This window comes from Aphelocoma coerulescens (assembly GCF_041296385.1).
Source record: "Aphelocoma coerulescens isolate FSJ_1873_10779 chromosome Z unlocalized genomic scaffold, UR_Acoe_1.0 ChrZ, whole genome shotgun sequence".
In the NCBI taxonomy this organism is placed as follows: Eukaryota; Metazoa; Chordata; class Aves; order Passeriformes; family Corvidae; genus Aphelocoma; species Aphelocoma coerulescens.
Window position 1 is genome coordinate 55,348,696 of NW_027184085.1, and position 144,179 is coordinate 55,492,874.

At 38.1% G+C, this 144,179-nt stretch overlaps 1 protein-coding gene across 5 annotated transcripts; it reads left to right on the forward strand.

Annotated features, from left to right (window-relative positions):
- Nucleotides 1–7,733: 7,733 nt before the first annotated feature.
- KCNN2 (potassium calcium-activated channel subfamily N member 2) lies at nt 7,734–79,179 on the forward strand. Of its 5 annotated transcripts, XM_069001630.1 has the most exons (8): nt 7,734–8,927; nt 9,108–9,203; nt 28,695–29,113; nt 53,235–53,376; nt 65,549–65,659; nt 68,124–68,251; nt 72,759–72,828; nt 74,667–79,179. In XM_069001630.1, exons 1-8 carry the CDS (start codon nt 7,734–7,736, stop codon nt 74,952–74,954), a joined length of 2,448 nt encoding a protein of 815 aa, XP_068857731.1. In that variant the 3' UTR covers nt 74,955–79,179. The 5 variants fall into 5 exon arrangements, with proteins under 5 accessions (XP_068857731.1, XP_068857734.1, XP_068857732.1 ...); XM_069001633.1 differs by lacking the exons at nt 7,734–8,927; nt 9,108–9,203; nt 28,695–29,113 and adding an exon at nt 37,406–37,431; XM_069001631.1 differs by lacking the exons at nt 7,734–8,927; nt 9,108–9,203; nt 28,695–29,113 and adding an exon at nt 37,444–37,464.
- The last annotated feature ends 65,000 nt before the right edge of the window (nt 79,180–144,179 follow it).

The window sequence follows — 144,179 nt, forward strand, 5'->3', positions numbered from 1 at the left end:
GAGTATATGCACACTGCTCTTGGACAGGTGCTTATTAAAGGGCCTCTGTGCACCTCCAAGGGGGGTATTCCTGTTCCTATTCTGATGAGAGTGATTGATTTTTGTCAAGAAGCATGTGTTTTGTGTAATTTCCTGCTGAGTGACCCAATGAATCATCTCAAATTTCATGAGTAGATAATTGTAAGGGGAGGAGATTCGTTGTTTCTTCCCTCAGCTACAATACAGCTTGATTTTTAGTACTGCTCTCTGAGATGGAGTTAATCCAGCCTGGCAGAAAATAAAATCACTTTTTCTTCCCTACAGAGTTTAAGCAAAGAACACCCAGATACATATAGCTTACATTTAAGAGGTGAACACAATGGCACCTACCCCATCTGGAGAGAGTTATGAATAGAACCATTGGGTTTGTGATCGTGTCTCTGTCCTCTGCTCATAGCCAAAGCTCTGCACACTGAGTCTCTAAACCCTGTAATCCACATCCCCTAACAAGTGGGGATCAAGTGCCTAGGAACAAAGGTACAAGGAGGTGCAGGTAGATGTTGTCTCTTCACCCTGCAGAAAACACGGCTTGCTGAATACTGAATACTGGAATTCCCTCCTTGAAAAGAATTTTCATTGCCAAGAAGTGTGTAACACTTTGATGACTTGTTGCTCTCAACACTGTCACTTCCACTGCTATATCCTGAGACGGTACAGGAAGGTCTCTTATCTATGTGCCTTGATCATTCTGCAGGAATGATCACAAAGGGGAAAATAGATTCCTACTATGAGGGGCTTTCCTCTCCAGAGGATAGGCTTCTGTGAGATAGAAAAAACTACTTTTATTCAGACCAGCTTGAACACTGTTAAATTTTTAATATTAGTAAAATTTTATGAGAAAGAACTTTCAGGTCACACTTTGTAACAGTAACAGCAAAGATTTTATAATTAAAACAAGAAGATATTTTCCATTTTTAACTTTGTTTTGATCTTCTGAAAAGATAAAGAATCTAAAATACTGGTCAGGGTGAAGAAACTACACTGTCAATATACTTCACATGTTTGCATCAGACTAGTCTAATGTAGAATATATTCTGAATGTGTGAAGATGTATAGAATAATAGTTTCTAAAAAGTAGTTTTTCTGTTGAGAAATGGTCTGGTTATCCAAACTTTTTAAAGCAGTCTACAGTGTTATACATACTTTTAAATGTCACTTTGCTAATACAAAAGATACTAATCTCATATATTGGGCTGCAGAAATATCTTTTACCTATCTGGAAAAAATTAAGTTTAATTCTATAGAAAGATTTTCTAAATAGGGTAGGGTTTCATGTGAAATGTTGTCGTGGTTTAACCCAAGCCAGCTGACAAGCCCCAGGCAGCTGCTTGCTCATTCCCCCAGCAGAGAATGGGAAGGGTAAACGCCAGAAAACTCATGGGTTGAGATACAGACAGTTTAGTAGGGAAAACAAAAGCAGTGCACTCAAGCAAACCAAAACAAGGAATTATTTCACTGCTTCCCATTTCAGGCAGGTGTTCAGCCATGTCCAGGAGAGCAGGGCCCCATCATGGGTAACACTTGCTTGGGAAGACAAACGCCATCACTCCAAATGTCCCCCCTCCCTCTTTCTTCCCTGCAGTTTTGTATGTATTGAACACAATGTCATATGGTCTGGAACATCCTTTTCGTCAGTTGGTGTCAGCTGTCCCAGCTGTGCCTCCTCCCAGCCTCCCAGGCACCCCCAACTTCCTCACCAGTGTGAAAGTAGAAACAGCAGAAAAGGCCTTGGCTCTGTGTAAGCCCTGCTCAGCAATAACAAAAACACCTCTGTGTTACCAACCCTGTGTTCAGCACAGGTCCAAAATACAGCTGCTGTGAAGAATATTACCTCCATCCCAGTTGAAACCAGCACAAATGTCTTAAGCCCTTTCACTCTAAAATTAGTTTGGTAATTAAAACTGTCTAGTCTTTTCCTCAAGAACACAGCAAAGTTTTGGTTGAGTAATATGGAAATAAGGCGTAGAGAAGTGAGAAGAATTATACTTCAGGGAATGAAAATCTTATAAAACTTCCCATCAAGTTCTGAAATATAATTTCAAGTATTTGTTTAGTTGTACAGCTTATCTGGCCAGAGTCAGCTTGAAGCAGACGTAACTGCTTACTGAGAGTTGAGTAACTCCCTACTATGACAAATGCTTCCCTGTCTTCTACACCTGAACTAGAGATGATCTCAAGTAACCTAAGTGTCCTGTTTCCTGTGCAGCAGGGAAGGGTGAGAAGGAGGGGTAATGTGAAAGGTAGAGGAGGGGAGAAAAGAAGGTGCTGCAGACACAGCTAGCTAGGAAGGAAGGAGATGCTCTTCTCCCAGCAACTGCCCTGCTCCTCTTCCCAAACTAATTTCTCAAAACACCCATCTCATAAATTAGGAACATAAGTACACAAATACAATTAACTGTATATTGAGTAGGAAGTGCAACATAAAATTGAACATTTACTTTCATCTTTTCCCTGCTTCCATTTGTTCTGCTAGTGTGTAAACTTTGCAGACTTGTTAAAGAGATTATTTCTGTGAGCAGGACCACAACATTCATTGACATTTGTGTTTAATATGAGCCCATCCAAAAAACTTTAGGCGTGATGATGACAGCAATAAATGAACAAACTTCTGTGACAAGAGATTTGAATGTGCTGTGGAAATTGCAGTCCTTCGGGGTATCATGACTGCAGAAATAAATAAAAAATCTCCCAGTAAACACAACCAAAGAAGCAACCTTACATTTTATATGTGTTTTGAATTGGGAGGGTTACTGACTGGAAGAACCTACCGTTAGAGATTTGAAAGCACTCTTACACACCTGATAAAAGCAACGCCCATTTTTCACATTTGACAGCCTAATAAGGGAACCTGTTATTAAGTAACCCTGAAGGAATTTCCAAATACAACAAAGACAGTGCAAATCTATAGCAACTCTGTTCTCACAGCAAAATGGAAGCACTGATGATAAAGTACCTATGAAGAACAAACCCTTATTTTCAAAACATGGGCAAACTTAATTATTTACAATCAATTGCTACATGAATCACAAATGACACATTTTACTGAGATAAAAAGCACAGCTAACATCCACCTTTTCAAGGTATAATCTTAGATTAAGTGCTGTCTCACTGCATTTGACTGGTCAAAATGCTTCAAAAACTACATTCTGCACAGTTAAAAACATATTCTCACACTTGATAATCCCATACACACTAAAAGTAACTCTGTGCTCTTGCATAGGCTGAAATAGAAAAAAACTGCACGAAGTTATCATTTCAGTAATTGCACTGAGTTATCTGAGTTCTGTTACAAAACTGCACCAATTTGTGAGAATAATAAAAGGCAGTCTGATTAAACATACTGTGACAGTCACCTACTGAGCACCTGTATCAGCTGGCTGGAACAGTATTAATGTTGATGTAATTAGCTAGCTAAGAAATTCTTTGAAGGTGGCAATATCCCTTAACAATGACAAAGTAGAGGCAAGAAAGGAAGTCATTAGATTTGTGTGACCTTCAAGTACCATAAAAATATCCAGGAAAGATGGGAAAGTTAATTAAGTAAAGAAATACTTCACCAAGTATTTTTTGGACCACATTCAGTATTTCCAAAAATGTTTTTAGTAAAAAAAAAAAAAAAAAAAAAACAAAAAACCCACCCCTTAATGCCCCTTGACTGGACGAAGGGCATGCAGCAACTCCAGATATTTCTTAAGCTACATCCCTATGAATGAAGACATCCCCACTTTTGAAAACTTTCATTACTGTTTTACAGCAGTTGTCAATCCAGTGTCTTTATGTGTCACATCCTACATATTCCAGATTACAAATGAACGTGCATTTTCATGGGTGATGTTGCTGGAGAAGCCGAAGAAAGTGTAGATTAGTCAAATTGTATAAAATCAAAAGTAGAAACAGCAAAGCATGCATCCTCCTAATACATAATTGCATTATCTGTATGGAGTCACAGTATTTTCCTTGCCCAATTACGGTGGAACATTATCAAAACGTCTTTGAAATAAGCATAGGTGGGATTCCAGTTAGAGTATATAATTACATGACACCAGAAGTTGCTGGGGTGAATATTAGAGGAGTCTGGTGGGTAAAAGCCCTGGCAGATGGTATGGAAAAGGCAATTTACACACGTGGTTCATATGGTTAGCTTCCACACCCATCATCTCAGCAGCCATACTGCAGTCATTTGGTGTGGTCTCACAAAGCATTTTTATAACTGTATAGATACCCTTACATGATCTTACATTACCCTATTGCTGCTGGTGTCACCTCTGTTTTTATTAATGTGGCTCTGCTTTCACTGAATGCCATCTTTCAGAGTAATAATGAGCTCTGCAACACTTGCTTTTTTTTTACAAATTGGACAAGGCTTTTTCCTTTACTGCTTTCTAAAAAGCCCTAGATGTTGGGCAGAATATGCTTTGAGAATGGAACTTCCAAGGCTTTTTTTTTTTTCTGTATTTAGTTTCCTTTTTATTATTGTTTTTCTATATTTTTGACCTTTTTATGAGCACAGAATTCTCAGTTATTTTAACAGGAGTTTGGCATTAGCAGGGGCAATAGGATAACAGCCAAAGTAGCTTTCTAATATCTTTTATTGTAGTCTGTAAGTGTTGTATCTCCATTGCATGTTGCTATGTGAGCTTTTCAAATGACCAGCCAATACATGTCACTTCAAATATTTCATCATGGTTTTTCTCCTCTCAAAAATCTAATTTTTCTTGTGTCTGTTGTGTTTCCTGTCCTGATGTTAATACAGTTTTGCTCAATACTGCTCAGCAGTATTTATCTTGTTCTTGCAATTAGAGAGGTTAGAAAAAAACCCGTTTTTCAAATATCTCCATTAATCATAATTATCAAGTGAGATCTGCAGTAACTCAGTAACTGTTTCCCTCTTACTTTAAATTAAGGTGTGCATGCACATGCGTGTAGACACACTCATGTAAAATCAACCTTTTTGGCACAGCAGAAACAGGACCTGTAACAACCAGTAAGAGCAGTTCTGCCCAGTATAAAATGAAAAGGTAGGAAAAAAACCAAAGCTTTATCCCAAACAGATAATGTTTCTTTCGTAGGGGGTTCACTGTTACCATGTTAGCATGATTTAGCAGTTCTGAGCTGCCGCACTAATTAATGTGTGGTACAAAAGAATGTAACAATTCAGTTCGCATAAAGAATAGATTTTATTTCTGAAAACAAACTCATTTTTGAAAATGAACTTCAAAATTATTTAGCAATGGAAGACAGAATAAATAGCATCTTTCTGTTCTTTCTCATTAATCATGCCACAGAGAAGGTTTACCTGTTTAGCTCTGAAAATACAAACTATCCACAATTCTTGGAATTGTGATGAGATATCCCAGACTGCACAATGAAACTAAAGTGAAACCCTAGCTGACCAGTTTTCTAACAAGCTGTGTGATGAGTATGACCTCTTGTGTTAGACATGGGAATATTCATTTTTTTTATTCACACAATGAAACAACCAAGCAACTAGACAAAATATCTAAAAGCTAGTAACAGCACTGTCCTTGCATTTCAACAAATAAACAAGATAGCAGGAGTAGAGGTATAAAATTTGGGACTTGTGACTTCTATACATGAATTAGAAAAATAAATGCAACGATTTCCCCACAGAGAAAAAAGATACCAAATATTTTAGTGTAACAAGACTTTAAAAATATTTTTTTCTTCTTCACAATTCTAATATAAGCTTCCATGATAAAAGCAGATGAAGTTACAGGACAGAGTCTTGGTGACTTCTAAATAAAACATGGAGATTTACGAATTTCTTAAAAGGCTTTTCAAGGTAAACTAGGTCATGAGGAATTTATCTTCTGTTAAAATGAAAGCTTAGTAGGAAGTACCTTTAAGCAAAATTAAGGACACAGCATGAATAGAAAAGGAATGATGAAACCTCACCTATCTAATCTTTATAGTTCATAAAACATGTATTTTGAAAGCATGCTTCAACATGACTTTTATTTACAGAACAGTAGAAGCCTAGGTCCCCAGGGATTTTAATTTTCAAAGATTCTTGAGATTCATGTGTGTTTCAAAACACAGGCAAGATGGGACCAGTGAGACAGAATTACAGCACCATGTTTTTTCAAAGAAAATGGAATATCTGAAGCTGTGTTAAACAGCCTGCTTGTTCTTAAAAATAAAAGCGCCTTCTCTCTTGGTCACTGGTGTTCAGGGAAACTAGTGCAATACTGAGCATCCAGGTACACTTTAGTGTAACTTAAAAACTGAAGTATTGTATCATTCATGCAATGAAGCGTGTATTTTTATTCAAAACTTGGTGTAAGATGAATTTTTATTTATCACAAAGGATTATGATGTTGTGTATCATATATATGCCTACTTATGAGTGCATTTACAAAATAACATGCGATGTAAACATACTCAAATTTTAGTCTGTCTCTAAATAATTTATCTATATTGCAAACTATATTTACTACATTAGTGAGGGTTGTTTCATTGTGTGGGTGACGTGTGCTTGCTTTAAAAGGTACATCTTGATTAGGAATTAACTATTTTATATTTTATAACACAGCATATTTTAAAAATTTTTTAATGACAGTGCCTCACTCATCTTTCTAAACTACAATTCATGTAAGGGTTTCAAAGGAAATTGAATGTCATGGGAGACACAGAAATTACAAGAACGCAGGCTTTTATCTTAGAAAGGCTTGGTGGATTTTGTCCTTAACATTGTTGAGATATTAAAGATGTAAGGAAACCTTCCAGGCTATCAAATAATGACTGGGGAAAAAAAAATAATAAAGGAAGAAACCCCCCTGTTATAGTCTTGCCTAGTTGACAGGAATGACACAGCTGTAACAAGGTAAATCACTTTTCATTTTCATCATTCTTTCCTTAAGGAATCTTTCCTTAAATAAATGCAGAAAGGAGACTTTACCTGGTGCAGACATTGCTCTGCCTAATGGAGCTGCCAGAGTTGATTACTCAGTGGGGGCTTGGGAGGCAAAGAAAAGGGAAAAGGCAAAATGGTAGCAGACAACCGGCTTCAGGACTGTGCCGGCAGTGCACGACAGGGAACCGGAGCCGGAGAGGAACTACTCAGTGACACCGGTCCCGTTTCACGGCACAGCTCCTGCCGACCCGGCGGAGCGCCTCTCCAGCCCCGAACCACCGCCGGCAGCCGCCGGCCTCACACCCCGGCTGCGCCTCTCCCTCCTCCGTCCGAGGGAAGAAGAAGCAGCCGGCAGAAGCCGTGCGTGCCCCCACCCGTCCTTCGTGACAGGCCCGGCATGTGCCGGGGAGGGCTCCCCGCTCCCCGCTCCCCGCCGCGGCCCCTTCCAGCTCCCTGCGGCCCGGGGCGGCGGGAGGGGAGCGAGCCCGACGCTGTGTTTTGCAGGGCGGAGGCGGCGGCGCTGCTGGACAGCTCCGGAGCGGCGCCCATGTTCCGGAGACGGCGCAGATGTGAGTGGGGAGCCGGGGAGAGCCGCCGGGGAGAGCCGCGGCGGAGCCCCTTCGCCGACAGGCGGGGGCGATCCCGGGAGCGAGCGCGCTCCCCGCCCCCGGGAAGCCCCGGGTTTCCGCGGCGCGGGCGGGGCGGGCGGGGGGCGAGGGCAGCCCTCACCTGCGGGGGGCGGGGGGCGGGATCCCCGCGGGCGGCGGCCCCGCGCCCCCCCCGCTGACGGCGCGGCCGGTCCGCCCCGGCAGGTGACGTGATGCCCGTTGTTTTGGTGCGCCCGACCAATCGCACGCGGCGGCTGGATTCTACGGGAGCCGCGATGGGCCCGTCGTGGCGGCAGCAGGACGCTCCCCTGCCGACCGTCACGCATTGCGCAGGGTGCACCACCGCCCGGTCCCCCTGCGGCTTTAACGGCCCCGGCATGGACCCGCCGCGCCACTTCCCGGCGGGCTTCGGCCCCGAGCAGCAGCAGCAGCAGCAGCAGCAACAACAACAACAACAGCAGCAGCAGCAGCAACAACAGCAGCAGCAGCAGCAGCAGCAGCAGCAGCGCCCGCCGGCGCCGCCGCACTGCCAGCAGCACGGCCAGGACAAGCAGAGCCTCCTCCAGCAGCAGCAGAGCCCGTGCCTCCAGTGCAACAACTGCGCCTACTACGGGGCTGCTGCGGCAGCCGCGGGGGATAACCTGCCCCTGCTGCTCCGCGCCTCCTCGCCGCTTTCGGGCGCCTTTCGGACGCACTCCTCGCCGCTGTCTTCCGCCGCCTCCTCCCGGCACGGCAGCCAGCTGAACGTCAGCGAGTTCACCCCGTCCAGCCATGCTGGCGCGTCCAGACAGCCTCACCAATATTCCCAGTACCACCAGTGCCATAGCCTGCAGCAGCAGCAGGCAGCCAGCCCCAGCAGCAGTGTCAGCAGCAGCAGCACTCACCATCATCATCACCATCATCATCACCACCACCATCACCAGCAGCAGCAGCGCCGGGAGAGCAACCCCTTCACTGAAATAGCCATGAGCAGCTGCAGGTACAACGGCGGCGTCATGCGGCCGCTCAGCAACCTGAGCTCGTCCCGCAGGAACCTGCACGACCTGGACTCCGAGTCGCAGCCGCTCCAGGCGCCGCTCGCCAGCCCCGCCGCCGCTGCCGGCTCTGCCCCCGCCGCCGGCAGCCCCACCGCCCCGGAGATCGTGGTCTCCAAGCCCGAACACAACAACTCCAACAACCTGGCGCTCTACAGCTCCTCCGGACCCGGCCCCGCCACGGGCAGCAGCAACAACGGCGGGGGCAAGTCCAGCAAGAAGAAGAACCAGAACATCGGCTACAAGTTGGGACACCGCCGGGCTCTCTTCGAGAAGCGCAAGCGCCTCAGCGACTACGCGCTCATCTTCGGCATGTTCGGCATCGTCGTCATGGTCATCGAGACGGAACTCTCCTGGGGCGCCTACACCAAGGTACCAGCTCGGGCGGCAGCCGGTCCCGCCGCCCGCGGCCCCCGCCCTGTCCCCGTCCCGCGGTGTCCCCACTGTCCGGTGGCGCGGTGCCGCCGGCCGCCTGCTCGGGCCGGGGTGGCGGTGGGGAGGACCAGCCCCCCGCATGGGTCTCTGAGGAATGGTGCTGTCTTTTTCTTGCAGGAGTCTCTGTATTCCCTCGCTCTGAAATGCCTTATTAGCCTCTCCACGATTATCCTGCTCGGGCTCATCATCGTGTACCATGCAAGAGAAATCCAGGTAACGTTTCCTTCAGTGGGTCAGGGAGGATTGCTGGCTTAGGTAGGGGTGCGAGGCGGTTTGTCCAGGGGAGCAGTGGTGGTAAGTACTGGGCGCGTCCTGCTGCTTCAAAAAGCAAACGTGGTCTCTGCAAGCCTGCCGAAGTTGGTGAATGGACCTCAGCCCTGGAGACGGGCACCATACAACGGGCAGAGAGGAGCCAGGAACCTCTGCCTGCTGGGGAATTCTGCCTGCTAGGGACTGTCGCCTGCAGTTATGCTATAGGATTGCTTAGCCCTGAGGTTATAACATGCTTTCTAGGTGATGTGCCTGTCATCTCCTGTAACAGCTGTACAGCAATAGTCTTTTATTTCCCAATGACTAAATTTCATGCTATGCGTTTTCCCTTGACGGCAGGGTTCACTGTGCAAGGTATGTAATCTTCACCGTGCTGTCTCAGATAGGAGTATACTCTAGGAGAGTGCTTAGGAGTGGGGGGAAGATTCATGCTTGACTTTTTTATTTAATGCTGCACAGCATCTAGGAATGTGACCCGAGAAAAGTGTCAGGAAGGATAGAGCTAAAGGTATGAGGAACATAATGGTCAAAACTATAGAATAAATCTCATAGATACTGTCACAGGTTCTGTCCAAGTGACTTAGGTCCTAATTTCAGTTGTAATTTTTTGGAATAAGAAATTAAAATGTATCATTTCAGCTCAGCTGAAGTTTTGAAGGGAAAAATACCTTACTCATAGATATAGTGCTTTTGCTTTTTCAGATTAGAGACTGCTTGAGCTGAAGACTGAAATGTCAGATTTCAAGGGCAATGAAGACTTTTCCACTGGTGCCAGTCAGTTAAATAAATAAATAAATAAATAAATAAGAATTGTATAGTATACTGCTTCTGTGCAAATGAAAGCTGTAGTTTCAACATGAAATGGTACATAGTCTCCTACTTAAGGTAGTGTTAGAGAAGTACTGTGTTGCTGAAGACTTTGTGGCAAATTGAATCCTGTTGTACAGTCTTTGCACATGCAAAACTTCTTTTCCTGGCTCAGAACCCAGTTTCTCTGCATTAATGTCAAAGATATTGGAAGCCGTTTAATGATATTGTATTGAGTAAACAAGTGTTCTGGAGAGAGAGCAAATTTATAAGCTATGGGAGTACTGATGAACAGGTTTCTTTATCAGTATAAAAATAAATAAGTAGCACTCCTGCAGCGTGGGAGACTTCTCTGGTGTATCTTCCCACAAATGTTTTTTCAGGCATGAAAAGCAAAGCTGAAAACAAGCCCTCTCTAAATGTTTAAAATATTCTATGAATTTTCCAGAAACTTTAAATGGAAAATTTTATGAAAGATAAATAATTGTAGGTCTGTGCAGGTCCCTCAGCTTATACTAAATAGTTACTCCAAGATCCGAATGTTTGTTGGGTTTTTTCAGGTAAAGAGTTAGAAATTTTCATTGTCCTGGGAATCAGATGGGTGAGGAAAAAAAAAATTAAGAAATTGTCATTCCATTTTGGTTGTTTTTTTAACCGATTGTTTTAAAGAACTTCCTCATATTTGCAACTACTTTTAAGGAGTCATGCAATCATATGACTTAATCACGGTTAATGGAGTTTTCAGTGCTGCCTGACAGTGCAGAACACAAGTATACCTGCCTGTAAAATAAAACAGCACTACCCCATGTTTTAGAATGAGAGACACCAGAAACTGCAGTAGTCATGACAGTGCCTGGAGGAGATGCAGCTTCAAGGGGTTCTGTCATTCACATCAAAAATGAAAAGTTCTGCGTTTCAAGGAGTTTGTTAGAAGGAAAGGGCGAAGTACCCTCCGTAGCTTTAGATATTGGCTTACTTTTGAATTTCAGCATAGGATGTTTTTCTCCACACACTTGACTTTTAAAAACTAGGATGATGAGAATGCCGGGCAAAGGCTATATCAATTCTACGATCATAAAATTTATGTTGCACTAGACATCTGAAAAAAAAAGTACCTTTAAAATCCTTTGGCTTAGTGGTGTACATAGTGTTCTCCAGGCAAAAGAAAATACTGTGTAACCCTGATAATGTAATGTTTTTAAAATAACCTTTAAAGCTGACTGTTTTCTGAAGGCAGACATGTCTTTAATTCAAGCAAATGTTCTGCTCTGTGCAGAGGAGTGAATAAGGTCTGTAGAACAGAGCCCACAGATGCTTGGTTGTGTCCTGGAAGACTTTTTACACCAGCTGTATGTCAGTCCTCCTGATCCCATTGGAACATTCCTTTCTGAAGTATTTGTTATAGTGTAAATAAGCAGGAAGTCATTGAGAGAGGGGAATTTGTTCCATAGAGCAGAAGGTGGCTGTATTCAGCTTGTGGCTGTGGTGTCTTTCATAGTCTGGTGGGAGAAAACCAGCCAAAGCATAAGCAGATTTTTCTACAAAGCATGAGGCAAAAAAATGCTGGGAAATAAGGAACTGACAGTCTAGTAATTATTACTGATTGTAGGATGAATACGGAGAAACTCCTGGTGACCTAAAATGCTGGCAAGTGGCAGTTATCTTTTTTGTTCTTTTCATTAGTCTTTGACCTTGATTTATTGGTAGGAAGATCAAACAACCGTGCTGCAAGGATGTCCATGGGTCAGTGCCTAGCAGCATAGCAGGTGGCTTTAGTCTTCCTATTGAAATGATACTGCTTGTATGTTTTGTTTTGAAAACAGTCAGTTAAACCAGTCTCTAGAGTTTGCCTGCCCCAGGCTTGCTGCTTTTTTTAAGGCAGTTGGAAGGGAAGTTTATAAAGGTTTGCCATGATTCTTCCCAAGCCGAGAAGTGATACGTAAGAAGCAACGTAAGACGACTGAGTTTTCCTTTCGTCTTTCCCCGGGGTCTGACCGTGGTGGATGTGCGGTGGGGAGCTGGAGCACCTCGGGTGCGGCTGGGGCGGTGTAGCGGCCGCCTGTTCAGCACCGCAGACAGCTCCGCGCGGAGCGCCTGGCCCGGGCGGCGCATCCCGCCGGGCGCATCCCGCCGGGCGCATCCCGCCGGGCGCGGTGTCAGCCTCGCCGTGGAAGCCTGCTACCTGCACAGCTTTGTCTGGGACTTCCCAGGAACTTGCACAGAGCTCTGCATCTGGCAGACCAAAGTCTCCAGATGGGTGGTAACTGCAGTAACTAGACAAGGCTAACTGTAGGGATGCTGAGTAGTCTTGTGAGACACTGGAAATGTTTAAATATTTTCAACAAATAAGTTTTCAGTGATGGCACTGTGTTAGTTTTTCCGTATAACTCTAGGAATGAAAATGTGAGCTCTTATGAATTTTAATAAATGTGAGTTAGTGTTAAGAATACATTGAAAGTCAGTTGAAAACAGTTGGGTTCAACTGTTAATTCATAGATTACATTATCATTTCTAGAAAAGAGGATAAAAATTGTGAGCAAGTTTGCTTCACATCCTTCCCCTTTCTAGAAAAAAATCGTGCTGGACAACAGTAACAGAGTTGGAGTTGAGAATAGTGATAAACCCAAAATGTGTGTTCACTTTTTGTTCCACTTTTGTCATGCCTATAATTCTATTAAAAACATTACACTTGGGAGATAATGAAATATGCATTGCTCTCTCTCCAGGCCTGTATTTTTGTTGATTCAGTTCTTCAGAACAAGTGCTTTGTGTTTGAAAGATCAATGGGAAAAACGTAATTCATCATTATCCCAGACTAGAACAGGTATTTTCTCTGACTGTTACTCCAGTTGAGAGTTTGAAGAGGTGAAGGAGGGAAGAGCTAAAAAGACAGCATTATCCAATTACCATAATAATTTTTGAGATATTAATTATCCACTTCATGCATAAACAGTTTGTTACTTAATACTATTTTACATAATTAAAGCAGAGGAAGCATGTAACATAATTAAAATTGTATTCCTTAGAACTTACTGTTCCATTCCACATTTCTCTAGTGGAATTTGATCCATAAATAAAACAGAATTTAAGAAAGTTTAGGGTGGCAATTTATATTGCAAACCTGCAGTTTTTCTACTTTTATTTAAAAATTGACCTCTCTGCCTATCTCTAGTACTATTGGAGATAGAAATGCTTTCTAACTATGCACATCTGAACTTCTACTAGCACTTGCTTGTATTACTAAGAGCAAAAGGTTTGAAATCAAAATTCTGTGAGACTGCCAGTCGGAGATCTTTAATAGCTATAGCCCAGTATTTCCAGGGAGATGGTGGTCAGTGGAAGAATATATCCACTAGAACACTTGTTTAATGCTGGACTGCTTAGTATATCCCTTCTGTAAGTAAACATACTGCCTGTCCTGAATAATAGTAACCTGAGTATTGCTAACCTGTGCTGTCCCGGACAGCATCTGAGCCTCCCTGAGAGAGATGCTGTCACTCATGCAGAAACATGAAAGGTGTTGGTATTTGTTAAAGCAAATAGAGATCTTTTGTGTGTATATGTGTGTGCATCAGCTGAGGTTTCTAATCACTTTTAGAATGTATTGCTAGGTCATACTTTGATAGAACACCCATGGAAAGGCTTGCAAACTCTGAGGTTAAGATTAAGCCATTGCTTTCACAGAAGAGCCTCCCAGGGCTACAGGGAAAAACCACTGTCAGTCCCTAGATGGTTCTGAAGTGATGGGAAAATAACATACTACTGATAGATTTAGAGTGAAATATTTTCAGTCTTCATTAGCTTTCTATGAAGTTACCACAGCTGAGAGCCCAAATGTCTTGCTGAAGAATCAAGAATCTTCTTTTCCCTGTGCCTGAAAACTTGAAAAAATGGAACAAGCAGTATCAGGTAACAGAAAATAATGGTAGTAAATACATAATACCTGTTTATTGTGCAAATACATCCCATAATGCATGATGGTAATAAACACAGTTTATGGGAGTTTCATTATGTTACTGCCATCAGTGGAAAGTTTTGTGGTAAAAAATTTGCACTTGTGAACAGTTAAGCCTCCTTATGGTTTCTTGTTATAAGAAGTAATGCTTATTCTACAGTCTAACTTACTTATTTTTTATTTATCTGTTATTTATCTGTTTGTGTCCATGTTATCATTTTGCCTTCACTGGAGTGGTACATGTGCATTTCCTTGTCTTAGTGGCAACCTTTTGACTTTGTGTGGAGTCTGGCTTGTCTTTGCTTAGGCGTATTGATGCATCAGGGATTGTTCACACAGCCTGTAAATCTTCTGCTGAAGAAATGAATGAATTAGACTTAAGAGCACAGAGAGCAAGTCCGATGAAAAACTGGTACAAATCAAGAAATAAACTTAGAGTGTTACTTAGCCTGATCTGAAGTCTCTTGAGAATCAGTCTTTTTTTTTTTTTTTCTACTTATTCTAATAGATTTTGAGTCAGGCAACAAAAAAAATCATTGTGTGGCAGTTGACCAAAGATACAGTAATTTCATGTGCAGATTCAAAAATTCCCCTCTACCAATTAAGTTTAATACACATTTCACATCTGTAATGAACAGCAGAAAATCACACAGGAATCCAAGGACGCTGTATTTGACAAATTAACATCATATCTGTCAAGTTAACACTTCAGAGTATTTTCATGAAAATACTTGGTTTCAGTTCTGTTCAGTACATTTTTGATAGTTTACATGTGCAGATCCTGTTGATGTAGGAAACACTGTGGGTGCCCAGTGTCTCTGAAATGCAGCACTGCAATGCATATGGCATGGAAGGCAGGCTCCAAAATCCTTTAATGGTGGTCAGCCTTGGAAGGGGCAATAAACTTAATCATACATTATGCCTCTATTTCCAACAGGCTTCATTAGATCCTAGGAGGAGGTGGTACCTCGTGGTCAGTACACTGAGTGATTGGTCCAGCCATACCTAGGATTATCTATTTATATCTGGTGGTGTTCTGAGCATTTTTTAATGAGGCTGTTAGAAGTTTATCAAGATATAGCAATGCATTATGAGGTGAGAGAAGGTACGTCATTTCCCCTGTTGGAGGAGAGAGAGCATAGAGTGCATTTGTAACCAGAGATCAGATTCTGGATTTGTATAAATCGTGTATCTTAGCTGAAATGAACAGATACATGCATTCTGCATGCCCATCTTAATGTGAAACTCTTGTACATGTCAGATCTTTCAACTGTGGGACTTCAGGTTAGGAAATTCTATCAGGTACTTGACTGTAGCTCTTTTTTGCCTGACTAAGTGAAAGTGTGCCGACACTGACAAGTGTACGTTAGTGCTTTTTTGGTTTTGGTTCTGGTTTGTATGTGATCTACTAAATGTAGTATCTTGGGCTTTGAGTTTGATTTGAGATGTATTTGACATCTGTTTTGAGAGAAGATCAGAACAAGAATGGCTGCTGTTTAGGACTTTGGAGAATTAAAATGTTCTCTTTCAATCTGCTGTTTTCACCCTTGATGATGAAAGTTGTCACCTTGCCTTACTGAAGGATAAAATATTGCTTTGAGCCTGTGAAGCTCCTTTTAAGATTACCACTAAGAGAAGAGGCTGTAATTGGTCTTGTAATTAGCCTTCAGGTAAGCTGGGAATATCGGTCACTGTAAAAGATTTCTTTTATGAGCTGAGAATAAACTATAAAGTATTCAGGAATTTTGTGAGGAAGTTTTCACAGCTCTGTTCTACTGAAATGAGAAAAGTTGCATATCATGATGACACAAATAGAATTTAATTCTTTTCATGCTTTTTTAAAATTTAATAACAAAATACGTTACATTGAAAAATGTGAATGGAAAAACTTCTGTTCAATAGATGTGATATGAGAAATACACAGTGAAATATTTGAGGATCAAATTCTTAACACATAATGAGTGCTCTAAACTGAAGTGCTCTGAAGATTCAATTACTTTAGGTACTCACAAATATAGATGCCTTAGTGTGATTATTCTTCGTAGAGAAATATCATGATGTATTCTAGATTCAGTTGTGTAAATTGACCTTGTACCATTACTTTAATGAAAGACACATTAAGAAATTTCTTCATGTGTCTGTCAAAAGATCAGAAGAGACAGTCATGAGAACATGCTTTACAGCTAAGAAATAATTGTTTTGTAAAGGCAGCAGTCAAACATGGAACGTTTTATACTTTAAGCTAGCATGTCTGAACCCAAGCTTTTGCAAACAAAAGTGTTCAGTTAATATCGTGCATAAATATTGCAGAGTATCACACATTTGTTAGTTACTGATTCATTTACTTCTTCCTTCTTGAACAGTCCCTGCAATTGTCCCCTTCATCTGTGTGAAAACCGTCCTTAATAAGCATAGGTTTTACTGACATTTTTTAAATGGGTGTGAATATTATATATTTCATGAAGGAGTGAGAGGAATGAGTTCTGACAAGCAATGTTTGCATCTTCTAAGGTGATTCCTTATCTCTTTAATTTTGTTGGAGACAGACCGATCTTTTGGAATTAAATTCCTTTTAAGGAAATTTTAAACCTTTTTGTGACAGATGGAAATGCTCCTGTGTGTTCCATATAAAGTAAAGCAAAAGGGTAAGCCTCAAATAACTTTATATTTTAAAGTCCTGCTCTTAGTCTTTTCAGGAGTAATGTGCTCTGGGTTTGGTTTTTTTTCCTCTACAGAAACAAATTAAAACAAAATCTTGTGATGAAGTAGCGGCTTCTAAACTTCCATGCATACTAATCCTATACGGTTATCTTGATGTATAGGGGAGAGCTGGTTCTGTGTTATATGACTGACCAACAGAACTGTTTATGGAATTCTAATGGAATACAATCACAAAGTTACTGAAAGCTGCAGGAGCCATAAGGGTCAAAAAATAGAGAGTTAAGAGGCTGTATAGGTGTAGCTCTTAAGTATAATTCATCTTGCAAAACCCCTGTTTGTAAAAGGGTATATTTGAAACTAAAAATAATTGAGAAGTAAATATATGTGGGCTCATATCCACAGATTTTATTTTCACCTGTGGATAAAGAGCTTCCTGAGCTTTCTTATCCGTATTTTGCAAAAAATAATGTTCCTTGTAGTATTTCAGAGTGTAACTGTGTGTCTTCCATAAACAGTTATGCATCAGTTCTGTGGTTCAATGAGTAGGTGTAAGATAGCCTGAAAAGAAGGAAAAGCTTTTATAACAAGTGTTTGCATTGTATAAAAGTATTTTATTGTAAAAGGCAATTACCTCGACAAGTCCTCACATTTTTTCTGTCACTTAAAGGATGTTTTTACAAAAGGAAACATTGAGACTAAGAGTTCAAGTGCTGTGGACGTAATCTGGGGATGGCTTCGTAGCAAGATGTGAAGCTCAGGCTTGCCTATCTTGTGGTCTTATGCTCAGATCAGTCATTTGTCATGTAAATAAGACACTGTAATTGCCATCCATCTATGCCTATAATTTTCAAGAATTATATGCCTACTTTAGCAGATGTCCCAAAAACTGCACTGTGAAATGAATGCAGTGTGAATGCAGGTCCACAGTATGTTCTAATGAGATACTATTCTTTATGAAGCATTTTATTGCTATTAAAATAGTTTATTCCATCTTTCATAGCTCTGCAAGTTCTGTAGCATTACTACAGATATACCCAGTCGTTCGCACCTGCCCTGTAACTGACCTCTTTCTCTAGAGTAATCCATTAGGAAGCAATGCTTCATCTTCAGTCACTTAACAAAACAAAGATTCATTCTGGTCGGTGATCGGTATTTCTTGTTTTGTGACAGTTGTTACACTTTTAAGAATATGATCTGTTGCAACCAGAGAACAAGGCATGTCTTTAATTAAAAATAAAAATGGCACAGTAACTTTGATTCAGTCTGCACCATAGCATCCATAAAATCCACATACATAAGAAATCTGAATTCCGTCTGGTACCTGCAGGAAGGCTGAATGTCCAGGTGTGGCTTGACATACAAAATAAATTACCTCCTACCTAAACAAATAGCAAAAATTACTAGAAATAATGATCCTGAGCATTCACTGACAACATTTAAGTTTAAAGATGTTTTCATCAAAATTTTTCTCACTGCATTTCTGATACAGTATTAGTTAGCATTTCTACACCAGTTGTGCAATTGAGCAGTGTTTTGACTTCAGAAGAGGATCTGTATTTGTGAGTATCTAAATTAGTGGGATCTTTAGAGCAATTCAGTTTAGAGCATCCTTATTATGTGTTAACGATTTGATCCTCAACACCTTTGTTATCATTAAAATATTTTCTCAGGAAGACTTGAAAGCTCTTGAACGGAAACTGATTTATGAATAAGCAAGGGTTCTCTTAACCCACTTCCCCTTGGCCATTTCTCTGCAGTAGCAATAAAATTCAGTTTTGACCATGCAGTTACTATAGCCAGATTATAGTGGGTTCCTTTTTTGTAAATTCCTTGGTAGTATACTACCCATGAGTTTTTCTTGGGCTCTACATAAGGAGTTGGCTGATATAGCAGTAATTCTCATCAGTCCAAATTCAAGTATAACTGAAAAGGTACCCTATGGCAGCTGCTACAGAACATGATCTTTATCTGAATTGTGTCATGAGTAAAGTGGCTTCACACTAAGACCACGTCATTCTTTTGCCCTTATTTAGGATTAGACTTCATGGTAAAAGTGAATAATTTGCATTCTGTTGCAATTTTTGCAGTATGGTAGTTTAGAATAATTAAAACTCAATGTGTTAGGATAGACAAGTGCTAGACCTGATGTATTGCCAGTTCAGTTTCAGTATAGTTTTAAGACAGTTTAATAGCAAAATGTTTAAAGTAGGTATTGAGATAAGACTACCCTTGGCCAGTCTGATTTTCAGATTTGGTTGTCAGATAGGAAGGTGTTTGGTCCTCTTTATGTGCAGCCGTATATGAACAGACGTTTGTCTACCTCCCAGCAACAGAATGGGGTGCAGTGGAGTCAGATGAGAAACTTAACAGTGTGGCTGTCAGCAGACAGGCCATTCTTCTCTCCCACCATTTGGCACTTGGAAGGAAAAGAGGGGACAGGGTTTTTTTTCTATATGCAGCCTGCAATCAGAGACGTCAGCTCATCCAAAATTATTAATTCTTGCATTTCACCTGTGCCTTTTGTATGTATGTTGTGGCTGGTAACATCCTATGTTAACTGCTGGACATCAGAATTTTTGCTGCTGTGGTATGTCCCATTGAGCATAATGGTTGTGAAAAGAAAGCTTTCTGAAACACTTTTAACAGCGATTTTATGTTTAAATTGTGGACAATAAGGGGGTTGACTGCAGTCAATGCGAACATGTTTCATGTATTTGGTTTCCAGAGATATTAAAAAAACAGCAGTTGCTTTGAGGACAGAGCATCTTCTACCTGAGATCTGCTGTAGAGCAGACAGATTTGATGAAGCTGTAACATTCAAAAAATTATTGGGCAGCAAAAAGAACTTCGTGTACTAAGACGTACGCTAAGATTATTTTTTTTTTCCTGAGGAAGCAGGTGCACTCATAATTAGTATTGATCAAGTAAAATGGTATTTTACCTATTAAGAAATACAGGTACCTGTAAAAAAAATCATGCCTATGTTTATTTAACCTGATGTTGATAACTGCGCTACTTAAAGATATTTTAAGTTGATCTTTGAAGCAGTTTGAAGACTTCATCGGCTATATGGTTTAGCCAGAAGCCCGCTTTAGACCTTCTTGAGTAAAAGGTACTAAGGACATACCTTCTTTATTGATGCCCCCTCAAAATTTTACTTGCCAGGATGAGTTACAGAGACATTTGAATAGAACCAAATGCCTCTAAACACTTGGAATTAGTGCATGACTATGTTTATTAGGATTTTTAAATATACAAGTACTTCTAACTCCATTCTGCTTTTCCTTCTGCACAATGTACTTCACTTATTTTAGGAGTCATGCTTTAGGACAATACTTGGATTTTATATTTCTATATTTGGAGTTGATTTTAACATACACTTGAATGAAATTCTGGGTTAAACAGAAATTCTGGGTTAAGACAGTAAAAAAACTTACAGGGACTTCATGATTCCTTTGGTGCTGATGTGTACTCACCCATTTTCATTTAAATAAAAATTTAATCCATTAAAAAAAACCATTCAAACTTTCTAACATACTTGAAGTATTTATGTAATAAGTAAGTGCTAGAGGAGGAGCTAAGAAGACAGATTCTTGTGTATATGACATGTTGGTACCCATCATTTCCTAAAAACAAGTTCCTAAGTTTAGAGTCACTGTTGTACTCCTTTGGCAGAATGAATAAGATAGCTCATCTTATTTAGCCTCAGATTCAGTGTTTCTTCCTTTAACTTCTGTCTCCACTGAAAATATATTGCCAATTTCTTCAGAAATATATCCTTTTTTTTAATTGGTTCCAGTTTTCCTAGTAGTAATGAAGCTGATCATCCCTGAAGAGAGTGAGGCTTCTCTCACAGTGGCAGATGGCAGTCGTTTTGGGAGATGGTGTTTTCTTCGTGCAGTGATCCATAGAGCAAATTATTTTTAGTACTGAATGAATAAAAACAATTCCTTAATTAATAATTGTAAAATAATTATTTAAAATTAATAACATAAATATATTGAAATGTAGATTTCTTCCCAGCGACTTTTGCATCTGCAGGAAGAATGTAGAATTAGAATTACTTTATTTCTGAGGTACTTGAAATGGAGAAAAACATAGCACAGACTGCTATGCTTCTTGATAAATACATTCTAAAAGTTAGTTCTGCAATATAGCACAGTTATTTTGTAGGAAGATGTGCTGTGTTCTTCATATATGAAGTTTTGGAACTGCTGCTCCAGTGCAAAGCTAAAATCATCCCTTATTTTGATACCAATGTTTCAATCCTTGTACTACCAAGTTCAGTGTAGTAGTTGAAGCAGACCTAAAAGACCAGAAGAAATGTTTGAAGAGATTTTTTTTTTTTGTTGCTAGAGATTATTTTATTAGCATGCTTGTTTGTTCAATGTGGTCATTTTTTTATATTTGTGAAAGTAGACCGAAGCAATCCATTTACTTTGCAGCCTTCCCTTTTAGATGTAATAAAGCTGGCACAGTTGATGTTCTGGTGCACTCTTTTTGCAGGGAGAGTGTGTCAGGGCAGGCCAGCTAAAGCACAGGGCATGCAGGTTGGCAGCTGGTGGAAGCTGAACTCAGGACAAGATGTGTTGTGGCTGGGTTACATGCTGGTAGGTTTCTTCAGGGCTGGCTACATCCAAATAACCTTCCTCAGTCCTTAGAGATGCTCCTGACTCCTCATCATTTTGTGGCCTCCTCTGGACCTTCTCCAGTAGCTGCTTGTCTCTCTTGTACTGAGGAACTGAACTGAACAGAGCACTCCAGATGTGGCCTCCCTCGGGCCGAGCAGAGGGGCAGGATCACATCCCTGACGACCTGCTGGCCACACTCTTCCCAATGCAGCCCAGGATCCCACTGGCCCTCTTGGCCACAGGGGCACTGCCAGCTCACGGTCCACTTGTCATCCAGCAAGACTCCCAGGCCCACCTCCACACAGCTGCTTTCCAGTAGGTCATCCCCCAGCCTGTGCTGGTACTTGGGGTTATTCTTCTTGCACTTGAGTGATGTTCAGAGCTTTGTTAAATCATGCTGCTTCTGTATCTGCCTGGAGGACATTATTGATTCTCAAAGCCAGGCACAAGAGCTTTTGGAAACTTCTGATGCTGGGTGGAAGCCTTCTACATGAGCTTAAGGAGCTTTTTCTTACTGCTTTAAGCAGCCAGGGGGGTAGGATCTGAAGTTTTGGTATAGTGAAATAGCTGTTAAATTAAGAATATTGTTAAAATGAAGAAATACCTTTCATAGACATTGACTAGTAGAAATTTCTGTTTTGGTCAATTCAGTTGAGTCACATAGTGGTTATTCTGCTGCATATCTCAAATTAATATAGTCACCCTGTGTGGTGGACTTTTATTTATGGAGCTCTGATTTGTTCAAAGGTTCATAAAAATTTGTGTAACTCAATATCTCTCTGTTGATTACAGATCTGAGGAAGCTCAGCTGTGATTTTTCAAGCAGGACTCCAAACTGAGTTACACTAGGAAATTTTCTTGTGAAATATTTTTTTTAATAATAAAAGTGAAAACAAAAATGAGTTTATATTAATTTTGCTTGCAGTCTATTAGTAATAGGAAGCTCATTATCTAATTATTTTTTATATATTTATGAGCTTTTGGTACTTCTTAGTTCAATCCATAATTATGCTTTTGTTCAGGGGGTTCTTCTTCTCTGTAGCATTGGGAAAGAAATCCTGATATCTTGGAATGTCTTTTCTATTTTTTTTTCTCCGTAGTGCTTGGATTTTGATTCTTAATATTATTACCTGCACAGAAATTCAGGAGTGCCTCACCTTCTTTGGGTGCCTGGAGCTCATACGTGGATATGGAGAGACCTATATGAAAAGAAATTATGTACATCCCAGCAATTACTAGTGCTATAATGATCTTTTGGCATTGTAGGTTGTTGTGGGGGGAGGAGGGGGTGTTAAGCTGATTCATAGTTTGGGATGAAGAGTACAGCTGAAAATCTGTCCAGTACCATTTAAAAATATTGAGGAATGTTTCTGAATATCTTTAGAGAGAGAAAGCTAAAAAGAATAGTGTCAGCTTGTGGATTAAACCAGAAGGGAAATATGGGTAGGTGGAATTTAACTTTGTGGGCTCATACAGGATTTAACCCTATGTTATTAATTTGATTTTAAATTCCTTTGTTTCTAAAAAACCTCTGTATTTTTTATAATGATCTGAGGGATAGATATTAAAAAAAGACACAGACGAACCTGGCAAGAGCATTGTTTAACACACATCTGTATTTTGAAATGGCTGTGGTTACATGTGACCTGTCAGAGTAACCAAGATGTACTGTTCAGATTATTTTAATGTGAGGTTTTTGGTACTGCACTTCTGAAAATACAATTCACAAAGTCTATAAATGCTCTGAGCCTCTTTTATGCATCCCTTCCTGAGATGATGACATTTAAATGCAGTATTTGAGAGAAGTATTTTGGGCCTGTTTAGCTACCAGGACACATTAACATGAAGTTTGCTTTACATATATGATTTATTTATAGCAAAATATTAATCATTATAAAAAACTAATTTTTCACAGAGATGTCAAATTTAAATGTACTATGCAAATAATAATTTTTGTGCTGGAACTAAGTACCAGACTTTTAAAATCTTCTGTTTAAATTGGGATGTTTATAGTTGGGAGGGTAATAAGTATGCATGTGTACATGTGTAAGTAATAAAGCAGTCTGGCTTCCTTATTTGAATGAACTAAGCATGTCTCATTTGGCAGATAGCTATACCCGCAAGACCTTGTGGATCCATTTCTAGTGACCTACTAGAAAGTATGCTTTTAATTCTGGATGTGGGAAACATTCTGGCAAAGATAGGATAGCCAATCCCTCATGTCATTTTGTGAAAAAAACGTAGTATTTACCTTCTGTGCTTCGTATGTGCAGAAGGAGTCTGATGCCTCATGACTTCATGTGTATTAAACCCACTAACATCTCTGATCTGGGGCGTTGTACTTAGGGTGAGGAGTACAGCAGCTTCCAGGAACTCCTGTAGGCTCTCCAAGGTCAACATGCCTTTGGGTAACTTACAGACTATTTGATTACATGCCTTCCAATGATGTAAGAAAGTCATTTCCATCTCCTAGTTAGAGACACCTGTGCTAAAGGCTTAAGATAGCAATCTCCCATCATGACTTGAAAATGGTTTTAAATCATTTTTACTTAATGAGGTGCTGTGTGACAGTAACTTGGCTTTTTGGAGTAGTGAGGCAAAACCAGTATCTTCTTCATTTACCATAATGTTTTTCTTTTTTTTTTGGTTGTGTAATTGATACTTTGCATACTACACACCATAGAAAAACATAAGGTCAAACATTCTGGTAAGTCATCAATCCCAGAGACTATATTTTGCTACTTTAAATCATAGCCCTATCAGTTCTTTTATAAGATTTAAGTGACTCCAGTATTCAACCGTTTTTAATTTGGATTCTTAAATTAAACAATTGCAACAATTTGCTTGTAAGTTGATTTATTTTCTCCAAGGAATGCTTCTAGCACTACAGCTGATGCCACTTTATCACTGTTTATTGCTTCATTTTTACTCCTGTATTAATGTATCCCCACAGTGTTACATCAGGGTAGTGATACAGTTCACAGATTTGTTCTTTTGCCTGTAAAGGCCTTTTTATAACATGACTAATTTCCTTGTTCTTTGAACTCACCAACATTTAGCAAATTAACTTCTCTCCTTTTGTTTCTCTCCTTCAGGGAGTCTCTGATCCAATTTGTCGCAGCAATCTAGAATGCCTTTCTGTTTTTTCATCTGTTGTTACATGAATGTAACACTGTGTAACACATAAGTGTTATGTAGGTGTACACATACCTATCTATATAAATATCTGTCATATTTATTTTTATGTTTTTAATGTTTGGCATTACAAATATCAAGTTTATTTGAAGTTAAAGATTGATTCTGTGTCTTACATTCACATACAACATGCTAGAAGTATATTACATGATTCCAGGTGAAAATAACTTCACATGAAGTGGAGATGTAGTGAAGTTATATGAGAGTTCTCTATTTGAAGAACCTTGCAGTACACTGATGAAGTACTTGCATTAGATTTTAACATGGAATAATTACAAAAAATTACAAAAAAACGATGAATAGGCATAACATCTGTGACCTTGACTGAAGTTTGTCCTTCTCTGTGAAGTGCAGTACTCAAATCTACACAAAGGTTTGATGACTCTCTTATTACATTCTCTTTTATTGCTAGCATCATTCCCATTCAGTTGAGGAGTAGTATCTTGAAATTAATGCATGCTTATTGTAGCCAGATTGACTAAAATCAGCTAAGAGTGTGCATACATGCCCTTTGAATTGTGCTGTTCAGTTGTCCTTTCTCTTCTCCATTTGTGTTCCTCACTTGATGAAGTGTACATAGCCAAGCACACAGGCATGCACAAATACCTCTGTATCTTCCAAATTAGAAATGAAGCTTGCATTCAGTAGATTGCATAATTGCAAGTATATAAAATGTATGTGAAATCCTGTACTAATTTCTGTGTCATTTTTTATGTCCAAACTTAATTGTTATTCACAGCGTGTGGTTGAGGCCTGTTCACGTTCTGGAGTGTTTGATGTCCATCATGGTTTGAACGTAGATAAGAATTGTAACGAAGTCATCCTCATAAGTGTGATTTTGAAATGTTAATATTGTTATGAAATAGAAATGTTTGTACTGGATCTGTGGTCCTTTGTGACTTCTGATGTTTTCTGCCTTTCATGTTTTTATCTCCTAAATCTCATTATATGACAGCTTAAGATACTATCACTTTAAAATATTAGTTTTCTTAGAAGAAATTGTCACAGTTGAGGTCAGGGGAGGTTGATAAGGATCGTCTGTGTCTATAAGCATAACCCATTCCACTGAGAGAAATTTCTCTCTATGCAGCATTTTAGGATTTCTTCAGCTGACAGGTGACTGTGTTATCAAGTATGTGCTCCATAATGACGTCTCAATGTTTTTAAAAAAGTCTGTCATAAAATAGCATTATCTGCTATGAAAATGGTAAGATCAAATTTTAGTGCCTGTTTTTAACTCAACATTCTTATATTCTCATCTTTTAAATTGAATCAGTTCTGAAGGTATAATTTTTCTTGAATTTCCTTTCTGCATATAGAATTCTTTTTGAAATCTATGAAGAGTATATGTAAAAAGGGAGGAGAAAAGACCATTGCTTTTTTCAGCCGATTTTGAAACTTTGTAGCACTGCCACTTTGACACATATTTGATATGTATCTTAAAATTGAAATATTTAAATCTGTTGTAAATTTAGTTCATTTCTTTGTAAACCCACACAGCATTTGAGAGATCTGATATTATCTGTATTTTTTTCAGTCATGCTGGTTACTATTACTCTGCATTATGGGTGTTCTGTATACCTGGATTTCTTAATAACTGATGTAACACTTCTGTGGTCTGACTGACAGCATTTGCAGGTTAATCATAAGAATCAAATGCACCAGAGCTTTCCAGTACTTTAAAAGTTTGGCCCTTCAAACCAAATAGTGCTTTTGCTAAGTGCAAACCTGCACTGTTTTGGTAAGACAGACAGATAGACATAAATTGGCCTTCTCGTATCAATTCACATATCTAGTATCTGTAGTTTGCAGATTGACCACAGGTAAAAGAAACTGTATGTGCTCATGGTGCATACATTGAATCACTGAGTGTTTCATTAGCTTAATTCAACAGTGTATGACTTTGTCTTCAATAATATTGCAGTGGAGATAAGAACTATGTAAATGTGGTGGTTTGACCTTGGCCAGCTCTCAGACCCCCACCCAGCCATGCTTTTGCTCTCCCTCTTCAGCAGCAGGAGAGAAAATAACATGAAAAGGCTTGTGAGTTGAAATAAAGATGGGGAGATCCCTTACCAGTTACTGGGAAAACAGGCACAATTTGGGGAAAATTAATTTAATTTATTGACATTTAAAAGTAGAATAGGATGGCAAGAAATATTCTGCCCTACCCCCCTGTCCTGAGGCTCAACAACTTCGTTCCCAACTCCTCTATCTTCTCTCTGAGTGGTGCAGGAGCATGGGAATGGCAGTCTGTCCACAACAGTTCCGCCCTGCCGCTCCTTTCTCCTCACACTTTTTCTGTGCTGCTGTGTGGATCCTCTCCATGGTCTGCAGCCCTTCAGGAGGAATCTGCTCCAGCATGGAACTTCCGTGGGCATTAGCTATTCTAAGGAGAATCTGCTGTGGTGTGAGCTTTCTGCAGCTGAGAGTTTTCTTAGGAAATATCCAGCTTGCTCTGGAGTGGTCGCCTCCCAGGCTTCAGGGAATTGCCTCCTTTATCATAGTCCTTCCTCTCCATGGGTTCATCTCTGTTCCAGTGGCTGGAGCACCTCCTTCCTCTTCCTCTTCTCTGACCTTAGAATTTCCAGTGTTATTTTCCACATTTTTTTCTTCCACTCCTCACTGCCTGGGCCATGCTTTGCCCTTTCTTAACTATGCTTTCGCAGAAGCACCACCTGCTTCACTGGTGAACTCAGCTGTGTCCTGCAGTGGGTACTTTGCAGGGCAACCCTGACCACTTCTTGCTGACACTATCCCTGCAGCCACCCCCAGAGCCAAAACTTTGTCCTCTACACCCAGTGTAATAAGATGGAGAGAAAGAACATAAGGGATGAAAATCAGATCCGCAAAGACAGAAATTTATTTTGGTTTGTTGTGTTCCTTACTATGGTTAACTTCTTTGTTTCTTTTAGTATCAGTTCAGCTACAATGAAGTTAATTTGAGGTTATCAATTCTCTAATTTGATAGGGCCATTTTCTGAAAGACAAACTGAAGGTATTTTGAGGAGGATGTAGAGTGGTTTTTTGCTGACTAAAAAACACATATAGGGAAATCAAGCTTGTATCTTTAAACTCTTGAAAGAAGGAAGGGGGAGAAAAGCAGTGCGGATGAGTGGGTTTTTGGTGTGTATAGAGTGGTTAGTATGCTGAAAATACCTTTCTCACATTAAGGAACACATTGTGTACTTTGCCTTCTCACCCATTATTTTTGAATAATCTAATCTTAAAAATTCTGCAAAGGTATTTTTTTTTCCTCTTACCTGTTTACTGAACAGCCTTTTTTAGATTCAAACTGTAGTTGAAGTGATGGGAAGGCCTTCTGTCACTGAAGTTGTATCTTCTTTGTACATATGGATTATGTTCCTCTCTAAAAAAAGTCTATTTGCAAGGTCTTGCGTATCTCCAGTCTCAGTTAGTGACAAGTGCTGCTTGGTTAGCTATTTATTTATTAAATCATCAGGCACATAATTTGCTAAACAGTGTGAAATGTTTCAGTACCTTTCCTCCTGGGTGGCAAGTTGAAGGCCTTGATTGTGCAGCAGCCAACGTGTGCATTTAATTTTCAGCTACTAGTGGACATCACCTGGCTGCCTGGACTACTCTGATATTTGCTGGCTATCACTTCTGTGTTTTTACCATGAGATATCTTCTTGAGTCTTTGTGCAGTTTCTCCTGTAGTTTTGCATTTTACATTGATCAGTGTTGGTGCTTTGAAGAAAGCTTGACAGTTCTACAGAATATCACCTTGGCTGAAGCTTAACAGGAATCTTAGGAAATATTTTTAATTTGTAATTTAGGTATCTATTCTGAAAACACTTAAATACTTTTCAAGTTTATGAACTTAGGGTAAACAATTGATTTTGAACAGACAGGACTTAATGGGTCCAGACTTTTTTTTAATCAAAGATTACAATTAAAAAAAAAACTGAGAGGCATTCTTAGTAAATAATGGATGAAAATTCTGTTTCATGTGCAGTTTCAAAAATAGTGTATTAAAAAATTCTTTTTGTCTTAACGAGTTATGTTTCCTTTCATAGTGATGTAAGGTCATTTTCTAAGATGGCATATTTTTTCTTTTTTTAGTGGTCTTTGGCAGCATAGAAAACTATGGTAATTTGAAATGGAATTGTAACAATTTTGTTAACGATGTACTAAAGTTAACCTTATATTTTATTATTTCAGTTGTTCATGGTGGACAATGGAGCAGATGACTGGAGAATAGCCATGACTTATGAGCGTATTTTCTTTATCTGCTTGGAAATACTGGTGTGTGCTATACATCCCATACCTGGGAATTACACATTCACATGGACAGCCCGGCTCGCCTTTTCTTACGCTCCATCCACAACAACAGCTGATGTGGATATTATTTTATCTATACCAATGTTCTTAAGACTATATCTTATTGCCAGAGTTATGCTTTTGCATAGCAAACTTTTCACTGATGCCTCATCTAGAAGCATTGGAGCATTAAATAAGATAAACTTCAATACCCGTTTTGTTATGAAGACTCTAATGACAATATGTCCAGGAACTGTACTGTTGGTTTTTAGTATCTCATTATGGATAATTGCTGCATGGACTGTCCGAGCTTGTGAAAGGTAAGGTTGGTTTTTTTGTTCAGTTCTTTCTTTTTGTCTTTCTATTTTTCACTCCTGCTTTGTCTCTTAAATTTTGAGTTCAGGGGATCTAAAAATTTATTAGAATGGAGTCCCTAGTCCTTGATAATTTGAGTGTTGGTTGGGTTGTATTCTGTGACAGAGATTGTCGGAATGATTTTCCTTTTAATCTGAAGGACTTCTGCAGAGATCTGTGCCCCACTGTTTACTGTAGCACTACAATTGGATTTCAGTGTGTTGATATAATTAACACAGTGGACAGATACCGCAAAATGCCTTTAAGAATAGTAGTTAATATTCTGCATTGATACCATTTTTCATTTGTTTTCTTTGTCATATAAATGTAGTGAGGATAAGGTAGAAAAAATAGCCAGTGAAAATGCTTGGGGGGATGTGTAATTTGAGTGTTATTGTGCTGGAAAAAAATAGAGTGCAAAATGCTGTTGAAGAGTTGGTAAGATCAGTGAAGGGGAACAGGCAGAATACTTAAAGTAATATAACCTTCCTTCCTTCCTTCCTTCCTTCCTTCCTTCCTTCCTTCCTTCCTTCCTTCCTTCCTTCCTTCCTTCCTTCCTTCCGAATTCCCTCCGAATTCCTTCCGAATTCCTTCTGAATTCCTTCCTTCCGAATTCCTTCCTTCCTTCCGAATTCCTTCCTTCCGAATTCCTTCCTTCCGAATTCCTTCCTTCCTTCCGAATTCCTTCCTTCCAAATTCCTTCCTTCCTTCCGAATTCCTTCCTTCCGAATTCCTTCCGAATTCCTTCCGAATTCCTTCCGAATTCCTTCCGAATTCCTTCCGAATTCCTTCCTTCCTGAAAAGCAGAAGGGCATTTGAGAGTACAACTTTCAATTTCAGCTAGTTTTCCAACCTCCATTTACCACACACTTCAGTGTAGGTGCACAATAAATGGCTATCAGTGCTGACAGCTTGAAACTGAATTTCTCAAACATAGCTTTAACAAAAAAAGAAATGAGCTTCTGATTGGATAGGATTGCTTAGGAATATGAGATAGATTAACGCTAAGAAGACAGAATGATTCTCTAGAAAAGATTTAATGCCTTAGACAGCTCTTAGATCCTGGACTTTTTTTCTCCTTTCTTAAGCTGGAAAACTATCAACATATTTAAGGCATTTCTGCTGCTGTGTGTTGACCATTTTGTTTTTCCTATTCCTTTCCATGTCCATCCATTTTAGAATCAGTTTAGGGGAGTTACTTGTGACAGATAGATGATTCAAGTCAGCAGTTAAATCAAACACTGTTACACTTTTTTTAAGTTACTCCTTGTATTACTTTTCAGCTTGTTACAAGGAAAAATATCTGATCTTATAAAATAACTGTAGAAATCATGTTCTTGTAGTTTTATTGTTAAAATTGCTCTGTATCAATATTGTTTCCTCATATTGCAGCTAGACTAATAGTTTAAGAATATTCTGAAAATGCCATGTTAAGAATGACATATTACATTTGCAGAGTATTCCCCATAGTGTCAGTGGAGGAATACCCTAGATTTTGACTCAATCTGTAGTAGCTGTATTTTCATAAGCATGTTCTTATTTCAGATGTAACTGATTTCTGCAAAGTCTCTCCTCTTTGTCTCATATTCTTCACTTCTGTTCCCGCTGGTTTTCTTTCAATAGAATTGCTGTTCAGGAATTCTTGAGTGTCGACTCAGGCATTTCCCAAACTGTCACTTGTGAATAACTTCAGCATCCATTGCTATCATGTAACTACATATAACTGGTTGATGATGATGAAATAATAATTTTGTTTTTAACTTTTTTATACAAATGCATTTAAAATAATCTTATACAACTCAGTGAAAATTAGTGAGAAATACTTGCTACTGTCTGATACACATGTTTGTAAAACATATTTATTTGTTAGTAAAAAGATTGCAGGACAAAAATGTATAGTAACATAAAAGAAACAAAGACCACCTCACTCATTTGCCAGTTGGGGAGAGTGAAGACAACACTCTCATAAAGCTTTGATTTTTTGAGTTTGCTTATTTATATTTAAAAAGTGACACACTTCTCCATCACTATTATCCTGCAAAGAAGATTTTTTTTTTCACTCAGGAACACTGAAATCAGGGTTGGAAAAAACTGAATTTTCTTCAACTGTCTCTTAAATTAGAAATGGATTTCCCATGTTTTAATTTGCAGTTGCTGTCCTTGAATTGACTGTAATAGTTTGGACAGTAGGCTGTACAGCCACAGACTCGTAAAACTGAAACAAACCACAACACAACTAAAAGCAAATTAAATATAGAAGTGAGTACTAGGTTAATATATCTCTAGCATAATAACCTTCTGTCACTGGAGCCCAGTCCAAGATTCATATTAAAAAAAAAAGTAAATTTTATGGTTCAGAAACACTAAAAGGGATATATTTTGAGTTTTTTATGTGTTTTACCTCCAGTTTTCCCTTGAGGGATTGTGTAAGTATTTTACCAAACAAATTATCCTGACTCTGGATTCCGGTTACTAGCTAGCCCATCAAAACCATTTACATCCATAGCCCGTATAGAAGTACATGGTAAGGAAAAGTTCTCAGAAGAAAACCTCAAAACCCCACACACAAGAATGCTCTCAACATTCTGCCATCTGAAGTTAAACATCCCCTTTTTTGCATCGCTGGAGACAGATACAATAGCCATTTATCATGAGAAAGGACAAATACGGCCACTGAATCATTTCTGTTCTGTGTAGAAGTCATAGTCCTCAGAAGATGTCTCCCAAGGTCTTTATGGCTTTGAATTGCTTAGTAGTTAAAAGTTTAGTTTACACAAATAAAGTACATTTTTTTCCCAACTGCTCTTGGTTTTTTTTCTTAGTTTTAACTCAAGGGAATCTTTTTTTTTTTTTTTTAAGTCGACTATTATATGTATACAAAATGATCCTGAAAATAAATCTTATGGTTAGGAGTTTTTGCTGTCCCACTTGACACTATATATGAAAACATAATGAATGTTGATACATTGGACAGAAATTAGGAATTAGGCAGCAGCCTGGTAGCTTTTTTTTGATAAGGGGTGATTTATATTAGTAAAATTTAATGGTGTTAACTATTTCTTTGCATCACTCTGGCACCATGCTCTAATTTCTGTTACATAGTAGCACTACATAAGGGTTTGGATTAGCAGAATTTCTTTGGTGCATTATATCATTTAACTGATCATCCAAATTGGATCAAGATGATGGTGATAAGATGTAGTAGATTAAAATACTGAGATTTTGAAACTGGGAGGAAAGATTCTCATTCTGTTCTATGTTCTCAGTGAAGAGGGAAGTGACAGTAGCCAGTGTCCTTCATTGTGAAGTTGTGTGTGCTCAGTAAAAGCTGTTGCTGCTGAATGACAGCCTGATATTCAGATTGTTCTTCTATTCAAAGTTAGGTTTTTACTATTGCAGGCAGTCCTGAGAATAGGAAGGGATATTTGGAAGCCCCACATTTCGTAGTGAGGAAGGTTACATGAAAGAGCCTTATTATCCATCTCCCTAAAGATAACCTGTGGAGACAGGTCACAGGTTGAGCCAGGCAAGTTGACTGTCTGAATAAAGACTTCACTGCTTTAATGGTCATCTGACTGATCACTTGATGTACACTGAACTAAGACAGGACGTGTCTTTCTCAGTGCCTTAATGGCTGTATAGTTAGCTCCCAGGATGCTAATTATAGCAAGTGACACTTCGGGTTGGTGAGCAAGGTATTTTCCAGGATTGCAGTTTAAGGTCATGTATGAGGGCAGAACGTGGTACAGATAATGGTGGTGGACAGCCAGCTGGGTTTAAATGGGTAGCTAGGGCTGCAGAGTAATCTAGAGGAGGGAATTTGGAAGGTAAAGGTGGGGAAAGCATGAAGTGTTGCTGTGTGCATAATGGCTGTTGTGAGGGGAAGATTGCGTTGTGTAGGTTTCAACATCTGCCTTCTCATTGCCAGTGGCAGTATATTGCAGTTTGTCATATGTAGGCTTCATAATGAAAATCTAAATTTTTTATTGGGTCTAACTCAAAAGATGTTTGTGTTTATAACTCTGAGGCACATGATCTAGAACACTTATGAATATGTTACTTTCATATTTGAATTATGAGCCCTACAAGCAGGTTAATTTTTGCAGTTTCCCATTCATATATTGTTACTGAAAATAGATTTGTGCATGCTTGTTTGTCAGTTGTTTATATCAGTTAAAATAAAAAAAGTTTGGCTTCTCACAAAAAAGGAAGTTAGTATGTTTAGCATTAAGTCATTGAAGAATCTGACGAGTTTGCTTCACTCTTCTGTAGAATGAATGTCTCTACTGTGAGAAGTGGGCTGCTTTTCTAGGTTGTGTGGAAGGTAGCCACTGTTATTATCTGTTTGGTTTTTTTTTTATACAAAGGGAGAAATAATATTTTCTTCTGAATACAAACATGGGTATAAAGTGCCCGTGTACCAAGCAGCATGAACCACAAATGCCCACATGGTACTGTTGTATGTCCAGAACGGATCGTATCACGTGCCTGGCGTTTTTTGCAGAGGAGAACTGAGAACAGAACTGAATTTTCTTCTTCTGCAGAGAGCACATTTTTGGCACAATTTCTGGTTCTATCTGTTCCTCTCTTTAACTTCTGGCAATGAAGTAAGTTCAGTTGGAGCAGTTTGTTTCAGTAAGCATTTCTTCCTCTTGTCAGTTTCTACTCTGTATTCCCTCCTTGTTTTAACAAAAACAAACTCAAACAAAAAGCACACACACACACACACACACAAAATCCCGTCTGTGTGTGATGGTGAAATCCTTTTCTGCTTTCTGCTCATTTTTGTTTTCTACAAATAAATGCCTGTCTTATTTCTTGGAAGTATGATACCATTACAAAGTTTCCAGTAAGCAGCTCACACATGACAACTGGGAGGCAAATGTTAAGGATTCATTTGATACAAGCAAGTGGATACACTGACACTTTCAGTTGTAATTCATGAAGGAAAAAATGTTTCTTAGCTATCTAATTTCCTCTCGGTATGTATTCCAGTTCTTTGCTTGTCTTGCAGACCTTATCTGACACACGTTGCATGCATATTCACAAGGCCACCTTCCAATGGAAATTGCTTTCAGCATTCTCTGCAGTGCCAGTGTGAAGATTCTTGTTCTTAGTTTAAAAAAAGCAGCCAGAAAACCCCACAAAAACCCCAACAAACAAGCAAACAAAAACCAACAACAGCAAACCATGCCTGGATATTTAATTTTAAGCCTATTTTTAGGCTCAGAAGGTCAGAAGCAATGACATATCATTTTTATTTTTTTCAGTCTCATGACTGTCAACTGATCAAATAGTGTTTGTGTATGGACAGTGCTGGCTGTTTATCATGGTTCTTTACCTTCCCTTGGCTCACGGCTCACTGAAAGTAGAATGTGCTACTGGCAGTCAGGTTTCTCCAGTGGTGGCAAATGTTAAAAGTTAAATATTCAAAACAACAATAAGCAATGATGACCTGTCATCATCCTGACTTGCACCTGTGCTGTGAATGAATGGTTCTCTCCCTCCCAGTCTTAATTCCTGGTTTTGCACACTGAGTGTAGATTAACTGTAAATGTTAGGTTGCTGTTTTATAATAATTTACATCTGAAAGCAATTCATAATTAAAACCACATGTAACTGCTTCCATTTTTGTTGAAAAAGTTACAAATAGACCATCAGATCCATTATTTTATCATACACTGAAGGCAACAAGGGAGTTTATTCACAGAAGTACATTGGGGAGTGTCTTATGTGCATAACCCAGATCCAAAAAAGAGCAATTGATCTAAATAAAATATTCCTTTTCTAGGTGTATCCAGAAGGATTAATAGTTAAATTATATGTTCTTTTGCTGCTTGAGAGCAAAACAGTTACGTACATTTAAGGGAGGAAGCAGATGCACCTATTCTAATGCATGTAGAGTGTGCTGTTCTTTTAAATTCATATTTTCCTTCCCTTTGAAAGTGCTGTTTGTGTATTCTCAGCACAAGAACTTTGAGAATATAAGTAAGTATATACTCTTCAGTTTGTTTAGGTTATTAGAATTATCCTTATAAATATGGGAAGTACTAATAACTGATGAAGTGTCAGCGGATATAGTCATTCCTTCACAAAAATATATCAAGCCAAAGTAGATCAGTATTTCTCTAGTCCAAAAATAGCAGTCCCATCTTTGAGAAAGGGAGTGCAGAAGACAAAAATTTTAAAAACAAGCAAAAAAAAATCTACTTGCTTAATGAGAGAAAAAGAAATCTGTCTTTTAGATTAATCTAACTAGAGCAAGAAAACTTGTTTTTAGGTTAAATTCCCTTTTATTTACAAAGGACTTATATGTATAACAGTTTTAGAATAGAATGAAGTGGAAAAGTTCACATATAGTTCAAGAATGGTGAGCAAAGTGAAAACTATTTCTCTAAACAGAAAGGTCTAAAGAGAATTAATATACTTACAGATGAGTACTTACCTGCTTTCAAGGACAAAAAGATTTTTCTTTTTCATTTATCTTGAATCTATAAAACATAATTAAGAGAACAGTCTTTGTTCTGGTCAGTAAGAATGGTTGTATGTACTCCAAATTCTTTCAGATAAGAAAGCAATTTATGGAATTTTTTTTATCATTATTTCATTACTGGATCCAAATTTACATCATCTGGTCCTCGTATTTTTAAATGCGATAATTTATTTTTTCCTCCCCATTTTGACCAACATTTTGAACTACTCAGAATATTTTGCTTCAAAATGAGTAAAAACTATTTGCCACAGTACACCAAAAGCAATCCCTATAAAATAGGGTCATACTGAAGCAAAAATCAATGTCTTCTCACTTCAAAATAGAATTTGTTGCTCCAATAGATTAACATCTTTGAAAAATGCACTCTGAAGTGTGAATTTAAGCTTTTCTGCTGGTTTTCTTTTGCTTCTTGGGCAAAGTGAGGAGTATAGACCATGGCTGTTACTTCACTGCTAATAAACAGCCAGTATGCTGACTGAACTCTAGCCTTAGATACTGAAGAATGGCTTCTATTGGGAATTTACAATTCAGTCCTAAAAATTCAGATTTATAAGGTCAGTAAGAGGATATAGATAGTGTTGTGAAATTGCACAGTTAAGGGAATTAGTAGTTTTATGGAGGGAGACATGAGAAGGTTCTTTTTAATATTTTATGTGTTCTCTATTTTCCTTTTCTGTGTTTTCCCCCTTTTAATTTGTTGTCTCCATAAAAAGACTTTTCTTGCTGGCGTAGGTTTTTTCTTGAAAAGTTCAAAATCAGCTTTAGTTTTTAGTACAGCTGTTCTTGAGATAGTAAGTGATTTGCCACATCTCTTAGAAGTAGTAAATCTTGGTGTGTGTCATAATTTACACTTGTGTTCCCCAAAACAGTGATACTATACTAGTTCAGAGTTTAAGCTGATCAGTCTGGAACATTTCTGATTGAGAAAATAGAACGTGAGTCTACTTGCAGTTGTTTTTTCTCTAAACCAGATTGATATCTAGTATTTCTTTTTAAGCCTTGTTCTGTGATAAATGAAATCCACTGGCAAAATTCCTGTGGCTTTCCACAAGAGTGGTTCACTGAATTGAAGTATGTTAATTGAGAATTGAAGGCATCAGTGCAATGTGAATTGGACAAGTATCTTGGGGTATTTAGGTTTGCAAGCTTCTGGGTCAGGGGTTGTCTTTGAACTGTGTTTGCACACTGCTTAGCACAGTGCTGTCCAAGAATAACACTGACATATGTGATACTGTGGTACTAATAAATGTAGTAACTTCTAGTGAGGAGAAAAGGGAGCTAAACAGTTCTGAAGGCTAGTGGTGTTCAGATGAAGGTGATGCCTTCATGTGTTGATACAGCAGTTTAAGCCTGTTCAGTTTTGATGGATGCTGGCTGTGCTGACAGCTTGTGCTGAGAACACTGCCCAGGCAGGAATTACACTCTGCTAGCTGACTTGTTTTCCCTGTGTACTCCCTGCCTCAAGTGGAGAAGCCTGAGGCAAGAGCCTCTGTTGTCTCACTTGCAAAGGGGAATATATATGTTCATTTCAGTTTGGTGGTGGGACCTCCAAGCCCCCTATCTGGTAGGGTGAGTGAAGTTGTGCTCCTGCCGGGTGTGTGCAGGCACCACGCTCAGCACTGCGCTGCAGTCTCACCTCAGGCTGGGTTGGAACAGCCTGGCACTGAACATTAAGTCTCTGTACTGTACTTTGTGTACGGTGCTTGTGACACAGGGCTTAAGTGTATCTTCTGTTGCCAAGCTTGACAGCAAAAGAGACCAGTCCCTAATTACTGGGAAGGTGCAGTGAAGGTAAAAAGTACTCCAAATGTTGCAGAGTAGCAGGTACCTGAATAGGACAAGAGCACACAGAAACAGAGGATGTCAGTGCCATGGGGCTACAACCTGGTTTGAAACCTGGTGCAGAATCTGTGGGAGCTGGCGGGCTTGCATTAGCTTAAAATGAGCCTTGGGTATGAACTGAAGTTTCAGTATCAGGAATTGTATACAGGCCTGAAAATAGGTTTTGCAATGCCTTTTTTTTGGGGGGGGGGGGGGGGGGGTGTGAGGGGGGTGCTTTTAAAAGTTTTATTTATTCCGTGAATTAACTAAATATTTACTAATAACTTTGACTTGCAAAAGACTACTGAACAGGTGAAAAAAGCAGTAAAAAACAGTGTATGCTGTCTTTAAAATAACAAAACATTGTAATACGTAAACAAGAATTATCAAATCTGTAACTGCTGAACAGAAGATTTTTATTAATATTCATGTTAATGTATTCTTCTATAACAAACATGGTCAGCTGGATGTGTAAACAAAGTATTCAGTTAATATAAAGTGAATGGGATTTATATTGTGGGTATGACCGACTTCAAGATTTTGTGTTCCAGGCATAGGAGTGCAATGATACATTGTTCACCAGTGCTTATTTTGTTTGATGACATTATAAAGTAGGCCATTGATCATATTAAAAATATCTTGATACTTAGAAACTTGAGCAGATACAAATGTAGTTTCATAGCATTTGTTTTGCCTCCTTTGACTGGCTGCATTAAAAATATCTTGAGCTGTAGGCAGCTTTGGAGTACGAGGCAGAAAGATTTTAAAAACTTGGGATTTGAAAGTTGTGTGTAAGACTGAATAAATGAAGTCTTTTTTTTTCAAAGATCGGAATGTTCTATAAGGCTGGAATACTAAAGCCTGGCTTTTCCACAAGCAGCTCTGCAATCCAAGGGCTTTCATTTATTACACCTGTGCTTAAATTTCCTTGCATGTAGTGCTGTGATCCCTCTTTTGCAGCAGGTTATTCGTGCATCTTCAACAGGGGCAAAGACACTCTACAAGCAAGGTATATGCAGCTTGAGAGTGCAAAGCAATTTTTACTTACTAGTAGGTAATACACCCAAAAGCTAAGCTGGAATTTAGTGGACTACTAGACTAGAGATTTGGACACTAGCCCAGTAAGACACCAAAAGAGACTTTGCTGGCCATGAAAGAGTGAGCTAGGCAGTGAAGCTCTGTTCTCCACAGCTCTGTAGGTGCTGCTGCATTCCCACCTCTTGCCATGATTCTGTGGTATTTTCTCTGGATATGTTTTCTCCAGATATGGATGGATGATCCTCCCAGCCTGCAGTGAGAACAACCAGCTTGACTGGCCCTCTGTTTTTTGGTTTTTTTCCTTTAGGACTTTAGCTTTCTACACTGGGAATGACCTCAAATCCTTGAGCTATGGACCATACCTCTCAAGAAGAGGGGATATAGTTCCTTCTATTTAAAGCAAAAATTATTGATTATTACCCAAGGCATTGCTAACTCATGCATATCCATTTTGGAATATGATGAAACACTTGCATCTTGCTGCTTGAGCACAGTACCTGAAGTTTGATTTTGTTTCATCCTTGTGTCTTTGGTTGGTGTGTATCTTTCGTAGGAAACACCCAACATCAGACTAGGAAAGATTTACAGGGCACAGTTTCAAAGTAATGAGCTTCTGGTCATTGCGCAGTAGAGCAAACAGTTAAACACAAATGTGACTAAAAGTCTTTAACAGTTTGGGACTCAGCTATCAAAAGCTAAATGGTTCAACCTGTAACCTGCTGATCTCATGAGTTGTTAGCTTCTGCCATGAAAATCTAAGTTCAGGAAGGGGTGCTGGTTGAATAACTCTTGCTAAATTATTTAGGAGTTAACAGTTCTGTGGTATGAAACTGTCTTTTTTTAATAAGACTTTAACGAGTGCCTAATTATTATCTGTAAAATCTATTATCTTTTTAATAAACACAGGAGACACTTAGCAGGAGTACTTTGTCTTAGTGTCACAGAAAGAACCATGAGCCAGTCTGTGTCTCAGGTGTCCCATATGGTCTCGATATTTTTTTAATGGAACAAAGCATCAAGAGTCAAAATACATTGTTTCCTCGGCTGCTGTAAAAAAGTTAAAAAGAAGAGTTTTATGTAGAAAGAAGAAACAATATTTTAGTCCCATTGCAACTTAATGCTGATTGAGGGGAGAAGAGGATTTTGTCTGAGCATGTTTTCCTTTTTCGCTGTCACCTCTCTAGTACATATAGGGTGGATGTAAGACATGAGTTCTAAAAGGGAGAAGCTGCTCCCTTGGTCAGCTCTGGCAAAAAGTACGGCCAAGCTTGGAAAGTATTTTGGCTATAATTGGTTGTGTCAGCAGGGTCAGTTGCTTTGTTTTCAATTCAGTAGTTGTCTGCAGTGCACCTGAGGGAGAAACTTGGCCGTGGGTTTGTAGCACATGGCACACCAACTGCTGGGCCTGCAGTGGGGTGGGAGAATGTGGAGTTTACTCTGGTGTAGGTGCTGTTTGAAGTGCAACCATCAAGCTTCAGGCTTGCTTTCAGTAGCTAATTTCATGATGACTTTAATCTTTATTCCATGTCCTTCAGTCACTGCATTCTCTGTTGTTATTGAATAACCTGAATTTACCAGTTTGTAGACACTCGAGTTTAATTGGCTTGACCTGAGAATTGTCCAGAAGATATATATATGACCTTAGTGTCAGTTCAGGAACTGGACTACACATTTTTGGGCAGGCAGTAGTACATGTGGAAAACAACTCTGCAAAGTATTTACATTAAGTAATAGCCTTGTAATAAAAACAATGTATCTTCACTGAATTTGAGAAAGAAGAGACTTGGTGTTCTAATTCCTTGAGTTAAAGGTGACCTCTTATTATTTTATACTAAAAAGAATGCAGTAGATGTAATTGGCAAAGCTGCTCACAATCTGAAATCAGAGATACAACATTCCCTGAAACTGAACAGAGATTTCAGATCAAGTGTTCATGCCCAAATGTCTTTTCTTTTTAACTCTGTTTTTAATCATTCATCGTTTCACAAAATCATGATACACCTTCAGACTAATGAGCTTCTAAAATTGTAACCCTGACTGTTAAAACTTTGATGTTAAATTGCAGTCTTTTGCAGTAGATTCTTTCCAAGGTGTTCAAAGGCAAATTATATGTTACATTTAGTTAATTGAACACCAAAGATGCTTGTCAGCTCTCAGTAATACCTTCTGCATCAATTTTCTTCCTTTCCCAAGCCTACAAGGATTTAACAAAAAATGTGCATGATAATTCTTGGTAATCCTGCTTTTAGAGTGGTATTTGTTCCTTGCAAGCAGATCAGATCAGTTGCCTTGCTTGTTCCTTGTGTGCTGGGAGGCAGAAGACCTGCTGACGCAGTCCGTGTACCTCAGCAGGACACTGGTGTCCTTCAGTGAGTGTATTTCAGTGATGTTGTGGAGTAAGATTTCTCTTGATTTTTAGAAAATGAGATCCAGCACAGATAATAGACCAAGAAGCAGATGCTGTGTCCTGTGATCTAGTGTCTGCAGGAGACACAACAATCTGTACCAGGAACTACACATTCTATCAGTTTATTTTCACTTCTTTCCAAAGGAAATTTAAAATTTAGACTAGAATAATGTTAGCATGGTTTTAGTAGGATCAACCCTAGCACTCTTCTGTTATTGAGGTAGTGGCAGTAGCATTTTTAATAGTATAGAACACTGGAGTGAAGGTTTTATTATACCAACAAAAGTATGCTAAATATATACAAACAATTTGTGAAGCCACAAAAGCAATAAACAGTGCAATTTTGTTTTAGAGGCAAATTGCATTATTTAATTACATAGAAGTATTCTGCTTGTTGAAAATAGCATGAGCTAGAGAATCCAACTTACAATTCTGTTGTGACCTTGACCAAAGTCATTTAAGCTATTTGTGTCTATGTCATGCAGAGAATTATGTTTACTGTTATTGTTTGGTGTGATGTCCTTATTCTGAATAACAAAATTTATTTGAACTTAATGAGCAAAGGATTCTACTATAGTGTGATTGCAGTAATGATGTTTTATCTTGTTTCAAATTATTGCACAGGTAGAGATGCAATCTAGAAATACTCATTCTGAGAAATGAGGTGAGAGATATGAAAATAGAGGAAATGTTGTTAATTCTGCATGCTTGCATTTTTCTTTCTCATTGTTTTGGGAAAGGTATTCAGAATACATGAGCCATTCCCTGCTGAAGTCTTTGTGGCTGTACCACAGCTCCACACATAAGTCTCTAGTCAGGACTTCAGAATCTGGAGGACAAATTGACTGAAGCTGTACATTCTGGAAAAGAAAGACTATAGATCTCTTGCATTTTCCAAGGATCTTTAATCCATGTAGTTGGACTTCTTTCTCCTCTACCCCTTTAGGGGAGGCATGACTGACTTTCTGGAACTCAGAGGATGCAATCTAGAGAAAATCAAGGGGTTTTTCTTTTAAATATGATTGTTTTTCCTTTAGTCACATCATTTTCTGAGTTCTCCAAAAGGTTACACTCAAATGTAGTTGAACTCTTAAAGGAAAATTTTTCTGTGTATACATCTATCTATATATCTATCTGTCTATCTATCTGTCTGTCTATCTATCTATCTTATCTATCTATCTATCTATCATCTATCTATCTATCTATCTACAACATTTGCTTGTTTATAAATTTTTATAATTAAAGTTTTGTAGCTCAGAGATAATGCTTAGGTATAAAGGGCCCATACTCTACTTAAATGAGACGAACATTTACAGTTCAGTGTCTAGTTTTACTCTTTCTTTTCGAAACCAAACATGCTGAAACCAGGCTGCTGTTCCCATTGTGTACATCCTTAGTTAAGCATGACCCCTGATTATGTGCTTGCCTGTCTAAATCTTAACCAAGGAACTGAGTTGAAGCATGAAAGTCACATAGATAACTCACCTATCTGCTCTATGATTCACATAGAATTTGCCAGTAGTCTAAACAATAGGCATTAGATAACTTCAGGTTTATTAAAGGACTTTTCCAACTTGTTCTACATATAGACTGTAAGACACATGCTTCTAGTGTAGATAGTGCAAAAGGTAAGTTCTGTTGCCACGCCATCCAGAGTACTCCCCTCCATTAAAAACAGAGTGAAAATATGTAACAGGGTTTTTTTTCTGAAAATGTCATCTGCTCAAGTTCCTTCAGAGCACAGAATTTCATTATTTCTTCAGTGTTTCATTGAAATCAGTCAAAATGCAGTCAGAAAATCTTGAATGAGGGCCAAGATATCAGACAACAAAATGGTTTTGGTAAAAAAAAAATTATCAGTAGAAAGGATTCTGTCCTGTTCACGGTCTTTAGAGAAAATAGTACAAGTTCCTTTGTTTTTGGTAAATGTTTGTCATTAATATGAGAAGATCCCTACAAAAGTTAGCTGTCCTGAAAGCAAATGGCACACAAACTGAAAACGCCAAATTATCACAAGCGAAAAACTGATTTTACTCTTTTTAATGACAAAAGGGTGGAGAAAAGTACAAGGTTCAGACTTCATATAATCTCACATTCACAGTATTACAGAATTTGGTGACAATATATCAAGGCATTTTGGACAATGTCATTTTGACAATGTCTAAAATGGAGCAAAGAAAACCATAATTGCATCTAGCATATTTAATATATTTTGGTGAAGGTCTCCTAAGCCTTTTCTTTTTGGTTACATTTAGGTGGGCAACACATCTGTCTTCAAATGTGACACTGCAGAGGTCTGTATAAGCAAATGAGGATGATGTTCCTTTATTCCCATCGCCAGAGTAAAGTACTACATGTAGCTGTATTACATTTTTTCTAGCCTGTATGAATTTAAGGTATTCTCTCCACTTGCATTTGCCTTGAGAACCTTGTGGCAGAAGTCCGTCCTGTAGCTGGTCCATGTAAACTCACTCCTCTGTAAGACGTACGGTAACAGAGTCACAAGAATGTCTTCTGTGTAGATAACCTTTCTCAATCCCTGTAAATTAACATCTCTACATTAATCACAAAAATTTACTCCAAAGTATTCTTCTAGCCTTCTGATTGGTTTGATGAAGAGAACAATAATTAAAAAGGGGTAACCCTGGGTTTTTTTCTTAAGTATTGACAGTCTCGTGCTGAAGTTTCATACATAAAAAGTAAGTGGAAAATATTTATGTTACAAGTTCTTTCTTTGTTTCATTCCCCGTATAGCAATATATAGTTACATTTTTAGACTTTATGTTTCATAACATTAAATGTAGTCCCCAGTACTTCACTAAGTAACTGTTAGTGGGATCTGGTACAACTTTCAGCTGACTCTCAAAAGTACACAGACTTCGGGTTTGGAATTGGCTTTAGAAATACTCAGTAAAATCTGTTTCCTTTCAAGCAGTGTAACTTATGGAAGCTAAACTGTAAATACAGTCTTTCCTTTTTATAAAAGAAATGAAAATATAATCAACAATAAGTTCAATTTGGCTGATTTAAGTTAAGCATATAGCTCCAGCAGTGTTCCCAATACAGAATGTTAAACTGGTCCCCAATTCTGAGGAACTCAATAAAACTTGCACAGACTGCAGCTTTCTGCTCTGATCCAAACTCAGTAAATTCTGTCTAGATTTTAAAAAAAAATGTTTACTTGTAAGGTGCTGTCCTATCTAAACCAGTTTTATTCTCCAATTTATCCAGAACATACATTTTGATGAGTCCAGTATTTTGTTTTTCAGTTCTAAAGGAAAGGGAATTGTCATAGGCATTTTACTTTTATTTTATTCTGTTTTGTTTTATTTTATTTTATTTTATTTTAGTCATCTGTTCCCAATGTCCATTACATTAGAGAACTTGCTTATGTTGGTAAAATTGCTGGTATCCTAATGAAATTTGGACAAAAAATGCCAAACCAGCAGGCTTTATGACCGTGAGCATGTACTTCATTCCTTTTTATAGAAGGCAGTACATCAGCTACAGAACTAGTAAATTTTGTGATGATAAATGAAATTAGTTCCGTAAGAGAAAAATACCTGCAGAGTGCTCCGTTTGTCAGAAAGTCTTCTTGAAGAATTCAGCATAATCTTTGCTCTATAATTTCACCTCCTCCTGTCTTCTCCCCGCATAATAGGCTAACTTCTACCTAGTTCTGCCGTTTTATATCAGAAAAATAAAGGTAGGTTTCATTTAAAGTGTATCATGATAAATTCTATTTCTACTTTCTAAAACTTTTATTTCTAAAGTTTTTCTTCAGAAAACTGCTTCTGAATCTTTAGATATCAGTTGATTCAGATAATCTCAATTTAAAAAAAAATATTTCCTCCTTCTGAGAGGGGCTTAGGTATAAAATAGTAACGGGATATCTCCAGAGGAAATGCAAAGTGCAAGATAAGGGAAAATTTTAGAAGGGTTAGAATTAGTTGCCAGTGAATATAATGAATGATTCACAGTAGAGCTCATTAAGAAACTCTTTGAATTTGAATGATTCATGTTTCTATCATAACACAGCTTTAGCCAGTGCTGTTGCAGACCTCAAAAACTTAAAGCAAATTTTAAAAATAAAATTCCTTCTTATTGTATTGACAGATTTTAAAAATTAGACTGTGTAAAAAATAATGGCTGCAGAAAGGAAATATGCATGCATTTCTTATTTTAAAAGATAAAAAACTAAGAGAAACAGGAGTTTTCCTTCAAGCTTACTGATGTCACTCCAGTTTCCTTCTTTTGTTTTCATATATTTAATATCACATTAACAGCATATTTATAGTAGCTTCTTTTACAGAACAACTTCTAATAAAGATAATATACAGAACTACAGAAGGAGCAGCTCTTGGATATTTCAGATTTTATTTCTAATAGTTAGTGTGTTTGCAGTCACTGTCCTTTCTGGATTATTTGTTGAATTTTGCTTTCAAAGCAGAGTTAATGTTTGTTCAAAGTGTGGTTTGTAAAGGATTTTAACAGACATACTCCTTTTTTCAGCTCCTGTCCTAACCCTTTCAGACAACATGTCTCTCCACTGGATTAAAGAGTCATTTTTAATTTAATTTTTAATTCAAGCTTCAAAAACATATTCTGAGATACTTTGACAGCCTATATCCTAACAGGTAGAACAGGGACACGAAGATGCTGGTGTGAATCAGCTTTGTGCTTGAGAAGAGCCTGACCACAAGTTCACTCCCCATGGTCAGTGCTCTCCTCACTAAGCTGCTAAACTAACAAAGGAGTATCAACTGCTCATTTGTCCTGTGCTTTTTGGAAAGCCTGAAGTATTGCTTGTTCACTAAGAATTTTTTCTGTGTTGCTTCGTTGTATGGATACTGATGCGTTTGAGAGGCTGTTTTGCTTCTTCGGGACATGCCTCTTCTGGCAAAATGAAAAATTTTGGTGCTATGCAATTTTTGGATGTCTAATTTAAGAGAATTATTTTTAAACATGTGAGTCATTATAGAGGAGTTTGAGTTCATTGGGTTTTAGCCAGAGCTTTGGGCATACAGGCTAATCAAACTGTGAAGTTGGGAGCTGAGAGCTCAGAAGGTGAAGACCACCAAAATAATCATCAGCTGTATCAAAAACCTTAACTTCATTGAAAGAGTCTGTCAGAGAGCTGTGAAAAATTAAAACATGATATTTCATTTCCAAAAACATGAGGCTAAAAATGGTATGCCAATAAGGTGTTTCATGCTGTGAGCAGTTGTGGTTTGCAGTGGAAAAGGTACTAGTATGTTTTTAGCGAAGACCAAAATGTGACATATGATCATGGAATTGTGGAGCACATTTTAATACATGTGCCAAAGTCCGTGAATAAGCATCCTTATTCGTAACATACTGTTTTGGTGCTGATTACTACTCCTGATCCAGCAACTAATACCAACCATTAGAGCCTGATTTTGCCTCTTAGCGCTTGAGCTATAATGAAGCGTGCTTAGTTTTCTGCAGAGTCTGGGTGTGTGTATATAGGAGCCGGGAAAGGCTAGGGAGTTGAGTTTTTAAAATACAAAGGCATTCCTTTGAAATGTGCAAACTTTTTTTATTGGTGACAGAATATTACCAAATGTAAAGAAACAGAGCTGAGAAAAGCTGAATTCCTGAGCATGCTCTAAAATGTGACGAAGATAGATCTTTCTGAAAAAGATGGTCTGAACGCAATAAAATGTGTTCGTCCAAATACTTAAGATAAAGCAAAATTTTTCACAAAGAACAATTAATGTAAGTTTTTTTTAAATTACAAGAATCAGTCATGGAACCTTTGTAACAGCTGCTACTGTTAGTCCCAGCTTTCACCTCGGAGTGACACAAAGGTGCTTCTACTTGCCATACTTTCTGTTCTGTTGGGCACATTTTATTAAAATGAGCCATGTTTAGGCATGGTGAACCTGATTGTTTTTCAAAACAGTCAGATTATGTGTTTAAAATACACGTCTGTAGGCAAAGCTCAGTCAGGTCTCTAGGAGTTAAGGGTTTGTTTAGGACTTTTTGTACAGCCTTCCAAGAGCTTTAGGAATATTCATTATTCTGCTGAGTCACAACAAGTCACAACTTCAGTTATGCCTCTGCATGAACAAAATAGCTTGAAAGTGCTGAAAAGAACACAGTGGGAGTAAGAATACTTACTGTACTGTGGGATAAGTACCAAAACTGGGGCTTGAGGAGAGGTGGGTGTGTTCCTTAATTGAGGCGAGAAAAATTTCTCCTTAAACTCTCTGAAAACTTTGATAAGACACATTATTGTTTTCATATAGTCTAAGATCTTCTGAAGCAGTAGTTACCACTTTATTCTCAGGATTACTTTTTGGTATGTTGATACGGAACTCTCCTGTCTTTACTTCTGATCTTTTTAGTGGATTGCTGTGTGTCACAAATTTAAAGCTTTCCCAATTTCCTAATGCTTACAGAATTTATTCAACAGATTCTCCTTAACACTCTCACACTATTATTGAAAGCACATTTAAAAAAAAAAAAAAAGCCAGGTACTTTTAAGAAGCTTCAGTGACTTTTTTGCTTGTAGGTCAATGCTTCTCTTGGAAAGCTGGAAAATCTTCCCATCTACTCCAGCTGCAGAGAAGTATACTGATTTAGCACAGCATCAGTCCTCTACAGCACCAGGCCTCCACCAGTGGGGGACAAATAAAAGCTTGGCACCCTTATTATAAATGACAATTAGTCCTTATTTCTGTACTGGCAGGGTATCTGTTGCTCAAGCACTGATGGGTGATATGATAGCAGCTAGGGGTTTTAGTAATTTTCTGTCTTCACTCTTACTCTTAAACTGTAATTTTTATTCAAAAATAGTGATAAAATTTCTTAAAACATACTATCTCACCCTTCTCATTTTGTGTTGATTTCTCTCTCCTCTGTCCTGTTGTTTTCTTTTAGTTTATATTTTGCATCCATTTTAGCTAACATAATAACTTACGCTAATTACATAGAATACTTCACTTTTCTTCGTTTTATTAGCTTTCTGTAAATTGCCTGAAAATGCTCTTAGCAGAAAAATCATTAACATTTTTGGCCATGGTAAAAGCAATCCAATCAGCTGACTCTAACCTATTATTTTTGATAGGGTTCACAACTGCTACTGTTGTGAGGCAGTGTGTTTGAAATGCAGGCATTTGGTGTGGTATTTGTGCTTTCATTAAGCAGTTACTGTGACAAGAACATTTTTGCTGCTCTTCATAAATATTTGGGGAACATCAACAGATGTGTTAGAAAAAAGGTAAGGAGTGGCATACATTTTTCCAAGCTGCCTTTCTGATCCCAAGCCCATTAAGGCAGGCAAAATTTCTTCCATTGACTTCATTATATTTGGAGTCAGCCCCCACTGTTCCATGTGCCATTATGGATTTCTTTTTTCCTTTCTTTTAAACGAGAGGAAGGGAGAAGGAATACAAAGACATGTCTGTTATCATCAGAGAAAAAAGCTGGCAGTACTAACCATCTAACTAAGACTAAAACAGCGTTTAGTAACAGAATGGTCTGATACTGTGGGGGAGCTCTAGTAGCTGGTTAGATCAATCAATGTCCCAACCGTCTTGACAAGTTTCTGATTTAATGGGATGAGCCTCTTTCCAGCTGTTAATAGTCTAAAAGATTTTAAGGTTTGACAGGAAAAAACTCAGCCTGAATTGCCATTGCCAGGAGTTTCTTCATGGTTATGGTAAAAGCAGGCCATTTTCTTCCCTACAGAACAGGTCATCATTTCCAATCATTTTTAGTTCTTTTCTTGACTTGTTCAAGAAGGCAAAACCAAAGATAGCAAAATCATCAGAGGCTGTTCATGGAGGCAAGAGAAACTGAATTGAAGCTGCTAAGTGTGAATTAATGCACCAGTGGTCAAGCTTAATGTTATACTTGATTACTTCTTATTAATCTCTTTTTAAGATGAATGTCTTAGATGTCCAGATGTGAATGATAATAATGTGAATGAATAATAATTATGTGCAGCTAAAAAGCAGATGTTCTACCAATGACATGAAACTTCATCACATACAAACAGGAAAGGGAAGCAGTACTGAAAATCTTCATACCAATAGTGAAAGCAGAAGAAAGGGACTGCTGTTTGATAAAGAATCTGAAATATTTCTTTGACAAACAAAGCCACTGAAGTATTGTCGCCTGAGGAATATATTTATATTTTTCTGAGATGAGTTGTAAAACTCCCACTCAGTTTAGCTAGAGAAGGAATTGAACCGTGCTATTTTTCACAAATATAATCATTCAGCTGTTTTTGGTTTAAATTAAAGTGGTTTCAAGAATTATATATGCTGAATGGTGAGAACTGGATGGTGGTGTTTCACAGGATGATGATTGCCTGGTGAATAGTGTGTTCCAGCTGCAGCACTGCCTGCCTGCTGACATATTCCTTATTAGAAAAGGAGCGTGATAAATAATTCTTACGCCTGTGTGACTTCAGCCAATGATTTTTGTACACTGCAGGAATACATAGCTTTTCTAAATGACCTTTTATCCTGCTGCCTTGTGAGGCTGGGTGTAATCAAGAAAATCAAACTGTATACAGATGCAGTTTTATTACAGTTAAATACTAGTTCTTATCTTCAAATGACTCATTATCTTTCTAGTGCAAGTTTTTACTGACTAAGAATAGTGGGCTTTAAATATTTACATGAATGTATTTTTAGTTACTCTAATTTTAAAAATAAAAATATTTATAAAAATAAAAACCTTTATCAAAATAAAAATTAATGGTGACAAATCTTCTGGTTTGGAATTTGGTTGGTAATGACAAAATTCTGTTTTGTGTGAAACTTGTCACTGAAAGGAAATCTTTGTTTCCTTTTGTTTATTTTCTGAGCTTTAGGTTTCCTAGTGGTTCATGGTAAAGTGTTTTCCTGTCAGATTTCAGAAGTCTCAGATATAGAGCGAATGGATAGTTTAGGAAAACTACAGTTGAATATTGGAATGTGTTAACATCCGAGCTGTCTTTCACAGTCCAGCTGGGATGAGGAGATGTTTGCAGTGGCTTATGATGACTTACACTGAGTGAGACAGCTCTGCTCCAGTGTTGGTGTGGTTGGCTTTTCTCCACCTTATAATGTCCATTGCAATTGGCTCTACTGGTGATAATCCCAATTGTGAAGTGAAAGATACAGTGGTAGGAATGGCTTTTATCAGGGCTTCTGGTGCCACACATTAGAGCTGCACTTACAGAAAAACATGGGAAAGTTTAACTTCTGCTGTATCCATTTTGCTATTCCCCGCATAAATGGAAAAGTCAGTCTTTAATGCTGGAATAACTCTGAAAGCAGGTCAAAAGGCAGTAGATTGATTCCTTCCCCCCCGTGTCCCCCCCCAAGAAAAAACCCCAAAGCAATTTAAGTGGCTCTAGTGTTAATTTTAAGCCATTAACATGACTGTATAAATAAGATGCTGCAATACTACTTTCTTAAGATACTGCTTTTCCTCCTTTGATGCAGATGTAATAATTTTCTACCTGATTGTGAACACAGTAGCAGAAGACTCCCCTGACTTTGCTGGTTCAGGCTTGAATCCCAGTTGATAGTGGTGCCTAGTGATTTAGTATAGTACTTGGAAATCTATGCTGACACAACTGTAATCTTATGAAAATCCACAGAGTATAGACATGTACTAAAACTGCTAACCACAGAGATTCAAAAATATTAAGTGAGGTTGCAAAAATATGAGACAAGATTAAACTACCTTCCTAAAAATCTGGCAAAGAAATGATAGGATTATCATGAGTGGGATACCCTTTTATATTGTCTCAATTTTACTTACAGATTTTTAACTTGAGAAGTCAGCCGTTCAACTTTCCACGTACAGTTCCAAGAGAAAAAGTTTTTAGGTTTTTTTGAAAGATTAAATTAGGTAAATTAAGCATGCTTTACTGTGCTTGAGCAGTTGCAGCAATAGGGAGGACATCAAATAGCCTTTGTTTCTTAGCCACGGTAAATTCATTCATAAGTACTGGTGATGATTTTCAAATTAAGCATGCAACATTTGTTTGCTGTACTATAATCTTAAAATCATAACTAGGTGAAATATTCAGAGTAGGAAATCCAGCAGGCCTTAGCTAACAAGATGGAAACATTTAAACAGGTCCTTGATTTGTGCTGACACGTATTGATGCAGATGGCTTTAATGAAAAGTTCATCTAAGGAACCTTAATTGTCTCCATGTCTCTAATGAAGCTTGAAAAACTTCTGATGAGCTTTTTAAAATTTAACTTTATGTCACCTTCTTTAAAGAATCTTTTTGTAGGATGGCTTGTATATTTTCTGACATAGGTAAAGGAGGATAAGTGGATAAAGACTCCCATTATCTCTTCCCCACATTGTTCAAGGCTTAAGAAAGAAGTTTTGGCATTCCTGATGGGTTAGTTATTTCTGCAACTTAGTGAGTTGTATGAAGTATGGAAATGGCCAGGTTCAAAATCCAAAGAGAGGCATTAAAGAAATGTATTATAAATATTTACGTGAGCATTTATTAGTATTTAGCTGAGTTGCCGACCTTAGAATGTATTGTGGCTTAGTGCCCCTCTGTGAAGCTCATCCAGACCCTATGGATCATATCTCTTGCTTGATACTCTGTAGGGGTTAGCATGATGGGTACACAGGCTTTCTTCTTGCTTCCTGGATGGGATGACTGTGTTTGTCTCTCTGCGTCCGTATATTTCACAGCTGTTACTTGCTACGTTTGTTAAGTGGAGACTAACATCCATAATACTTAGTGCAGTCTAGAAAAAAAACAATGTCAGACTGTGTTTTGCTATGCAAAGCTCTGTGGTCATGAGTCAAATCAAGTCAGCTGTTCGGTTTTTTTTACTCTTTTTGCTGTTGTAGTTATCATATTTTGTGCCCTTAGAACCTGCAAATATGGGCTTTTACTAAATTTTTCTAGGCTTTGTTCTAGGCAGAACAAAAAAACTTCAAAGGCGTACATAAAGTATGTGAGAGACAACACTGACACCAGGAGAGAGGAAAATACAGGTGAAGTGTGGAACAGACTTGATTAGAGTGATTGCTGTGGTTTCTGGCAGTCAAAGAGCTTTTATGTTGTTGTAATCATCAGAGCATAGGTGAGACTTTGAAGATAGCATTTTACAGACATTTATAGTGAATATCTTACAAGTGAGAGAATAGGGAATTTCCTGAGAGTGCCTGCGTGCTTGCTCTGCATTCTTGCTCCGTCACGGAGACTGATGTCCGGAAAGGAAGGAAACAGAAGCAGTTATTTCAGTTGTGGGAAGCAGGTTGTTTACGGATTTGTGAACAAATTCATAAATGGCCCTCTGTGACCCCCACTGAGAAACGGATTTAAGGACTGCCTAAAATAATACCCTTGGGTAATCTTACAGCATATAGTTAGCCTGAGGCTTCACAGAAGCTGCAGGGGTGATTGCAACCTTGAGTCTGCAGTGGCTGCTGCAATTAATCTCTGTGGCAGAGCTGCTCTGTTCCAGGGAGCAAAATTCCACCTACTTTAGGCTATTAGGCATTTCTTTTCCCACCACAGAGTAAATGGTGACAACAGGTTTTTAGACCTAAAATATATCTTCACATTCTATTAGGTATATATGTCATGTGAGGACAATATTGTTAATCTGAACTTGGGGGGTTTTGAAGGGAAAAAATTAACATATTCCTCTAAAATACTGAAACTAAGTCAACAAATGGCACATCATGAAATTTCACATAATAGCTGACTTGACACTAAAGGGAGTTTTTACTAGATTTACAGTAAATATCTTTTCATGGTGAGAAATGCAATGGCATTCTTTTTTATTCACCTTGAGCTTGAAGAAGGAGAGGGAAGACCATAGGTTGTCTAAGTCAGCATTTACATGTTAGCTCAGGACTGGATTTCTGGTCATAGACTTGTGTTTAGGACAAGGAGATAAAGATGTACTCTGCTGTCTGGTTCTGCACACAACCTTTCCTGACTCTCATATTTGCCTCAGACCACAGCAGACACCAGTAGACTGGTGTTGTATGCTACTGCAGAGTATTACCAGGACTTGCAGCCCTGGTGAAGAGATTCTACTAAAAACAAAGAGATTTCTGCTATTTTACTGATAATAACAAAATACTGAATTATAAACCATCACAAGTATCTCTACTGCTGGGGCTATTTTTTACCTACTGATTCTTTGCTGCTGATGTAATTGTATTTGAGTTATGTTTAATTCCTTACAGCTGCTTTTAAAATGAGATTGTATGCAAAAATGGTTGTATGACCAGTTAATGCAATTTTTTTCTGAGAGCACAATAGTTTAACAAATGTTTTCATGATAAAGAAATTGTTTTCTTCTTATTTTCAGATACCATGACCAACAGGATGTTACTAGCAACTTCCTTGGAGCAATGTGGTTGATTTCAATAACTTTTCTATCCATTGGATATGGGGATATGGTACCAAATACATACTGTGGAAAAGGAGTCTGTTTACTTACTGGAATCATGGTGAGTGAATTTATTAATTGGATATGAGATTACATTTGATGTTATTCATTTGCAACTAATCTCAAAACTTTTGGTAGTCATAAAGAAATATTTATCTGCTGGCTTGCAGAGTGTATGCTTAATCAGACCATCCCCATAGTCCTTCATTCATGGTAATGAAATGGAGTTTTTGGTTTTTTTAGGCAAAAATTTAGTAGCAGTGTAAGCAAATACAGAGAAACAAATTCCACCCTGACATAATTCATAGCTTCAGAAATCTCAGTAAAGTCTTTCATTAAATGTTAAGGTATCACACCATCTTAATCATCTTTGAGCATGTGTAATTGGACCAGTACTAATAATGGATCTTCAGTTCTTACTTTTCTTTCTTAAAATTAAGTTATTCACAAAGAGACAATGATGGTGGCTAAACTCTTGAAAGTATTTTGTTTGAGCAGAGTTTTCTACTCTATTTCTTACAAGTCTAATAACGTATTATTTATAGCATTCCATTACTTTAATTGGAGTTATGTTGTGCAATTTGCGCAGTAAGAGCTTTTGCTACCATTGATACAATGCAGCAATTGTTAGGTCATGCATACTCAGTATATAATTATTAAGTGTATTTCATGTCTTAATTTTTTTGTACTGCACCATTTGGTCAAAGTTGGGTAGGGAGTAAGGCAATGAATTGTAATGCTGGGGAAATTTACACAGATCTACAGTAAATTAGATGTAGACAAGTTCTGGATTCTGCCGCTCTTATTTCTATCAACTTCTGTGTAAATGTCCCTGTGAATGAGAAAGGCTGAATGATTGTCATATATGTACTGTATGTAATAACAAGATACATACTTGCTTCTGAATTTTTGCCATTGATTATAAGTAATGCTGTTCCAATATGCACCTGTGTTAAAACAGCTATATTGGGATTATGGCTGAAAGCAAATGGTATCAAATCATTGCCCTTTTTGAGTAGATATGTTGGTAGAATCTTCATTTATAATCAGTATGTATTTTATGTCCAGAGAGTAAAATGGACTTTTTTTTTTGTAATGTTTAAGGATTTTTTTTACAAATGCTTAAAAAAAAAAAATTAAAAACACCTGATAGATTTCAGGTCTTTGACCTTTATTGATAAAGACTTCCAATAAATTTTGCAAAAGGTGGCAAATGCATATCTCCTTAAATATAGAGTTTGGAGTGGAGTTGGAAGGTACAGGCTAAAAGCAGAGGAATGGCTCAGAAGACTTTTTTAAAAGCTGTTGGCTGAGCGCAAATCTGCCGTCTTCTGGGGTATTTGCCTTTGCTCCTCTTTCTGTCCTGGATATTGATGCCAGAGAGAATGAAGTGTGGTCATAAATTCACTAGGGAAAGAGATGGAGATCAGCGTTTACTGCCACCTTGCAGTGCAGGGATTGTAGAATGAGGACAGAATCCTGATATAGAGTCGCTTCCATTGCTTCCTTGAAAAACTCAAGCATGGATTTATACACATAATTTTCACACATTGGCAGCTCTTTTTCACAACTGGTAGACTTGTAAAATGTGTGGATGATACCTTCACGTCTCTAATTGGGTTTTTTTAGTGATTATAAATTCTGCAGCTGCTTTGAAAGAGCAAAGACTCCAATCAGGATGTCGTGGTAATGAATTTGGGATAAACATCTCCAGAGACAAAAAGCATTTTTAACAAAAAAAATGAGCCAATTAGCTGCTGTGTTATGATAGGTGAAACAATAGTGAAAGCCTCACCACTAATCACATTTATGTCATCTTTGAGAAGAAAAATGGAGCAATGGGGAAAAGTCAGATGCTGAAATTACTCTGGGTTTTGGGGGGTTTGCTTATTGTTTTGTTTTGTTTTTGTAAAGGATCTGTGCAATATGAAGTATGACATAGTGAATATAATAATGAACTCTCTTCTAGCCTAACCTGCAATACAAAAAAGCTTACAGGTCTTGAATATCATTCTTTAAAACCAATTACTCTTCTGAAACTTGTACAGTAACTAATTAATGTTCATTGTGGAAAATATAGATCCTAAAAGAACAGACCTAGTGATTTTTATTTCAATAGGAGCAATTGATGGTATAATTAAAAGATACACGAGGGTAACTGTTGAATAGATGTCGTAAAATAAAAGTGTATATTTGATTTTAAGAGGTAAAGTGTAATTCCCTAGCATCTGAAGCAGCAAATATGTTGCTGGATTATGTGATCAGTACCAAATACCACTGAGTATTTGCTCAGGATGGAAGGGGGAATAAATAGAAGCACTTGTGAATACAAGAGTAGTTATACAGACCACTGAAGAGTTAAGATTGGCTTTGTGGAACTGGTGGCCCATGGAAGCCTCCTTTGGTGTCTTGATCCCTATGAAGGAAGGGCCCAGGTGCCCTGTCTGTCCTCCGACTTCTGCCTTAGGAATTGCTTTCTGTGCAATGGAAATGGGAGTGCTCAGGCTGAACTCTGCCTTGTAGTCCAGCCTGAGAAGTGGACTTTGTGCAGTGTGCTGGTGGCACCAAGCTGTGTTGGCTATTGAAGTTGTAACTACTGCTGTCTTGAGTCGCTGGTATCAAGTGACATCTTTTAAATTCTACAAATGCACACTGCTGGAAAATAGGAAAATGTTTACACATATTCAAATTATACCAGAAAGAAAAATGCCTTGAGAATTCTTGAGAGTAAGATAGCAAAGAAGTCTCATTATTGTATTAGAGAAATTGGGGGAAAAAAACCCTCAAAAAATCCTGTGAACAAAGAAGGCAAGCGGTGAAAAAATATGAACCATTTACAGTTTGATCTTGCAAAGCACTTAAATATGTGAAACTTTTCTGAAAATACTGACACAGAGTGATACAAAGATGGGTCAATGCAGAGATGTTTTAGAGACTAGCAAGTGAAACTGAACTGGATGCCTCAACTCAATTACCAATCAGTGTTCTTCCAATGAGACTTCACTAGGCAGCAGAAGTAGACTATGTGCCAGGTGGACTATAAATCAATGGCAAATGTATCCTCTGCCCTCTGTATACATTAGGCAGGTCTACAAGAGTGTGATGGATGGATAAAAATACGGCTGGTGTCACTGTTCTCAGAACAGGATAGAGAGGAATAGATGAAATGCAGTTGTCCTGTCACAGGATGCAGTTGGTTGGGTATAGCTTGATGAAGTTTGCTTTAAATGAAATAGATGTTATTTCAAAGTGTTTGTTAATGTGGAAATTACAGTTTAGTTGCTTCTGTTGTTGAAATGAACTTCAAAGAGATTGTTAGGCCTATGAAAGAAAAAAATAAATAAGGAAAGTTTCTTAAATTTGTACAATAGATGTGGACAAGATTAGCATTTTTTCTTGCAAAAATTTTAAGTGGCATCTTTTAGCTACAGTATTTGAAGACCACTCAATGTAGATGAATTCTTATTAGAGTCGTTTACAATGCAGTCATTGCTTACAATCTGGCTTTGGGGATGATAGTTTTTATTAGTTCCAAATTGTGAATCAAAAATTAATAAGATCTCATTTTAAATCTTCTCATGCTGAAGGTTTTAATGTCCTTTGAAAGTCTGCATTTAGTTCTAAACAATCACAGTTTCTTTCCTATGAATCATTAAAAAAGTGATGAGGATGAGGTGTTTCTGCTGTGAGAATAGAGGACTCTTCATCTAAGGCTAAATTTTGATGTTTGTGCAAATGGTAATTATAGACAGCCTTGGTCTTACCAACAAATACAGAGAACTATCTAAAAGAGGAGCATGGCACTTGGAGTAGCAATTTCTAGTGCTACTGTCTTATAACTGTCTTATTTTTTCTTGGTAGCAAAATCTGAACTGTATTATCTTTGAAATTTAATTGTTGCTAAACTGTAAGAAAAAGAGGGGGAAAACAAGTAGATTCTAACTGCAGAGTTAACATTGTCTGCATATCTTCTGGGATGAGTCCTGAAAAAGAGAAAAATAACATAAACATCAGATTTGAGCAATCAAATATGGAAATTATTTTATATAACTTCATGGATAATGTACAAAAAAGTTCGTAAATTATTGTGCATAATAATGTCTAAAACATCGTGTGATTTTCTGAAAACTTTTGTTCACATTGTTTAATTGTGTAGTGCGTTGCAGAAACATAATGGTTTACGAATCACAGAAGTGTATTTTGAATTACACTCTAAAAGCTGAAAAGGTATGATCAGTTCTAGTTAGAGCACTAACTGCTGTGCTATCTGTGGATAAGAGGATATTTCAAAAATCCAGAACACTGCTCAGTTTTTACTTCTCTGAGAGTGCAGAAAATACGAAAAGCTTTTCATATTAATTGATAGCATCTTGGGTCCATGTCTCAGATATATGCTAGAGTTTAATTCAGTTGGTTCTGATAATTCAGTAATTAATACAAGTGACATCAGGATTTAGAAGAGATTGTTTGTTCCTTCTAGGGTAGTGCAACCTAAGCAGATAATGTATTGAGCAGAAATTTTATAGAGAAGACAGTTAATGATGCCTGAATTCTTAGGGATAAAGCTATTAAAAGTTGGGCTGCTGAGAAACTTTTCATCTCCTCTGTTGTTGTTCCAGCACAAAAAACTGCAAGAATAGAAACTTTTGTAGGAAAAAAACATAGTTTGGGATTATTTTATTACTATGGCTTGTTGGAAATTTTTAACTGAAGCAAAGAAACATAAATTATCAAAATCGAGAAGCTTCAAAACATGATCCCTGAAGTAGTGGTTGAGAGGGCGGTAATCTGAAAAGGTAGAGAATGGCAGAGGCTCTACTCCATTTGAGTAAACAACATCTCTTGAAGGGTTTCACCATCTTTCAAAACTGGAAAAATTAAGGGAAAAAAAGATTCTTCAGAAGGTCTTTAGTTTGTACCAGTAGACCAGGGAAGTTCTCGAAGTTTTAGAGGGCACAGGAACTGTTTCTCACTTAGATCTAGTTATGGATGCCTTTCAACAAATTCAAAGGCAGTTAGTTCCTGGCTGGAATGAGCAGCAGTTGTCTCATGCTGTCTTTGTTTATGTAGATATGACTGGAGATGATGAGTGTTGCAACAAAATTTTTTTGTTCTGAGAAAATGTAATTCATCTGCAATAACTTCAAATTTAGTACAGCAGTTTTCATATACTTTTACACATATTCTCATGAAACTTTTGTATTTACAACACAGGTGATGAACAAGAACAACACTGGTAGCTTTCACCCTGAATTATTAAAGTGGTATTTCCCATCAGTCTTATAGGCTGTTAAGCCTGCTCGTTTAATGAAATTGGACTTCAACCCCTGGTCAGCATAAAGTTTTTTATGCTTATTGGGATAAACTGTCCAGGGGTGTTTTAGCTGTTATGACCACTGAAGGTTTACCAGAGCCCCAGTCACCAGGGCATGTTCAATTGTTGGGCTTCTCTGAGTTAACATTACAATCATTTATACATTCCCCTGTAGAAGAGATATTGTCTTCATGGTGTAAATCATTATGTCCCGTGCTGTCCCAGATGTCTCTCCTAGTACCCAGCTTTCATTACTCAAAAAGTTTACTTCACCCTCACCTATGACTACCCATTATTATATGTGGCAGTATTTAATCAATTTAGCATTTATACATAACAGTTAATGGTCTTCATAATTTTTATTTTTGCAACATTGCTGAAAACCTTATGGACGAATTAGAAGTAAACAAATCTGCTTGTCTACTCTTGTATGGATCAGAAGTTTAAATGTTGCAATAAAATTCTAGATGTGGTGCAGACAAACTCCAATGAAGACAGTAGTAGCCAGGCAAATACTGAATACATGAAAGTATAAATAATGCAAAGATATTTTAGATCACCCTTTTGGCTGAGATGACATAGTTGTTGTCCTATTACTCATCTTATTTTGTTTCAGTCTTGCAAGGTTACACATCTCTCCCAGTAGTGACAAATGCAAACTCACATTTATACAGCACCATTTCCCTAGCCTCTGTCTGTCTTGTTTTGGAGAGGTGTTTTGTTTTTTTTTTACTTCAAGCAACATTTTTTTTTAATTTTTTTCCCTTCCCTGGTGGTCCTGGTATGTCCGCCTCTGAGAGAGCCAAATGAACAAAATACCTGTTTAAATTCTTACAGGATTTTCATTTTATGCAGAGCAGCAGGAGGAATATTGTGCCTTTTCTGGTGCAGAGCTAAATTTCCCACCAGAACCATATGTCTGCAAAGCGCACCTTCTCTCTCCCTCAGTGGATCCCAAGGGAAGTGAGCAAGAAATGTGGCAACTTCCTTCTTTCAGCTACAGGCAAGTATAGCAGGACATTTTTGTGACACCTACACCACTAAAGATTGCACTTCACTTGCAGTCCAGTAAACCAAAGATGCCAGGACACTTTTAGCTGAGGCATTGATACAGTGCTGCTTCCCTTCTCACTGACAGCGCTGTCCAGGCATGTATATAACCTTCAGGTGGTTGCAGGAGTGACTCAATTCACTGTTGTCTTGTAAAGGTGTTTTGAAACGTTACCAAAAAAAGAACCAAGTGACAATGCCAGAGGCATGTACTTAGAAGACTACAGGGTTTCTCTACTGACCAAATGCTGCTTTCAATGCTAACTGAAAATGCAGCCATTGTTAAGGCTTTATTTGCCTTCGATAAATTCTGATTGAAGAATTGAGTACACCTCTCTGGCTATCAGTAAAACTGAGCCTTGATGAGAATGTTAGATGCGAGTACGTGCTAGACTTTACTTGAAGTCTGAACCCTGCAGTTTTGCAATCGCTCTATTGCAGTGTGAACCCTCAGTCTCAGCACTTGGGAGTGGTGGTAAAGGCGTGGTCTTGATCTGGATTCCGTAAGCACATTTTCATTCTGTGCTTTGGGAAATACCAGCTATTTCACTCCAGCTGCTATGGCTGTGTCACCTGTGATTTACCATAATGTGAAATTCTCTGTAGTAACTTTCAGTTAGTCAGCTTTGGTATGGTGGTTGTGCTAACATCAGCAGAAAGCTCAGGGTGGGTTGCATGAGTGAGGAGGACAGAGGATTGTGATTGGACTGCAAAAGGCATCTCAGCTGGTATGTAGTAAGTATATTGATGAATAACTTTGACAAGGAGGAAAAGGCAAAGTCAGGTCTAGTATGATGTGCACACTGTAGCTGGATAATACAGACCTACAACCTTTATTAATTCTTATTTGTATTCCTGTAGCACTTCAGGACTCTTAACACCTGATCCTGTTGATACCAGTACTGTATAAAGAGAATAGAAATAAATAGTCCAAATTACTGAACAGTTTACCATTCCCACAGAGCAAACAGAATGGGGAACAAGGAAGAATTCTGTAGGATCAGAACAAATGATCTTGGCGTACCAGAATCTGACATACCTTCACAAGTTTTGCTAGGCTTTGTAGTAAGTAAAATCCTAAACAAAGAAGGGGAAGATTTTAAAAGAAAACTGTATTTTAGATTTATATGTGTTTCTAGAGAGCTTTTATTAAGTAAATAGGCGATGCAAAGAATCTTGTCTGAAAGAGCTTATTAGAGCTAAAATCCATAAGGAGTCATAAAATATTACAACTGAGGGCAAATGTTCTTTATACGATGCCATGGAGAAGGGACTACATCAACTCAGAACATAATAACATCATAGGAATGACAGGCAAAGAAAGTAACCATTGCAGCAATCTCTGATGTGTCTAAGACATAGTTGGCTTTGTTGAAGCAGTTGAAAGGAGGCTTGCAATAATTCAGGACTAAGTGCCAAGAGGAGAGAATGTGCAAAAGATAGGAAAAGTTGCAATTTATGATGCCTGAGGGTAAAGTGAAAGATAACACCAAGTAATAATCATGCCTTTTTCTGAAAGTCATGTTTAAGCATTTTGTTCAGTTGCTAAGCTTAAAGTATAACTTAAAATACAATTAATTTCACCTTTCTTCTCTTTCCCTTTTCAAATAGCATGGGCTTGACATCAGTGCCTGATGACATTATTTTTTCCCCCCTCAATTTAGTCCATCCTTCCATTCATTTTTTTAAGGAGTATCAGTCAGCATTTAGGCTTATGTAACTGAGAAAATTATTATCCTACCAGTGTTTAACAAGTGCCTAAGTATATATGAGTAAAATGCCAGTATAGACTTCTACTTACATTTCTATCAGGGAAACTCATTTTGGATTCTAGGCATCAAAGAAGGTACTGGAGAATGGCTTTCACAGAATGTTGCTTGCCTGCATGAGCATTTGAACTTTAGGCATCATTCTTTGTCCTTAACAGGAACACCATATTTAGAATTAAAGATACAAAGAATGTCCTCAAGTTGTTTGCCGTCAAATCAAAGTGTTTTCGTAAGGGACAACAGCTAGACAGATTGACAATCAAGACGAGTTCTATCCAGTGTAAATGGTTGTGAACCTTATGCTAAAGGTTGTACTGCTCACAAATGCAAATTCTACGTCACTATCAGAGATCTCATGGCACTGTGGAGGCCAGAGTTTGTTGATTTACTTAGTTGAAGGTTGAGGGTATATTTTCAGACTTCTTGCTTTTACTGTAGACTAATATGCTACACTTCATATCAAGCAAGAAATACTGTGCATTCAGGATGAAATTCATGTGCTTCGTCTTCCAATCCTTTCAAACAGGAAACAGGCATTGCTTGGCTCATCAGCAGAGTCCTGATCTTGTTGTTTTAGATCACAGTTCTTAAATCTTCTCATGCTTTAGCAGATAATTTCATTCAGCTAGTACATGCTGTGAAAAATAGAAACATTCAGGTACATCAGCTTTTAAAACTGGTGGTTGCCGGCAAATGCTTGATCATAGAATACTTGAACACCATCAAATTAATGGATGGTTAATTCTGTTATTGCCTGTTTCCATTAAGTGGAGCAAATGAACGATGTAGTCAAACCTTAACTTTGGCTTGATCAATTTGCTTACACTGACTGCATGTGTTGCAATAATTCCTGTCCTAAGTGCCCTTAAAGTCAGGCTGCTTACCAAGCCAAAATACACTGCAGTAACTCTGTAATGCAGGAGATGGTCAGGCAGCTGACTAAGGAGTGTGAATTCCAAATAGAATTGATTAGTGCTTTGATACCTGAAAATATATACATTCCTGCCTTTTTCATTTTCTTCATCTTATATATAATTCTCCTGAACAAGAGCTTGAAGCAATGATTTACTTTATTATTTACTTTAAAACAGGATAAAAACAATGATGTTGAAAGTTATAAAATGCAGTAATCAAATATAAGACTTTGTAGAATTTTATTCTCTAGAAAACCCCTCCTGCAGTTGAAATAATTATTAGTGCTTTTACTTAGATTGAGTAATTTTAATATATAAATAGCTGCTGCATTGCATAGTATTGATATAACAAATAGCATATAAGCTGACCTACTGATTTTCCTGTCAACCAGCATATTCAAAAACTGTGGCAAGTATCATACATACAATGCTACCATATTTTAAAGTAACTGTATTGCCTCTATTTAATTTCTACAATTCTGAGTCATTCTCACTTTATTAGTACTTTTAAGGATGTTGAGCTCTTTTGGGGAGCCATGTAATACTGCAGATCACTGTAACATAAAGTATTAATTAGCATCATGTAGTTTAAGTGGAATTTTAGTCATTGTTGTAAGCTGTTATGAGTGATTTTTTTTCCTCAAAGTACTGTGAAGTGTAAACATGCAGGTAGTATAATACTTCCTACTTCTGGAGAAATACTAAAAGAGCCCATGTTCATATCCTAAGATCCCATCATGTACCATAAAACCAAGAGGTTTAAACTGAATCTAGAATACTTTGCCATCACAATAAGTTGTTCTGGTGATGGAGAAGATAGTAGTGCATATACACCATAGAGGTGGTTGTCACAGCTTGCCAGTGACAGCATTGTGATGCTGCAGGCAGTATATTTTATGTGAGACTTAAAACTGCTGGTTTTAACAGCACTTGGCCCTTACAACTGCTGTGCCACTTTGAAAAAGCATGAGACTTAATCACAACAGCTGGAATGATTTTGCCTCAAACCAAACTCTTTTGCCTGCCACCATTCCTCTAGTATTTTTGAGGGGAATTGGGAAAGAATGGTCTAGTATTTCTCTCCCCCAGTAAATTGGCTTAAACAGGTGTTTTGTGCCAGTGGGGTCTGTATTAAAAAGCTCATTTCCATTCTAGCTTTCTTGCTGTGAGCAAGCAGAAGTCCAGTTATGTCATTAAATCAACATCTGGCCCTGGTTTTCCTGACATACTGAACCAAAAGATGTCTGCTTTTATCTTCATTTCCTTGGTATTATGTGGGGTAATTTATTAATTTATTTGCCTACAGAGAAGTCTTCTGTATATTAGCATCTCCCTAGACAGGAAGAAGACCTAAAGAGCGCTGTCTGTTTTCTGAGGAGGTAGGCCATGTTAGAGCATCTCCTGTCTAGTCCTCTTCTCAGAAGGCTCAGTGGACTCCTGGAGTATCTAGTCTTAAGCTGCATGGCTTAAGACAGTATGGCCTGTCTTCTTCCTTTTTAACTGTTAATGGGGTCTGGAGAAGCAAGGGAATTTTTAGCACCATTTTGACTCATGGTGAGAGCAAAACTTCAAGTAATTTCCCATGAACTTCCATCATCACAGGACCAGAGAAAAGAGAGATAGAGAACAGCAGAAGCTTAGTATTGAGGACAGGAGAGAAGCAGGAAATGCAGCAAAGTTATGAGCAACTCATTTGAAGGAATTCTGAGAGCTGTTGAGGATGGAAGATGAGAACTAGTTGTAGAAAATTAGGTTTGAACGGAATTGGATGGATTTCTTGGAACAAGCTACCAGGGAAATGAAGAAACAATTAAAGGCTTTCACAAAATTCATTGTGTGCCTCAGTAAATACACAGAGAGAAAAGATTCAGTTTTTTAAGGACATTGTGTGAAAAAGGGTTTCCAATGAGTTAATTTATTTTGCAGTCCCTATGTGTTTGTTAATGGATTTTGTATTTTGAAAGCGAAATTCTGAGATTTCTTCTGGATTTTCTGGAGTTGGTAAGGCAGTTATAGATGGGGGGGATAGAGAGAGAATAGATTTATGAGAGAAATACAGAATGAGTAGGAGAAAGCTCTGTGAATGAAAATGTGTTAAGCTTCAATGGACAATGAGAGATTGCTTTATGTTGGAGAGTAACTGACACAAGTGCAATAAGAACTAGATTGGAATGATGTTAAACAGATTAGAATTAGATTGGATTTGCAAGTTAAACACACCCTCATATATTTAATGAGATATCTATACTTTTTTTAAAAAGAACCTGTAAAAATTTGTTTATAAAAAAAATACTAAGGCAGCATAATTTATAAATAATGTAAAGTAAATGATACCTCTAGATGTGTATAATTGACAGTGCTTCTTATTACTTGGCTCATTTTAGCCTCCTTTCCATTTCACCTGGCCCATACAATAGTGTTTAAATTTGTGATGCTAATAAAGGCACTGTCATTTCAAAGAGACAGGAACCTTCTGGCATTAGCAACTGTTGTGGACATGTGTGTCCATGTATATATATGCATGTGCAGACATATACACAGCACAAATTAGAAAATTGGTATTTTCTCCAAGGTTTGAAGACATGGTCCTCTGTGTGTGTTCTATTTTATATGGTAATAAGATAAGCAGAAATGATATAGGAAAACATCACTGAAGGACTCAAAACGACAGGAAAATATCCTAAAGTGAGTAAATACTAATTTTGCTATTATTTTTAGGCCCTACAGAAAATCCTAAGAAACTTTTCTTTTTTGTGTGTGTGTGCCAAATACTAATCTAATCTTATTTCCTCTTTAGCAGTTGCTATAACCTTGAGAAAATTTTTAAGAACAGGGTGCTCTGTTACTAACATTCTGGGTTTAAAAAGTTATTTTTGTCACCCCCTTTGTTTATGCATTAGAAATGGGATATGTTCAAATTTTTAACCCCTGCAGGAAAGAAAAGGAAAAGCAGAACTTTGAAATAATGCTGCTCACTAATTATTTTGGTGCCTTGACAGTTTACCAACCTGTAAATATTGACTTTTCATATTACTCTGAAATTAAATAGCTGTAGCATGTTCACTGTATTTGCCTGAGATGAATCACCTGATGCCTGCCATACTTCTACAGGAAAGGAGAAACTTCCTCTAAAAACTCTGCAAAATGCAGTAGTAACATCTTGGGGGTTTGTTTTATTGTTTTCAGGGTGCTGGGTGCACTGCACTGGTGGTAGCTGTGGTGGCAAGGAAGTTAGAACTTACCAAAGCTGAAAAACATGTGCATAATTTCATGATGGACACCCAGCTAACTAAAAGAGTAAGTCACACTTTATATTCACAACTGAAAAGAAATACTGTGTATTTATTTCTGCATTTGTTTTTAAGTAGTGTCCTGCTCGGTACCCCTGCTGAACATTATCATGGGTGTGATTTTGAAAGATTAGAGATTGAATGCCTTAAGTTTATCTCTAAATTGAGGGCAACTGCAAGCTGTCAAAAAATTTTGAGGATTTGAATATTGTATAGAGGGTTCTTGTAACTTGAAGGTAGTTGGTGTTAATTAGTTAATAGTCTAGTTTCACAGCAGGTAAGTGCTGTGAAACTAGACTACTGTATTAAACCAAAAGCTTTTATGTGGCATATGAAAATACAATTTTTTTAGCTAAAATAGGTGAAATAACAGATAAAAACAAGAATTTCAAGCTATGAAAGATGTTCTTAAGAAAACAACGTTTCAGGGTTTGTGAGCGAGGCAGTCTTTCCAATTGCTTTTTGTACACAACGCATGGTTTATTTAGCGGCACACAGTGCTGAAGGGTTCTGAAAGATGTTTGTTTATATTATTTTTAGAAGAGATTGTTATTTTAAAAATAGAAATCATTGGTGTTCAAAGAAATATTTTAAATGAAAGAAAATGCAGCAAACAAAGAAGTAGAAATCCTTTGCTGAAATGAAGCAGGTCAGTGTTGAGGGAACAAGTGAGTAGTAGCTGTACAGTCCACTCAACGTGTTTAGTCTTCATTATTGAGAAGAGCCAATGTGGAGACAAAGGTCCTTATAATCACAACAGGAGCTCAGCAGAGTTTCTTCTTGCCAGTGTGTTCAGAGGGATGTCAATGCCTAAGATGGAGACAGTTGTTCTGCTCCAGGCAAGGAGGAGGGTGACTGCCCTGGTACAGCTCCATGCAGCGTTTCAGTGCTGCACTGCCATGCGTCCTCTGCTGCAGAGAGCCCTGTCCTATCCCTACATGCTGTGTTTCTCAAAACACTGCTCTGTCTGTGCTGGCTCTCTCATTTCTGTGCTGCTCACCACTAACAGCCTGTATCACCTCTAAGCAGTCACAGTGGGGAAAGACTAAGGATACGTGGGAAGACAGTTCTTATATAGGTATAAAGGGTCTCTGACACAAAGTGGCTTTCTGAGCTTGTTGGTTAACACTCCTATTGCAGTCAGTTATGGTCTTGTTGATACTAGACCACAGAAAACAATTTGTCCCTTCCTAACACAGTTACTTTTCTAGGGTTATCTTGAGAGCTGAGCCCAAAATGTCTTGCAGAGATTGGCCAGATTTTGAGTCTGGTGTTCATTTATTTATGCCTTCTGAAGTTTATTTTGTTCATATAAATCTCAGTGTTAGTCTAATACTTTATCCAAGTGGTACTTTCATACCTTCAAGCTCATGAAACTCACAGCACATGAAAAGCAAACCAAGCAAAGAAATCCAAGATGCACAGCAGGTCACAAATCACGCAGGTGATGGGGAGCTTTCCTCACAGCCTGGAGACAGCGATACCTTGTGGAAGTGCAAGGGCTGCTTAGGGATTGTGAGGAGGTCTCTAAACCTCCTCACAATGTGGTTGTGCTTTCACTGAAGACAGGACAAGGTTCTCCAACGCTTACAGGTGCCAGGTTGGGGGTGACCTGTTGCTAGGCAGAGCTATTGCATGACATTCCTGCAATGTCTTAGCCCTTGACTTAGCTCTAACACTGCAGTTACTGGCACGGCATAAAGCTGGAGGGACGGAAAATAAAGGTGAATAATTAGGACAATTTTTCTTTGCAAGTAACCTAGTCATTCCATCATTAATCAACATTGCATTCAAATTATTTGTATGTTTTTAAGCGTTCTTGAAACTTTTGTATGACCTAAAAAGAGAACTCCAGGTACTCTTACCTTCAATATTTTATGGAAAGCCTCATTGAAAAAAAAGGCAAAGCACTTTTTAAATAGAACTCTGCCCATGTTAATTGACAACATATTTTCTCATCTTCTTGGAGAATGTTAAAAGAGAAACAAGTATAAAAACTAACCACCACCAAAAAAAAAAAGGAAATGGAAAAAGTGTTCAAACGGCTCTGGAAGCTTAAAAGACTGTTAAATTGCTAAGAGAATTAATAGGTTCTAACCATAGAAGAAGCGAGAAATGTCATCGTACTATTAAATACACTTAATTAACGTACAGATAATGCATTAGTATTTCCTCGCTGTAATTTGTATTGCCATAAACACCAAACAGCTCCAACTCTTTGAAGAGGGAAAATTATTCCTGGATGCAAAAATATTTGATCCCAATTTCACATCTATCTAAAAAGGAAATTGCTCATCAGTCCCCTTAGTCCAGTTGTTGCTTTCTCCCCTCAGTGCTGCAGTTTCTTGAGGTACCCACTTCCCATAGTTAAGACAGCATTTTAAAAGCTTTAGGAAGAGTTAGTACCAGAAAAGTGAAAACATAACATAATACTACTTTTGTCAGCCTGGTGTTTTTCTTTTGTTAAACAGGTGAAAAATGCAGCGGCCAATGTACTCAGGGAAACATGGTTAATTTATAAAAACACAAAGCTGGTTAAAAAAATAGACCATGCAAAAGTAAGGAAACATCAACGCAAATTCTTGCAAGCTATTCATCAGTAAGTACTATTTTGCTTTGTTTTTCCTGTCAAGGTGTTCTCTCTATTAGTTTCCTTCTCCCTCAGTCACTCTTAGTCCCATCCTGCCCCCTCCTTTCTCTCCGTCCACCATTCCCTTCCCTTCATAGAAGATTGTTCTTGAGGTTGATTTTCTTTCAGAGTAAGGTAGATATAAGGTTTTACTGTATTATCTGTTTGCAATAAAATAAAAAGGTATGCGGGCAGTTTATGTCCATATAAACTCGTTAGTGTTTTTTAGAAGTTTCCAGTGCTTCTTGAATTATGTAAGACTTTTTTGTTCTTTGCCACTGAGACTATCCTTTGTTTTTATGCATTTGCTTCCAAGCAGTAAGATGCAAAGTACAATAGACAGAAGAAAACTTTTTCAAAAAATTTTTCTGTGTAGTAGATGTTTTAATACTTTAAAATCAGAATGATGTAATAAAAGAGAGTATGTATGTAGTAGTTAATGAAAAGAATATTCATTAAGTATCATGGCATGGTCTACCAGCATTTAGTTGCCTCTTTCCACTGTATATTCTCAGTGCATAATATCAAGTGTTGGTATGTCAGCTATGACCCGTGACATCTCTTCTAGAGGATTGGAGTGTATGCCAATAGTTGAGACCTTTGAGCACCTCTGGAATTATTCCAAAGAGTTCTTCCCCTCTACTTGAGGGTCTGAAAACAAGCCTGAGACTTAAAACCAGTAGTAGGATTAAGCTGTACCATGGTATTGCCACACTATAAGTATTTATCTAAAATTTGCGGTATGTGTTTATCATAAAGCACATCAAAACAAGCAGAATTGCACAATGGTTGCTATTTCTTGAGCTACATGGGAGGAAAAAACCCCAGAGTTTTGTCCTTGGGAACCAGAATTCTTTTGAGGAATGGTCAGGACCTGTTTGTCTGTTCTATTTGTTATCCCCGTCCAGCCTGAGGCAGCCATTTGTACAGCCTATGAAAATAGTTCCCATTAGTTACAGGGAAAAGGTAAATAGGTAAGTTTAGTTTCAACTAGTGGTGGTTTGAGTGTAGGTCTGTGTCTGAGCCAAGCAGTGAAGAGATGTGAAGGAATCCATGACGAAAAGAACATCTATGTAGCATCTTGCCGGAAAGACAGGAAGGAAAGGCCAGGTTAATTCATTTCCTGTTAGTAAATTTAGACTAACAATGATTCTTTCTCTCTTTTGTAGCAGTGTTTTAAGGCAGTAGGTCGCTAAACTTAAGATATGAAGTATTCTGTAAACCTTGATTACTGTATTATATTTAGCAAATTTGCAGGATTAAATGTTACTGTGTCATTGTGGAAATACTTTGAGGAATAAAAAGACAACAGAAGTTGTGGCATTTTTATGTGAATATAAAAACTATATTTTTATATACCAGTTTGGTCATCTGTCTTAGCTTAAAGGATTGGGAGGTGGAGGGGAGTGGCAGGGGTTCTGCGGAGAGGATGGCATGTCATGTGCATCCTTGCTCGACTTGAATCCTTGATTGCAAAGGTTGTTCCTTAACATTTTAACTTTGCTATTTATTTTGTGTGTATGTGTGTGTGTGTCTGTGTGTATATGAGCACATATGTTCAGAAAATAATCTAAAAAGCACAGCAGGCTCGATCTCCAGCTTTATATATCACTGAAGCTCAGAAGACCTTTGCAGGACATGAAGTGCACCTCCCTTAAAAATGAATTAATTAGGTGGGGTGAGGAAGGTGGCAGCAGTAATTTTCTCCTAGCTGTGACAGCTACACTGCACAGCTGTGTTAGTCATTTCTCTCTGTCCTTTACCACTTTGCACTACGGCTCCAAAACTTTGGTATTTAAGAAACAAACAAAAGATAATTTTTTTCAATATGCTGAAGAATGTGCCATAGATGAAAACATTGCACTAGCAGTTTGCTTTCTTCCTGTAGCTGGGTAGATGGATGCAAATTAATTTTTCATCCTTTTGAATCTTTGAGCTTTTCTCAGGTGACTTACAGTTTTCCATCTTTCTGGGTTCTTAAATTTAGTTTGGTACCCCTCCTTCACCTTCCAACCATTTCACTGGAGACAAAAATAAAAGGAGTGGCATTTCAGGGCCAATTTCATAAAAGAAACCAGACTAGATCATGATAACAGTCATGGTCACAGCTCTAAAATGCCTTCACCTGGTCTGTGTGTTCTGCTGCTCATGCGGATGATACATAAGATGAAGGCGAAATCATTAAAAGGCATGTTATGTACTGTATGAACAAGAAAATCTACAGATGATAGTTAAGGGGAAGGCTTGAAGATATTGCAGATTCATCATGAATGCAAGTGAGTTAGACTCCTCCTCAGGCAGCTACTAATCAAAAGAAGTAGCAACTCCCTAGGACTTTCCACCTGCTGAATCAAGCCCACTGTGCTCATTTGGTTGTTTTAGTATATTTTACATTTTGTTTTCTTTTGTTTTGTCTTTTTTTCAACAAAATGAAAATAGAGCTCGGAAGTAAGTTGTACAAGCTGTTCCTTTCTAAACTTGAAGAATTTACCACTGTCTGCATGCAAAAAAATAGAGTTTTTATTTGTGAACTTCAGTGGTCTGATTGCTGCCATGGAAACGTGATCCAGAATCATGATCTTTTTCTGTGATAAGTGAAGTTCATAAAATCAAAATTTTATCTTAATGAATTAAACAATTAAAGTCTTTTGGTTTACTTTAAATCCGGCTGCTGCAGCTAAAGACTTGCCATACCTATATATTCTTACAGCCTGTGGTAGGTGTTGGGTTGGTTATCATGAAGAATTATTGTGTTGGTGTCAACTGGTACTGGTACTACTACAATAACAATGGACTTCCTGGAATTTTAAAATTAAAATACTGACGTTCAAACATATGAATCAATGAATCTTAAGAAAAGCAGAAAACACATATTCTACAAATTATTTGAGAGAATGGTCACCAAAACACTGGGGTTGTCCTTCTCCAGTGAAATCATTACTTTTGAACAATTATTCTGTTCTGAGACTGTAATTATATAATTCTGTACCTTGGAGACTCCTTCATATTTTTTGCTTTAGAAAAACTCCAGCCTCTGGAAACACCATTCCAACAGTCTGCATTTATGTCATGCTCTGAAAGAAGCTTGCAGTGGAAGAAGAGCACATGACATTCCAGTAACAAGCTGCTGGAATGCCAGTTTTATGTGATCAATTAATTTCTACCTTAACAGAGTTATTGCCATTTATACTTTAAAGATATTTTTTAATGATATTTCACTCTCCACAACTTACTTTCTCATGGCAGTTAGCCTAGATATGAAAGGAAATGCTTGTAAACTAAAGATATGAAAGAAACTTTCTGATTTTGAAATACCTTCTAGAAGGCTTTCTTTAAACTAGCTTTCTATGTAATACCATCACTGAGAAATGGGCAGAGAATGCATTAGCAAGCCACCTTCCACAAAATGCTGCCAAACTTAGTTCCATTTAACAGCTAACCAAATTGGTTTTTTGGTTGGCCCTTGATATACTGATAGCCTGAAGTGGTATCTTGTCACACATTGTTTATAAATTTATACCTTGGTTTTGTAAAACCCTACTTCCTGCTCTAGAACAGCCAGAAAAGTCATTGAAAGCTCGAGTATGGGTCTACTATGAGAGGTTGAAAAAATGATTCATGGTAGAAGTTGCCTATTTGTGAAAATCAGATCTACAAACCACTCCTCTAGCAGTTAATCTGGAAAACGTGGGCTTTGTATCAGGGAATATATAAGAGAGGTGATGTTTATATCTTGTAAAGAATGTGCATAACTAATAATAATGTAGATAGGTATGCATCAAAGAAAAAAAATATACCCTTGCTGCTTCTTTCATAGTTTTTCAATGCTATAGTTTAAATAATGCTTTGAAAAAGAATGTCTGATGTAAATTTAAAATGTAATCATACTAAGATTCACAAGTTATCTAAGAAAACCAAATGTATTGGCAAGCATGTTGGTTATTTAGCTGCTGGTCAGATGGAAGTTCTGTTTAAAGTAAGGAGAAACTCACTTATCACTGTATGTTCATCAGGTTCCAACACTGCTAACCCAATCCATTTCCGACAGAACAGGGCTAATACCTGTATCTAGTCATGTAGGCATGGGAAGATTCTTGATTACTACAATAATAATGACAAAAAACTTCTGGTTTATGTTTCTTCCTATATCTACTTGTCACGATACTGAGGCTTTGAGGAATGTTTTGGCTTTCTTTCATGTAGTCTGGATAAATTGTTATCTTCCTTTTTGAATTCAACTTTGACCATGGCAAATGGTATTCTTGAGGACATCACATTTCCTTGCTCTTTCCTTTTTTGCGGTGTTGAAGAAGCATGCTTCTCATGTAGCAGGCACATGACCGATTATGACTCTACACAAAGTAGTCAAGGCATTGTCCATGCAGTTATTTGCTCTTGTAAGTTTTGTGCATGCTCTTTAGAAATCCTAGTATGACCTCATACAAAAAAAAATCTGACTTAAAATTCCACTTTTTAGATTAAGAAGTGTAAAAATGGAACAAAGGAAACTGAATGATCAAGCCAACACTTTGGTGGACCTGGCAAAGGTTAGTAGGCAGTTACTGTTGTTTCGACATTCATTCTTCCAAAATGAAGAGTTTTTAAGTGAAAATGGTGTGCATTATATGTGCAAATCTTGTTAACAAGGTTGTTATTTGTAGCAAGTGAAAATATATGTGTGTTTTGTGGTAGTACCTACTGAAAGAAACATCCTGACGAAAGTTTGAATGTGCCATATTTATTTATTTTTTTGTACATTTGAAAAAGACTTCACAATTGAGAGGCTGATCCTGAGAGCTCCTGAAGTGACTGCGGTGGTCATGGTAAATGCTGAACTGTGAGTGGGCCGTAGTGGTGTAGTGCTGTGTAGTAAGGAGATATGCCATGTGGTGATAGTGACTGTGCCATCACAGACCATAGTACATAGCCTCTTGACTGGAATTAGAGGTTCTGGTTTTCTGTTCCTGTTGTCTTATGCAGCAGTAACTTTAGATAAGTAAATTTAGATCTGGATTTATTTAAGTTTATATAATGAATAGTAGCTGCCTACTTTGCCAGTATATCATAAGGCTTTTAAAATCTTTTTTAAACCATTTGAGTTGAGGTAAAAGAGGCTATTCAGTTGCAAACTGCTTGTTTATTGTTGTTAGAATTTTTCATAAATATATAATAACTAGGAAGCTAGAGGTCTGAGCTGATAGCATTTTGGATTTCTCATTAGATCTTAATATTTAAGAGTTACTGTGAGCTTAGTTTGAGGCAACATTAGAAGCATTAATGGGCTCTTCCTAAGGGTTTCTTGTACACCTCTTCATTTACCTCAAAATCCTCCTCAATTTCAAGTGCATCAAAGCAACGATTAAACTCTTCAGTGTTCATTCCCCTCTTGTTTTACAGAACCACCTGACAACTTCAGGTGAAAATACAGTTCAGTCTAATGCTTCTGGCAACTAATAAGGACTTAAGATACTATTTTGTGTAGAATACAAGACTGTTCAAGGATAATGCTAGCATCCTGAAACAAGAGGCAGAGAAATGGGTTATAACACTCACGTGATACTGAAGTGGTTTACACTTCAGGCAGTCATTCAATTAATTTTCCTTTCCTTTGGATGGTTCATAAATTTTAACCATTTTTCTACTGAATTACATCCAGTTTTTACTCTATTTTAAATAATCTGAAGTCTCAGTCTGTAGGAGGCAGACATTTAGCCTTTTTTTTTAACCAGTTCCAAGTCCCTATGAAATAACACATTTCAGATTACATTTTTACTGACCATTGTGTCATTTTAAAGTACACTGTATATATTTGCTGTATCCAAACAGTGTTTTGTAGAGGCCAGATAGATTGGAAATGCAGAAGTAGAAAAGCATACAATTGAGTTTTTATTCCTTGCACTACTTTTCAGAAACAATGCACTGGATTCCTCTTACTGCCAATATAAGAAAACCTTCTCAGTTTAGGGAGAAAGCCAGTGAACAACATTTGTGCACTGCTTTCAAGAACGAAGGTGTTTAAGAATCAAGAACAGTTAGGGATGGAGCACATCACTGGAGCCTTCAGTCCCCTGGTGGCTTCCACTGACTGTTCAAAAAGCTTCACCTGGTGCACTCCCAAGCACCTAAATTTCCACAAAAGGTCTGGTTTATAATTTATTTCGACTTTGACATCTGAAGTGCTACTAAAAGGCATTACATTTCTGCTCAAGAAATCTAGTAGAAAGCTTAGTCTACTGTAATTTAATCTACAGGGAAAATTATTTCACAAGACTATCTATTGTTATAATACTCATATCCTCTTTTACAAACCCTTATAGAGTTGTGCTACTTGTTACAATACTTGTAAGGTCTCTCTAAACTTTTACTTACATCCTTCTACTTTCAGACTCAAAACATCATGTATGACATGATTTCTGACTTAAATGAAAGAAGTGAAGATTTTGAGAAGAGAATTGTTACTCTGGAAACTAAACTGGAAACTTTAATTGGTAGCATTCAAGCTCTTCCTGGACTGATTAGCCAGACAATCAGCCAGCAACAGAGGGAATTCCTCGAGGCTCAGATACAAAATTACGATAAGCATGTTGCCTACAGTGCTGAACGGTCACGATCTTTGTCAAGAAGAAGGAGATCATCCTCCACAGCACCACCAACTTCATCAGAGAGTAGCTAGAAGAGAATAAGTTAACCGCAAAATAAAGACTTTTTGCCATCATATGGTCAATATTTTAGCTTTTATTGTAAAGCCCTATGGTTCTAGCCAGTGTTATCTGGGTTCTGATGTCAGAATCCTGGAAACCTGAACAGATTTTAGGCCAAAATGAGTGAAAACTCTTCTTTTTTTCCCCCCTCCTCCTCTCAGATGCACAGTGAATGCACCTATTATTGCTATATTAGATTGTTCTTCCTGTAATTTCACTTTTTATTCATGCACTTCAAACAAGCTTTACTACTACAATACATAATCTAGTATAATAAAAAGGTTAATTTCTGCACATAGTTACTTGATTACTTGGACCTAATGACCAAAAAATAATCACAATCAAAAGACCTAATTATGAACTTTTAAGAAGCTAAATTGAAGCTTAATGATAATTTCTCAGTATGAAAGCTAACTGTCTAAACTTTGCTTGCAGTGGAGGGGGAAAAAAAATTGATATTAATCTAACAGTGTGCTGTATATGTATAGTCATTTTAAAAGGTCACTGACAGCTTCAATTTCTGAAGTGATTAATTAAAAATATAGTTTATCCTAGAATATAAGTCTTGGAGTAAGCTATGGGTTTTTAAAATATTCTTAGGGCTTTTATTTAACATGCATTGGTACACACATGCACATAGATAATATATATATACATATGTATTTATGTATATAAAATTATTTATGCAATGCCCATGGCAATGATCTTTTAAACTGACTATTTGTAAAGCTACTGGCATTCAAAAACTACAGGCAAAGTCCTTTTACTTATTCGGAGTCTCATAACTATGCCAGGTAAGTTTGTCCAGATCAAAAGCATCACTTTCAGCCAGAAGTCTCCTAATAATGCTATTTGGGTTTTGAAAGTGTTAGGTCGCTACTTTCTCCACTCCTTTCATTGTGTTTCTGGAGTGAATGACTGACACACATAGTATACACGGTTGTGTGATGGCAGCACAGTGTCCTGTATACATTATGTTTGGATAATCCCCATGTTTCCTGCTATGCAGTCAAGCTTAGCAAAACACTTCTAGCAATATTTCCAAAATCTGTAAAAAGCCAGCTGTAGACTGGAGTTACAACAGTAGGGTATCTATAGTACTTTATTTTCGTGCATAAAAATAAGGTCTCCTACTTTATTTAAAAAAAAAAAAAAAAACAAAAAAAAACCACAAACAAACAAAAAAAAAAAGTAAAAAAAAACCCGAAAACAAATCAGAAAGCAGTCACCAGTAGGCACTGGTGAAAAGCTTTTGACTGACATTTCTCCTGGTTTATGCTCCAGAGTAGCAAAACTAGGTAAGTTTAAATGCTCAGAAGATGCAACTTGCATTCACAATTCCTAGTTATAAACAGGAAATTATTTGACTTTATGAGATATTTTTTAGTACTTGCTATTTACGAAATATGCCAGTCCAGTCTGCCTCTCCCCCAGTTTACAGGCAAGGGTGACATCTGTAGCTAAACAAGTAGACATGGCTGACTGTTTCTAAGTAATATTATGTCTGCCTAGAAGTAACCAACTTGCACGTTGAAGGAAATGCACATTGCTCCATGAAACACTGTGACTTCTGGTCAACAAGGACAGGCAGGAAAGAGTAATGCAAGAAGTCAGGGCAGAGCCCTGCTGGGCAAGAGAGAAAAGCTGTTCTTTCCAGTAACCAGAATTCCCCAAACCAAATACATAATCTGAAAAACAGCAGACACTTTAGGCCTATTTAAATTAAAGGATCTTCTTTTCTGGTGTTACGAATGTATAAATGATGAATGTATAAGTGACATCCAGAGGTATTGCATGCTTATTAAAAGGTCAAGAATTTCTCCAACTTTTTATGTCCTTGAGAAAAATTATGACTTTGCAGTATTTTTCCCCCTAGAGCAGGACAGTTGCATGCCTTTGGCGTGCCTTATTTGCAGACTGGTATTTTGTGACTGGAAATAACAAGCAGTATGCATAGTATTTGCAGTTCTGCTTTCATTTTTATGGAGTTCATTTCCAAAGGAAAAGGGGGATATTATATAGTGCTAATACTTTTCTAGTGCAGTCCTTAACTACATGAGATTGTGAGTGGTCATAAGGCCAGTAGTGATTAATAATATTGGAATTTAATAGTCAAGTTTTAGAATTTTTTTCTCCTTTTTTGCATTTAGTTTAGAATACTTTTCTTGACATTGAATGTGAAATACACTTTCTGTAGCTTGAATACATTCCTTTTTCTCCTGTCAGCTTGAACTAGCTCTTTCATTGTTTACATCTTTTTAATATATGTATAACACCCATTTTTTGCACAACTGGGTTTTTTAAGAACTGTAGCTACACTTTGAAAATTCTTGTCAATCTGTCAATTTGAATTAAGATCTAGCTGTAAGTATTGAGCTAGCTATTTCTGTTGTGAAAGAGCAGCTGTCATCTTTGACCTCTCCAATTCTTTTACTCACTAGGACTCAGGAGCCTAAACTTAATATTATTGCCACAGCTTTTTGCAATGGTGAGATGCATCAGGATTATTTCCATCAGTAGCATTCTGTAACAACCTGCCAAATTATTTTGGATTCCTTTCTTTCTTTTTAAAGCAAAAACAAATGATGTCACCATGTAATACTCCAGTTCTACATCTTAATTTACGTTCAAGCTCACTACAGATATTTTATCTGCATTTTCAGCACAAATGATTTTTTTTCTCGTAATATCTGATTTCAGCACTAAGGTGCTGCATGGGGATACACTATATGAAAGGACAGATATAAACTTCTATTCAGGAGAGCACAAAGCACTCTTGGTTTGATTTTCTTACTCCTTACACTAAACTCCTTTTAGTCTTCCCTTGTCTGACTTTTGTAGTACCACAACCTTACTGACTTTTTATTTCCAAAATTTTAGCTCTATCATTGTCAACAGATATGATCATCAAAAGGAAAACATATCATTATTGTATCTTGGAAACTGTATATTTAAATGTAGATTTTCTTTGAAAGTTTGTTTACAAAGAGTCTTTCTCTAAGCATATGGCATATTTACCATGTTACAACTGTAAAGCTTCATGCACCTCTTGCCTTAGTTTCACCAGTAGGAAAATTCTGTTTTCAGTTGCTATTAAACTCCTCCTTTTCACTACATTCCAGACACTGATTCCATTTGTCAGTTTCTTGGGAGTCTTGTTGCTAGTCTGCTTTTTTAAAGACACCGAGCAGAGATATCTTGCTCGGAAGGACTGAAATTAAGATCACAAATAGACCTGTTCACGACGCTTAAGATTAAATGCATTGATTTAAATAGTACTTTTTACTTACATTTAGGTTTTTTGCAGAATCAGAATAATACATTTATATGATTTATGCTTGCAAATGCTCTGCAATTCTTGATTCTGTAAATCATTATGTATTTTAAGCCTGCAGATCTTTCCAGATGGACTTGTGCAACTCAGCTTTTCTTTACCTCCTGCTGCTCCATAAGGATGTATCTAATATGGAAAGAGATTTACTATCTAAAAGTTTGGCATCCGTCTTAGGAGCTCTAAAAGCCTTCTGGAGGTCCATACCTTGTGAGCTATTTCAAAACTCTGGCTCCCCAGACTGGGTTGGAATCACTGTCATCATTAGAGCAAAAATAAGTGGTAAGCATAATGTTTTACAAATTGTAAGACTCTTTCCATGTCAGATCATATGTAAACATTCAAATTGATATGCCGCACACTAAAAGCATATCTAAGCATAAAAGAATAAAAGGTGTTCAATGTGTCTAAAGTTCAGAATAAAATCTGTAACCCTTATCAGTACTAAAAATTAAAATTGTTTGAAAACTCCTTTCCCCTAACTAAAAGTTATGAAAAATTCTTTGTAAGTTTTATCCATGGGAGGTTTTCTGGTTAGTAAGTGTGTGCTCTCCATCTGCCAAGCTTTTTGGTCATATCCGTTCTTTTTTTAAATCAAAGTCCTTAAAGTCTCTTTCCCCTTTTAGTCCACACTCAAAATAATTATTAAGGGGTGACAAGCAACGAAATAGAGGGGAAGGTAGGAAGGAGCTAACACTCGTGTGTTATTTTCAAGATTCCACCTCTGCATCAGCATATCTAAATGCTCAGAAACAGACACAAATTTTAACCAGCACTCCTGGCTACCCAGGTACGAGCCAGCCCTAGCCTGGGAAGAGCACTGCCATGTCTGAACAGTCCTGAGGTGGAGCTGACACATACTCAAAGCCAACATTTATGTGTGTTGAAATACATGTACACAGAACTTTATGTGTGCATAATAAAATTAACCTACATCTGTTGATTAGGGCTTATGAATGTGGTCCTATATCTGTTAGCACAAATTCAAAGAAAACTAAGCTATAATGTATGTTAGTCTTTTTATGATAAACCTTTTAAGGGATATCCTTAAGATCTCGACTCTCTCCATGTCTGAGAGAATAAAGAAAAAGAGACACTTAAAAGATTCTTTCCTGTCAGGTGTGCATAGGTTTGGCTCTGACTTGCCTGAGTGCCTCACTGCACATCAGCTTTGGTCCAGAAATCACGGGGTTTTATTCACTCCAGAAAGAACAGGTTTCTCTCACTGTAGAGGGACTTAGCACAGCACTGAGCAAGAAGTCCCATCTCTCAAGAGCAGCCTGGTGTGCAAGATGATCTCCTATTCATAATAATGAATAGGAGAGGAAGATTGTGTTAATTTATCCAACTCTGCTCAAGACTTACGGCTTAGCACAGCATCAAGCCCAGTGCAGACACTTGATTCCCTGCCAAGAATTGCTTACAGCTGGACAGTACAGCACATGGATGGAGCAGGTGCAGAGTGGTCTGGACTAGGGTATGTTGACATGCTGAAATGGAGGCAGTTACCAGAATTAGCATCAACATACTGCCATATATTGGACTTTGTTACAGTGATACAGCTGAAGCTCTATTAGATCAATAATTTTCAGGCCTTTATATGAAGAAGATTCTCTTGCAGAGGACTTCAAAGCTTTTCTGCACATTGAAGGATATGCAATGCGGTGTCAGTGAAAGAAAAAACATATGCCAAGATCTTGAACCTGTTGCAAGCTAGCATGGCAAGTAACAAAAGCAGATGGAGAACTGAAGCTTTATGCTGACTTCCCTTTCAGTCAGATTCGCTTAAGCCCATTAGTATCTTCAAGTATTTAGGAGAATCTATACTGTTTTCAATTATACATGAAGCGAGCTGCAAGCTTTTAGTTAGATTAAGAGGTTCTACTTTAAGAGTATGCCTATTCTGACCTACTGTTCCCTTTCTAACCTAAATTTCAAAGTACCTTGAGTCTAAAGAGGAGATGCATATTATCCTATGTGGATTACAGCAAAGCAGGTCTCTGAACAAAAAAAGCAGCTCCAGTCCAGATAAATGACCAAACATCATATAGCACTAGGAATAATAATGGAGTTAAAATGTTCAAGTAGACAAATTGACAAGCCAGAGGCTTCAGAGCTTAGAAAAGGTTTAAGTGAAGCCTCACTCCAGATGTAAAATTCATGGGGAGCAATGAAATGTAAGAGACTGTGCAATTACACTTTCTGACAATGAATTATAGGGGCAAACTGTATGTGTTTAATACTAGCTTATCACCTTATATGGAGAAGTTCTCAAAATGTGAGAGTAATACGAAGGCTGATCATCACACAGAAATAAAGCAAGTTTTTTTAACAGAGGACTCCAAACTCTAATAGAAATGTGGAGAAGGCCTGAAAGAGATTATGCTAGATTATTCTCTCAAAAGACAGGTCCTTAGGCTCCACAGGCTAGTATAAATTGCAAGAGATGAGGTTTCAAGTGGTCTCACACAAAAATCAAACTAAAAATATATCTCAGGAGCAGTTTGGAACTTAAAAAACATCACTGTGTGCTCAGTACCAGAAATCTGCGCAAAATGGGGTGTGGCAGATCAGTTTCCCTGATGGAGGAAGAACTGTCTAGTGATAAGCACATGAACTTGACATGCATGTAGGAGAAAAAGAAATCTATCTTGGAGCCACCCTTTATTAACCTGCAGTTTCAAATAATGTGGCACCCTAGGTAATGAAATAGTAACAATCAGAGCTCCAATTTTTTTTTTTTTTTTGCAAACACCACTTAGCACAAATGAGTGCACTTAGGATAAGAGGTATGGGTGCATGCCACTCCCCCTGTTGTTCCAACCCACCCTCAACCCTTTGCTCTATGCGTTTTATTCCAGCAGCTCCTGAGCACTGGGAACTGTGGTTGCCTCTGTCAGCATCTCTGGTACACAGCTGCTGGGACTGATCTGGTAGGAGGTGACCCTGGGGCCACTGAGAGGCCACTGGCCCAGTGCCTGTTACTGGAGAGAGCAAGACCCAACCTGAAGGTGGCCAAGGCCACTCAGTGGAGCAGCAGCATATAACCTCTGTTCGTCCTCCCACACCACTGTATCACTACATTCTTCTGTTTCTTAAATGGTGTTATAGACTGAAATATGCTTTTCTTATCACATCTGAAACGTGATGTCACTCATTATGACAGGCTGTGCTACTGCTGTGAAGAAACCACGGGGTCTGCTTCTCCGCTGGGGGCAAGGACAGTGCTGTACCATTCAGTAGGACTCTTTTCAGAGAACAGCTTGTTTTCAAGATAAAAACCAGCAACACTCCACCAGCACCGATTCAAGGGGGATAAACCTTAGGAAAGTGTTCTGGCTTGGCAATGAGATTTAGAAACTTGGCTTCTCGGTGGTTAAACATTAAATCTACTTTAATAAATAAATAAATAAATAAATAAATAAATAAATAAATGGCAGAAGAAGAGATGTCAGTTAGCCCAGTCTTTGTTGGCTGGAGTTCAGAGTCTCACTTGTACTGCATGACGATGAGACAAAAGACTTGTAGATTGACTCCTAACCACACAAGTTCAGAAAACAGTCCCCAGGTTGAAACGTGCTTGCAAACCACCTTGTTTCACTGGATTTCTTTGAAACAGAGCTTTCAGTCAGTATGGCTAGTAATGGTGGATCAAACACATCACAATTCTGGTGTTTTCAACATGTTTGAAAGCACTTCTTGCTACAAGATTCAGTACCCTTGCACTGATTTGAGGCTGCTCAGCTGGCACTGCTGCCCAGCCAGTTCCACAGACATGACAGAAAATATCTATTCCCATTGAATTCACCTGGTCAGCCATACTATGACACCTTCCACTGAGCTCAGGACATCATCCCCAGTCAGGTCTGGAGAGAAGAGGCTTTCCCATGATTTCCCAAGATACTTTGGAAAATAATGGAAGAACATGTGGAAGAGCTTCTGTCCTTTCAGACTTTTTAGTTCAATCTGTATGCAGAGGAGGCTGTTCAGTTATCGAAAGAACAGTGGCAGAATTTAGGTCATGTTTTTTTCAGTTATCGGGTGCATAAAAATGAACACAAAAATTGAACATAAGAAATAGATTGCTTTTCCAGATCTTATATATTTAGGATTATATTTCCTACCTTTTTACCCTGCTCTCTTTTGCCTATAAAATGCATTTAGTAATTCAGCTATACTTATTTTCAATTCGAAGCAATTACTGTGAGACAGCAGCGTGAATATGTGCATTTCCAGAATTGCAGATACTTTTTACAGTTGAAGGGAAACAGAAGAGAGATGGGCAAAAAGCAGGTAGGCTTTTCAAATAATTTTTGCAATTAATTTCAGAGAGGTAAAAATAAGACAGAGAGGGTTTGATCCTCAACCTCTTTATTAGCGGACTATGGATACATCTGAGTTTTTCCTTGCAGGCTACGTCCACATCTGCCATGGAGAGGAATATAGGCCATATCTGCAGACAGTACAACTAAGTCTGGTGTCTGGTAGCAGCACGAGGGCATCTCTTTGTTGCCCACTTTTCACTCATGAGAACCTCTACTTCCTCATCAGCTTTCTGCTCAAGGATCTGCAGCTGTAGTATATGGTATTCAAAAAGGACTAGACAAAAAAAAAACCATTGGTGGAGAAAATATTTCTTACACATGTACAAAACAGCCAGATACTCACTGGTGGCATTTGAATGCACGATTCATGATAAGAAGTTCTACCTCCTGTGACTCATGCTATTTGCCCTGCAAGGAGCTACAGAGTAGCCCACCTCTCATTTCTCATGTTCCACAGTTATTTGAACAGTTCTGGCTCAGTTCAGCCGAGTGTGTGACAAGTGCAAAAGGCTGAGCAACAAGGCTAGGTACAAAGCAGCTGCACAAAGGAGCCCAGCAAAGAATGTGGTGATTTGATTTTGTGAATGAACAAACATTTTCCCACTACTCTGTTTAATTCACTTAAACAGAGCCAGAAGCTTCCCTGAAGCTCCATGTGTATTATTGTTCCAAATAACTTCCAAGATGACTGTCAGAAAAACTTGATAGGAATAATTTTTTTTATCTTGTAAGCCCTGGAATTTCTGCTAGATAACTCTCATATGGAAGGGAAGTTTCTGAGAAAAATGAAGTTATTTACCCAAAGTAATTTATAGGGAATACCACTCTTTTCACTGAGATTTGATTTCTACTCTATCAGGTATGGATAAACATCACCCACACCTGTAAACAGACATGTCCTTTTGTTTTTTCAGGGAGGTGATGGGAGGAGGAACATTTGAATTAACCCCAAAGCAGGGTAGCAATGACATTTGTAGGAAAAAGATATTTTTCATTTCTGAAATGTTTAGCTGCCTAATTTTCTCTGTGCCCTCAGAGGACTGAAATATAAAGATACTTAGAGCAAGCCCCAGCAAACAGATTTCTTCTCTTGCTCCTTTCTGAGTACATGCTATAATAGCTACCCATTCATCAACTTCATTTTTTCAGTAGCAGGATGCTCCCTCTCAGAAAACAGGAAAACTGGGCTCAGGTCCCTGTAGAAAGTAGTAAGTACGTATTTTCCTACACCCTCTTTCTTGCTTTATTTTCTGGGAAGAGCCCTGGGCGGCTTGGTGCTAAGCTCCTTCCTCTGTGAGCCAGAGACAGTCTGAACTTCTGCAGTCAGGCAACACTGTGCAAGTGTAACATTATAAAAAAAATGCAAAGCTGTTTCTGGCGAGGTTTGAAAGCAAACCAGACAGAGAGCAGGTCAGTGATGCAAGTGCCAGAAACAGTTTGAGAACTAATGCCATTGTTAAATACCTTGTGTGAAGTTAGTCCTTGGCTCTTCCTGTCCCCAGTCTGGTTTTGTGGGAAAGAAAGAAATGTTAAAAAAAAAGCCTATAGCATTTTTTAAAGAGGAAGCAAAAGGATAATTACTTTAAAAGTTCTTCTATAACAGAAAGAATGAACATAATTTTTTTTTTCCAGAAATAGTAGAATGATTCTGCACTTTCAAGAATAGTCCCATAAGGAGCCAGCATTGAAGATAGGCAGTTTCACCAGTTGCCCTTTCAGGTTCTGCACTTTTGCTTTCTGATAGTTAAGTACAACTTTTTTTTTCCCTTAAGGTTTTTGGTTTTTTTTATCTTAAGGTAAGGTATTTATTACTTTATTAGTTCTTTTCCTTCAGGAACAGAAGACTACTTCTCTGGATTTTGTTTGAGGTGTACAAAATCACATTTGTTTACACAAATCTATTCATCTTTGCAGTTACCTTGCTCACTCTGCTTCAAACTATGTGACATCTGCCAGAGAAATAAACAGAAAGCAGCATAATAAAGCAACAGGCTCTTGAAATCAATAGATATGAACATCAGATGCAGTACACTCTTCTCTGTTTTCTTTTCTTTATTACTGGTATCGTGGATGGTCTGTAATGACAATTAGACAAAGTAAGTTTGCTCTGGTTAGACAGTTCCTACTCTCTCTCAAATGCATTTCAGTCTATAGAAGTTTAAAAGCGTGGGGGAAACTCATCCACAAAGTTTGCCCTGTGAAACTATCATGGAATTTCAAGGTTTCAATCTAGACTGGACCCCTAAGCTCATAGGCCATCTGCTGATCTACCAGTATTTCTACCAGCAATCTCTTGGCAGCTCTCTGCTAAGCACATGGAATCTGCATATCAAAAAGACATAACCTCTCAGATACATTGCCTGCAAATCCTTGACACCTAACCTTGGCAGTCAGGGTCACACAGGATAAACAAGGAAGTGCACAACTCTCACATAGCCAAAGCTTTTGTTGTGACAGTTCCTGCCTTTCTTTCTTGTTTGGGTTTTGGAGGTTTTTCTGGGGAGGGGGGGTTGGGTTGGGTTTTTTTTTTATTAAAAAGGCTGATATGTCAGTGTCTTAATTTTATTAGTACAATTTTTACACTATATTGAGATTGTGCCTTTGGCCCAAGCTATCTTTTGTCCAAAGTAACCTCTTTGACTCCATCAAGTTACAGTGCAAAAAAATCTGAAAACCTTTATTAAGGCTTTGGATTTCTGTGCTCTTCTGTGCCCTGGAGTTTTCCTTTCACTTTCCATATTATGTAGGTTTCAAGGTTTGAGGTCTCTATATACATCCACTGTAACTTCCTTGGCCACAGCAACTGACCTGGATGGGTACCAAATACCATAAGAATTTGAAGACCGTTCTTTATCTAGCATTAAGAAAGATAAATAAAAAGCTAAGACGGTAGACAACCTGTCTGCAAGATTTAAGATGAAAGAAAATATATTTCTAAAATGAATTTACCTGAATATTTAACCTTTGCTATTTTTCTTCTGTTCTTAAATTCCTGAGAGTTTCTGCAATTTCTCTATTTTCTTTGGAACTCTCACCCAAGAGCTCCAGTTCTTACAGCCCTGCACAGTTATTTCCCCCTGAGAGAAGGCAGCCAGAGACCAAACAAGTGGCAAACTTCCCTGGAGAGTTCCACAGAGCCCAATACAAAAATGCTTGTAGCAACAGATGAAGCTGGAAAAGGAAAAAGAGGAGTCTATGTTGATTAAAAGTACGTTGCCAGTAAGATGAGAATAATATTGGGAAATCCCTTTGTGATATCTGGACTTTCTTTACAAGTACTTGCAAGTTTTAGTATAGATATGAGAGAAAAAAGAGGGGGGTTTTCTGGCCATAGGTCAGTCTTGAAGATTAATAGGTGCTGAATGTCAACTTAATCAAATGGGAGCTCTCATGGGTGCTTCTAAACCTCAGCATCCTTTCAGCTCATGTGCAGCTGGATCTGCACAGCTGGTAACTTTGCCAAGCTTCAGAGTGTTGGTTTTAGCTTGGTTGTTACAAACTGGTCTAAAAGACTAAAATGTGTCTTCTGTTGCAAGAAAGTTGGTGTAATATTCCAAAACAGTCAGGATGATAAAGTGAAACCAACAAACAAACAAACAAAAAAAATCCCAAAGTCTCTACCAAGCCAATTAAAAAATGGTCAACAAAACCCCAAACTCAAACCCCTCCACCTTTCTCCAAACACATCACTCAACACCTTCCACATAATTCACAAGGACTGACAGATAAGCATTTCCTTGAGTGGAGGAACCACAAAATTGGTTGCCCAACAGAAAATGCCTGAGGAACCAGTTCTTGCAAGGAATAATCAGACCCTTACTACCTTATAACACAGGCCAGTTTCAGGCCAGTTACCTATCCACATAAACACTAAAGCAAACTAACATTTGCTCTTGTACACATAAAGAAGCCTACTTTCTGCTCTCAGCCCACTTTTATCACTGATGCTTTGATTTCTTCTCCTGATAATGTGATATTAGCTATCCATTCTGTTTTTCAGTGTATGTACGTTCACTGTAATGGTAGGACACCTCAACCTATCCTGTCTAGAGATCACAGAATCACAGAAGACTTGAAGGCTAGGTAATGAAAGGGATATAAACTGTGCAGTTGTCTCTAGCCTGACAACGAGAAAGTCAAACATTTTCATTTCTTCCTCCCTCGTCTCCACTCTACCAGATACCCCAAATTTGTGGTTTCATAGAAGAAAACCCACACCATAGTAGTGCCCTCCCAGACACTTATATTCAATAAACACGTCTTCAATAACTATGTTTTCAGATATTATACTGCACACATAACAGAAAAAAAAATGTACAGGTATTACTAGTAATTCTCAACCTTTTGTGCACATCTTGGCAGTCAGGTCTGTGACTTACTATTCTGCAGCATAACTCCACAGTTCTGTAGTCACTAATCATGTGTTACTCCAATCCACAGGATATACATTACATTCATAGATGCAGGAACTAAAACAGACCGAAATTCTTCTCCCAAAAAACAGTTAGCATTAGTTCATCACTGGAAATAAAAATCTTGTAAATATTACTTTGGCACATCAGTTATAAAATTTCCTCTTTGGGACTTTCTTTCCACAACAGCTTTTACTTAAGATACCAGTTCATTAAATCTGAACACCTGTCTAGTCTTTATTTGCCATGGATTGAAAAAAAAAAAAAAAATTGAGTGGATGATGTTGTGTGAAAAATAATTGTAGAGAAAATGGATGCCAATGAATAAACCAAATTCTTGGTGAATATAAAGTACACCCTGATTTTCCTAAACACAGTAAATAAACTTCAAAGTTTCAATGCTGTTAGCAGGAGTTAGTGTTAGTCCTCGTACACAGTTAGGTGATCGCACATTTCTGGGTGTAAGTTTGTGGATAAATCTTGACTTCTTTATGTTGGCCTTAAAAGACTCCAGATATAGCTCCTAAATCCATATGCCAGTACATAAATAGGCAGCTTAATTTTAGAGCTTGGAGAATGCATTAGCTTCTATCAAATTTCCTGATAGTTCACATATTGTAATATTTGTTAAGTACTTTGCTTCCCTAAGTAACAGCACACCCCCCCGCATTCTGAACATACTGTCTGTTTAATTATTATATGTGGTCTGTGAACAAGTGAAACTGCTGCCTGTGGTGTAGGCAAAAATACTATTGTCTAATTTGATCAGCTTCAACTTCAACACAATTGGCTGCACCCCACAAATAACTAAAATTGAACTGTATTTGAATCATCTGCTACTCTTTTTGCAGATACAGATTCCCCATTCTCTTAAATATGTCACATTTACTTGAGGCACTGTAAGCATCTCATTTCACAGAGATTTAGTGAAGAAAATAGGAAGGGATAGGGTGGATGGTGGTTTGTTATTATTTTTTTCTCCAAAACAAATCCAAGACATCCAGCACTGCAAGAGGCAGAGCTGCGTAGTAGTACAACTCATAAAGAAGACAGACATCCTCTTGCATGACGTCTTGAAACGGGAGCCTTCTTTTGTCTGCTATCAAAATAACTTGCAGAAAGAGGAAAGATCATCTATCCTTCCAGTCACTTGAATAAATCTTGGAGGTAAACACCTAGGTGAACAGTAACAGAAAACAAAAGGAAAAAATCAGCCCTTAATGATAAGGTGAAATTAGACATGAAAATAAATAGTTATGCCTTAATAACTGTATTCTCTGACAGTGAAATGGAGTTTCTCTCAAATGTGATTGAAAGCCAAGATGGTATAATCAAATCCACTCGTGTTGCAGAATTGTTTTTTTTTTAAATAAGTTAATGCTAAAAGGAAAATATGTAGTTCATATTAAGTACATACTCAGTAAGAATGTTAAGTATCCTGTTGCAAAGCAAATTCAAGTATCATACTGCCAAATAAATATTAGCTGCAGTCTTCCTTGTAGAGAGCAGTCCTCTACTTCTCATATGAAGCGTTAGTTTGGCATTACTGTAGAGCAAGATGGAAGTCTGACTACAACCAAGAATTAATGCGAAGATCCAGTGATGGCAAACAAAACATGGAACAACTGTACTTGTTTCTCTTGTGGCCTCCTATCCCCTGGTACATTGGTGTCACAGGCAGGCTCAGCCAGTATCACACACATCTAAAGACACTCAGCTTGTGCTCTTTAGCATCTGACACCAGTGTAGAATACAACATCCCACTCATACTTCTTTCAAAATTGTGTGAATTCAACAAAAAACTTCTTTTAAATTTAATGGAATTCCATTTAGAATCAAAAGCAGTGCATTTTTAGCTCCTAAACCCTTTGCTTCAGATGAGATATGGACCAAAATCTTTAAGGATGTCTTCCTTTTTCTCTGTGCTTCCTGTATGAGATAAGGAAGAAAAAGGTAACTGAGTGCTTTCAGACATGAGACCTTGGTGAAGGAGGAGGCAGGGAGAAGGCGGAGAGCAAAACCAAAGGAAGTTCATCTTAATGCTACAATTCCAAAATTGCACCTCATTTTTAGCTCCTAAACCCTTTGCTTCAGATGAGATATGGACCAAAATCTTTAAGGATGTCTTCCTTTTTCTCTGTGCTTCCTGTATGAGATAAGGAAGAAAAAGGTAACTGAGTGCTTTCAGACATGAGACCTTGGTGAAGGAGGAGGCAGGGAGAAGGCGGAGAGCAAAACCAAAGGAAGTTCATCTTAATGCTACAATTCCAAAATTGCACCTCAAAAAGTGTAGGTCAGGAATAGTGTATTTCTTAGGCAGGTGCAAAAATCACATATTTTAAAAGATATACTTATTACTGAATGCTATTCTATCTTCCTAAACAAATAACTACCTTAGTCTAAACTTGTTCAAGCAGTGATAATTCTGGCTATGATTACACTGGAATAAAATTCATTTCTGGCTACACTGGCAGTGAGTTCCTTTGGGAACTGTCTTCTGGCATAAACTAGACTTTTTTTTTTTTCCCAGTACCACTAAATAGTGGAGACATCCTTGAGAAGAATTAAGCCTTCCATAGCTTCATGACAGGCAGCTAGAGTAAGAAACACACACTGGGTCTGCTCGCTCTTAGCACAAAGCAGAAACAGTTTCAGCCCTATGCAATTCCATCTTGCTGCTTTACAGTCCTGATCAGAGCCTGATGCAGCTAAGGGCTTTGGTTTAGACTTATTGCTGTCATAAAGACAATGTTCAGCAGGCTGCAGGAATACTGTCTGCCACTTACAAACGTGCCCAATAACAACTGGGTGTGTGGGAGGGACTAATGAAGTATGTAACTGGATTTTGTTGTCTTGGACACTAGCAGTGCTTCTGGCATGATCTGCATCTTCACAGGAAGACTCAGCAGTTCTCCACAGATGTGGGATTTCAGTGGATACCCGTGTTGAGCAATACAGATTCTGGTGCTGGGATTACCTAATAGGTAATGGCTAAAACACGGCTTCCATATGGGTGAACTGCCTTGTACTGATGTAAGCTGTACAACAACAAGGAAACCAACTGAATAGCAGACCTCAGGAGTGAGTAATAAATCTTGATCCTTTACCTCTGGCCATGTCATGAAGCTTAGACAAGACATGTAAGTTTTGTTGTGGCTACAGCTCTCAGCATCATTTTCCCCAAAAGCCACAGAAGTAGAACTAAGGACTATCTGGCCGGACAGTTAGTGGAAATTTTCTAGAGTATAAAGATTTTGCTGGCTACCATTACACCATTGATAGCAGCCATTTCACTCTCCTTTGTGAATGTGGAAGCATTCAAGAAAAGTAAATAAAACAGCATGACTGCTGCTTTCAGTCAGAAAAATGAGGAGTTATAAAGACTTCTTAAAATAAAATTCTGTCTTTTTGTACACAAAATACTGAACAATTTGGAATTATTTTGTTTTACCATCTAGAAGTTCTTCTATAGGTTTGTGAAGAGTCCATGAAAATCTCCTGTTTTATGATTAAGGTCATAAAATGTCAACAGGACTTATTTTTCTGAAACTATAGTCAGAGGTGGATGGTAAAAGGTTGTTGAAAAGATGAGGGAGATGAAGAGGCTCATTAACAAAATGCAGATGATGATACTGTGACCATCTTCTGAACTGTTTCAATCTATGACAGGAAATCCTGTTGACCAAGTATTGTTTTGTTTTGTTTTGTTTTTTTACCTACAAGCAAGTTTTGTGTTGGGTACCATGAAAGACTTGAGAATACAAAAATGGAGTCTGAAAACACCTACACCAAGGAAGCCTAACTGATTTTTAATGAAGTTTGGGGAGCGGCAGGTGGATATGAGTAGTGGAGGGATGTTCATAATAATAAGGTGCAAAAACTTTCCCTGCTACTCACAGCACAGCCACGAGAAGCACCTAAAAATAACTTTTAACTTCACAAATCCATAGTCCTGCAGCACACATTAATTTCTACCAATAGACTGAAATTCCAGAGCAGTTGAAGATGAGCAAACTTATTATTGAGAGTGCAAGGTTGTCTTCCAGCAGGTGCCTGAAAGCCACTTCTAGACCAGATAACAGCCTGGTGGGAGAGCCAAGTAATTCTTTAAACTTAGTACCAACAGCATATCCATTTGGGGAAGAGAAAACTTAAATTAGGTTGCTATAAATACTGTCAATCCCAGTGTCATAAGAGGAAGTTCAATTAGTTTAGACTGGTCCCAAAATCATATTCTGAAAATGAAATGATGAAACACAATCTTGTTTGGTTTTTTAAAAATTAGCCATTCTGTCAATTGCTCTAAGGGAAAGCTCAGCAGCATAAGAAAGCAGGAGTCTTCTGTTAAAATGCAGCAGCTGTTTCCAAGGGCTTGTTGAAACCATCATGAAACTTGAACTGTATTGGAGGGAAGACTGTGAAACAAAATAGCCTGTAATGAGCAGCTGTGTCTGAGGAGCTCAGCTTCAGTGTTTTTAAACTGCCAGCTCCTTGTAGAGAGCTTTTTCCAGGCTCAAGAATGAATTCTCTTGATACAAGGGTCAGGGGAATTTTTAAAACTTTCTGTGTCAGAGAGCTCATTTGTCTCTTGATTTCTTGCTAACCCACCAGACTTTCAAGCACTGATAGCCTCCCTCTCACTGGGAAGTGACTGAAGCAGCCAATTCAGTAACTATCAGGGAGACAACACTTGATCTATTTTTAAAAATCTAGGATTGCTTACAATGCAAGTTTAACCACCTTGTATTCCATTCCCTCTGCTACAGAGGACAGAGTCAAGAAGTTCCCTAAGTGTTGCTTTTCCCCAATGAGTGGAAAACAGGCAACTATAAACATTGTAAAAGGATTGCCAAATTCCCAGCATTTTTTTACTGGTTGCTGCCACAAAAGATTCACACAGAATCACAGGACACATTACTTTTCAGAAGTTTTCAGATGTGTGATTAATACAAGTAGGGAACTTTTTTTACTCATAGACCATAATACTGGCTTTGTAGTACTGGCAAGAAATTCACTTTTATAAAGAAGTGTTCAAAATCTAAACTGGAGGAAGGAGGAAAGGAGGTCAGAACTCCTTAATAAGACATCTGCAGAGACACAATGCACCCAGATCTCAGGAAGAGCCACCCAAGAGCAGCTGTTGCACTCTGAACAGCAGCTAGCTCATCTGACACAGCTTCCCTCTTCTGTAACTACTGGCACATATAGAGCAAGTCAAGATGCATAACCTATTTTTAAAAAATACCCAGAGAATAAAAAGCCATTTAGGGCCCAAGAAACAAATTTTTGTGCAGCAAAAAAAATGTCATGTGAGCATAAAAGGACTACACAAATTTTGCAATATTTGTAAAAGTGGGTTTAGCTGTGTTTGGGTACAGCAAATTGGCAGTTTTGGGCCCAACCCCAGTTCGGTGTGTACAAGAGGACAGCACTTAGAAGGAATATGAACAAACTGCCATAGGTCTGCACAGACACCATGACTCTAGTATTAATCCTTCCTGTACTCTTTTCCAGCTTGTAACTTAAAACTGCAGCTCACAATTGGAATGGGGAGCACAGAAACACTGTGAGGATGCTTAGCTCTCTCCCTGCATCTCACATAAACTCCCCAGTCTTTTTGTCCCTCCAGTCAGAAGGAGCGCACCCAATTGGACCTGTGGCACTCCTCAGAGAAGAGGCTGGCCTGCTGTCTTGCAGCTGTACTGGCAGTCTCAGACCTGTCATTTGTCACAAAACACAACAGGACAAGGGCTGGCTCACCAACGTGAGAGCTGCATCTGCTCCTGGGTGGATTTATGGGAAGATGTCACTTAGACAGGTCTGTCAGAACCCAGATTTGTTGCACCACAGAACCCAAAGCTAAAAAAATCACAATCAAATAATAATAGGTATCACATACGCAAAGGAAAAGAGGGATATTTTTTCTTGACTGGTTCAAGTCAAATCTGAGTTCATCCCTACAAACTCAGAGCAGCCAGTGTAGTATGCTTCTAAACACTGACTTTTCTACTTTCTTGGTCATTTTGGAAGTCAAAAAGGGAGAGAAGGAGAGAGGAAACTGAAGTTGGGAGTTAACCCTCGGAAACTGTCAAGATCATTTGAGTATAACTTGAGAGGTGTTTTCCGCATTTACAAGATGTCTCATCTGAACAGTTCACAGCACTTCATACTCAGTTCTCACAATATTGCACTTTTCTGCCAATGCAGGCGTCTCAAACTCACACGGTACCAAACTGAATTAATATGATAGCACAGCTTTAGGGCCAAGGGAAAGCATTGCTTCTTTCACATACCCACATAAAACCTCCACCCCCATTACTGCAGCTGCTCTGTTCCATCCCTTTCTGTTGTTTGGTTTGCCAGAAGTACTGCCAGAAAGAGGTCTGAAAGGGAAGGTTTCAGAGGAAGACTGTGTGGCTGCCACATTCATTTTTGGAACTGGAGAACAGACTCAACAGGAATGGGGACAGGGAATCACAGATCTTCACTGGTGACATGTTATACTGGGATCAAGGCAGTCAGCCAAGACAAGGTTAAGAGTTTTCAATTTCTAATACTTTCTGCAGTTGTAATGTTCTGTTGAGAATGTAGTTTCGTAACATGTGTTTATTCTGCTTACTTCTAACTGAGCATTTGGAAGACATAAACTTTAATAGCCTGCCTGATACACTGCTGCGTGCAGTATGTTTTCCGGTTCCATAACCTAAAGTCCAATTGGTGGAAGGACGACTATAAAAGACAACCCATGAAATATCTTATTATGAGCTCCAAGAGCTTGGAGCTATTTAAATTTAAAAATTAAATGAGACAAAGGTTTTTTTAAATGCTGTAGGATGTCAGGGCCCTGTAAGGAGGGGACACTTCCATGCTGCTTCTCAGGATTTAGCTGCCTGTGTTCATGGTTGGCTCTGCCACAGTGCAGCCATGCAGCCTGGGGTGAGACTCCTGAGTTAACAGCTTTGTTGTGAGAAAGAGCTGTGTGGTGATTGTTGTAGCACCCCTTACCCCTTGGCTCAGGAGATACATTAAAGCTCAGGATCGTTAAAGCTCCTTGGTCACTGCTTGAGCCATCGTGCAAATACACACTTCCCTCTGCCTGCCTCTCATCCTTGGCCCCTGCACTTATCAGCAGGGAGCAGCTGGTCCCTGACAAAGACTGTTTTAAAAACAAAACAACTTTTGAACCAGAGATGTATCAAGTATTAGCATCAGAAACTTATCTGGAGGATGTACTAAGCTACCATTTCTGTAGTTGATTTTCTGCTTCCTTTCAGGGATGCCCACCCCAGAACACCCTGAGCAGCTGCTCTCCTGCCCTCCCTGCCTATTTTCTTTCACAAGACTAAGCCAGTGTGCCAGGGGCAGGAAGCAGGAAAGCGTGGTGGATTCCTTCAGAATTTGTTCATGTTTAAGTGGGGGTGGCAGGTGGGGAAATCCATGAAGAGCATATATTTCTCACTCACCCTGTAAAACTGCATGCCAATCATCATGTGAAGCCTGCATGGGATCTCAGGGGTACTCAAAATCAGAAACTGGGACATACTGGAGGATGTATAATTCACAAATTATATCTGCTCCAGGGAAGGGGTACTCCTTCTCACATATTTATTCAGCTCTGCTGCACTGCAGCCCCTAGGCATCAAATTATTGTAATTTCAGTTCTGGTTTCAGAACTTGTCAGAAATCTCTGAACACACTCGCTGAGAAAAGCGTGCAATCATTCCAGTGAATTAAATGCCCATTTGGAGACTTACATTTCTTCACCTTCTGAGGTTTGTCTGGAGCACTGAGTTCTGAGGTGTAATCTGGAGCACTTTCCATGTGCTGTTGATTTGGATCAGGCACTTGCTGCTTCGCTGTTCACTTTCATAAAGCACAAGAGAAAAGCCAAATGCTACTTGGGACACAGGTTCTTTGCCCTTTTGTTGTGATATGAAGAAATAATTTTTTGCTGAATAGGAGGAATAGAAAACCCTCATTCCTCTTCTTTCATCCAACAGCTGTATTTAGATACTGGGAATTACTTCTTTAAAAAATCTCCACAAAATCTTTACAAATATGTAATATCACATCTCCAGTTGGTGAGATTTTCTTAAGTAAGTTGCCATGTGTCATTTTAACATGTGAACTATGTAACAAAAAGCTTCCCATAGCAAGCATTTAGTTTTTTTCTTATGAAAAACGTGGCTCTGTATTTTATAATGCACAAATTTCTGCAAGTTGCTGGCATATAAATGCAGCTACTCTGACCGATCTCATCTTTCAAATTAAACCTTCTATTTTACTCTAATTTCCTTCAGGAATAGAATCTTTTACCATGCAACACTAAACTTTCAAGCAATGCAGCCCTTTAGGTATAAACAGTGAGTTGTCCGCACACCACTCCCACTTGCATTCCAGGAGAAAACAGTTGGTAGGGTTATACTAGTTTAATAGTACACATGTTACAATCCTGTTCCGTCATATATATCAAATTTTTCACATGCTTTGGGCAAGATTCTGTTTTCAAAATCTGATGTATATAGACAGGAATCCAGCTGGCAGCAGCACTGGAGCCTCAGGCCTGGCACTACTGCACCTTATCCAGAAGTCACTCAGTGTTACTAAAGACAGTCCTTAGTTTGACAGTTTCTGTGTTCTTACCCACTCTGTCATATCCATTTTCCTTTAACAAAGCCATCTCATCTATTCTCATACCATACTCTGCCCCAACTGACCTGCATTCTCAACAAATTGCTCTAGAAAACATCCACTACACTCCTGCAAAAATTAACCAAAACTGCCTTTCCTCACCACTGCCACTGGAATAAACTCTTCCACATACTGAATTGAACATGACTGGCTACTAGTTATTAATTTTTCTTTGATAAGCAAGAGTTACTCTGCAGGTGTTTTTAAATCATCACAGTGATTACAGAGCAAACGACTTTGGCATTGCTCCTGGTCCAAACCTTTGTAACTAAAAAATTATCTTCTTGGATGCGTTTCCAAGTTGTCATGAGGATTTTGCAAGGCTGCATATTTCAGCCTCATAGAAACTCAAACATGAGATCAGATCCATTAAATAAATCCCCCAAAGGGCCAAGACCGCAACCAGAAAATTCTCATGTTTTTAATATTGATGAGCACATTTGTTACATATTCTTCTCAAACTCATTTTGAAAAAATTTTGTTGCAATCTAAGGTTAGTTGAATGGCTGCTGAACTAAATCAAACATTATCCCTCTATTACAATAAAGCATTGCTTTTCCTCACTTTAATTAGCCCCAAAACTTTCATAGTAAGGCAAGATAAATAACATCTAGAATTAAAACTACTGATAAAGTTTATTCAATATGCAAATAAAGCAAATTTGAATATAGCATAAAAAAGTCTGAAGGAAACAAGCATTTAAGAAAGATTTTTCTCTTCCCTCCCTCAACCTATGCTTTAAAAAACAAAGGAGACAAATAAGAGCCAGGGATCTTTTTATTGTTGTTTTGATGCTGTTGTTGTTTGTGTATTTTTGTTTCGTTTCGGTTTTGGTTTTTTCTTCAAGAGCTGCATGTAGAATGCGGTTGCAGAGAGCAAACTATTGGGGCAACAGTGGGGCATTTTTCCAGAACTTTCTACAGATTTCCTGGATTATGCAGAGCCTCAGAATGACTGAGAGTCTACTTTTCTGGTCAGACATGGAATACATGTGGAAATATATGCTGAAAGGATTCAGGCACTTGTAAGCTTGTAGGAAAAGGATTTCTACACGCAAATAAGGCAGACATAGATCTTTTTCCTTGAAGATATAACCTCTAACTTTGTAATCTGCCACAATCAATCCTCTTCCCCAGCAGAAGAAAATTTTTTAAAAAAGTCCAGAAACAAACAAGAAAAAAAAAAAACCCAAAGGAAAAGAAAAGAAAAAGAAGAAACAATTCAGACACACTTTTTGCCACACCTGTATATATAGTTACTGCTTGTTTTTTGGCATATCCACTACTCTTCTCCTTTGTAATTATAATGCACTATTGTGATTTCTATCAGAAGCTACTACTGCCTTTTAAGAACAAAATTCTCTAGGAGACAGGGAATGAGAAAATGGGAAGAGTAATTAAATAATATGGTGGTAAATTTTACTACTAAGAACAGAAGGCTGCTTTTGTTTTTCAGATGAAAAAACCTTCAACAGCAACTTAATTAGGCACAATTTGTCTCCACTTATCTAATTCAAAAAGTTACCAAATAAGTTTTTTCCTGTCCTCAGCATTTAATTTTGGAAAATGGAACATTTAATTATCAAAGTTGTTGGGTGAAATTTATAAAGATGCCAGAAGTCTGAGGTGCATCATTATGATTCCACATTAATTTTCTCATCTAGTTATGCTACTAGGGTGTTTCATCTCCTGCCAGCATTACGTAAATGATAAGAGACACTTGCCAAAATGGGGACTGGGAACGACTAGTCAAAAAGGGAAGCAAAATAATGGTTAGCTGATAATTTCCTCTTGACATTTTTGTTATTTATATGTCTGCAGTCCTCCACCAAAGTTACAAGCAAGGTATACAGCTGAGTGCAAAGGTACATGGAAGCATGCAAAATTCTGATATTGTTTGAGGAACTTACTCTGCCTAAGAGATGTTTTAGCCAAGGCAATTTCCTTCATAATTTTCATAACAAGGGCCTTCTCATTTTGTTCCTATTCAGTAGCACATAAGGATGGGCTAATTTCTATTTGTATTTACCTCCAATTACCTGGTTGTGCAACAGCAAATGTGCCTCTGTAGTTCAACACCTGACACCAGTAAAGGGTAGAAATAGCATATGGACACTGAATGTTAAATAATAGCAAACCAGTGGTAGAAAGCAGTGGAGGAACACAAAGACCTAAGTGTGTGCATACACATGGAGTTCCTTTCAGTTTCCTACTTTCTGCAGAGATGCTCAGGCTTTTGCCCCAAGGAGGCTATTCGTACTTAATGCTAGGTAAAAAGCAATCCCCATGCCGACTTTCATCAATTTAACAGGAAACAAGCCCAAGTCTTGGGTCCTTATCATACATCTCTATACAAACAGCTTCCTGCTGCTCATCTTCACAGTCTGGTACAGATTCACCCTTGCCAGAGATTAGATCTTTTCCCAGTTCAGTTTCTAGTCTGTGCTGAAAAATTGTTCAGAATTGCTTATAGACCTCCCAGATGTTAAGATGTTAAAACTGATGTGACTTGATATTCAAACATTTGTCTTTTCCCATACTAGACTGAATACATCCAGAGTTAGGCTTAGAAATTGTTACGAATGATAGTGTTTGAGATCACTTAAAATATCATCGGCAAGAGTATGAGCAAAAGTCAGATTTAATATTAAGCGAAAAAGCATGACAAGTTTGCTGGCAAGATTCACTCTACTGCTTTGAGGACAGCTAAGACACAACAAGGGAAAGTAAGCAACAACAAAACCAAACAATATCCAGGCAATCAAAAAAGAAATGAACTGAGAACTATCTAGGGGTAGTGTACGTTTGTTTAGGGGGGTGGCGGGGTGTGTGTGTGGGTGTGTGTGTCAAAAGACAGTGCAGGCAAGGATAAAAAGGAACACGGCCTAAAAGCTTAACAACACTCAACATAATCTAGTTAACTTACACCCTGAGCCTAGCAATTTAACGTAGGAAAAACACTTAACTTATACCCAACTTACCATATTACTTAAACTTAATTTGTAGCTTAACCTTAACAATCTAACAGAGGAATAACAGTTAACATCATTTAACCTGTTATAACTTCAACATCGAACTTAACATAAGGGCACTTAGCAACACTCAGCAACACTTAGTTTAGCTTATAACTTATGTTTAACAATTTAGCAAAAGCACAACAGTTAGCAGCATTTAAGATTATAACTTAACCTTACTTACAGGCCTAAGTTACTTTGATATCCCAAGGTACTTAAACATCTAAGAAAGCATAATTTCTCTCAGATTTGCTATAGCATGCACACCAGAGAACGCACAGACAGAAACAGGCTGTGCAAGCAAGGTGCCTGGGAAAAATTCCCCTCAGAGGTCAGTGAAAATACTCACTTTGGATGCTTTTGTATCTCCCGACGGGTGAAGGATCAGGCCTCGAAGAGTGAGGGTATCGGCCCAGGACACATCATGATTCAGCGATCTTCCAGGTATAGCAAACCTGAGGGTTTGCTGGCTCTGAGAGGCGTCCCACTCAGAGGGAGATGCTGGCCGCAGGCCTGCTGTGGTCCAGGAGAGATCAAAGTGCCCCATTTTGGACCGCTGTTTATAGGCCCCCAAGAGAGTGGGCTTCAGTCACAACAATGTTTCATCCTGGCCACAGTTTGGGTCGGCACTTTCTTTCAAAAGGTGAGAACGTTATGCCATTCAGGCCAGAGGAATATTTTCCAAAGCTGGTCATAAGGAAAACAGAAGCTTGTTAACAATTCCCAGAAACAGATAGTGTTTCTGATAAGCTCAGAAAGAGCCGAGCCCAGGTGCTGTTTCAAGGCCAAGGCCTAACAAGCATTTCTCAGATCACACCGCAGTCTGGAAAGAAGAGGGGAGGCAGGGAGGAGCGGGAATACACCACTACAGAGGTATAAATGCCAGCATAGAAGAACTCATCACTGCAGGATATTTCCTGCTCACTACCTTCAGGAGTATATTCTGGGCCTGGGCTTCTGCTGTGCTTGAAGGCTACTTAGATTATGAGCACAGTTTTCAACTCCACTCTGAAAGGTGTCTTTATTACTGCATGCTACATTGCTTGCAGCCTACATAAAATGTGTAAGAATAGCTCAAATACAAGGTATGTTTCACACTGAGATTAAGTCATCATTGTAAAGACCAAATGTGTTACGTTAGGTTCATGGATCACATCAGGAAATCATCCTGCATCATTCTTTTACATTAAGAGTTTCAAAGAGTTTTGCAATCTTACACAATTCAGAGAACATTTTAAAATAAAATTAAAGAATTAAATAAATGCATTCTTTAAAAACAAATTCACACTAGTGAACAAGATACAGTTAAATTTATAACTCTGTGAAACAAAAATTCCATCTCTTTTCTAAATACACTTCCCATTTGCACACACAAGAGACAATACATCTTCTCTTTCAAGGTGGGATAAAATTCATGTGTAAACATTAGGTTTGAGAGAGATGATCTAGATAAGATTCTGGTGGAATTGAAGCCATGGATGACAAAGGCCTTTACACCACAATGCTAGGAGCACAGTGCCTTTAGCTCTTGAACTCCCAGTGCTGGACCAGAAGAAGTTGCAGCCATGAAGTGCGCAGTCCTGCCACAGTATAGACCATTTTGGGTAGATCACTTTCTCACAAAAGGTTTTGCATAAGCAGGCTTTGGGCTAGTTTTATCCTATCTAATAAATGAAATTATTTTGCCTGTTCTATTTTCTTTACCACATCATTTGACAAGTTCTACAGAATTCTGGTCCCATGCCATGCACAATTCATATTTTCATCCATGAGTGACTTGAGTTAGTACTCTGCCCATTCTGTTTTATGATTGTGGAAGCAGCAGTCGAAAATGGAAGGGAAGTTTATAAGACCATGAGCCTTACACTTCTGAGTAAATTCTGCTCCATGTGCAGCACATGCAAAGTTACTGGGACATAAACAACTCTACCATCGTCATTAAATACCTCTCAAGTGCCTGCGTTCAAGGTCATCTCTGCCGTGGTGCAACCTTGAATGGAGCTGCTGGGAAAACACTGTGTTTTCCCAGAAGGAAATAAGAGTGAGCTGGGCAATGACTTGCTGACCACCTCTCCCTCCCTGGCTTGGGAGCTGCATGACAGCTCAGGCAGCCCCTGGCTATCTCTGACCTGCTGACTTGGCTTCCTGGCTGTGCCTGGACCTTCCTCCTCAGTGGTGCTGCTGTGGTGGCTGCATATTCCTTGGCCACCGCTGATCACTCTTCCCAGCCCTGTGCCATTCTGTTCATTGGGATGTACTCAGTCTGTATGAGGGCTAATGCAGGCATACTCCTGCCAACCTTCTCAACATCCTCAGCTCTTGGTCCTGGCTCTTAAAAGAGTGTTAGGTCCCTGATGATATCCTAGACTTTTCAATCTCCTCTTCTATCCCAGAGTTAAGCAGTGGTTCTTGTTTTATTTCATCTATTTTTAGCTTTTAGATTGTGTCCTTCTGGCGCCTTTTTAATCTATGTTCCAGGAGTCTCAGGGGAGATTGTCTCTTTTTATTAGAAATTCTCAGTAAATTAGCATTTCACCCTACTTATAACAGTAGTAGTAGACTATGTAAAGTTAATTTTTTTCTAGTTAGGGAGATAACAAAATATTTTTGTGTGAAAACTTTTCCTCTCTAATTGGAAACTGACAGTCACCTAGAGACAAGAACAATTACATGGTTCCCAGTTAACTTTTTTCATAGTGAACACCGAATCTCTGGATTTTTCCTACAGTGTACTGAATGGTGATGACAGTTTTTAACCTCTCTGATGACAATTTGCCATTGGATGTTATGACACTCAGCATACTGTAAATTCAGGTACCATGAAGGCAAATACTAATTCAGGTATCTTAAATGTCTCTGATTTTTCAAATGCCGTAGCCTGACAATGAGCACCATTCAAATACCACAGCAAATTCAGCTTTAAGTAAGTCTCTTCAGTTATAAGTGTTCATTTAGTGCTTCTAGAAATTTTCTCACAATGCTTAAACACTTTTTGTTGTTTTCCAATGTTTCATTATTATCTCTTACGGGGTTACTCTTCTTTCCATGGCAACCAAGTCACCAGTACCGCCGATCTTGTCTCATAGAATACTCAGTAGTCTCAAGACTAGTCAGTGCTTGAAAAGCAAGCTAGGGGCTGCAGAAGGTGATACTAACCAGCTTTTCCAAAGCAATCAGTACAGAATTGATTACACCTCTATGACTTCTATCCTGGTTTTTTATCACAGTAAACAACTCAATTATGCAATAGTTCTGTGAGCAAATTTTTATTTTTGTTTATTCAGCAAGTTATTAAAATAAGTATGCATTATTTTGGGAGAAATGGCTATGATAAAGTTGCATTTTGATACTTCAATGAACATGAAATTAAGAGAATTACCTTTCCTATCTCTCCCTTCAGGAAGGCAAGAGGCTAGGTGGGTGATTCAGAACTCCCCAGACCAAAAGACATCCTTCCTTTTTCTTTTTCTTCTATCTTGTACCACAGTATTATTTTTATCCACATAAGAGTTGAATTTCCTTTAAAGCTCACCATAAGGTACAGGTTAGGAAACAACAGCACTGAAATTTAGAACCCAGCACTTAAGTGCTGAAATTGTAGGATTCATCCTCATGGCTCAACCGTCTTACAGGGATTGTAGGAAGATCTGAGAAATGTCGTCTTGACATTTGTGCATAACGATAAAATGAACATATCAGAAATACACCAGCACCCAACATGAGAAGATATGCCTTTTTCCATTCACATCTTCAAGATGCAAGGGAGGTACAGAAGGAGCTAGATGGTTCCACAGACCATGCTACTTATTTAAAAGGTATGCTGAGGCCTTCTCAACACCTACTGTTGTAACCTTCCGGCTCTTCAGCTCATTCAGATCTTCACTTATGCAAGCTGGCTCTGCATCCATGAGTTAAGGTCTTGAAAACTGTTCCTGTGTGTTCCTGAAGGGCTTTGGCCATCCATTTGCATTGAACACTTGCCTGAGAGGACTTGTATTGGCCATTAGATGCAGCCAGCTGGAGGTGACAGTTCCTCAAGCTACAATCAAGCTACTTAATTCCAAGTCACTTTCCTCTTTGCTCAGCTTCTCTTCTGCCCCATGCATCAACAACATGCTATCCCTGACACTGTCTAGCTGAGTAACAGGCTAACTTAAATTTTTACTTCACTTTAAATTTGCTGTTTCATAGGGCATATGTGAGGAAAAATGTTTTTATATGCCCTGCTGGATCATCTGGTTTAAGTGATTACTTTAAGGCCATACTTTTATTCATATATGATTCTTTCTATGCCACCACTTTGTGTCATGAATTTCACAAATCTCAGAAAGGAGTTGTCCTGCTATTTATAGTGCTCACATAGAATCTAGAAGGATTTTTCCACAGCCCTTACAGCCCCTTTTTTCTCATATGTAAAGACTTAAACCCTTTCTTGGTGAGATGCTTAGAGGCATCACCTTGATGACCTAGTGACCCAATATGTCCTTTGCTTATGACACCAGCCCACAAACCATCACAAGGTCCTATTATAAAAGTGTAACACTTACCTTATCTACTAAGACAGCAGCTCATATACTGATCTTATTTGTAATCATATCTCATAGCTTTGCTATAAAAACCTTGTGTTGTTTTGTTCCCGGAACTCTGGATTCTGGATCCATAAAGACTCAATATCTTAAGCGATGCTTAACAGGACAACACTGTAGAGAAACAGATTCCTGATGTAACAAAAAAAATTCAAATTGTTTGTATTACTGTAGAATATGATTCCTTTAAGACTTTGCTTAAATCCATAAGCAATAGGAAATGCTCATGGATATCCATGAAGATCTTCAGGATACTTTGGCCGCATAAAAAGAAGATTAAACTTTGAGAGCTTATGAACAACTGAAAAAGGGAAATGCACAGAATTACTGAGTTAAAAAGTCTTCACCACATAGAAACAAGGAGTACAAAGGAGGATGGGACATAAAGGTATTTTATTTACTTTTTAAAAACAATAGGGCATTCATTCACACATAAAGATTACTGTAAAATCTAGAGACACATCCATGAAGAAAATGTTCAGAAGTTTGTCTCAATTTTTTAATGTATTTAGTCAAGTCACATATCCGTAAAAACTGGGAAGGCAGAAAATATTAATTATAAAATAGTGATGCTATCTGTGGATGGTTCTGGAAGACTTCACAGGCTGAAGCCTAAGAAATAATGGAAGAAGAAGAAAACACTCTATAAATTATAAAGTCTACAAGCATAAAATTGTTTTCCTTGCTATTCATAATAAGAACAATTTTATTGATAAGGTACAGGAAAAAGATGTTGAAAAGTCAGAAGAACCTGAGCAGTTAAGCAGCTAAAAGATTTATTGTGTCAGCAATGGTAAATTGCAAACGCGTGCACGTGCAAAGCCATGGGTTATTACAACAGGAGCAGCACAGTTTGCATTTCTATACAGAGGAAAAAGAAATCACAAATTCTGCCTAAGCAGATTTCCCTTGGCTGTATGCAAAATAGAGCATTTATTTGATATTGCTTTATGGGCAATATACATTGATGGATATTGCCTTATAGGGAAATAGAGACAATCTGGAGCAAAAAAGAAAGAAAAATAAAAGCACAGGTTTAACAAAAATTTGGACAAAGTTGATCTAACAGTAAAATGAGAAAGAGCTGCTGATCCAGATATATTTATGTCTGATAATACAGATATTGATACAGGGTGCAGGCTTCAGAATCAGTCACACTGCTAAAAAAAGCACATTTCTCTACCACTTTCCTTCCACCCTTTTTTAAAGAGTACTATTGTAACAAAACTGAAAAGCCCAGGTTTCTGTTCTGCAGTGTCATTTCCTTGGCAGCTGCTACAGCAAAGAGTTCAGGACTCAGTGCTCAGACAGGGAGGCAGGAAGGAGGAAACACACAATTCTTGGCTATCTTGTCCCACAGGTTACATCACATGCTCAAGCCTGAGTGACCTATTCCGCTGCTCTCTCCTCCCCCATATTCTCTCTCATTCATGCAGACTCCTTCTTCTCATAAATTTAGCTACTGTTAGCATCTTCCTCAGCATATTCATTTTCATCCTACTTCTCACGTTGCAGGCAGTCTTATGTATGAAACACTCATACATGGCTAACACCTTACACCTACCTCCTTCTTTTGCCCCCTTGTTTTCTAGAAATGCTCAAGCTGTCCACAGAATAGTTTGCTTCTCTCTGTACCTTCATGCCAGTTGTGGGCAATGTGAGCACAGCCACCAACCTGGACCCCTCCAGTGGCGCAGCCAGGCAGAGCTCAGGTCTGGGGTGAGGAACAAGAAAAGCATCCAGCTGCTTGGAGTAGGGAATATGTGGAAAAGCACATACAGAAAACTCAAGGAAGGTCTGAGAGCTGCAGAGATATCAAGATTCAGGATGGAGAAGGGTCCTGTCCTGCTCCAAGGCTCCAGCATCTCTGAAAGGATTGGCCAAACCACAGCCCACATCATTCAGTATTGTGCCTCTTCCTGAGGACATACCATACCACTATTAGTAATTTTGAGAGACTGAGAAGACTATAGATGACTTCTAGCACAAGGGGATCCACGTAAAAACATGTTTCTGTGTATCATTGATATGTAGAAGTTTCCCTTCAAATAAGGAGGGAGGGTGTTCCTTATTTATTATTTTTCTTTATATAATGAAACATTGGACCATAGGAGTGACAACTGATGGTGTCCATATCCCAAGACATACAGCAATAAAAGAGGAATGTGTTATTCTGTGGTTAGGATTTAAAATTAGGTTGCACACAGCACTGCTAAAAAACTTTGTGAAAAAAATGTGTACTACCAGAGTAATAAACTAAATTACTTCTAAAATCTTTCTCCTTAAGTTGCTATTATCTTTTGATCTGTTTTTCAAGGACCTAGTCCTTAGTGTGCTCAACAGGCTATACAACAAACTGGAAAAAAATGGAATAGGCTTAGGATGCCTATTGCTACATAACCAGTGTCCTGTTGCTGGTTTCATGTCACCAGGGAATTCAAAGAAATTCTCAATACAGGAGGAAGTCGTCAGAGAAAAAGGCAACAGTCATTATATTTTGCTTCTAAGTTACATGACAAAATAGCCAGAGGACCAATCTTTTTTTTTTTTTTTTTTTAATGTAATATCCTGAAGGAAATAAGTAAATTTGAAGCTTTAGCTTTGTATGCTGGAAAGAGAATAATGTTTGATCAATTAAGCCCTAGTTAAAGCTGAGAGTAATGCCCTCAACATTTTTAAAGAAAAGACCGAGAGAGAGATTGTTATGCTAGGAATCAATGTGTGAGCTTGCACCAGACTCAGAAAGACCGTCCTGGATACCCAGCAAGACGTGTCTTGCAAGGCTGGCAGTAAAACATATATTCCACATACATTTTCCATGGCAGACTAACTGCCATTAGGAATCTTTCAGCATTTTGTTTCTGAGGTCATTTCTACTGGGAAAATAATTATGCCACTTTCATGCTGAAAACCTCTGTGATGGGAGCATTTTAGCAATCCGCCATTAAAGCTTATCTTTGTACTTAACAGAAGTTCACAGCTTAGTTTCTTCATTTCCTCTTCAAGACTGTGTCACATCTACAACTATTTTTGTAAAGACCCCAAAATCTTGTGCTCACTGCATTTAAGGACAATTCCTAGTACACAGCCACATCTACTTGCTGTAGGCTGTGTACTAGGCAAGTGTGAGCTCCACTGCCTGCCGGCTGAGCTCTGTCTCCTACAGAGGTTTATCTCAGCAGACTGAGGGGCACAGGCTGGGACTACACAGCAGTGCATGGCACATGGACCACAGGCTCCACGCCTGCAATCACAATCCCTCAAGATATTCAGATGACTTTCTATGGAGACTGTTTACTCCTGATCCAGTGTTCTCAGCAGTCAAATGAAAAACCCGCAAACCTCCAGCTAGTATATAGACTACACAGGAAAATTGTCTTCTTATAGCAGGTTCAAGGACAAGCATAGGAGTGTTGAAAAGCCTCAATTATCAAACATCCTCTTTAAAGAATTTTTTGTGCACTAGCCTCTCCTATCCTTACAGCACATAGTATTTTGATTATCCTATCTACCCCTGTGTAAATAGCTAAGAAAGAGCAAAAAGTCTTTTTTTTTTTTCTCTGCTAGGTCAAAGGAATGTATTTTTCAAAAATCTTCATTCACACATTTATGTAGCAAACCATAACATCCTAGTCAGACAGCAGATTAATAAATTAGGTATTTTCGTTATTTTAAATTTTAAATTACAGGGGAATAAAAGGCATCTTTTTCTTAACTACTTTGTTTTCAGAAGTTATGACTATAAGTTAAGTCTCCATCTGTCAGAATTTTGCTGCTTAGGATGCCAACGATAATTCAAGATATCAAGAGAGCAGTTTTATAAAGATATTGCAGACTCAGGATAAAGTTCTTTTACCCACCTGAGAAAAAAGAACAAAAATTTCCTGAATGTTTGAGAATTATCTCTCTCAGACACTGAAAACCTGAGAGCTATGGAGGTTAATCATATTTAACCACATGCTTCCAGAACTGAGTGGATCCATTAACCACAACTACTAGAAGAATTATTTTAAATAAACATAAGCCAGGTAGGATTCTATCTCTCAAATTTGCATCATTCCATAAGAAAGAAAAAATATTCCTTTTTTTTTTCTTCTCCACTGTATCATAGTAGAGACCTAAAAATAACATAACAGAAGTGTAAGAAGTCATTTCCTCATCCAGAAGACTTTAGTGTGATACAGCTGTACTGAACAATTCTATATCTCTAGATGTAAAAACATGCTTTATACTTACAGTGGTAAAATAAAGCACATTAATTATAATTTTTAGCCATTCATTCAAACAGAAGTGGTTTTGTACTTTGATAGGACTCTAGATATTCATGCATTACTGAAAGTTGCTGTCAGAAACTCATCCTGGCATTTGCCCCTGATTTTTCTTCATAGACGTGGGATAAGGAACAAAGTGAAGTCTAGTCTCTGTGATTAGTTAGAGCTTACTCAGCACTGTTTTCACTCATGAGCAGCGGTACCCTGGCCCTTTCTGCCTCTTCTGGTTGCAAGCAATTACTTGAATACACAGGTGCTTGACTGTCATCCCTTCTACCGAGAAATATATTTGCCATTAGGACAGCAGTGAGATAGATACATAGATATGTATAGGGATAGATAAATAAACAGATAAGGTAAGGTAAAATAAGATAAATTGGCATGACTTCTTGGCACCAGATTAGAGTCAGCAGGTGTTACATTTCTGGTGATATTATAGGTATTTTAAGTGTATAAGTGTTCATGTAGAAGCAGATGAGAACAGATATGAATTAACTGAAAAACAACCAGTGGTCAGATACTGCAAATGAATTCCAAGACTGTATTGTATAAGCAGAAACTGAAATAAATTTCACATTTTGTAATCAGAATTAATTTTTAAGCAAATTTTTAGAACATTTTAACCATTAATTTACTGTAATAAAAAAGGAGGTCTTGAGATTAATACTACTACTGTACACTCAGGAAATTTAAAAAGCAATATTGCGGACGATAACAAATTCATTTTTAAAGAAAGAATATTTTTGCCTAAAAATGCTATCTTTGTAATATAACTTTCTTTAAAAATCACCTGGAGATTAAAAATATTTAGTGCAGAAAAAGCCCTGCTGTCCTTCATTTGTCATTAGAGGGGAGAAGAAATAAAGGATGAGCCAGATATTGACAAACTCTTTCTTTTCAAAGATTTTTCTCATATTATTAAAAACTGCTATTTCAACTTAGCTATGCACTTGATGAGGGGAAGTGCTTTAATGTGTGTCTGTATCCTAGCAGGTCATAACTTGTAGCAGAGAGGCACGGTGCTCCACTCTGCCATGCCAGAGAAACGCTGCAGCGTGAGCAGGTAGCACTCTCCTTGTCTGAATGAGAAGTGACAAAGAGCCTGCAGTCTGTGCTACACCATCCTTGGTGGTGTTACTGAATGGTTTCTATTAGACAGCCACTGCCTCCTGGACATTTTGCACTGATTTTCCTCTAATTATTCCCAAATGAGAAAGGCTTCAAAGTATTATGTGAATAAATCCTATTCAAAAGGTTATACTTGTGTCATGGGGACATACCCTACTGTACTTCATAGAACCACTGCTATTTTGCTATAAAAAATTCAGTTGAAGGAAGTTAAAAAGACAGAGTTTTCATATGTGGACAGTTTCTTTGAGGGAGATAAGGTTCACAGGGTTTCACTTGTTCACTGATGTTTCACTTGGATTTTGGATACTCTTAAGTCTCACATCACTAGTTTTCACCTCAAAGACAGTGAATTATTCTGCTTGTAGTAACTATAAGACATTCCATTTCTTTCTCTCTTTCTCACCTGAGGGACCCTAATACATCCTTTTTGTTACAAAACAAATCCATGTTTCTCTCCTCAGGTGCTTCAGCTAAGCCTTCCTTTGTAGGGGATACTAAAACCCACTGCTAGCATCAGTGGGATTCCCAGCCTATTGATGGAGGCTGTGCTTCCAGGACAGGGAAGAACAGCAGTAGTTGCAGCAAGCCAGACCTGAGCTGAAAAGGAGATGTCACATCTGTGCTTTGTGTTGAGCAGGGTACCAAAACCACACTAAACAAAGTGCCAAATTTGGCAAAGATACATGTTACTTCACTTCTCTTAAAAGAAAGGAGATCCCTTTAGCTGCTGAAAACATAGCAAACCATGTAATATGTATAATAGTCAGGGTTGTCAGATGGCACAAGTGAACATTAGACGTGTCACAGTAGAACAATGTTTTTGGTCCAACAGGATCTGAGCTTTCTGATTCTTTCACCAGTTAGCCTTTTTCTCAGCCACGTATTTTGGAAGGGACATCTGGTTCCTTATTCATTTTGGTCTCAAGCACATGAATGGAAAGGACAGATTTGACAGGGAATGGAACCTCTTTATATGACTAGGAAATCATTCTTGAACTCACTCTGTGTCCTCCTGCTCCTGGATGCCTCTGGTGCATTTTAATTTGTGTTTCATAGTTTTTTAATAAGAGCTCAGGTATCATTTTAATTTTTACTCTATAACCTCCTAAGAGGATATGTGGAGGAAAAGATTATCCATGTGTTTTATCTCATAAGTCACCATTTGATTCTGTACAACTGGTGCCAAACTGATTTTTGCCTTTTTGCTTTTGTATAGCCTTTATATGTATTTGTAGCTCTGTAGCCGATTATTGTATAATACAGTGGATTTGTAGCTAGCATTTCACCTACTCTGTTAGACAGAAAGGCAAAACACATTCCTAAAGGCTCCAATACTAATCTTGCTTCCTCTGGGAACCAAGGTTAAAACAGCTTCTCAAGGAACCTTTTCATAAACAAAGTTCAGTTAATATCTAAAGGGGCAGTTTCAGAGGAGAGCCAAACCAAAGGGGAATTACCTCATCAAATGTGTCTCTAATTGGGGATTCTTGTCAGTTATGCTAATTTGCTAAACATATGAAGTTGTGGCTGCTTTATGTTATAGTGTGCATCTTCGGCGCATTTTCGGCATGTATTTCCGTGTGTCATGCACCATAAAGGATCCTTTATAAAGATAACTGCATTTTATCACCTAACTGTGTCTGGCTCATGATTTTAGGACCAGGAAAAGCCATCACAACCATGTTGCAGTTGACACTGCAACTACTGGAGAAATTTTGCAGTAGATGTGGCATTGTAATATGAATAGTTAGATGCCACTACATAACTACATACTTTTCTGGATGTGGCTAGTAAAAAGAATTACAAAAGAAAAATTGTCTACAATTTTTCTCAGAGATCAAATAGTAATAATATTTAATTTTATCCAGAAATTATACAGTGCAACACATTTATCCCCAGCATATAGTCATGGTTTATGTTTTTTTAATATAAGTGTATAATAAAAAATATCACATTAAATATACTTAATATATATGATCATTATTATTCCAAAGGAATCACTCAGCTGAATCACTGCTGAGTCAAAGCATAACTTTGACTTATAAGGAATTCAAGTAAGTTATATATAGGACAACCACTTAAGAATTATAACTATCAAGGTTTTTCAAAAGACAACACATGAAAATAGTGAATTTATATTTAGTAGCAAATTATAGGCATTACCAAGGAACTGGGTAAAAGGTTTGCTTTAAAATAAAATTCTTACAGTTTTGTGATTCAGAATTTAGAACTTTGATAATTCTCCATGCCCACTTTTTCTTCACCAGTAAAACATCACTGAGTAGGTTTCTGTGCACTGCAGCTGAACAGTCAGGATAATAACACCAAGACATACACAGGCTCTGCTATAGATCTGTAGCATCTCTGCTATGCATACTGTAGGTTGAGCACCGCTCACTAATGTAAAACTGAAATGTAAAAATCATTTTGTGGAAAATTCCTACCTTATGTAACACACCTCTCCACTTTGAAAGTTGTTCTTACACACTGCTACTTCTATTAGGTAATTTTAAATTTGTTCTGAAATATTACATAGGAACTCAGTTGTGGATTAGAGCCCACAACCCTTACCACTGATAACCATAGATTCAAAAAGAATCTGTGCCCCAAGGAATTTTAAAGATAAGGAGTTTTTCACAATTCTCATGGGCAAAGTTACCCTTCTTCCTCTATCTGCTTATCTGAGAATTTTTCAGCTTGAAAAAATGGACATGAAATTAGAATGGTATAGAGAAATATAATTCCAAAATATTAGCTCAAATAACAAGGGTATAAGTGTATGAGACATACAAGGGATAGCTCTTGACAATTCATCACCTGGCATGAGGAACATGGTCCCAAGAAAAATGCTAGACCTTCAAAACCAAAAAAATCCTAGAATACTGGATAACAAATTGTGCAGAGCCAGGTACAGATGCAAAAAGGTATTCTTTGATTTGGTAGGTAGTTTTCATCTCTGGAGTCTTGATTTTTCGAATTTTATTTATGGCAATACATTGCAATTCATCAGCAAAAATAAACAGTGCACATGAGCCAGTAAATTCAAAGCCCTACTTTTACACACAAAAAGATTGTGAGACTTCCATGATCCCTTTCCAAAAGAAAGATGTCAATATTGTAGGAAAACCATAAATGCTTATACACTCTACTATTAAGCAATAATATACATATAGAAATATATGTACCAGTTCTAAATTGTGTATAGTGATAAGTCATAGAGATGATATATTGGTTAAAGAAAACTAAGGATTTCAGAGGTATAGCTTGAAGCTCAGAGACTCTATTCAAATGTCAGGGCATGATTGTTTCTTGAGTATGTCAGATAATATTTTTCACAGAAGTATAAAGAGAACAAAGATTCTCAGTCAAAACCTTTCTGTTGAGTTATGAAAGTTATTTAGAAATTAAAGACTGTCCATGTTTATTTTGGAAAAAAAAATCAATATGACTATCAACTCATTATATTATATATACTGTCTTTGTCATGACTCTTAAAGGTATTTCCATCTGCATTTCATACAATAGATAGAAACACCTTTATAAATCCGTCTGTTTTAGCAACTGAAGACACCCAGAAATTCAGTAACAGTAAGGGACTGCTATTCCCAGACTTGTATGTGTAGAGTTAGGACTTCTGTAAATTGCAGATGGAGATATAGAAGCAAAGCATTATTAAAGGAAGTGACCCACAGAACACCTACCTTGCATGGACCAGAGTTCCTGCCCGAGCGCAGTTCTTTGGTGACATTTATGGAGTTTAAGTGCCATATTTGGATGACGGAAGGCTGCGAACTTTAAAAAAAACCAAACAGCCTAAAAACTCATTGAGGTATAGCAAAATATGCTATTGCTAACTTAAATATAATTCTCTGAGAAACCTCATGCCTTAATGCCTACATATATACTTGCTATATGTTATCTCCATACAGATGACTATTCTGTTCATTTCAAAATTGATAAAATTTGTTTTTAGCAACTAGAAGTAGATTGATTTCGTACAATTTATTATGCGAAAGCATGAGGAACTAAGAAAACCAGCAAGGCTGAGTTTTATGTGGTGACTGTTTAGCAGAGAAGTCAAGAGGCTCATACAACTTTTGAATTTTGCAGATGCCAAGGTTAATTTAGTTAGCTCTTTGAGCTGCATTCTTAAATTTACATTTTAAATTTACATGATGAACAGGTACACTACTTCAGGCTGTCATTTTTGTCAAGGCCTCCCCAGACACTGGATGTAGCAATTTCATTAATGTTAGTAAGAATCATCAATTTTGAAATACCCCAACAGAGAGTAAATTAGTCCACTAAGACACATTTATTGTTGTAAATGAATGCAATATTTATTAGCATTAGCAGATGTAATACTTATACAAGAAAGGAGCAACAGTGAGCATGTAGTCATTAGATTGCATTAAAAATAGAAATGAGCTTAAAATGAAAAATCTGGCATTAAACAACCTAAATATTAGTAATGTCTAATTGGCAGACTTTGGTTTCACTTATTTTATAGGGGGTTGTTTTATCAAGACTTTGTTGTATTTTTTGATTCAAAGAATTAACTGTGTTTTACACTGTGGAGATGACCTGAAAAACAGGGAAAAATAAGGACAGTAATGTTTAAACTGTAGTTCAGTCTAGAACTTTTCTTGTGAATGTCATTGAGGTCGTGTCCTACTAGAAAGGTCATGTATGTGTTGTGACATATTTGTTGTTACTTTTCAGACTCCACAAGATTTGGAACTGTTCTCCTAAGGCTTCAAACTGGTGAAATAACCTGGCAGCAACTTATGCCTGTTTTTGTTCCAGATCTCATATTTGTGAAGCACTCTAATACAACCATAGATTTAAATTATTTCTGCATGTTTTTTGAATTTTCAAGAAAATATCAAAGGTAGATATACTAGATAATATAATATTTGACTTCTAGCTGAGTTTTTTATCAGTGAGGGTGTTTTCTGGGGATGTCCCAGGCCTACATAACATTTTGAGGTTTTCAGGAGACAAATTTCAGTCTCTGGGCATAGTCATATTACCACAGCCTGGCCATCTAGCCTGCTGCTTTTACAAAGTTAGGGCAGGACTATATAACAGAAAAAAGTTGTATTAATCTACGGATACCTTCCTTAATTCTTTAGAAGTTTTCTCTATGAGTTTTTATTCAGAGTCAGTTTGGTACACTTGTTAGAGCAAGGTCATTTAATACAAGGCAGAGAGCAGAATATGTTTTTTCCTTAATTAAATATTTACTACTAACATATGTGACTATGGTATAACTCCTGTTGAGACTTTTTTAAAGTCTACCTCAGAAATCGTATCTTCTCTTTGGCTCAGTAAATTCCAGTCATTTTCTACTGCTATTGAAATAGTTGTATAACTAAAACCAAATGTCCACCTATTTCTTCAAAGCTCCTTTGTATAGAGAAGATTTAGGTTCAGACTGCTGAAGAAAAAAGAGAGTGTTCTTTGTAATGGTAATGAGGTAATTGTCCTTTACTGGCTTTCCTCAAATAGAATAGAATTCATTCACAGATTAAAATGAAAATTGTGTGTCTTATTTCCCAGGTATGCAGGCACGTTCATGATCAATATAAAATGAGTTAGGAAATACGGGAAGTACGCAATTTTTCAAGGAAATTTTCAAGAGAAAAGGATTTCACCTCACCCCATGCATCTTCTGTTCTCCAAAAGGCATATGAAGTGTCTCAGAATACTATTTTCTTTGTGTTTTAGACAGAAATTGTGAGATAAAATCTTAGTCTGCTTTATGTTTTAAATTCTTATAGGTACTTAGAAAATTTTTGCCACTTTCTACAATTTTTTTCTATTTCTTTTCCCTAGAAAAGAAGTTTATTATTTTGAAGTTTAAAATATAAATGAACATTTATAGGGTTTTTTTCAAAGTAAAATAGGTCTTGCGTACTTTTCATTTATTATGATATTCCCCTAAAAGTTGGTTAATGCAAAGATTCAAAACTATTGTTTGGCTTATTACCCCACCCTGCAAAATAATAACTGTTTAGGGAAAAAGAGGAAAAAAGAGACAACCGTTTTCAGAACGTAAAAAGTCAGTGATTATTTTGGGCAGAGGCCTACCCGTATTTCAATGCGAAGGCGATGAGGGCTGTGTATGAGAAGTGAACCTGCATCTTTTTTGAGAATTCAGAGTACTGAGTGCCCAACTCAACCAAAAAATCTGTGCAAACAGAATTTTGGTTTTATGGATGATTTTATAAAACCATCATCTGTTCCTTCTAAAAAAGCAGTGACTTTAGAAGGCTGATGGGAAAATGCTGATTTCTAATGTTTAATGTAGGTGAAAAAAATTTTGTCAGAAACAATGATTAATGTGTTCAGAATTTTCACTGCAGGATGTATTCTGCTTCAAATGAAAGAAGTCAGACCTGTTGAGAACCTGTCTCTGTGGATTGCACACAAAGAAGATTTCCACCCTACTGCTACACCTAATTACTGTAAATTGCCCTTCAGCTGATGGTGGCTTCAAACTATTACAAAACATTTAGAAAGTATGACCCACACATTCAGTGGGGTTATGGCACACAGTATGAATAGGTGTCTAGTAAGCAAGGAAAAAATAAAGAGATGAGATTGGCAGAAATTATCTCAGAATTACTCAGAATAAACTGAGTTAGAAGGGACCCCCAAGGATTATCAAGCCCCACTGCTGGCCCTGCACAGGACCATCCCCAAGAGTCATACCATGTGCCCAAGAGCATTGTCCAAATGCCTCTTGAACTCTGTCAGGCTTGGTGCTGTGACCACTTCCCTGGGGAGCCTGTTCCAGTGCCCAACCACCCTCTGGGTGAAGAACTTTTTCCTGATATTCAACCCAAACCTCCCCTGACTCACCCTCCAGCCATTCCATCAGGTCCTATCACTGCTCACCACAGAGAACAGAGCAGTGCCTGCCCCTCCTCTTCCCCTCACAAAGAATGAGGCATCACCTCAGTCTTCTCCAAGATGAACAGACCAGGTGCCCTCAGCCACTCCTCGCATGGCTTCCCTTCAAGGGCCTTCACCATCCTCATAGCCAGGCAGTGGAGGTGGAAAGGGGTGTGAGGCAACGCCCCACGTGTCAGGCCGAAAGGGAGATGCTGCGCCATCGAGAGCAGGACTCCAGTAGTGTCACTTACAGGCGGCAGAAGATTTCACTTTTATATCAGGGAACCAGAATGGCCTAGTGCTTCCTGCTTCCCACTAGCAGCCCGAGCTGTCAGAACAATGGGAGCATTGCTCGTGTTCCCGGCTCTGAAGGAATCAGTCCTACAATATTCCCTGGATTGAACAGCACCATTGAGCTTTCACCACCTCATGACAGCTTGTGTGAGCCTCCAGATATAGTATCTGATGACAAAAAGGAGCATGAGATTTAAGAAAGAAAAAAGAATGGAAGGTTATGCTGCATTTCAAGAGGGCAGTTTCAATGAAGAAACTGAAACTCCTTCAAAGTTAAAGCAGTCCAGGGGAATATATGTCCCCAGGAAGCCCATCTTTAAAAAAAAAAAATTAAAAGGATTTTAAAATTAAAGAGAAACCCAGAAATGAAATGCACTCAGAAGACAAACATAAGGAAGGCAAACATAGCAAGAAGTCAAAAGATGTAACTGCAGAAGACAGTGTAAAACAGTGAGAAAAAAGCAAGCAAGGAGCAAATGTCAAGCCGTTGCCTAGTGAAGACAGGAAAGAAATTCCATTTTGATCAAGCTCCTTGGCTTTGTATAAAATCAACTGAACTGTGAAAACTGCTGTAATTTGAATCCCACTGCACAAATTATTACTGGCTGTGTTCACTCTGCAAAGAAACCTTTCTTCTAAGCCTGGAGAGTTTAATACTTGTGTCTTCTACACATCAGACTCAGGTGAGTTTGGAGAGGCCAGAAGAGTTTTCCAGTGACTTTCAGATTATTTCAACACTGATTTTTTTCAGGTGATTTAAACTAATTCAATAGCAGTTTTACTTCCAACCAAATGAATTACTTGCATTATGATACTTGCCTTGCTGTGAGTTTGTAGGAGGGTTTTAAGTTACACCAAAAGCACCTGAATTTTAAAACCCTTTTGACGCTTAATTTTTTTCCTTCCAGACTCTGACTATGACTAATTTCCTGATGGAGCCGCTTTCTTAATTTCCAAACAGTTTCTTTCACTGTTTCATTGTAAACTTCTATTGGTTGGTGTTTTTTGCTAAATATATTAATCAAAACTACAGTGTGCAAATTACCTGAAAGTCATCATTCAATGAAAAACAAAATTGTCCGCTCTGTTCATGCTTTCCTCAAAAAATACACCTTAAGCCAAGGTGATGTGGAAGAAAAGAGGAAAATAGGAGATTGTGTATCAGGCATTCTGTGTGGAAAGGCAGCTTGATATCTAATTATTTGTGTGGGCTTTTCTTGGTACAGCAACTTACAGACCTTTAATTAATCACTTTTACACATGCTATGTACAGCTCAGTTTTCATAATTGCATGTAATTGTAACCTTTTGTGTTTTATTTGAAGTAAGAAAAAAGCAATTTTTTTTCCCTCTCTAAGTTATTTACCCTCTGATTCCATTTTCAGTGAGGCAGGTTTAATAAAAAACTTAGCAAAATTTCAGGTTTATATGGTGAAGGTACTTTGAAACTGTATGAACCTGAGACACCAGTAATCACATTCAATGATCAAGGTTGATACCTGATCTCATTTACTGAGAAGCAGTCATCAAATTTCATAAAAACACCCATCAGGCTTGTAGCATTTGCAGCCTCCCAAGCAGAAGACAACACCCAGGAGACAATTTGTTGAAGTGACACTCATGGGCTGGGGAATTTCAGCCTGGCCTCTCCACTTGCACACATTTCACAACTGCAGAGGCCTCCAGAAAGCAGGGTTTTATGAGTGGAAACATCAACCTATTTTATGTAAATTGAGACAGTGAAAATAAACAGATGTTTTTGGAGCCCATCTCTGCAGTTTCCAGCCATGCCCAACACACTCCAGAGGAAGCAAATGGCAGCAAATGAATTATGCAGGTAGCTGAGAAGGGTAGCACATTTTTCTAACTAGACATAGACTTCTGTGAGGTTATTCTATGATCACTGAATGCAAATTAAAATAGTTACTGTAATAAACAATGGTCTGAAACTAGAAAATTGTTTAGGTACTAAAAAATAACAGACATTTATAAGTAACATTTCTGCAGACATTGATTGTTATAGTTTGAGTAGCATCCTAAATTTAAAAATATGAAAGACTGAGAATTGTATTCAGCTGAAAATTGTATTTAGCTCAAGAAGTACAGATGGAATAAATACATACACTTTTAAAATATTACAATTTTCCGTGAATCAGACGTATGTCCTATTTCTTCCATATTTTCCTCTTAAAATATCACACAGGTAGGAATGCCTTCAGATGTCCTGGGATTTGGGGGTGTGTGCAGATGGGGAAGCTGACATTAAAGAACAAAAACAGAGCACCCCATGCCAAAAATTGCAGTTCCAAGTAAAGGTAGCATATGGCATACATGAATCATTCTAAGTGAAATCCCTGCTTGTTTCTGCAGTTGTAGGCTGCCCTGCATGACAACTTGGAGCGTAAATCCTAAATGATTACCTGGTTTTGGCAACAAGTAGGAGGCCTTTCTGAGTCTAGATAACAAGCACATTTAAATAAGTTAATTAATTTCCTTGTGGCTTTTTGTAGAAAGACAAGTAGGCAGCACCTGAACACTGTAAAGTCAGAAAGTGGATTTAACAAAGCAAAACCCCTATAAGGCTGTCATGAGAAATCTGGGGAAATCCAATGCTGATTTTATTGTACTGAAGGGAAAAAGACTAGAAACACAGTCTGGGAAATTACATCACCTAGGCAAACATAGACTTAATTAATTTGTTTTAGTAAGTCTAATTATTAGGATCTCTAGACCTAATGTTATATACTTGGTAGTTGAGTTATATCAGTTTAAAACATGTGTACCCCTCAAAAGAGCACTTAAAATGTGTTTAAACATGTGAACCCTTTAATTGTAATCAGTGGAATTACTGAATGCTTACTCTCAGGCAGATGTTCAAGTCCCATGTTGAAGCAGTTTCCTCATTGCTTTTTAGTAGATTGCACAGACTAGCAGTTTTAAAAGAAAATTCAACAAAACCCAATTGCATGGTTGAATTCAAAAACGATGGAAGTTTCTGTAGTCAGTGACATGGCTTTTCTTCATAGTTAAAAAACAGAATACCATGGGACTGTTAGTGCTTGCAATTAATGCCTAGGCAACTCAGTATAACACTTGACTATTCATTCAGATGACAGGAAACTCAGCTTAGTAATTGATTATAAGGAGAGGAAGACATACATATTCAGTTTTTTGGATTAACCTTAGTTATGAAGCCTGAACAATTTACAAAGAAAATTGAGGTAGACAAATGAAAACCTAGCATCACAAAATTGCAGAATCATTTATGTTGGAAAGGACACAATATCACTGAGTGCAACCATACACCTAACAATGCCAAGTCTACCACTAAATCATGTCCTGTGGGAACCCAGGGTGCAGAGAATATTTCTCTGCCTGTTTTGAAGCATTTTACCCTCTTAAACAACACTGGTTTTGACCTCTGTCCTTGGAAAAAACTGCCTACTCTTAGAGAAGAACTAGAAACTACACTAGTGTAAATTAGGTGACAGACTATGTAAGATTGTCACAGGGTGAAAAATTTAGAGGTTTTGGGCTTGTTAATGTAGTAAATAGACAAAAGCAAAAAACATCAAAATGGAGGATTATTGTTGTTCTCCAAACCTTCTTCTTCTTCTACTATTACTCCATATTCTGCAGTAAAAGTAGTTTGGGATGATTGGGCAAAGAATTCCGCAGTTCCTGGCTGTGTTACTAAATAATTGGCAGAAAAGTAAAAATAATGTATGTTTTTAGTAACCATTGGTTGATTTACCTTTTAAAAGGCTGTTTAATCTTGATAATTTGGCTTTCTCCTGCATTCCCTGCTTTGTGCTATGTCTGGATCATGCTAGTGACTCTGATAAGACTTAATAAACAACTATCAAGAAGCAGAGAAGGCTGAGAGTCACATTTGTCTCTCGAACTCCTGGCAAGGACTTTAAAAGACCTCTCCGGTCTTTTATGCCTCCGGAGATGCATAATTATGGCATGATCAGTGTCAATGTCCCTAAGCACAGGTTTTTTAAATACCACTTCCTGGGCAGCCACAACCCTTTTAATGAGTTAAAAATGTAAAATAGGAAGCACAGGTCTAAAACTGAGGAATGTGCCTCAAAATAAAGAGGGACAACTTGTCAAAAAGCTCTGTCAAAATAGCCTTCTCTTCAATACCAACCCTAAAGAGATCTAATGAGCCCAGGAAGCTAAGATAATTGTTCTGAATCAGCATTACTTTGAATCTAACAACCTCAACACAGCAAAGAAAAGTCTTCTCCTTAAGAAAGTCACAGTCTTCCATGTCAATACACTGTACAGCAAGAATTCAGCATTCCCTTGGTCTGTCTGTCACATGTTTAACATTGTGTGTTGGCCAGCAGGTAACTGATAGCAATGATGGCTATCACGTCACAGTTTTACTGTGTGTAGCCTCAGAATCTGAAACGCTTATTTTCCTGGATTTTTATATAGACTACCTCAAGACAGAAATGAGGCAGAAGCAGTAAGAAGAACATTACTTGCAAAACAAAATAATATCCTTACTTGGTACTCATATGCTAATCTACTGTTCCATAAATCTTCCCTGCTGTTTCATGTGCCTATCAAACAAATGTCTGTAAGGTTATTTCCTGTTCCAGAGTAGCTGGTGAGTAGAGAATCTACCTGAGAGCAACACTTCCTCTCAGCTGAGGACAAAAGAAGGAGTAAAAAAATTCAGGAAGTGCTTCCGCTCACTACGCAAGGATTTCCTGTCTGCTAGCTAAAAGCTAGAAAGAAGGAACAGATGGCACCAAAGGAACAAAAAGTGAGAAAGAATCTGCTGGTTTTCTGAGTTTTTGTACTCTCACTATTCCACTGGAAGCAGAGAGTACCATCTACAACAAGCTGCTACTGTTGATAAAGTCAACTCACACTGGTAAAATATCTACCATGGTGTATATGGTAGAAAAATCAAACCACTTAGAAAGATATCCACTTAGCTTTAAGAGTAGGTCTACTTTAATGGTCTCTCTACAACTGTATAATTTTTAATTTCTTCAGAGAAAAAGACATCATGACAGAGGTGTAAATCTGTGTATGAGAAAAGTACTGTTATAAAGAACCTAGGCAATCAAGAAAATTCCTTCTGAAATCCCCAGAATCTTAAAGTCCAAAATGAAAATGTGGGTTGCTCTTAACAACATAGACTAAATTGTACTCAGAGGTGTTTCTATTTCCAATATGTGAGTGGTAGCGAGTAATGCAACACCTTAACATATAAATAACAATGAGTAATTGCTGGATTGTTCTGTTACATATGGAAATCAAGTCTAAGACTAAAAAGTGATATAGTAAAATGGTAGAGATATGGTATCTCTATGTCAAAATATTTAGCTACAGAGAGGAAGTGGGAAAGAAGTGAATGAATACACAGCTTTTACAAAATTATCAGTGATCAAGCCTGATTGCTTTTCAACTACTTTGTGACAGTACAAATATTATTGTACAAAACTTCTTTTTACCAGTAATACCAAGTCTGAGTCTGGTAGCACTGTGAGTGGTGGTCTAGACCATGTCTGGGGACCACACAAACCTCCAAAACTCAAGAAAATTTCACTCCTCAAAGTTGCTTCTGGGTCCTGATAGGAGATCATTAATTTCCAAGAAAAAGCTCTTTCACCAAGTAACTTCAAAAAGAACCAAGCTTTTTGTCTCATGGAAGCCACCAGACAGTAACAGCCCAGCTATTTAGAGTTTGTGTGCAAATTGGTTTAGAAAAACATTAAAAGTTATATCTAGCAGAAGAAAATGGAAATGAAATAACTGGAAAGCTGTGGTTACTTCTCCTGTTTTACAAACTACTTATATTTACTGTTATTCCCATTACTTCATTCCTTTCAGACTTCTTTGTCTTCCACTTGTTATATGTAGGTGTTTTAGGAATAGGTCCCCTAGTAGTCAAGTGTGGGCAGAGAACCTTCTGTTCCACCTGTACTCCGGCTGCCCAGGTTGAAGCCAGCCCTTGTGCAGAGGCTGTGTAGCTACACCAGTGACCGAATATATGCTGATACACTGTGACCGTGACAAACACTCTCTCCCTCAGAAAGCCAGCTGAGCTACCCAGTTTCCAGAGAGGGCTGGGCACACCCATCTGGCACAGGAATGGCAGCAGTTAAAATATTCTCTCACACATGCCCCTGGGTGGCTCCTCTGCCTTTCTTCCAGGGCCAGCTCTGATAAACTCTGATACTGCCAGGATAAGTGCTTCTGTGCACCTCTCATACAGCTGTGTAGGGATTTGCTTTGAGTAGCCCTACAATTTTGGTAAACCTGCCTTCTAATAAAAGCAGTTAGCGTGGGTTTGAGCCATGGCCAGATTTTTTTTGCCTACACTTAGAGGACTCTACACTTAGACAGCCTATTGAATCTATGTTATGCTATTTCATCTGTAGATAAAATATCTTTAAAAAGAGGGAGAATAGGACCAAAGTAAAAGAGTTTGCATGACACATTTCAGCTACTTACCTGGGTTCAGTGCTATTTCAGGATGAAATTAATTTTATATGTCCAGAGGAACAGTTGATTTCAAGACCAATACCAAAAAAAATTGCCTGATCTCATCTAAAGGCTATTTATCTTCTAATCATCTCCCTACTTTGCCTCTAGCCCCTAGTATTTCAAAATTTCTCTTGTGCTTGGAAGAATGCCTGCACCTATCAAGATGATTGGCCTGCAGACTGTATTTCCACTGCTCCTTGGGGAAGGAATTCAATCACACTCACTGGCTGTAGACACTCAGTTGCTACCACTGCTGACCTCAGCAGCTGTCATAATCTGCCTAATAAAATCAAAACAATTTTTATGTGAGAAAGCTTTGCAGTTAGACAGAGATGAAACATACCCTTATCAAGGTCTCCAAATTAAATTTTCACATCATAATTCTTTAGACCCAGACCATTCCCTAGTAAATGTACTGGGCCAAACTAAATTTCTGAATGCACTGCTTAGAATTGTTTTTTTAGTACCATAAATATTAATTCTTTTGTTCCTCATGCCAAATCTTAGACACCTCAGATAAAAGTATAAAGTATGTTTCAGCTCGTCAATTATCTATAACAGAAAATTCTATGAAAATGCAAGAGAAAAGGCACAGTGAAGCACTTAGCAAAGCATCTGTTGTACAAAAAGTCCTCTTTTTACAATAGAATGGGATGCACAACAAGTGAATATGTATTTCTGAAGTAACATTATGTCAAGAAACCATGCTAAGAGAAGTCACATGGCAAAGAGCAAGCAGTTCTGTAATCAAAGAACATGCTCTTAACAGCCTGTAGTGACGATAAACTGATGACAAAAAACCAGCCAGAAAACCCAGCCACAAAACTCCATGGGCCATGTTTAAGAAGAATAAACCATGATGTAAGGAAGACTGAAAGTGGCAGCACAATACAGTAGAAATTGTTTGATGACCAAAAAAACAAAAAGTCTAGGGGAAAGAGCAACACATTTCAAATGGAAACTGGACATCGCGTTTGTGGAAAAAAAATTAATTTCTAAGGGGAAAAAAAAGAACTGAAATGAAACATATTAATTTCTAGTATGGAAATGTAAAGATGTGTATGAATCTTGGGAGAAAGAATACAATTTGAAGGGCAGGAACAGGTGGAATAGCACAGAAAGTTAGTCCATATGGATGGAATTACATCCCCACTTAGAGCAACTATGTTACAATTTACTTTAATAAGGGTTTGTACTGACCTAAGATGTGGTTTATCCTTGTTGCCTTAGCCAATCACCCCTCTTCCCTCTTCAGCCTCCCACAAAAATTTAAACAAGAGGAAACGCAGTAAAGGAAGGAAAATTAAGAATGAAGTATCTGGAATGCGTCCCTAGAGTGGCAGCTCCTGTCACTTTTCATTCATAGTGAATTCAAGGACTGAAATCAAAAGGACTGAAAATCAAAAGGACTGATGGATGATTTTCAGGTTCATTTTCTTCTACTGAAACAAATCTATTAAAAAACATTGACAAGCATTTCAATTTGCCTACTTACGCAGCAAGGACTGTTAAATTTGTTTATGAGGTGCCTCAGACGTCAAAAAATTCTGAGTTCCCTTTCAGGATACACCAGGAATACTAATATCTGGGGAAAGTGAGGTAAAAGCTTTATCTGTAGTATAGCCTGTGCTCATCTCCTATCCATAAATTGTCTTTCAAGGAAGAAAAAGAAATTACAAAAATGAGAATGTTTTGGGCTGGTATTTCCCTTCTGCTTGGAATTTCAAGTAGATTCTCTGCTCCACTGCCGAAAGTGATAGACTGCCTGTGTGACAAGGCCAGGGGGGAGCTGGCTTGGTCCTGCTGACATCACGGCTTTCCATGACTGCTGTAGTCACACTCCAGATCTCATGAATTGACAGCAGCTGTCAGAAGGACAAATTGTTGTTCTGGCTCTACAGACTTTCTCTACATGTAAAAGTTCCCAGTTTTACTAACATCAGCTTCTAAAGACGGAAATATTGCCTTTACAGCTTTTGAGAACTTGTTCTTCTCTGGTGCCACTCTTAAGCACTATTGAATATGGAGTAGAATATTAGAATATACAGGTTGGTTTTGGTGGGGGTGTAAGACCCAGTTTCCTATAAGTATACAACACTGAAAGTAATGAGAATGCATGTTTGTGAATTTCAATGCATACTCCTCTGCAAAATGCTTACAGGCATGCCCTTTAATTCACAATTAGACCTCTTATGGCAAGAGCACAAGGTCTCACAACATTAAATTCAATATGTAAAATTACAGGGAAGTGAACAAAGTAACAAAAGAAGTAGAGATTTTTTTTCCATTTGGCACTAAAGAATCTCTACCTACATTGCCCTAAGGAAACATTTTTTTCTTTAACATCAGCATGTGCTCTTCTATTTTATTTGGTTGTATTTTTGGCATATGTAATCAGCCTTCTGACTTTTCTTGGTAGTACTTTTGAGAACTTACATATCTTTATTTCTTCACTTAGCCTTTTCAAACTCAAAATGGGCCTTTTATAATATACTTTTCTTCTGTAGGTGTTCATATTCTTAAAAAATATTTTGTTCTAAGACCTTCACATAAACAGATTATCATGTTTTAGGATATGCTGACATGGAGCAGCAGCACTAATTATCCTAAATTCTGCAGTGTCTCACCTTCCATTGTTGCTCATTAAGTCACTGTTAAGATATTATGTGAAGAAAACCAGCTCCTCAACAGACTGATGTATACAAAACCAACCAGAGAGAAATTGGAGAGAAGAGTAACATAAACACATTTAGCACAATTCTCCATTTCATTAAAAGATTCTGCAGCAAACTATTTCTATGTACATATAAGTACTTCCATTATAAGCCTCTCTCTCTCTCTTTTCTGTTCTATCTTTTTCCAGACAATCCCAGAACTGCAGCTTTGTTAAATACAAAGACATATTTAAAACTTTCTTTCTGTTTTCCATCTGGAATTCAGTCTCAATTCAATATGGAGGCACATTGCATGGTCATTAATTGTGTTTGCATAGTAGCATTCTGTAGTTGGGATGCTAGCATCTGCACAGTATATGTATAGCTCATGTTAAGGTTAGTTATGTTGATTTTCACATAGGAAGCTCAGGCTCTCTAAGAAGGGAGTATGTCACTCTTGGGTTTCTGTTGCAGCGGGGATTTCTGCAACATGTATAGACAGCAAGGCCCGTAGAAAAGAAATAGGGACCAATTCTTGGTAGATGTTTCAGAGATCTTTGTTCTCCAGCCACATGGCCGGGGTCCAGCTGAAGAACCCTTAATCATGGGACCACCAGGGTCCTTCCCGGGCTGGGGAACACGAAACAGCCAATGGGGAACAGGATTGACCAGGGAGTAGGGAAACCCCGCAGACCGTGCCTCTACTCCAGAGTGCCCTCCCCCTGGACCCCACGCCAGGGGGGAGGAACCCCAACAGGTTTCCTTCTACTTTCCTCTGTTATCGCAATTTCACATTAGGTCCTTTCTAAACACTCACTTTCACACCAATCCAAAAAAAGCAACTATTTTCCTTTGAAAGTACTTGCAATTACAGGATGATAAACGATAACACAGACCAATTAGGTTTTTAGGAGGTGAAAAATAAAGCATTTTCTGTACTGCAATACACCACTCCACAGGAATCCATGTTATTTCCCACTCATCTCTCATCATCTGTGATTAGGGCCCTTACACTGAAGACCCCCACCAAGCAAACCTTGCAATGTTTGTAGTAATAGTAATTAGTCAACATTTAGCACTCAAACAGCACTTCTCACCTGTACATCTTGAAGTGTTGTGAACAAGATGCAGGAGCAAGCTCAGACAAGCTTGAGGCTAACACTGAGGTTAGGTGAAAATCGAGACACTGGCTGCTTACCTTCGGGCAGCTCTAAGTCTCTTGTTATGTCTACACCACTAGATGAAAGAAGGACCAGCACTGCTCAGTGGTGCTGAAGCCAAGTGTCAAGTGGTGCTAAAGCTAGTGTTGATGCTGTTTTAGCGCTTGCCACCCATGGAAGAGATTATCTGTGATGGAAGCCATTTTAGTGGTTCAATACAGAGCCAGGGGGTCAATTAACAATGAAATTTTGTGGATAATGACAGCAGCATTGTTGCAACAGATTGCTTGGACTTCTTCATTAGTGGTGTTTATGCATTCTCTTCTGATATTTTTCAGTTGACATAGCTGCTCCTACTTATAACCTAGAAGCCTACTTGTCCCTACTGATAATCTCCAGACTCCAAATGACAAAACCACTTATTCACCTATTATAATTTATTTTAAAGATAAAAGAAAAAATTTTCTCACTTCCTAAGTGCCTTTCCAATATTCAGATTCCTTTGTCTGGGAAAAACTCATCTCTACTGCAATGCGGAAGGGAGCAACCAAATAACATTTTAGAAAATGGTTAAAAAATTCTCCAAGGGAAAAGAAATAAAGATATTCCAAATTGTTCAAGAATTTTCAGCATCTTAATGAAGTCACACTCTGTAGTGTAACAAAATGCAGAGGATTCTGGGTGCTCATACTATATTACAGGATAAGAAGTTTTGCTAAATCTATCATGTCAGTTATTTAGACAAAATTGCATCATTAAGGTTCAGGATCTCCTTCCAAGTATGTCATGAGTAACACATGAGATGAAATTAGACAAATATATTGCTGGTTATGATTCTGTTTACTTTCTTAGCAAAGCAATTAACTCCACCTCTAAATGCAGTAACAACCATGAAATTATTTACTGGCCTTGTCCTCTGTTTTACCAGGTTATACACCATGTTTGTTTCTGTTAACCAGAAAATTATAACATTGTAATTTTTTATATTAACCTTCATTTTTCTTGCTGAGTTCACAGTAAGGAAACTATCAATAATAAATTCTTCTGTTCTGTTAAAAGTAGGTGATGTTCTGATACCCTATAGCTCAGCTCTCATAGCAATAAGCCTTTTTTAGTTAGACTTGTAAGTTTATTAATCAGACTCATGCATGAAGCAAAGCCAAAAGGCACCATTTTGACATCTCTGCATATGACAACAGTTTGAGACATTGTGCGTGGGAGACAGAGGGTCACAGGTACAGTACTGCTAGCTTTGTGGACTAAAAAAACTCTTGGTATTCCACAAAGAGATATGACTGTTTAATATTCTGCTCCAGTGCTTATACTGCTGTTAGCTACAGGGAGTCGCTATTAACTGTTTTCACACACAGAAGAAAGTAATTTAGATTACAAAGATTTTTGGCATTGCTACAGTTGGTACAAAGTAATTGCAGTTTCTTTATTTCCCCTTTTCTTTTCTAGAAGTGAAAGACTGAAGAACATTCATAAAAATGCATGTTCCTGCTGAGCTGCTCCTGAAGGCAACAGGGGGAAAAGAGCAAGATTTAATGGTTATTAGTATGAACTGATATTCTTAAGTAAAGGACTGAGAAAAAAAGTAATTCCACAACTTCCAAAATACTTTGCATAAAGATGACTACCTCTTTAATAACAGAAAATATGCAATAAGTAAACTTTGAAAGAATTGCCCATTACTAAGCCCTCACAAATTCAAACTCCTTATTCTTAAGAACGAATTTTTTAACCTGTAACATTACATTCAGCTTTCTAATGCTTTGCTGTGTAGTCCAACAAATCTATTTGTTCTTTTGACACTCATTGACTATTACATCTGACTGATTCGGGGTTTCTTTTTTAGATGAGGGGTCTTTAAAATGTACATAGGTGCTTTTAGTTTGAAAAAGGTCCCAAGCTGGACAATCTTTATTATTGTTATTTTGGTTGTTCTGTTCCTTGTCTGCTGTTTTGTTGTTTTGTTTTTTGGTTGTTTGTTGTTTTTTTTAACATCTCTTCATTTACTAGCATTGTAGCATTCATTTTGACTTTTCTAATTATCCAATAGGGCACACTTACCTGCTTTTGGTAGAATCTTCTAGTTAAAAGAAGCAGCCGCATCTTAGGGATCTATGAAAGGGAAAATGCAAAAGTCAGGTAAAACAATTAAATGTTCAGATCTCATGAGTCTACAAAACAATGTGAGAGATCTTAATAGAAAATAGGTTTTGACACCTTTGAGATTTCAAATATAATTAGATGATTTATGTTTCACCTGAACTCAAAAAATAAATTAAACTTTGTTCCTTTTTTATTTTATACTAAATATTTCATGTCTTGGTCAGAAAGATCTTCTTAGTACTCAATAATTTGATAGCATCCGTTTTGGTGGGATAGTGTCAATGCAGCCCATTAAACTGTGCACACGGTTATAACAAAGAGTAGAATTATTACAGAATTCTTCAAATCAGTCTGAAATAAGGGTAAGAATCTTCTATCAGTGGTTAGGCAAATGTCTATCAAGAAGCAAGTCTTCCATACAACAGAAACTGATATAACACAAACAAAAGGAGTTGTAACACAACCAAAGGTGTTGATACCTTTTTAGGAACTAGGGTCCATGATACAATATTTTATATTCTATCAAATATTTTCAAAACATCAATGGTTAAGCAACCAACTATTTAAATAATTCTTCAGGTTTATTTAAAGTAAAAACTTCTTTAATTCCTTTTCATGTCTATGACCTCTCAATATCTCTGCTACCTATGTGAACCTTGTCTAAGCCATTACAGTGTATTTTGTCCACTCATATTAAATCTAATTAAAGAGCTGCCTTTTTGAGCCATGGCCCTGGGCTTTTTCCATGAACAAAAGCATATTTTAAACCTCCAACTAAAGATGAAACATGATAGAGCTACCAGAGTGACAACTCTTATTTCAGTGTTTAATTCCATTTTTTAATTGATTCAGTCTTTAGGTGTAAGCATGTTTTGTAATTTGCTTTCTTAGAGTTAAAGAAATTATGCTATCTAGGATGCAATTATTTTCACCTTTATAATCCTTGTATTCCATTTCCACAACCCTAAATTGACATTGCCAAAATCCTTCTGTTCTTTTGACATGAAATTTCTGGTTGAAAACCCTGATCTAAATTATCAGTGCAATGAAACCCTGATCTGAATGATCAATGCAATGACACAAGCAACATTTTAAAGAATCCCAAAATATATCATAGAATGGCCTGTGTGGACAGGGACATTTTGCACTAGACCAGATTGCTCAAAGCTCCATCCAACCTGGCCTTAAACCCTTGCAGTGATGGGACATCCACAACTTCTCTGGGCAACCTGTTGCAGTACCCCACCACCCTCACATTAAAGAATTTTTTCCTATTATCTAATCTAAACCTACTGTCTTTCAGTTTGAAAACGTTCCTCCTTGTCCTGTCACTACATGCTCTTGTAAATAATTCCTCCCCAGCTATCTTTTAGGCTTCCTCCAGGTACATCCCTTGCATATCCGTCTTACTAAACACAGTTGATGAGCATAAGCATAACATGTGACATAAAGCAAATAATTGCTATTTGTATAAAGTGTATTAGAAATGTGTATTAGAAAACAAATGGGGAAAACAGTTCCTCAGAATATTATAGATAACTGTGGCATCTAGGACATCTGCATTTAGAGTCAGGCTAGGGTTCCCATTTAATTGGGTCTGTGAGACCAGGCACACAGAATGCAGCCGGTAACTTTGTGGGTAAAAGACATGAATAGCCTGCCTCTGAGGACAGCCACCATATCTCTTCTACAAAGCTCTCCTAATCAAAGGAAAAAGGTAGAAGTGGGCTTGGAAATATGCAAAACATTCATAATTTTCGGTATTAAAATGATGTTTGAATCTTCCAAAATCATCTGAGCCCCAGCTAGAGCTAAACAGTTCTAAGAACTTTGCATAGAATTAGAGTATCAGAGAATTATAGACCGGTCTGGGTTGGATAGGCCTTTAAAGGTTGTCTAGCCCAACCCCCCTGACATGTCCCAAGTAGATCAGGTTGTTCAGAGCCCCATCCACCCTGACTTTGAATGTTGCCAGGGTGGGGCACCTCCCAACTTCCTGGGCAACCCGTGCCAGTGTTTCAGCACTCTCCTCGTAAACACTTTCTTCTTTATGTCTAATTTGAATCTAACATCTTTTAATTTAAAACCACTAACACTTTTCCCAATGCTACAGGCTCTTCTTCAGAACAATCTCAGTTCTGTCAGCCTTTCCTCCCAAGAAAGGTGTCCCAGCCTTCTGGTCATTGTCCTGGCTCTCCTCTGGATGTGCTCCAACATCTCCACATCTTTCTTGTGTTGGGGGCCCCAAACCTGGATGCAGTATTCGAGGTGGGGTCTCATGAGAGCAGAGCATAGACACAGAATCACCTCCATTACCCTGCTGCCCACCCTGCTCTTGATGCAGCCCAGGATGCAGTTGGCTTTCTGGGCTGCGAGTGCTCACTGCTGGCTCATATCCAGGCAGCAAGACCATTCCTCATCAAACATGTTGTGCCAACAGGTGTTACCTTTCTGCAGGCCTGCCAGCCCTACAGGGCCACTGGGGAGGACTCAACTGGCACCACTATCAAAGACATCAGCTGCACTGGGACCTTCTTCAACTTCACTCTCTGGATTAAACCCAGTGTTGTACCATTCTCCTGCATGTCTCAGACACAGAGGAATTTGAATGGCAGGTACTATTCTCCTTCCTGCCTTGAGTCACCAGCCCATAGGTTAAAAGCACACCGCCGCTCACTATTGTGCCTACTAATGCTCACTCTGGCAGAGTCAGTCTCACTGCTGACACTCCACTATTTGCTTTCTAGCCTAGGGAGCCCCAGCCAGCCTGCTGCACCAGCTGAGAGCCTATTCAACCACCAGTTAGAAGAAGTTGTAGAAAGGGACTGGTGGAAGGCCAGATATTATAAACACCTGTAAACCTCCATGCAATGCCAGTTATTGCAGTCCCCATTTTTATTGCACAAATGCATTTTTTTAAGCAATAGTAACATATACCCTGCAAAGCCAATGCATCTACATGAAAAAGCCTATCTTGCTTAGGTGCAACCCTAGCTTCAGCATAAGTGCCAAGAAAATTAGCTCTAACACAACTACTCTGAGCCCTTGGTTAGTTTGTCTGGAAGGGCCAGCACCTAAGGGAATGATTTGTTGGTGGGGTTCTGTCTGCTGGACTCTGGCACCAGGAACACAAGGGATAGAACATGGCTGAGAAACTCAGAATAGCTGCTGGCGTCCACACTGCTGTCTCCAGATCCTGTAACAGCAGAACCTGAAATCTTCTGTCTCTCTCATTTATAGCTGTTCAAGGCCTCCATAGAGTGCATCGGTCTCCTGATAATCCACATTATTGTATCCAATATCTTCTGCTTGTCTGATCCTGGATGTGGCAAGAAGGAAAGGAGCTGTGAAGGCATCACTGATCAGACGTCCTCTTGGCTTGTTCTTCTAACTTTTAACCCCTGACTGCCTACCCCCAGCTGCTAGCTGGGTCAGGCAAAAGTTCTCAGAACAGAGCTGACTCCCAGGAAAAAGGTTGAATTAAACATAATTCAACAAATGAACTGGATGATACATAGTCTTTTGGGACAAAAGCTTACAAGAAAGATCACAGAGCTACTCAGTCCAAGTTATTCCATGTCATCTTTTTGAATTTTGGCAAATTGACTGAGAAGAAAGATTTGATTGTAGATATAAGGGTCATTGTGCTTATCGGAGAATACTAGGGTGAATAGAAAAGAGGAAAAATTCTGTAGTGGTTTTCTGGCACTTTAGGAACCAACAAAGGCATATATAAAGGAAAGAAAATTCTTTGTCTTGGATTGACATAAATCTGAGATATTTCTCATTTGAGATATAAAATGACTTCTGCTTGAACAGTTCTTCATTCTTATGAACTGCTTAATCTCTTTTTTTAACATCTTTGTTTGTTTTAGATCTTGTAGAAGTCTCATTTCCTCTTTCGTATGCAACAGTAATTTACTGAAGACAAATTAAAAAGGAAATTGCAAAAGGAGAATTAATATCCATTCCCAGATTCCATTAGTTCTAGTCCCACCACTTCTGTAACATCAAGATAGGGAAAGAATTAGAGAGGATTAATGATTCTTGTGGCTGCACCCCATTTTGTAAAGGACAGCAAACCATGCAATGCTGCAATATTACATTTACTGCTTTCTTAGTATACTCCTTAATTCTTTTCCTCTCTTTGTAGCCAAACAATCGTGTTCAGCTTATGCACAGGGGCCAGCTGGTGGGGCAAGCCACTCTTCTAGCAGGTACTGTTCTCCCCCCTATAGCAAATACTCTAAAACTCTTTGCAGGATAAGATCTCTTTTCTTAGGACTGTATACCACTATTGCAACACAGACTCTTCTACAAAAAATACTTGTGATGTACTAGAAGAGTAATATTGACCAGTTAAATCTCTAGCTATTTCATTCAAATTAATGTGAATCTGTAAAGGACCATACTGTGCTAAATCAAAAATCCATGTAGCTGTGTCTCCTGTCTTCAGCAGTGACCATATATAAAGACCAAAGTTTGATCTTTTGCTACAGATTTTTACATTTAAAATTCATTGCAGGCAAATCCTACAAATGCTACATTTTTTAAAACATTATTTAACATTTTTTATATTGTTTCCAGCATCCTAGTATGCTCAACATTCACAGAGTATAAGAAGCCTTTATGAGTCAGATTTCTCAGAACAACCTATGCTGAGCATTCAAAACCTCTGATGCGAAAAATTTTCCATATATTTTCACAAAACATAGTTCATGAAGATCTAGCGGGAGCAGTGTTTCTAAAACAAGTTAATTCACTTCAACACAGTTTAAAACAATTTTTTTCCAGTGTTAGGTGCTTTTGAATATGTATTTAAAGAAATACGGGAAATGCAAATCATTTGCATTAAATAACCCCCTCTAACAGGGATATTTATCCATTCTACTTGGTTTTGAAACTAAAAAAACAGGAAAAAAGTAATTTAATTTGTGATATATAATTTTGATACATACAATTAAGACTTTCAAACTATAAGAAATAGAGCTTGTCAAACTCTAGTGTCAGTTTTGTTCTATAGTGATTACAGGGACTTGGCAGGTATTTCATTGTGGTTACAGTTAAAAATGAGGAAAGTAAATGAGGTGCAGTTATCTAAAAATGTTAAAGAAATCAAGGTAGATGTCAAGATTTATGCTTCGTATGTTTGTGGGGTTTTTGTGTTTAGACGTTACTAAACTAGACCTCAAAGTAGGAGTGAGTTTGGGATCTTGGGAATGTAAGAAAATTACAGAAAAAGAAGTATTCATAAGTGCCTGTTGGGCTGAAGAATTCAAGCTTAGACTCAATCTACTGCTTAGGAGATACTGAGTTTAATGCTTTAGTGCAAAAGAGTTAGAAAGAAATTCCACAGTATTTCTGTCCATTAGACCCTTTCATCCCCAGTGGAACTGTAGCCTGAAAAACTTGGCTGTAGCTCTGTATCTCTGACTGCCTCTGTCACCCTAGAGGTGAACATGTCTAGAAACATGTTTTAGCATAAGATGAAACCATACCTGCAGGCCTAAACTTCCTTTAAAGCCCTTTCCTGGGTATTTTTCAAACCTCCTTCTGTGTAATATGGTGTTCTGTGATGACCCCAGACTTAGTTCCCTCTAAAACTTTATTTAAGCTTTGGTCTTTGCTGCAGTCAGTGAGGAACCTGAAAACTAGCAAAAACAAGCTAAAAGCCCATAATGGCTTTTTCATGTCTCCTGACCTAACTAGTAACCTTGTTCAAGGTTATTAATTTACCTAATGTGACTTCAGAAGGGTTATGTCAGCCTGTACGATGTGTCTTAGCAAACTATCGCTTTTGGACAAAATAAGAGTGTTTGGCACACTTTGTGACAGAGATCAGGACTGGCATCAGTATTTGTTTTGTATCCAACAAAGGTGAGGGTAAGGGGCTCTGCCTATAAAAAAAAAGGGCAGAAAGATACAGGAAATAAAGGAATAAAAGGTTCAGCAAGACACTACAGTGGTCAGAGACCAACTTGGTGCCTCAGCACCATCTTGTGTGAGGCTAAGAGGGATCTGACACCATGCTGCCGTCAAGTACAATTGTGACTGAGGATACGCAGACAATACAGAGCAACAACTTAGACTAACAAACAGCTCAATGAGGGTCTTCCAGGAAAATGTGAAGGCTTATGTCATAAAGAACTTCTGACAAAACATGGAAAAAAGAGAGAAGATTTTAAAATGTTATATTATTTTTTCTTAGTTTACTATCATGAAATGACATTAAGGTTTTATTTCTCAAGCTGCTTGGAAGTTTTTTTATAACAACAATGAATTCTGTTACAATTAAAACTTTATCTGCTTCTTTCCCACTTGTAGTACTTCAATTGATCTTCAAAAAAGTACATCAAAACTGCACCTTGACAGCATTTTCCATGCTATCAGAATCCCTCATGTTGCCTGTATTTCTTGTATTCTTCACTGTGGTTCTTGTATTCTTCAAAAAAATAATTAGTCTCAAAGGAAAATAGCATGGAATTTACCAAGAACTGGGTAATCCTAATGGAAATAGTAGCCAACTAATCAATTTAATAGTATAAAATTGCCTTTTAAAAAAATGTGTGATTATACAGAAGTCAAAATAGGCTGACAGGTGCACAATGCTATTCTAATATTTTTATTATTTGGCAGATGTGTTGAGATGGAGTAAGAGGCATTTTAATTTTATGAATATAACTGGCACCAGAGAGATGGGCTTGTGATGGGAGTAATAACTAATTGTTCCTCAGGAATCAAGGGATTATATAAAGTCCAATTTAGTCACTAAATTTCTGAAATCCTAAGCAAAACAGGTAAAGACTCATCTTTTTAATAGAGGCAGTTTATAAAATACGTAACAAGAAAATAAACTGCTAGTACCATATGCTATAATACTAATTATGATATGTCTATTAGCAAAATTTATTTCTAACAAAGATAATGATAGAAATGAAGAGGTTTTAACACAACACATGCTATTAAGAAGCCACAGTAAGATAGGAGACACAAAACCCAAAACACTGAGAAATACTATCAGTCTCATAGAGTTTATATTTTATAGTGGGATATTTACAGTATTATAAGAATTATATATAGTTTTATAGTGTGCATAAACAAAGAAATATCAATCTTCTTTTTAGAGGGTTTGAGTTAAACATTTTTTTATGTAATAAGTAGTCTAGACAGACTCCATTTAACACAACTAAAAGTCTGCCAATGTCCTGAACAACTGCAATGTTTTTTCCCTTGGAATGAGATTGATTCAGACTCAACCACACTGAGCAGAGGAAAAAATCTGCATGTAGTCAGTTACTAGGAAAAAAATATTTTAAACCAATTTGTTGTTTTAGTATGTTTCACCACTGGGGTAAGGAGAGATTTAACCACTTGGACAAGAAGCTGAGAATTCCAGTTAATTAAAAAAATGCATTGAATTCACAACTAGAAATAATATTATGTCAATAATTCTGTCTTGCCTTAGTTCTGAAATGTTTTACTCATGGTTTAAAGAAAAAGGCTAACTAAAAGGTCGGTGTTTTCTTGTGTCATAATTACAAGGACTAGATCTCCTTCTTTTTCAAGTCAGTAGAAAAGTAAGTCTGTTAATTAATCTTTACAAACAAAATGCAATTATATTCAAGTAATTATTCAGACAGGGAAGTCCAGATCTGAAGTAGAAGAACCAAAGCATGGGGTCTTTCAGCCCAGGTCCTGTGTTAGTCTGTGAGGAATCCCATCAAAACCAGAAGGTTACACAAAAACTTGGCAGTGACTAAGTCATCCGGGTGTTCCAGTTTTACTGAACAAATCTGAAGAGGTTGCACCTGCAAAGTATGCTGAGCATCTGCCTTCTGGATGCAGATCCTTTTGAAATGCCTCAAGCTGAGTCTCCCCATAAGAATTAAAAAAAAAAATCTTTCTTCTAAAAGGTTTCAGTTGTGGTAGACCTAGCAATAACATGTATAGTATTCCATGTAACGATTTGTGGGACTTCTTCTTCTAGTTGTTGCTTCAGGCCCTCTCTCTGATGTATAGTCTCCCTCTTTGAGAAGGATACACACATCCTGTGTTCCCTGGCTAAACTTAATTTTTAGGACCATGTTCAGTTCAGAAAGTGGCTCAAATCAAAGTGCTGTTAGAAGCATCTACACAAATGTATTCCGCGTTTGCTGTTTTCTTTCAGTATATTTTGTAATACTCCTTTTGACTGGCAATTTCCTGCATTTCTGTTTATGCTGTTGACAGTTCTGCTTTGTTTCATTCTGCAGCTCAAACAGAATTTTCCTAGCTTTAGCAGCATTGTTAAAACAATCACATGTGCATTTCCTGGTGCTATTTGGCAACATCTCAAACCAACCCAGTGTGGAGTTATCAAAGATAAAACTGCACATTTCCACTACATGGTTGAACTTATTTCTCATTGTCATTAAATCTAGTTGGTCCTCCACCCCATAAAATCAGAAGAAATGGGCCATAGTATAGTATGCCCCACATCAGTAATTTTGTGTAATTTCTTAAGAGAACAGCTATAAACAACTGTACATTTGAGGCATCAGTAGAGGGTCATTGTGCATTTTGTGTAAGTATCATTAGATGCAGATGAAATTAACCTCTAGAAGCCAGCACATGGGCTTATTTAATATGCAATGGGTTCTTACACAATAGTGTACACAGATAGTGTGCTCCTTCTCAGCCAAAGGAGAATTTTATTTGCATACCTCTCCTAGAGTGAAAAGCCTACTTTCCTGAGGTCATGTCCTAGGCACACAAATGAAAATCATTTTGAACCATATTCATGCAATGTAGAACTCATGAAACTGCATACTTTTATTTGCTTTGTACTATGTTTAAGGCATTGATTAATTTATTACATAAGTAAGGTAATAATATTGTTGAGGTAGTTACATAAGTAATGTATTACTATAATATATAATAATAATATGACTATTGTAAGTCTCTTAAATCCTGATATTTAGGAAATCAACTAGATTTAATTCTAGAGTCTATCTATCTAAATCAAAATGAAACAGTGAAAAGAGCAAATATGAAAAACCACTCAACAGCTTGATATAAGCACTTCTTAAATGAACTCTTGGAAAAAATATCCTCCAAGACATCTATCTCCTATGAATTAAAGACCTAATTTTATGAACTGGGAAGTGCAGAGGTCAGAAAGAAACTAAATATTATTGTTCTCCAAACCCAAAGGAGGGTTGGAACCTAAAAGCTTGCCTTTTAGTAACTGCTGGTTTTGATCTAAGCTGAGATATTTATTAACTCTTGCAAACTATGACTTGCCAAGAGGCGAAATATTTTTGAGGTGAGAGACTTTCATATGCTAACAGCTAACTCTGGACGAGTCAGCACAGAACTTTATCTAGGCAGCCACCTAAATCAATTATTATGTCAGATTAGGAGGGAATTAAACTTCAGGAAAAAGCTACATATGCTCATGATTTTGTTTAGGTTATTTTTTCCTCCAAAGTGCTTCTGTTAAGAGACTTGTTTTTCGAAGGAGATTACTGATTGGTGATCAAGTGAGTGTACTCTCAGAGTTAATAGGAATAGTTTTTTGGACCAGTTTATTCTAAGATAGGACAGAAATTAATGACTGCCTTGTATAGAGGGCTGTTGTACATTGTAATTCTCAGCCCCTTCCTCGATCTTTAATTTTTTGGTTTGGTTTGGGTTGGGTTGGGTTGGTTTTTTTTTTGTTTTTTTTGTTTATTTGTTTGTGTGAGCAAGTGAAAAGTTGTGTAAGAATTGGGAAATTATACACAGCTTTAAAAAGCTTAGAAGACATCTTTAATAATAATAGGTTGCTTAAATATGTACTGTTGCTACATTCTCCATGTTTTATTGTTTGGTTAACCAGCTAGCAGTTGCAAATGTACAGACTGTTTTTCACACATCACTGTTTCTGCACTCAGAAACAGAAGAAAGTAACAAATGTCTTACAAATATCTTACCTGGTGGTGTGAGACAGAACTTTAAAAACAATGAAACTCCATCTTCAGTCAATATAAACTACTGCTGGTAAGAAAATAAAGAGAGTTCTCCAAGTTTGGATATAAAATACCTCAAAATTTCTCAAGGTGAAGGATCATGTACTATTGCAAAACAGTTCCATAATATGCTGGATGTAGATTAAGATAGAATCACCAAGTAGACACAAAGGATGATTTTTGGTGTGAGTAAATGGCTCAAAACTCTATGCAATTTCCATAAATATCTGTGTGCATGTTGCAGAAGGGAGGGTTGGCATCAGTTAGTGTATCTTCTTTACCATGTTTCTGTTGATACCATGGTGTGGCTCAATTGAAAGAATGACAGTGGTTATTTACTTGATGGTGACCTGCTCTCCCTGTTGCTTAAATAATATCTTACAGATGACTGGCAAATACCGTTTTTTATTAGTGGCTATTTTATCCAGTAAAGTCTTTTTTAACCAAACAAAAACCACTTTTCTCTTCTCCTGTAACCACATGAATTTGCAAGTCCTATTTTTCTGAGCATAATGTTAGCTCCTGCCAACTTTTGCTCTCCTTTTTTATAATTAATTTCATTTGATATTTTACTTCATGTTTTTGTCATTATTAACTTTTCTATCATCTAGCTAACACATGCTGCACCTTTTTCAAAATGAGAGGTGAAGTTCTGCTCAAGAATGCTGTGCATGCCCAGGCAAAACTAGTGCAAGGAACTAAAACTTTTTTAATACTCTTAAGTATAAAAGTATGTACTTAGTAATAAAGCAAATAAGACAGACAAGATAAAGGAACTCCATCTTCACAAGAACTGTCTTAAAATCCCACAGGGATTGTCCTAGTCTAGCACTACAGCTGAAAGGAGTGATACCAAACAAGGGCTGGACTGTCATGTGGCCAAGTCTAAGTTCTTGAGGGGGGTCTAAAAAACAAGTAATAATAATGCAATGACATTTCCCTGGAAGATTCCAGTGTAGGATGAGAAAGGGGAATAGGCTATGGTGTAAAGTTTATGGTGTAATAGGTGTAAAATTTGGTGGAAAACCAAAAACAAATCTGTCTTTAATGGAAATACTATTTGTGGATTAAAGAAAGATTCAGACAGTGCCAGTGTCCTCAATCTTTGATCCTGCATTGTAATAAATACTCACAAAGATACCTTCACTCCTTGACAAATGAGTGCCAAAGAAGGAACTGTGACAAGCAGACACGATAGGATTTTACTTTTTATGTATTATCTATATATGAATGTTAGACAAGAAAAAAGAAAAAGTTGAGAGGAAGAAAGCAAAAATGAAAGTACATGAGTGACTGAATAACCTTCTGCACTGAGGCCTGAAGACAGCAGTTGTACTAATGCCCATGCATCATTTGTCAGTTACTTGAAGTTGCCTTTGCACATTTCACAGCAATTGGTTAATATTTTTCCACCTGTCTTGAAAATTCAGCTTCAGTTGTAAAGGTCAGGTTGGGCTTTTTCCCTCTTACAAATCACAGCTCACAAGAAAGTGTTCAGATGACCAGCGCTCACAGCTTTGTACAGGCCATTGCCTCCAAGTTGCACTGGTATGTCTTTACCCACACGTCACTGTCTGATTTTTAAAGGACCACTTCAACCCATGACTAATAAGAAGGAATAGATTCCTGGTTAGTCCCCCTTGTGACCCATCTTAAAGAATAACAGGAATAAAGTGAAGGAAAAAAGAATGAAGCTAGGCAGGACTCTGAACACACACACGCACAAGCACAAGCACAAGCACATTGATATGTATGTGATCAATGTCATTTAAGATGCATACATATAGACATTCCTTAGTGCACGCTTGCACAGTAGCGATCAATATTTTTCCAGTAGATTTTTGCCATGCAGCATGGTAATATTTGTTAATTATTACTTCACCATTATATCGTGCAGCTTCTCTCCTCTCCACAAGTTAGAGTTTACGTACCTTGACAAAGACAACTTATTGTAGCCAAGTTGTGAGGTATGTGTATGGGTGTGCACCTCTATCTTCCTACCAACAGCTGGTTAATTTTGTCTGGATTGCTGAATACCCCTTATGTCTCCAGTATATAAACAAGAACAAAGTACAGTATACCTATCATTTTAATTACAATAAGAAATCAAGGTCAGATACTGACTCTGCCACAAAGGCTGTTCTGGTTTGGGCAAATTTAGAAATACATCCTCTGATAGAAGGTAGGCTACAACCCTCCCTCTCCCACCAGGTTCGGGAAAAAATAAATTTTCCTCGAAGGAAAGTAAAAGAGATAAAAACTATTTATTTAACAAACACACAGGAAAAGGATAATGATGCTAAATAATAAAACCTCTTGCTATGCTGAGAGAAACCTGGGAAAATTTCAGACTCCTTCCATAGATCTCTCTCTCCCCCTCCTTGGAGCTGGGATGGGGTGGTGGGCCCACCTCCAGGGCCAAGGCCTCGGTGGAAATTCCTCCCAATGTATTCTGATGTTGAAACAGTCCAGCAGAGGAAAAAAAAAAAGGAAAAAACAAAGTCCCAGGAAAAACAAAAGTTCAACTCTCTGTCTCTCTCCAGAGAAAGAGAAAGGAGCTGAAAAACTGGCCGAAAGCAAGCCGGGTGCCTTCCCCACTCTTGCTCTCCTGCCGCAGCTGAAAAAAAGTCTCTGTCTGACCTTGAATAAGCTGCAAACTTCTTTGAAGAACTTTTGCTCAGTTTTTCCTCCCCCCTCTCAGGCTCAGTTTAAAGGCACAGAAAGGCACCAAATTAACTTCTGGGCATGGGGCAGGGATAGGGGATGCACATCACAAAGTCACCCCAAGACAGGCGCAATAGGATAACTTTGCGCAGTCTTTGAATCTGTAGAATCTTTGAATCAGAAATGGAAATGTAGCACATTTGAATCATTGAATCACAGAATGGTTTGGATTGGAAGGGACCTTAAAGATAATTTAGTTCCAACCCCCCTGCCGTATCTTCTGATATGGCTCGGTCTTGGCCACAGCTTTAAGACAGACCTGCTTGCACCTTTACCTTGAACTCAAAAGATCTTTGAAACTTTAATGTTGTTTCATTAGAATGGGTGAGCTTTAACTAGAGGGAGCCCTAGATCTGCCCAGTGGAACAAATCAATAAAGTAACTGAAAAAACCTTACCATTCTGTCCACTCAAGGCAGGCCAGTTCACAGAATTACAGAATCATTTAGGTTGGAAAAGACCTCTAAGACCATCACATCCAGCCTTTAACCAGCAGCCAACAGGTCACCTAGGCCATGATACTAAGTGCTACCACCAGCTGTTTCTTGAACACCTGCAGAGATGGTGCCTCTACCTCCCTGTGCAGCCTGTTCCAATGTTTACCCACCCTTTCCATGAAGAAATTCCTCCTGATGTCCAATCTGAACTTTTCCTGGAGCAGCATGAGGCCATCTCCTCTTGTCCTGTCACCTGTTGCCTGGGAGAAGAGACCAACCCCCATCTGGCTACAAGGTCTCCCTGGAGCCTTATTTTCTCCAGGCTAAACAACCACAGCTGTTCCCAACAGGACTTCTGCACCAAAACCTTCCCCAGCTCTGTTGGTTTTCCCCGGACACAGTCCAGCACCTCAATGTCTTTCCTGTTGTGAGGGGCCCAAAACTGAACACAGGGCTCAAGGTGTGACCTCACTAGTTCCAAGTATGCAGGTACGGTCACTGCTGTGATTCTGCTGGCCACACTACTCCTGGCATAAGCCAGGATGCCCTTGGCCTTTTTGGCCACCTGGGCACAGCTGGCCCATGTGCAGCCACTGCTGACCACCATCCCCAGATCCTTTACTGCTGGACCACTTCACGTTCCCCAACCTGTAGCACTGCCTGGAATTGTGGCAGAATTGCAGGACCCAGCATTTGGCCTTGTTGAACCTCATTCAGATGGCCTCAGCCCGTTAATCCAACCTGTCCAGATCCCTCTGCAGAGCCTTCCTACTATCCAGCAGACCAGCACTTCTACCCAACTTAGTGTCAAGTGCAGCCTTACTGAGAGTGCCCTCAATCCCCTTGTTCAGATCTTCAATAAAGTTATTAAACAGAGCTGGTCTCAATACTGAGCTTTGGGGAACAGCATAAGTGAAAATCCACCAACTGGATGCAGCACCATTCCCCACCACTTTCTAGGCCTGGCCATCCAGACAGATTTCAACTCAGTGAACAGTGCACCTGTCCAAGCCATGGGCAGACAGCTTCTCCAGGACAACACCTTGACAAACAGTAACTTTCTTGCTTTATCCCAGTCTAGCATGTTCCAGTGACCTCCTCAACTGCTACAAACTTGCTGAGCCACCTTCTTTCCACCCTGTCTGATATTTGCCATTTTGCCTCCTTTCCATTCCTCTCAGGGGTCTGGACTAGACCTCCAGCTGTATCATGTCTGTACCTCTCTTCACTTGGCCTGACCCTGCACACTACAAAGATGCTCCCAGCTGAAAACATTCAGATTTTCACATGGCCCAGGACACAGCAGCCAAGACAAGACTGTTCAAAAACACATTTTCACTGAAGCATAATGTCTAGCCTGCTTATATGTTTGCAAACAAAGAGAAACATGCTTTCTGTCAAAATCTCACCTGAAATTCAATGTTAGATGTAAGGTTCATGAAATCTAGGAGATACTCATTGCAGTGACAGGAGACACATTCAGAGAATGAGACATCAGTTCTTTATCCATGTAATGACATTTTCCTTTTGAGGGAAGCAACATTTTTGTAAGGTTGCAGGCTTCCCTTTGGTTTCATGGATCTACATTTGTCTTCCAGGCACCTTAAAAACTTTCTCAAAATGCACCCAGAGCTGGTAGACTTGCCATCTCTGAGAGGGTATGCATATCTATGCCTACAGGATCGTCCAGTAAATGTTCACAGTATTAATATTCAGAAATTAATAATTTTTCACTGAACAGTCATCACATCTCTGTACACTTTATAACAGCTAGACTTTCCACTCTTGTTTTTGCAGTTGAAGCACAGGTCAAATAGAAAAATTTCAGAGAGCGGGAGAGGATACATAAAGAACAAGTAAAGAAATGGTGAGATGAAATACATATTTTGTAAAATTTGTCTGGACATTCTGATTTAACATCTAAGATTTTCTGAGCCCCAGTGCTTCAAGGATGGGTCCACTCACAGGAGCATAAGCTTTAAATGCTTTCAAAATTATATCCCATATTTTGGTAAGTGCTGAGGCAATCTGCCTGTTGTGTATTGCAAACTATAAATTACGTAAATCAAAACTGACAATCTAAAAACTATCACTGAAGCACTTAAAATCCATAATGGTACAATTTAGATGCCTCAATAGACCCCCTTTCCAGATTTTGCTGAAAGACTGCTCTATTACTCTATGGCTCCAGTTTGAAAAGCCAATGCATTAGGGTAGCACTGATGGCATGTGATTATTGTTGTTAAGAGTGTATCAGCATCTATTAGGGCAAACATTGCGTATCAGTCCAGGCTCATAAAATTGTCCATTATCAAATGATTCAGACTTTCCAATTATGTTTGAGTTTGCAATATGTGCTAATGCCTGTGACATTTCTTTAGAACTTACTTGCTCTGAAAAATGAAAAGGCTGAATAGTCATTTTGAGGAAAAAATGCAGATGTTATGCAAAAAATTACGTGTCAGAAAGAGTAGAATGCTGTCCCCTAACAAAAGTGCTCTTGTTTGAGATGTCTCGTCTTTGTCTGTATAAATACACCAGGTAGTTGAAACTGCTATCCTCTGGAATTGCTTCATTTTCTGTCAGCCACCACTAATGGCCCATCAGCTACAACTGAGCAAATTACCATGAGAATTAGCACTGTTTAGAG

What these genes read in the sequence shown, in the direction of transcription:
- KCNN2 (XM_069001630.1), top strand. Translation starts at nt 7,734, where the DNA reads ATGCCCGTTGTTTTGGTGCGCCCGACCAATCGCACGCGGCGGCTGGAT. An exon ending in TTCTTGCAAGCTATTCATCA is followed by an intron (nt 68,252 to 72,758) that starts GTAAGTACTATT and finishes TCCACTTTTTAG; the next exon opens with ATTAAGAAGTGTAAAAATGG. An exon ending in CTTTGGTGGACCTGGCAAAG is followed by an intron (nt 72,829 to 74,666) that starts GTTAGTAGGCAG and finishes TTCTACTTTCAG; the next exon opens with ACTCAAAACATCATGTATGA.